Source organism: Nycticebus coucang, chromosome 4 (genome assembly GCF_027406575.1).
Source record: "Nycticebus coucang isolate mNycCou1 chromosome 4, mNycCou1.pri, whole genome shotgun sequence".
Classification (NCBI taxonomy): Eukaryota; Metazoa; Chordata; class Mammalia; order Primates; family Lorisidae; genus Nycticebus; species Nycticebus coucang.
The window spans coordinates 89,897,546-90,041,724 of NC_069783.1; the positions used below are offsets into that span (position 1 = coordinate 89,897,546).

The 144,179-nt window shown below is 41.6% G+C and overlaps 2 protein-coding genes and 1 non-coding gene across 4 annotated transcripts; 1 reads left to right on the forward strand and 2 right to left on the reverse strand.

Annotated features, from left to right (window-relative positions):
- Positions 1-1,015: 1,015 nt before the first annotated feature.
- Positions 1,016-1,152, reverse strand: LOC128585036 (U4 spliceosomal RNA). Its single transcript, XR_008379794.1, has one exon. It is a non-coding gene; the product is annotated as a U4 spliceosomal RNA (small nuclear RNA).
- A 2,423-nt stretch (positions 1,153-3,575) lies between these two features.
- On the forward strand, positions 3,576-44,780 carry BUB1 (BUB1 mitotic checkpoint serine/threonine kinase). The gene is made up of 25 exons (XM_053588975.1): positions 3,576-3,633; positions 6,875-6,934; positions 7,017-7,155; positions 11,402-11,598; positions 13,918-13,961; positions 15,190-15,287; positions 16,748-16,804; positions 16,889-17,069; positions 18,578-18,729; positions 22,095-22,354; positions 24,281-24,339; positions 25,571-25,699; positions 25,793-25,903; positions 26,372-26,471; positions 27,839-27,920; positions 29,217-29,391; positions 31,554-31,641; positions 37,049-37,284; positions 38,586-38,729; positions 40,068-40,183; positions 40,482-40,643; positions 40,828-40,985; positions 41,093-41,267; positions 42,485-42,591; positions 44,456-44,780. The coding sequence occupies exons 1-25, from the start codon at positions 3,608-3,610 to the stop codon at positions 44,649-44,651; spliced, it is 3,252 nt and encodes a 1,083-aa protein (XP_053444950.1). The 5' UTR covers positions 3,576-3,607; the 3' UTR covers positions 44,652-44,780.
- A 1,172-nt stretch (positions 44,781-45,952) lies between these two features.
- On the reverse strand, positions 45,953-90,539 carry LOC128584622 (two pore calcium channel protein 1-like). 2 transcript variants are annotated; one of them, XM_053589683.1, is made up of 19 exons: positions 90,309-90,539; positions 80,265-80,347; positions 78,603-78,717; positions 74,716-74,844; positions 70,960-71,076; positions 70,751-70,869; positions 70,139-70,240; positions 68,798-68,924; positions 66,912-67,113; positions 63,044-63,188; positions 61,494-61,679; positions 59,149-59,213; positions 58,422-58,509; positions 56,836-56,905; positions 53,882-54,093; positions 53,413-53,511; positions 51,579-51,692; positions 51,231-51,358; positions 45,953-50,082 (listed from the first exon to the last, which is right to left on the reverse strand). In XM_053589683.1, exons 1-19 carry the CDS (start codon positions 90,381-90,383, stop codon positions 49,937-49,939), a joined length of 2,322 nt encoding a protein of 773 aa, XP_053445658.1. In that variant the 5' UTR covers positions 90,384-90,539; the 3' UTR covers positions 45,953-49,936. The 2 variants fall into 2 exon arrangements, with proteins under 2 accessions (XP_053445658.1, XP_053445659.1); XM_053589684.1 differs by lacking the exons at positions 78,603-78,717; positions 80,265-80,347; positions 90,309-90,539 and adding an exon at positions 74,960-75,010 and having other exon boundaries at positions 45,954-50,082.
- Positions 90,540-144,179: the final 53,640 nt, after the last annotated feature.

Sequence of the window (144,179 nt, forward strand, 5' to 3'; positions counted from 1 at the left end):
CTCCTTCTCCTGTGCCTCGTCTTACCCTGTAAAAGGACAGGGTAACCCCTCCAACTCAACATGTCTAAAACCAAAGTAGCAGCCTTCCCCCAGCTAATGGCCTAATTCTGTTAATTCTCTCAGGCCTCCAAATTCTCTTTGAATCTTTTTCTTACATATTGAAGATATCATTGTGTTCTGAAACTTCTTCTTCCGAGTCACCCCCTTTACCTTCCATTCTCTCTGTCTCCAGTGCCAGTTTAAACTCTGGAAATTGCTGCTCTCTGCCTTTACTCTCCATCCCATAACCTTCTCTCCAATAAATCCTGAATACTGCCAGGTTCAGGATTTAGGTTATGTTAACCTAACAGAGACATTAAGATGAACACATTGTGTGGGAAGGTCATTTGTTAAATAATTCTTCCTCAGAATAAGAATGACAGGTTGGACTTTGGTAAGTGAGGATAAAGGGATATCATTGATTAAACCAGGAAATTATTCCTAGAAAACTCCATTTCTAATCACTGCAGACAACCCTACTGATTTATTTCTGTCACTGTTGAATATACCCATAGTGATTGGCATTGGGGTCAAGATGCCTTTTTAAAGGGACATTGTGGAAAAACATCCAGAATACCTTACCCATAAAGAAGCCTCATGGAGAGGAACCCCTAGAAGCAGAAGTGAAGGCGGGCAGATAATCTCTGTGGCTTTTAGAAAATAATATAATCACAACTCTTCTTTTTTTTAGTCTCCATACCAACTGTCAAAAACTGCCAGTGCCGGGCGGCGCCTGTGGCTCAGTCGGTAAGGCGCCGGCCCCATATACCGAGGGTGGCGGGTTCAAACCCGGCCCCGGCCAAACTGCAACCAAAAAATAGTCGGGCGTTGTGGCGGGCGCCTGTAGTCCCAGCTACTCGGGAGGCTGAGGCAAGAGAATCGCTTAAGCCCAGGAGTTGGAGGTTGCTGTGAGCTGTGTGAGGCCACGGCACTCTACCGAGGGCCATAAAGTGAGACTCTGTCTCTACAAAAAAAAAAAAAAAAAAAAAAAAAATTGCCAGTGCTAACTATATTGCAAGTCCTCACAGTGGAGTATTGAGAAAAGAGTTCAATTAGCAATAATCGTGCCTTGGCTAAATCTCATTAGCTACAATGCTGCCACTGTTCAAAGCTAATCACAACTTTTATTTTTTCCCAAAAGACCCAGTTACTATCGTAATCAAGTAGAAACATCTAAATCTAGAATTCAAGATTTGACATCAAAATACCAAATCAATCTTTCAAAAAAGGATCTCTACCTCATCAACACAGTCCTCAGGAGTGACCTCCTCCTATAGTTTTGATTTACACCTGAGATTACCTGTCCTGAGCTCAGCCTCACCTGTGTACACCCCCACCTTCAAGACCCTAATTCAAGTCCTCACTTTCTCTGTGAAGCTATATCTGACTACCAGATCCCCATTACCTCTCCATCCTCTGAACATCCGTAGTAGATATAGTCTGAACTCTCATTTGGCTTTTCTGTATATATACACACACGTGTGTGTCTGTGTGTGTGTGTGTGTGTGCGTGTGTGTGTGTGTGGCTATAGATGCACATACTGTATATCACCTTTTAAACAATTATCTCCATCTGTGTTTTCATGTACCAGGCAAAATCACTAGTTTCTTAGGACAAGTTCTGTTTGAGTAGAACAAGGTTGTAATTAGCACCTAGTTCATGAAGGATTCTCACTCAACATTTCCTAAGTGATTACTGATCGAGCCACTATCAGACAATTGAAAAGTTGAGTTGGTGGGACCAAAAGTGTCTCTGCAGAACTAGTGCTTATCTAAAGACCCCAGAAAGAGTAATAAACCACACAAATTAAATACTCATGTAGATCCAAAGTAATCAACACACACTGGACAAAATTCTGTACTCTGTGAGCATTAGGACTTTCAGAAGCTACTAAATTTTTTTTAGTCATTTAACTTAAGAGGCCTAAGGAAGCTGAAGCATTCACACAACCTCTTTCTAAAAGGAAGGTAATCACATGAATAGCTCTGTATATTTTACTTGAATTACCAAATGGCCCTTGAAACAATCTGGAGAGCTAGAATGGGAAGTTATTAAAAACCAAGGTCAGAGAAGGCTAGGCTAACTCTTTTCCAACTCACTCTTAGTTTGGAAGCATCAGCATATTACATACTTCTTAGACATCTGGACTCCTTTACAAGGAGGTCTCTATTTTTGATTTTATGATTCCTAAGAACTTGGTTTCCAAGGTGCTTGGTCCCAAAAAAGATGTTGAAACCATTCTCACTGGCATTCTACAATCTACCTAAACTCTTCTTATTTTAATTAGCATCTGGATAGGGGAACAGCTCCAGTTCCTTGTGTCCCCCTTGGCTCCAGGGCACCCACACACAGCCTATCAGATCAGTTACATCATGGCCCAAAGTCCACCAGCTCAACGTGCCCCCACGTTGGATGTAGTCGCCAAGCCAAAAACCACTCAGGTTTTTCTGGGAGAATTGAGATGAATCACTCCCTAATTTTTGCCACAGCATTTTAAAGTCTAGGACTAAGACTTCACTGGCTTCATCATCTGGGTTTTCTTACAGCCAAAGATGCTGAATAGAAAACTGTCAGAAATGGGGGTTGTCCCTGTCATCCCCACCTGCCAGTCTCCTAAGCCTGCGGTCCCCAACCTTCCAGGCAGCGTGGGAAGAGGGTGGCGGGAGCACACCGAAGGAGGTGAGCAGCGGGCTGGCTAGCAGGGAAGCTTCCTCTGTAGTTACAGCCTCCGGTCATCGCTGGCGTCACGGTCTGAGCTCCCCCTGCTGTCAGATAATTGGGGACGTTAGAGTCTCATCCGAGCACAAACCGTACTGTGGGCAGGCAGGTAAGGGATCCAGACTGTGCGCTCGTTTTGAGAATCTAATGCTTGATTATCTAAACTGGAGATGTAATCCGCTGATGATCTGATGTGAAGTTGTAATTCGAAACTTCTGTCTGTGGAAAAACTGTCTTCCCTGAAACCGGTCCCTGGTGCCAAAAGGCTGGGGACCCCGTCCTAAACCACAGGCTGGCGTTCCCCCCCGGGTCTGCGTCAGTGAGCAACAGCAATCTCAACCCTACCAACAGGATTACTTTTCTTCTTTCCATGAACCACACAAGATTCTGGTTTATATATTTAGGCAAAGAATACAAACTCTCGGAACCCAAGGACCGGGGACCGCAATTTAGATAATTTTTCCCTGTGAAGATGGCTTAATGGTGTAATTACGCAAACCAGCTACAATTTGGCTTTAAAAAAAAAAAGTTCCCTACGGGGAGCCAAGCTAGCGCCCGCTCCCGGGGCCGCAGGCAGGACACCCAGGACCCGCTAAGCCAGCTGCCGGGTTTGTCCCAAAGGAGAGCTAGGGGAAGTGGGCGGAGCTTCTGGAACGCAGGGGGCGGGGAAGGCGAGAACCTGGTCTTCCGGAAACGGCCGTGGCGATTGGCCAGCACTCTGCAGCCGGGGCCAATGGCCAGACGTCCTGAAAACGCTCGGCGCCGCGATTGCGGCTGCGCGCCAGATTCGAATCGGCTGCGGCTCCTCGCTAGTGACACGGGAGGGGCTACGGGCAGCCAGCTTCTCGCCATGGATAATCCAGAAAATGTCTTTCAGTAAGTGTCTGGGTGGGGTGGAGGCACCGACGGGGCTGAAGGAGCCGGGGTTGGGGCTCAGACCTGCCTCGGTTTGCCCCCTCCGGCCCTTGCCTGTGCTTTGCAGTTTGGTCCCCCCAACCAGGCCGTTCGTTGCGGAGAGCACTCGGCACCGCGTAGCGCTGGTCTCAGCCTAGACCCCGGCGCACTTAGGCAATTCGTCAGGCTCTCAGAACTCTTGTTTATTCTTTGTAAGGAACCCCCTCTGGACAGATCGCTGCTTGGAAGAAAAAAGTGCAACCCAACCAAAAAGTCAAACCTTGTGTTTTATGAGAAATTTTCAAGTCTGCTACAGTAGGGAGAGAGTTAAATATTGCTGTCTTTCCCATAATCCCACCGTTACTTTTTACAAGTCTTTGAATGCAGTGTATTTTCGGGGGGTGGGGGGTGGGGAGGAAGGCGTTTCTTTGCTTGTTGAGTCGTTTGTGCCAGCCTGCTTACAGTTTTTAAATTTCCACGCCTTTGTTTTATGACTTCTGTGATTTACCCAGACTGTGATTAGAAAGTATTTAAAACTTGTTGTATGTGACAGGAAGTAAAACTGGCTAGTTTTATTGGTTCTTTGGGTTCAGAAGACAGTTTGTTAAATACAGTCAAAACAAAAATCTATTTGCTTTGAGACTTTTTCTTTGGCCTTTAACTTAGCCTGCATCTATTTTCTTTTGCAAGTCCCCTATCCTATTTTTAAAGGGAAATTAGGCATTTTTTAAATCTTATTTTGAATTCCTGAAGATTTGTTTGCTTTAATGAACCAGATGTTCTAGTATTAACTTATAGTGCGTTTAGGCCATTTTACTAGGGAAATTTGGTTGATAGTAAAACATGAAATGTTCACCTTGGCCAGGCCTATTACATATTTTGGGAGAAAGGTTCTGACAGATTTATCCCTCTGCTATGAGACATGAAAGAAATTCAAAATTTAGAGGCAAATTTAAAAAATTTTTAAAAGTAATACATTTATATGGTTAAAAAGAAAGATTTAGAAAAGTATTTATCAAGAATTCTGACACCTGTCTACTTTCTTCCTACCCCTTCATGGGTAACCATTTTTCTTGATTAGAAGTGTATGTATTTATATTATTATATTCATTGTCTCTGTTTGTGCGTGTACATTTCCTGCCTTTATTTCAAGTAAAATGCAGCGGAGTATGTAGACTACTCTTTTTGCCTAGCAATATTCTTGGAAATCTCTCTCAATACGTAAAGCTTGTTCTCATTATTTTTTTTACAGTGGCATAATATTTCGTGTAGGTGTATCATAATTGATCTAAACAGTCCTCTGTTGATAGACACAGGTTATTGACAATCTTTTGCTAATATAAATAGTGCCTCAGTGAATAACTTTGCACATAGGGCATTTTGCACGTATACCCATATCTGTCTTTTAGATCCCAAAAGCAAAATCAGGTTTCAGTTTTGGTAGATGTTGCCATTTCCCTTGGTAGGAATTGAGCACACAAGCAAGATAGATTGTTTCACCTACACCTTCACAATTCCTATTTTTGCCAATTGGATGGATGAGAAATTGTATCTTAGATAAATTTCTCTTATGAGAGCGGTTGAACATCTTTTCATGTTTGAGAGCCGTGAGTATTTTTCTGTGATATGCTTTTTTATGCCCTTTGCTCATTTTTAAGAATTGGGGTGATGACTTTTCCCCCCCTCAATTTCTGGAAGCTCTTTTGTTTTTCCAGTTTATCATTTCTCTTTTGACTCTACTTGATGTTTTGTTTGTTTGACACATAGAAGTGTTTTATCTACATATAATTGTCTTTAGCTTTTCTTTTGTGGCTTCTGGATTTTGAGTCATAAGAAACATCAATTTCATTTGTATACTGAAGTGGTAGTGAGAAGTATTGCTTTTTAAATCATTTTTTTCTAAAAAAAATCTTGTAATTTTTTAGGCAAGCTAGAAATCTTCCTATATTTGACTCTTATACCCAGTATGCAATCTGATGAGGAAGCCCCATCATGTCTTTCATGCCCTGGTCCAACTCACCACCCCAATGGCTTCCTAGCTGATTTCCCACTTCTCACTCCTCCGCTAATGGTTGTCACCCTAAATATCCCCTGCTCATCACACTTAAACCACACTGATTTTCTTTCTGTTTCTGACAGAGTCCAGTGTCTGACGTTTTCTCAGCCTTGACCATTTCCCTCCAGATAGCTACATGGCTGTCTGGCACTGATCACATGCCCTCCCCTCTGAGAGGCAGCCTTCCTTGACCACCCTATTTAAAAATAGTAACTTTTATCATACTCTGATCCTTCTCATTTATTGTTTTGCTTTGTTTTTTAGGTAAACGTTATTTTACATGTTTCTTTTTGTTTGTTTACCCTCCAGCACAGTGGTTCTCAACCTGTGGGTCACAACCCATTTGGGGGTCACACAACCCTTTCACGGGGGTCACCTAAATACATCCTGCATATCAGATATTTACATTACGATTCATAGCAGTAGCAAAATTACAGTTATGAAGTAGCAACGAAGATAATTTTATGGTTGGGGTTCACCACAACATGAGGAACTGTATTAAAGGGTCACGGCATTAGGAAAGTTGAGAACCACTGCCCTAGCATCTGAGCTCCCTGGGAGATTTGGTTTTGTTTGGTTGTTTTTTTTAAGCTATGATTGGCTATGTGGCAGGTGGGGAAGCAGAGTTCTCAGGGCACTCTAGGGACTGTTCTCTGTGCTCCCATCATGTGTTCTTCATCAGGGACATTATGTTACACTCAGGCCAGGAAAACTGTATCTGGAAACTCTCATTTCTGGTACCCTGGGCTTATCTCATACTCCTTTACCTTTGAACCTCCATTCCAGCTGTGGCTCAGTCATGCTCCTGGGAAGCAAGGGCGGGGGTTTGAGTCAGTGCCTCACCTGGATCCTACTGTTAGGAAAAGGAGCAACAACTTCTGGACGTTCCTCTCACGGATCTAGTGAGAGGAGGCGATTCTTGGGGATAGAAAAACTTTCTTCTGGAAAAACACTGGCAGCTTCTGAGTTTTCTGGCTACTTCTGGGTCAATGTTCTTTTAAATTCTATATAGCATTTGGATTGGTATTCCAGATTTTGATTTTAAGGTATATAAACTATATATATATATATGTGTGGGGGTATGTACGTATATATGTATGTGTATATATGTACATATGTGAATGGTACATTTTGCTTAATATTTGTGCATACTTTTCTTTGTTCTAGAATGTTTGAAGCCCATATGCGGAGTTATAAGGGTGATGATCCACTTGGAGAATGGGAAAGGTTAGCATTTATTTTTTTTGCTTTAAACAAACTATAATATATGCTGTCCTATGGAAAATTAACATCATTCTTACTTTTCTAGCTACATGCAGTGGGTAGAAGAGAATTTTCCTGAAAATAAAGAATACTTGACAACTTTGTTACAACATTTAATGAAAGAGTTTTTAGATAAGAAGAGATACCACAATGACCCAAGATTCATTAATTATTGTTTAAAATTTGTAAGTATACTTTCATACTTTGATCTGTAATCATGTTGTACTTTTGGTTTTTCCCCCCAGATCATAAGATCATTTTAGACTGTATTTTATTTTAATGCTTTGTTTTTAATTCTGAAGATATAAGAAGAAAACCTTTTTTCTGTTCCCTTATTCAACAACACAGATTTCTGTGATCTCTGGTCACCAAGAAGTGTGTAGGGATTTCTCCCTAACAGCAACCAATCAGTTCTGCAGCAGATCCAGCTGGGTGTTCTTCAATTCAAGGTTGGAGACTTGGTTGCACAAGACTGCCTCCACCCACTCCTGCCAATTACAGGCCTGGGTTGTTTTATCTGTGCTTTTGACTGGCTTATAAAGCAGTATTCCCCAGGACCTCCTCCCTGGGTTCAGTTAATTTGCTAGTGGTACACGTAACTCTGGGAAACACTGGCAGGCATCCCTGGGTTCCAGAAGAGATCCATTCCTAAGCATGTCTGTAGGTTGGATTTGTGTGTGTGTCAGATCTCTGATGAACAGTATATACGGCAGTAATAATAACAGTACTATAATGGCTCATATGTGGTAATAATGCAGTGTAATACGTAATAATTAGAATACCCCTGCGCTCAAATTGTAAGTTGCAGAAAATATTGTGCTCTTTCTTTTAATTCAAACAAACGGAACATAAAAATAAACTCATAAACAGTTTAGATAGGAGATAAGAGAAGTTTTAAAAAGGAACATTCAGCTGATGTTGCATCGTTACTGAAAGGGGCATTTTTGAGACAAGAAGATAGACTGACAATCAGAAGATTAAGCTGGGAGGGGGGACGGAGGGGGAAGGAGGGGAATTAATGGGATTACACCTGCGGTGCATCTTACAAGGGTATATGTGAATCCTAGTAAATGTGGAATGTAAAGGTCTTAGCAAAATAACTAAGAAAATGCTAAAAAAGCTATTTTAACTAATGTGATGAAAATGTGTCAAACGATCTATGAACCAAGTGTATGGTGCCCCACGATCATACTAATGTACACAGCTATGGTTTAATAAAAATAAATAAATAAATAAATAAAAAGAAGATTAAGCTGGAGATGATGGTAGAGAGGATGGAGTGGGTGTTGGAGGATCGATTTGATTCTGTTGCTAGAGCAAGGGAGCTTACCACTGACGCAAATATCTAGGGTTGTTTGCACAGCCTTTTTCTTTTGTCGTATACGGCGTGGCCATAAAGTTTATGTGTGATTTAAATTAGACAACTATTTTAAATTGCACACGAACTTTATGGCCACACTGTATTGTGGGAATTAAATAAGTAGCTGATATTTTGACTAACTGCGTAGCAAACCTTTGTAAACCACTCAATGTTAAGATTTTGCTCCTCAAGCTTAGGAAATCCTGCTTCAGTGAGATGATATGCTTCAGCAAATTCTTTTTTTTTTTTTTTTATACAAAAGGATTTTATTGGCGAGGGAGGGATGCTGCAGAGCAGCACCAAGGAGAGAAAAGGAGGGGGGGAAGAGAGAGAGAGGAAAGGGAGAGGGGGAGAGAGGAGAGACTGAGAGAGACAGAAAGAGAGAGAAGAGAGAGGAGGGGAGAGAGCACTTCAGCAAATTCTTTTGCCATAAACTTTCTTGGCTGTGGATCTTCTGATCCTTTGTACTCTTGTGTTTTTATCAGCTGCTTCTCTATGAGACCAGCTACTAGTGTAAAGATGCTGTGCAAACTGCTGGGTGTGGGTTTGTTTACATAAGGAGAAGAAACTAGTTCCTGAATTATTCATTTAATTATTTTGTTATAAATTATCCTTACCGGGAGCCTGTCATAAGTATGGAATGCCATAGTCAGGTCATCTGTAATCCAGAAACTGCCTGTACTTAGATTTATTGGTTTATTATAAAGGATATTACAATGAATACCGGGGTAGAGATGGATAGCACAGTGTATTCCTTCTGTGTTATTCAACACACAGGGGAAGGGATGTGGAGCTTCCTTGCCCTTTCTGGAGGTGACACCTTCCAGGAATTTCCATGTGTTTGGCTATCCAGAAGCTCATCTGAATCGTGCCCTTTTGGTTTGTTATGGAGGCTTCAATCAATTAATTAAAGCATTGGCTATTGGTGGTCAACTTAATCTTTAGCCCTTCTTCCCTCTCTGGAGGACAGGGACCAAAGTCCCAAACCTCTAGTCCTGCTTTAGTTTTGCATGTTACTATCCCCAATCTGAAGATACCTAGGGGCTGCCAGCCCTTAGCTCATTAGCCTACAAAAAAATCACTTATAACTTTGAAAATTCCAAGGCTTTTCAGAGTGTATTCCAGGAACTGGGACAGAGACTAAATGTATACAGTCATGTATCACTTAACAAAGGGGATACAATCTGAAAAATAAATCAATGCACTGTTGAAGCTACAGAGATTCAAATTAGTTTTTATTACAGTCATGCATTGCTTAGCACATTCTGAGAAGTACATGATCAGACAGTTTTATTGTATGAACGTTATAGCATGTACTTAAACAAAGATGGTAGAGCCTACTTTACATCTGGGCTATATGGTATAGCTATAGCTCCCAGGGTAAAAATCTGTATAGCATGTTACTGTACTGAATATTGTGGGAATTATATAAGTACTTGTGTTTTTAAACATAGAAAAGGGATAGTAAAAATATAATATAAAAGATAAAAAATGACATACCTATAGAGGACACTTCCCATGAATGGAGATCACAGGACTAGAAGTTGTTCTGGGTGAGCCAGTGAATGTGAAGGCCACTTATGTACGCTAGTGTAGACTTCAGACACACTGTACACTTAAGCCATACTAAATGCATAAAAACATTTTCTTTTCTCGGTAACTAACTGTAGCTTAATATAACTTTTTTGCTTTATAAAATTTTCAGTTTTTTTAACTTTTTGTAATAAGCTTAGCTTTAAAACAGGCATGTTGTACATTTCTGTAAAGAATTTTTTTTCTTTTTAAACTTTGTTAAAAACTGAGACACAAACACACCTTAGCCTAAACCTACAAACAGAATTAGGATCATCAGTACCGCTGTCTTCTACCTCTGTATCTTGCCCCCCCTGGGAGAACTTCAGGGGCAAGCCCTAATGTCCATGCTCTGTCATCTGCTACAATAACAATGCCTTCCAGCATACCTCCTGAAGACTCTGCCTGGGTTTGTTTTACAGTTAACTTTTTTTTATAAGTAGAAAGACAAGGCTCTAAAATAATGATTTTAAAGTACAATGTAGTAAACCTGTAAACAAAAAACATACTTACCAAGCCTTGTGTAATTGTATGGCGCTATTCCTTTATACAACTGGTGGTATAGTAGGTTTGTTTACACCAGCACCACTACAAACGTGATCAATGCATTAAGCTACAACATTAGGGCAGCTTGGGCATCACGAGGTGATAGGAATTTTTCAGCTCCATTATAATATTATGGTACCCCCTCATTGTTTTGGTCTGTTGTTGACCAAAACATTTTTATGTGACACATAGCTTGTATTTTATTTTATTTTTTAATTTTTGAAAAACTTTTTCTTCTGTTTTTTTTGCTTGTATTTTATAATATACTAGTCATAAATTTTTTGATGTTCTATGGCCAGTGATATGTATTTTAGAACCTTTGGCTTCTATATTGTAGTCAGTTATTTTAAAATCTTCCTCTGTATATTAAATCTGTATATGTTGCAGCATAAGATAGAAACCATTAAATAAAAGTTTGTTGTATGAGAAATACATTTGGGGAAGGAAAGGTAAGCAGACACCCCGAGGTTCTAAGGAATAAATTAAATTTAGTACTAAAAGGAAATGGCCACCTCAGTTTAGGCTTTAAAAGGTTGGGACTCTTCAGTCTGGAAGTAAAGGGACAGGGCATGAGCCCTAGTAATAAAATCAATGGATTGGATAAGATAGATGTGAATTCACTAAGTTACAAAACACTACAATTAGAGGCGTCTCATAGAATTTGATGGAGCAAACTCGGATTAAGACAAAAATAATAATTTACATAATGGGTCAATATAGACCCTACCATATTAGGAAATAGTATGGGTATAGTGTGGGGACAGTGAATGTCAAGGAAAGGGACGAGCTTAACCTTGAGGTCTATGGTCAGAGAACCACATGCACCTCCCCCTACACGGTACATCCTAAGACCACCACAAAGACTGAAGGAACATTGACTTCTGGTCGTACATGGCCAGACCTAGGCTAGCAGTCTTATTGTTCTTATGTCTTTTTGTTTTGGGCTTCTATAGGCTGAGTACAACAGCGACCTTCATCAGTTTTTTGAGTTTCTGTACAACCATGGGGTCGGAACCCTGTCATCTCTTCTGTACATAGCGTGGGCAGAGCATCTGGAAGCCCAGGGAGAGCTGCAGCATGCCAGTGCTATTTTCCGGAGAGGAATTCAAAACCAAGCAGAACCCAGGGAGCTGCTGCAACAACAGTACAGGTAGTTTGGAAATAAAACTCTACTTGAAATGTGATTTTTCTCTAAAAAATTATATTGCTATCTATTTGTATAGGGATGTCCTTATTGTAGAAAATGCGAATAATACAGAATAGTGCAAAGAAAAAGAAATTTCCCAGAAATATTACTGCTAACATTTTGGTGTATTTCCTTTTATCATCTTTTCCTATGTTTGTGCATATCTTTGTGTTTGTATATTTTAACAGAAAGTCATACTATTTGGCTATACATGTCAAGCTTAATACTTCTCTTAAGAAGTAATGAACTATTTCGGAAGTGGTTGTGAAATCTGTCACAGAGTTATGTCATAATTTAACTACTCTCCAACTGGACATGTAAGATGTTCACAACATTTTGATTTTTATAAAGAATACCATATTAACCAAAGTTATTTAATAAATAACTTGATGTTCACAATTTTTAACTTTGTGATTAAATATACCTCATTTAGGGAATTCTGAAAATATAGAAAACTAAAGAAGCAAAAAACCCTTTAGCATTTTTTTCTGCTTATTATAGGATTGCACGCCTGCCATATTTACATATGTAGCTTTGTGTCAAAGTCTTTTTTTCTTTGTCATAAAAGTATTTTTAAATACATTTCCTATTTTTACCTTGTTCTTTCTTATAGATTCTCACTTGAAACTATTGAGTCAAAGGAGGTATGAAGAGTTTTAAGGCTGGTGGTGCATATAACCCAACTGCCTACTCCAGGGTTTTCCCATGCTTTTCTGTCTGCCTCTCATCAGAATTTGAGACTCATTATCCACTGTCACCTTTGTACAATATTCAAGCTTTTTAAAAAACTTTAAAATGAGCGTAATGAACCTCAATTTATCACCTATTTTTAATAATTAATAGCATTGGATCATGTGATTTCCATTCTGAGGACTTTTAAAACAAATCTAAAACAACCAAATATTTTACCCCAAACACTTCCATAAACATCTTTGAAAGCTTATTTCTTCTAAACTGTATTCTATAATCACATTGTCAAGACAAAGTTTATTTATTCTGAGCTGAATTTGTGCGACTGTGGCCTGGAAATCCATGCCCAAGAAGCCTTGAGCAAGTGGTCCTGCAGTACTAGGGTTGCAGTTTGGTTTTATACATTGTAGGGAGAAAGGAATCACATATAAAGTCATAACATATATCAATATATAAAAAGCATACATTGACTTGGCCTAAAAAGGCAGAGCATCCCACAGCGGGAGTTTATAGGTGGTAGATGGGTGTAAAGTTTCCTTAATTTGTAATTGGTTAAAGAAATGAAACTTTGTCCAAAAACTTGCAATGTTTTAAGATAAGGAAGTCTGAGATTAGGAGACAAGTCACCAGATATATAGTAAGACTCCAGTACTCTGTTAAGTGAATTGATGACCTATAGGTGTGGTTTAACCTTTGTCTTACATGGCCTTAGGCTTATTAATGATTTTGTATCTTTGTGTTACAAAAAATAACTCCAAAAGGAACAAGGCAGAACTTGACACGTCTGACCTCCCTTCTCAGGGCCAGCAACTCAGCTTTAAGGTTTTTCTGGGATCGCCCTGGTCAAGAGGGGGTTCATTCAGTTGGTTGGAGGAGGGGATTTAAGATTTTATTTTAGTTTATAAAACCTGACAAAAATCACCAATAATTTTTTAGTATCTAATTTTCAGTCTTTTCCCATCACATAAAGTGGATTTTTTTTTTTTTAAAACATTGTTTTTTTTTGGATTAAGAGCCAACACGGTTTAGCATTTGGTTGCATTTGATTGTGCATCCCTTAGTCTCTAACTCACCTGAAAATGTTAGGCTTAAAGTTGCCCATTACTTGACAGGTAGAGTTGATGTGCAGAGGGACCATGAAATGACAAATGGGAAGATCTCACAGAGGGTGAGCAGTAATAGATCTTTCTCTTGAAGAAGTAATCTAAGTACTTTTGTACTTCTTTCTTCCAAATATATTCCTTACACCCCAAAGGTATAAAACACCTAAAGTAGGAGTTCACATATCTTGTGTAAGAGCATTTACAGACTGGATACATAGAGGAAAAGGGTGTATTTGTTATTTAAATTTGAGAAATAGTGACATAAACTAGTCAAAAGGAAGATTTTTCTAATAGTGTTTTAGATATTAAGATACTTCCAGAATTTTTAAATTTTGAACCAACTCTAAAATTCAACCTGTATGTTCTCTCTTGATCTGTTTTTACTAGCTTACGATGAACTGCCTATGGTGTTTAGTTTCTACTCTAATACAGATATATATTAAACCATACGTTTATAATCCATAGCGATGTCCTTTCTACTGTCCTTTAGGTTATTTCAGACACGCCTCACTGAATCCCATTTGCCTGCTCAAGGTAAAATAAGGCTTTCTACAGTGTCTAAATTGTTGATAACTTAGTCTTTGATTTGTACTGCTTCCCTCCCTCCCCCCTTTAAAAGACAAATCTGTCTGGTATTTAATAATAATAACCAAATTGTGCTATCTCGGGTTATGGAGAAAACATTCTGATAATCATAATGCCCACTTATATAGCTCTGGAGAGAGGGGCTTTATCTTAACACTTTTAAGAGCTAACAGCTAGGCATGGTGGCTCACACCTATAATTCTAGAACTTTAGGAGGCCTAGTGAGGAGATTGCTTGAGGTCAGGAGTTTGAGACCAGCCTGGGCAACATAGCAAAAATCCATCTCTACAAAAAGTAATAAAGTTATCCAGGTGTGGTAGCATGTGCCTGTGGTCTCAGCGCTTTGTGATGTTGAGGCAGGAGAATCACTTGAGCCTAGGAATCCAAGGCTGCAGTAAGCTATGATCATGCCACTGTACTCTAGCCTGGGCACCAGGGCAAGACTCTATCTTTAAAAAAAAAGAAATCAAAATTGCCTAAAATAGAGGACAACACTAACTCTAGGACTTGGTCTGTTTTGAATTGAATCAAATATGTTTAATGCAACTTTTAAAGGAATGTGGCCAATTTTTTTCTGAGAAATAAAAATCACATTTCAGCAATAAGCATTGAATATCCTATCCTGTTGTATAAAATAACTATTGAGGTTTTACATTTCTTTTGGGTCTTTCCTTGGGCATGTTGATTTGTCTCTACAATACTTCTCTTATCTAAAAAATGTTTTAAGGACTGTACAGTTCATGCTAGTAATCCTGGCATTTGGGGAGGCCAAGGTAGGAAGATTGCTTGAGGCCAAGAGTTTGAGACCTCAAAAGTTTTAGACACCAGAGCCTGAGCAACATAGAAAGACTCTGTCTCTACCAAAAAAAAAAAAATTAGCCAGGTCTGGTGGCATATACTTACAGTCCCAGGTACTCAGGTGTCTGAGATGGGTGGGCCACTTTAGGCCAGGAGTTTGAAGTTGCAGTGAGCTATGATGATGTCATCTAGCCTTGGCAACAGAGCAAGACCCTGCCTCCAAAAATAAGTGAATAAATAATGTTTTAGTTAAAATTTCTGAGAGAGTGTGAATAAGTTGATTTATTTCTTATGCTACTTGCTAAAAGAGTAGGGGAATGTATTATATGAAATAATTTTATTTAGTTTTACCCTTTTTTCATCCCCTCTTCCCTCATAGTTAGAACCTCAGAACCGCTGCAGAATGCTCAGATTTTAAACCAAATAACATCAAAATCAAATCCAGGAAACAACTCGGCCTGCATTTCTAAGAATCAGGTAACCGTGATGTTTGTGAATTATATGGAACCTGAGAATAGTTGAATGGCCATCCTGGCTTCCCTGTACATCTCATTTCTTTGACCTGTCTCTCATGACTGTAACCTCCTTGTCAGTCACCTGCCCCTGTGGCAACTTCCTGGGCCTGTCATCCTCTCCCACTTCTCATTTCAAATATAATTTGTTGTGTGACCTAAAGAGGGATCTCTCACCACACAGCCTCCTATCTTCATGCCTCCAGCAGCTTCTCCTATCCATATCCCCTGCCTCTCTGTTCTGCTGGCCTCTCTTCACAGGGTCAGGAAATTTCCACCATGGATTACACCTACCTGGAGGCTCCTGACCCTGCTTAAAAAACTCAGAGCCTCATGTTGATTCCTATAACCTCAATTAGAGCTCTAATACTCCCAGGCACTGGGATTTGCTTCCATTGTACCAGTTCATTCTTTATGTTTTATATATCTCTCTTCTGTTTCTCAATGTACTCTTTAGTACCAAATTATGGAGATTCTAACTTCTTTTCACTCTCTTCAAACTTGGGACATGGCTACTTCTAGCCTGTCTCTCAGGACTGACAAAATACTATTTCAGAAACAGCAGAAGCCAACAGATGATATCTGTCAGTTTTCTGCCATTAACCAATATATTTAACTGCATCCTTGCATGCTACTCCAGTGGGAAAAGATGGCCTTCTCCCTGTACTTGTCTTCATTCACATTGAGATTTTTGGCTTATTGAGACCTCTTCTGCCCTGATGGCTTATCAACATGTAAAAGCACTCAGGTTTCTTCTTTCCTCGGCCTCATGGTTCCCTGCTTCTTTCCCTGCATAGTATAGGTCTTCTTTCAATTTTCTAAGGACCTTCTTGGAGCTGAATCCTATAGAAATGTCCCTGTTCTTGGTGCACACTTGAGGTTTATTAATGTAACACATGCCTAGAAGTAAAATATGCATTACGCATTTCTAACTTTGATAGTGCAAACTTTCCCAATTTATATCCTCCATAGGCTTGCCAGGCTCATGACTCCCTATTGCCCTAAGTTTTTAGACAGCAGAGGTGGGTCATATTTGTAGTCATATTCCCTAGATCTAGCAAGGGCACCACATGATGGAAGTGCTCAGTAAGTGTGTGTTTAGTGAATGAATGCTAGCATTGGGAACTTGGGAGGACGGGGTGGTATAGGTAGGCACTGTAGCCCTCAGTCAGGACTCTACTCTCTTACTGAGTATGGCTTTTTAAAAAATTAGTCACTCGATTAAGTTACAATAGTTACTGTAAGGATAAATGAAAATTAAAACTTATTTTAATAGGTTTTAACTAATGTGGAAGAGCACATATAAATCTGCTTGAGATTAACAGGCCTTTTCCCTCAAGCCTTCTCATACTGTTTTGTGAAGTAATGTGGGGGAAGGTTTCTTCTCAGATTAGTAAATGCTCGTGTTTCTTTTCTGTCTTTCAGGGTTCAGAACTTTCTGGAGTGATATCTTCAACTCGTGATAAAGAGTCAAATATGCAAGTACAGTCAATGTATTCATCTGTTACTTGGTTTCCTTCAAGTGCTACTTTAGCACAGTAAACTATGTTTCTCCACTCTAGGGAGAAAAGGGTGATCATGATTTCTAAGTCGGAATATTCTGCACACTCATCTTTGGCAGCCAAAGCAGATGTTCAGCAGGTTGTTATGTATTGCAAGGAGAAGCTTATTCATGGAGAATCAGAATTTTCCTTTGAAGAACTGAGAGCCCAGAAATATAATCAACGGAGAAAGCATGAGCAGTGGGGTACTTGCAGTCTTTTATTTTGAGTCGTTTTTATGTCACTTAAAGTAATCATCATCTTTGACTAATTACGTTTTTTGTTAAATAATTGACTATGCTGAAAGATGCTGCAAAGAACAGCCTCCAGCTCATCTTATCAAAAGCCTAGAAATCTTTGTTAAACACTAGCTGCAGCAGCTATGTTTGTCCAAGTACTAAATTGATGTCTTGGCAGCAAAGCTCATAGTTGAAAGAGCACTAAAGTAAATATCTATACCAGTGTCACTTAGCTTTGGTGAAAGAGATATTTTAAAGTTTTTCAACATTATCTGTATATAGTAATTCTAAATCTGTAAGTTATTTGTACTGTAAAAGGTCAGGAACTGAAATTCAGAAGAACTTTTCCAAGATCAGCATCTACTACAACATTCAGGAGTTCTCTGGTCAAAGTGCTGTTATTCATCAAGTTTTGTCCCTCACAGGAAAAGCCATGTGCCTTAACACCAGTGTTTACACTTGGCTTTGCTGTAACAACATGAGTCTTAGAGGAAAATGAACCACCCTTGTTCCACTCGGGGCTTTTATACCAGCTAAATTATTTGGACTACAGCCACTTTGTGAGCCTGTTTTGTTCATTACTTTTCATATTCAGTCGAGAACAGTTAATACTTGTGGAGAACCTATTTTGTGCCAGGTATAGACATGTTTTTCTTTCTTAATCTATGACCTGCAGCCTCAAGTCATACTCTGGATTGTCTGGGGTATGGCTCTGTTAACCAATTACTGGAAATGAGGCTGACCACAGTGTACTTGATGCCCTGACCCTTTAGTGCACTTCACTTTTTCTTCTTACAGAGTCCCTAGAACTTTATATTTTTAAAAACTAAAAGTGAAAAGGCATTTTCAAATGATTTACACAGTCATATTGTTTTGTAAGAAATGTTTAGTATTATACTATGCTATTACCAGATATTGTTAGTCAACATGTATACTAATCTGGTTTATGAGATAAAAATGACTTCCCAGGGGAAGTGACATTTAAGCTGAGACCAGCCTAAGACAAAGTATATTTTTCTTCGTATGCTTTTTTTTTTTTTTTTTTTTTCAGATTAATATGAGGGTATAAATGTTTAGGTTAGATTGTTTTCAATTCTAAGATAAAGTTCCAGTTGTAGTTGAGTAAATTGTTTTTTAATAACTTACATGCTCCATACTTAATACTAACCATGTTGCTGAGGGCAGGTAAAAATTATAATAAACACAAGTGTTACTACCTAATGAATCCAAGTGAGGTTATATAAATGTTTATTGTATTGTTCTTTGCATCTTTCAATAATAAAAAAATGTACTTATCTTAAAAAAATTATAATAAAAAGGAAATACAAGTTGCAGTTCTAAAACCTAATAAACATGGAAAAGACTATTTTAAAAAATGTCTTCCTAAAATATAACTTTCTCCAGATTTTGCATGTGTTCCTCTGATCACCTGAATTTAAGTTTTGTATGCAATCCATTTTTAATGTTTCTTAAAGTAAATGAGGACAGACATTATATGAAAAGGAAAGAAGCGAATGCTTTTGAAGAACAACTATTAAAACAGAAAATGGATGAACTTCACAAGAAGTTGCATCAAGTGGTAGAAACATCCCAGGAGGACCTGCCCACTTTCCAGGAAGGGTCTGAGGTATGTCCATGCTCTTCACTGGTGCATCACCTGCCCGGTAGCACTGATGACAATGCTGACTTAGTCCTTTTGTGTACTGTTTTTAGAGTTAATCTGATCGTAATTAGTGGTTTTCTGAAACTTTAAAATAATTTGTTGCAAAATGATGTTCAAAATGTAGGACGAGAGAAGGAAGTTACAAAACAGAATGGGTAGTATGTTTTAGATTTGTGTATGTATGTGCACATGTTTATATATTTATGTGTTAAGTATTTAATTAAAGTATTCTTTTCTGTTTTTGTACAGTGACTGTGTACTACATACCAAAAATTTGAATACAATACCTTAGTTAATTTGTCATCTAGATATATTTTCCTTTGTCATTTCATGTTGGGAAGAGGGAAAGGTGATTGTGTTAGAGCCACAAATATTTTCTTGATTGTTTTACAAGGAAGTGTTTAGTGGATGGTGGAGATTGGGAATAAATTTAAGCTGGGTAATGGTTGCTTAATCTTTCACATAGATTATGTGTGGCATGGAATACCATAAAGATAAAATACCTTATTGCTTTGGGCAGCGCCTGTGGCTCAGTGAGTAGGGCGCCGGCCCCATATGCCGAGGGTGGCGGGTTCAAACCCAGCCCCGGCCAAACTGCAACCAGAAAATAGCCGGGCGTTGTGGCGGGCGCCTGTAGTCCCAGCTGCTCGGGAGGCTGAGGCAAGAGAATCGCAGAAGCCCAAGAGTTAGAGGTTGCTGTGAGCCGTGTGACTCCACGGCACTCTACCCGAGGGCGGTACAGTGAGACTCTGTCTCTACAAAAAAAAAAAAAAAAAATCCCTTATTGCTTTTATAATTATACAAATATATGAATACATATGGGAACTTATAGCTAAATGTACCTTTATTTACTAAATAGTTACAAAATATTCACAAAACATTCTCTGCTTATTGGCCACATCTTTCTACATACGCACAAAGTCTTCTCTCCCACTCATGGCAAATACATTTCCTATGTATGGACCTCTGTATGTAGTTTTATAGTTCTGGGGAATTTTCATGGAGTTTTGTTTTTTGTTTTTGTTTTTGATAGTTTACCGTCCTATACATCTCTGTCAGGCTTTCCTGGACTAATCTTCCAATTTTCTTAACTTTTTCTTTTTTACTTTTTAAATTTTTTCTGCCTTTGCCTGTTTTTCCCCTAGCTTTCTGGGAGTTTTCCTTAACTTTTTAATGGCATTTTTATTTCTGATGTCATTTTAGGATTAGTAACATTGCTTTTTTATTATATATGGTCATTTGTGTAGCTGCCTATTCTTGTTTTGTGAATATAATATCTTCCCTGTTTTTTTTTTTGAGACAGAGCCTCAAGCTGTCGCTCTGGGTAGAATGCCATGACATCATAGCTCACACAACCTCCAACTCCTGGGCTCAAGCAAGTCTCCTGCCTCCGCCTCCCAAGTAGCTGGGGCTACAGGTGCCCGCCACAACGCCCGGCTATTTTTTGGTTGCAGCCGTCATTGTTGTTTGGCGGACCCGGGCTGGATTCAAACCTGCCAGTTCAGGTGTATGTGGCTGGCGCCTTAGCTGCTTGAGCCACAGGTGCCAAGCCAATATCTTCCCTCTTAATGTGAGGATATTAATGGGAGGTTTTTTCCTGTCCAGAATCCTTGATTTTTCATTTATAAGTATCATTTGTTTTGATCTTTGTCCTTCATATTGAACACTTATCTATGTTCTCATCCAAGCTATGGCTGGTTGGAAGCCATAGGTGTGTGAGCAGGGCTTGCTGACAGGTTGGCTTCACAGGGAGGTGTCCATTATCTTGGGCAGATTGATTCTGAAGAGCAGAAACTTTTGATGAGAGCCTACACCTGGGCTGCTAGCATTTGTGGGGCCAAGGAAAGGGGCCAGAGGTCCCACTGCCTTCTAAGTAGGTTGACTCAGTCTTTTTCTCTCATATAGTATCTGTTGCCACTATCCTCAGCCCTAGTTCCAAATCCTTTTGATTGCTTCTCCAGGAAGGAAACCCAGTTAGCTGCTAGGCCAGGCTTGGGTAATCACCTTCTGCATGCACCTGTAGGAGTGAGTGTCAGGATTTACTTTTGGACAGACTTAACTTTTGCCACATTCCTGTTTTCAGCTCCACCTTCCCTTCTATTCTTAGGTATATCTAGTATTACAGATTTCTGAACTTCTAGAGATGAGGAGCACAACATCCCTAGCTTCCTCCACAGCTATTTTAGGTGTTAGAATTCCTTTACTGTCATTTAGGTGAGGTTTTTCAGAGGGAGTAGCTGAATAAAACACAAGTTTAAGCCACTATCTCTAACTAGAAATCTCTTTGTAGAACTTACCTCTGTGTATGGGTGGCATAAGAATACATTTTCCAAATGTTTTCCTAGTTGTCCCTAAGTCATTTATTGATCAGCTCAGTCTTTCTCCTTCATTGATTTAAAATATCTTTACCATGTATTAAATTTTTATATACATATAAGATCCAATTCTAAAATATCTATGCTTTTGGTCAGTAGATCTCTTCTTGTTCATTCCATGTTATATATTTACTATACCTTTCTTGTATCTTTTGATATCCGGTAGAGAAAGTCTCTGATTATTGTTCAAAATCCTTCTTCACAATTGAATGTTGTGATTATTTTTAATCTTTGCTAATTGGGTAGGTGAGAAAATGGTATAGGTCATTTTAAGTTATCTTGTAGGACAATAAGTATAGGATGAACTATTTATGTTTTGTTCATTTGTCTGTGAAATACCTATTCTTGCCCTAGAAGAATACTTTTATGTGTTTAGGAATTAATTCCTCTATGGTTTAATTTTGTAACATTAACATATACAATTGCAATCTTACATAGATGTGAGTAGCAAAGCAAAGATTTTAAAGGAAGAGCGTGTTATTCCTTCCTGTTGTGAGATATACTTTTGTTACAGTTAACATTGCAGTTTAGATTTGTGTTTCCTGTTCTTCAAAGAGAAAATGGCTACCAATGGGGGATATTTTAATGGAAGGAACAACTTTATGAACATTTGATAACATTCATCTTTTGATCTTTTCCCACAATTAGGAAAAAAGAAATAAGATAAAGTAATAAGATGATACAACTTTAGAAGGTAGTTATCTCAATGGTTAGAAATATGAGATGCCTGCCTCTTGCATCTGTGGTTAAGAAGCTACAAAGCATCCATCCTATACAGTATTCTTTTGTTGTCGAATGTTCATTTCAGAATACCTGAAGGGGGAAGAGGACGCTTCAGGGGGAAAGGAATCTACTAAAGACAGATGCCATGCTTTGAAAAGCTATAATGTCTGCTTAGTAATATTCTGGACTTCATGGTCTTGCTTTTGTTTGTTTGTTTGCTTAATGTGAAAGGTTAATCCAGCATGTCTGGGGCCAAATGTAGGCTCTCAGCCGGAACTGAGAGCTCCACGTCTTCCAGCCATCAATCAGCAGATCTCAGCACACGTAAGAGAGAATCTAAGAGAGGCACCTCCTGTTGCTCCTCTGATGACAAACACTATTCCTGCAGCTTTGGTGTCCTCAGCCATCAGCCAAAGCATACCTCCTCCCGTTCCTTTGACAGCCCAGTCAGTGACAGACTCCGTGTTTGGAGTGGCCAGAAAAGATCCTGGGTAAGCCTCAATAATCCTAGAGAGGATAGTGATTGAATGGCATCTGTCAGCTTCTTTACATGACCTATAGTATCAAGACAGTATGTAAAAGATGAATGACTCCTGCTTTTTAAATTTTTTTTTTTTTTTTTTTTTTTTTTGAGATAGAGTCTCACTTTGTCACCCTCGGTAGAGTGCCGTGGCTCACAGCAACCTCCAGCTCTTGGGCTTAGGCGATTTTCTTGCCTCAGCCTCCTGAGTAGCTGGGACTACAGGCGCCTGCCACAATGCCCGGCTATTTTTTTGTTGCAGTTTTGCCGGGGCCGGGTTCGAACCTGCCACCCTCAGTATATGGGGCCAGCGCCCTACTCACTGAGCCACAGGTGCCGCCCTAAAATAATTTTTAGATACTTAAATTGTTGAAAAAGCAAGTTACCAAAACATTGTCCCCAATCCTTCAGACTTACTTATTTATTCTACTGCTTCTTTTAGTGTATTTGTTTTACTTTATACTTTTCTCTCTGATTCAGAAATTTCAATACCCTGAAACTCAACAGTGTCTCCATAACTGAAGAGTTTGCATCTGTTGAGCTGAAACTGCCTTTCTTACTGGTTTTGGCTGAATACCTACAGGAATAATATCCAGGCAGTTACTTGATATGTGTTCTTATATTCCTTCTGTCTTCCTAGCGGAGCAATTTGAGATTAATACCCATGGTACTCTATGTTAAATCCACCTCTATTCAGCATTGGAGGTTTCCTCTCAATTTTGAGGTTTTTTTCTAGATTTCGGAAATTATAATTAATATCACATCACTAGCTTTACTTAAATTTTTACCTTCAGTCACTTTGGCTCTCTTTTAAGTCATGTGTTTATAGGGATTTATAAAATTAAAATTGCTTTTCACTTTATACTTTACATCTTAAAAGGATACATTAAGAGAATTCTAGCAATATTAAATAGACATGGGCAGCGTCTGTGGCTCAAAGGGGTAGGGCACTGGTCCCATATGCCAGAGGTGGCGGGTTCAAACCCAGCCCCGGCCAAAAAAAAAAAAAAAATATTAAATAGACATTTGCAGTCCACTACCTCAAGTATACTTTAAGTAAGCTGTGATATAAATGGTTTGTGTGCCATTTTTTCTTTCTTGACAACTGGTTATTTTTAAGGTCTGGGGCACATTACTGTGGCTGCTAACTATTCACCTACACAGCTGAAGCACACCAGTGTGCTTCCCGATACCCAATTCTAGTGCCTGTGTGGGGTGCCCAGCACCTGGAGCTGAGTTTAACCATTTAACCTCTATAGTAAATGGGATCATTTGAATGAAGGAAGCTGTCATCCTGCCCTACCTGTCCATCTCTACCATAGTAGAGATGGTTATTATCCCTGTGTCACACAATCCCAGTGTCACACAAATGTTTTGGTATCTGACCTTTATCTTTGAGATTTTTTTTTTTTTTTGAGCCAGAGCCTCAAGCTGTTGCCCTGGCTAGTGCTGTGGCATCACAGCTCACAACCACCTCCAACTCCTGGGCTCAAGCGAGTCTCCTGTTTCCACCTCCCAAGTATCTGGGACTACAGGCACCCGCCACAACGCCCGGCTATTTTTTGGTTGCAGCCATCATTGTTGTTTGGCAGGCCCAGGCTGGATTCGAACCCGCCAGCTCAGGTGTATGTGGCTGGCACCTTAGCCGTTTGAGCCACAGGCGCCGAGCCTATCTTTGAGAATTCTTTTCCTGAAAAGAAATTGAAAGGAAAAATGAAACATTTCATTTACTTACTCTAGAGACCTAAGTAGTTCCATCCGTATTATAACAACAGGCTCATAATTGTTGACTGATTTTTTTTTTTTTTTCACCATCATTTCTTGAGAGTTAGTTTAAAAATTCTAATATGTCAGGCATGTTTATTCTTTAGTGTGTCTCAAAAGTTTTCTCTTCCAGATGTGTGAGTAAAAGTACTCATGAGTTCAAGCCACATAGTGGAGCAGATATAAAAGAAGGTAATGTTTAATTATAATAAATTTATTTCTGACCTGTTGACTAGATTCCTTCAGGTTGCTAAGAGGTCTTTTTTGGCTGTGGTTTATGAACCTTCAGACCTTAATGAGCCTGAGTGTTAGTAGCTTTCCTATCCTTAAAGTTATATTTAAGTCTGGAACCATTTCAAATAAATGTAGAAATATATTTGTTAGTCACATCTTCTAGTTTAGAATCCTTTAAAAACTTAATTCATGAAAACTTTTCTATTAAATTTCTCAGCAGATTAAAAATAAGAGTCACCTTTAGTAGATTAGGTAGGAAAGGCTATCCAAAGTTTAATTAGGAGTGTTACACTCTTATTAGGTACTACTTTGTCAGAGACGTTTGCATAGAAGGTAGGTTTTATAAATAAAATAAGACACACAGATTGGGTATTCACTTCTTCCTCCTGTGTAACTGTGGTATCCTTTCCACTGTCAGTTTAGTGAGTAGCCAGACTGTTCAAAACAGCTGGAGAGGCATTCGTTGAACCAAGATTCACTGAGCATGCTGTCTAGGTACCAGGCACTATTCTAGATAGTTAGAGATACATTCATGAACAAAAAGGGCAAAAGTCCCCACCCACACGGGGGAAAGAAGTGTTATTAGAGTTGGGGGATTGAAATTTCAGAGAACTTGATAGGAAGCCACCATGCAGCTAGCATGGGGAATCTGTTTTAGGCAGAGGGAATATTGACTATTGAGCCCCTAAGGTAGGAATGTCCCTGACGTGCTGTAAACACAGCAAAGAAGCCATTGCAGGGAGGTAAGCAGGTGGAGAAGGAAGGTGAGGCCTAAGCAAACAGGGCCTGGACTGTGCAGGACGTTCTACACCATGCCTGGCTCCAGCTGAGTGAGAGGGAAAGCCAGTCTCAAGATTTACATCATGACTACACACATGTAGTGCTTTGGATATAGTGTAGTTAAAGGTACTATCTGTGACAAGCTGCTAATCTGGTATGATCTCAGGCTACACACGTAATCTCTTTGAGTCTTTATTTCCTGTTCTGTAAAAGGATAATGTTCACTTTAGCTACCTTGTAGAACTATTATAAAGATAAAAAATTAAATTTATGAAAGCACTGTAATAATGGAAGTCTTTAGTGATAATTAACAGTGACAAACTTGATTAATTGTAAGTTATATTGTGTTTCTTCTAAATTATTCTGATTTGCCGACTGATACTACATTTTGTCCTCATTTCTTTACAAGGATGTGAAGTGCATAAGGTTGCTCACACAAGTTCTTTTCACACGACTCCAAACACATCACTGGGAATGGTTCAGGCAACCCCATCCAAAGGGCAGCCCTCGCCCACTGTGCATACAAAAGAAGCATTGGGTAAGGCATTTTATCTGAGAGTGTAGCGTGTGACTCCAAATTAATGGGCACTCTTTTGCAACCTGTTTACAGCTGTTCTTTTTGTTCTTTAAGGTTTCATCATGAATATGTTTCAGGCTCCTACACTTCCTGATATTTCTGATGACAAAGATGAATGGCAATCTCTAGATCAAAATGAAGATGCGTTTGAAGCCCAGTTTCAAAGTAATAACAATTTAACTAAAAGCTACCAAGTGCATAGTATTATGGGTGGTTGTATGTGGCCTGCCCTTGGTTAGCTTGTCTCATAAGGGCAGGAAATGCGTGAAATAAAAATATAGTGGTTCAACATATGTGACAGATTTGCTTTGTTTTAAAAAAAATAATAGTAAGTGTTAAAGGAGGACAAACCCCTCCATGGATAGAGATGGCCAGGAAGGGCTAAGTACTCAAGGTGTGACCTTGAGTACTTGGTAATATGTATGCAGGAACTCACAACCTGGGGCTTGAGTGTTAGACCCTGTGACCATGGTCAGGTCACTTCATCTCACTACAAAGTGACATACTGCCTAGAATTTGAAAAGCTGATAGCAGTTCTTGTAAGCTGTTACCTTTCTGTAATTGAAGTTTAGCATAAAGGATAGTGTTTTTTCCTAGTATAGTAATTAAATGGCATTTTTTATTCTATTGCAGAAAATACAGGGTCTTTAGGAGCTTGGGGAGTCAATAAGATTATCTCTTCTTTGTCATCTGGTTTTCCTGTGTTCGAAGATGGAAACAAAGAAAATTATGGGTAAAGAAACATATAGTTAATGGGCTGCCATAGAGGTTTGTCTGGGACTTGAGGTGCTGAGGTGGCGGAAGGAGAATGTGGACTGCAGGTCAAGTGGCCTTTTGACCACATGACCAGGAGTGTGCTGCCATAGCTCTCCAGATCTACAGTGCTGTGGGATTTCTAAGAGAGCAGACCTCCCATAGCAAAAGCATGTGTTGAGAAAGAAAGACAATGTGGTTATAAATTAGCAGAGAACTGAGAGATTCCATGGATTTGCAATTGTATTAAGACGTGGGCTTGGCCCCTATAGCTCAGCAGCTAGAGCGCCAGCCACATGCACCAGAGCTGACGGATTCGAATCAGCCTGGGCCTGCCAAACAACAATGAAATAGCCAGGTGTTCTGGCGGGCACCTGTTGTAGTCCCAACTACTTGGGAGGCTGAAGCAAGAGAATTGCTTAAACTGAAAGAGTTTGAGGTTGCTGTGAGCTGCGACACCATGGCACTCTACCTAAGGCAACATAGTGAGACTCTGTCTCAAAAAAAAAAGATGTGAATTAACCACTACAGGTATCCATGTAGCTCTGTTTATATTTGCAGGACTGATAAAGTAGAAAAGGAAGTGGCTTAGATTGGGTAGTGCTGCAGAGAGAATATGCTTGAGGCTGACAGACATTATGTTAGCTGTGTCTGGCGGTAGAATGGTCTAGCTGCTTCACTGTCAATATCATAGTTTAAATCTGGAAGAAATTCATGTTGAGTTAGAAAGGGTGTGACCAGCTCTCAGAGAGGAATTACATAGCTAGACCAAGCCCTGAAAATAAGAAATAGGCATCCATGGCTTTCCACTGGCCATGGCCCTAATTCTTCTCTTCTTCCTAAAAGTTTTTTTTTTTTTTTTTTTTTATTATTATTATTATTTTTTTTTGTAGAGACAGAGTCTCACTTTATGGCCCTCGGTAGAGTGCCGTGGCGTCACACGGCTCACAGCAACCTCCAACTCTTGGGCTTCAGCAATTCTCTTGCCTCAGCCTCCCGAGCAGCTGGGACTACAGGCACCCGCCACAACGCCCGGCTATTTTTTTTTTTTTTTTTTTTTGGTTGCAGTTTGGCCGGGGCTGGGTTTGAACCCGCCACCCTCGGCATATGGGGCCGGCGCCCTACTCACTGAGCCACAGGCGCCGCCCCTTCCTAAAAGTTTTAACTCAAGTAATGATAGGTCTTCTTTTAGAAGTATATATATAGTACAGTTAACTCATTTTGCACTCAGTTGTGCTAGAACTGTCAAAGGAATTTCTGTATAAATAAGTAGAGAATTTTCTAACACTCAAATGATAGCACTTACTTCCTTAGCATATTTTACTAACTTTCCAAATTTTTCCTTAGATTACCACAGCCTAAAAATAAACCCACAGGAGCCAGGACCTTTGGAGAACGCTCTGTAAGCAGATTTCCTTCAAAACCAAATGTAAGCAAATCTCTGTTTCATCCGTGAACCCTTTCCTCTCCTTTTTACCAAATGATTATGCCAGTCAAATGATATGGTATATATAAAGTTGTGCTGAAAAATACAGTGGTATATGAAGAATGACACCTTTAGAACATTGTTCAATAATTATTTAAGAAGAAACAGAGTATATGCATAGTCTCCAAGTGTCTCACAAAAATTATTTATTAATTACTGCAGTGGTTTAGCATTTATCCACAGGTTCTTTGAGTTGGAATTTAATTTATCTCCCTTTGAATGTGTCTAGTCTTGGTAACTTGCTTCTAATAAATGGAATAGGGGAAGAGAAAACTGTTTATAGTGGAGAAACTTGGCGGATTCCCCCTAACCAAGTGGGCTAACTTCATCAGGAATAAGTTGTGTTGACAGCCTATATCCCCTAATATGATGTAATAAACCCCAGTCTAATCCAGAAAAACATCAAGTAAGCCCAAATTAGAAGGGCGTCTACACAGTTCCTTTCTGACCAATCTTCAAAAGTGTCAGTGTAAGAAAGAGTAAGAAAGACCAGTAGACTCAAGGAGACTTTAGTAGGTGTGACAAGTAAAGATAATATGGAATCCTGGCATTAGTGGGAAAAGGGGAAATGCAAATAGTCTGTAGTTACTAATATTATTCAGTTTTTACAAATGTGCCAAGGTTGACAATAGAGGAAGCTTGCTGAGGGGTATCTGAGATTTCTGTACTACCTTCATAACTCTTCTGCAAATCTTGTTTTAAAATCTTTTGTCAAATTTTAAAAAGCATAAAAATTGGCCAGGTGAAGTGGCTCATGCCTATAATCGTAGCACTCTGGGAGGCCAAGGCAGGTGGATTACTTGAGCTCAGGAGTTTCAGACCAGTGGGAACAGCAGCGAGATCCCATCTCTACTAAAAATAGAAAAACTAGCGAGGCGTTGTGGCAGGTGCCCGTAGTCCCAGCTACTTGGAAAGCTGAGGCAACAGGGTCCCTTGAGCCCAAGAAACTGAGGTTACTGTGAGCTATGATGACACCATGGCACTCTACCGAGAAGAACAGTGAGACTCTGTCTCAAAAAACAAAAGTATAAAAATGGAAAAGAGAAATGTGGCCCTTGTAATGTGACGCCACTGATATGTGTTAAAGATGAAGTATCCTTATTCTGGGGAAAAGAGTAAAACCTTATCCATTTCTTTTTTAATTCCTTATTTTTTTTGAATCTTAATGTGTTAATGTGTAAGATTTCATGGACAAACCAGAGAGACTGCTGCTTCTTTTCAGTTCATCCTCTATTGTAGGAAGTGCCTCACACTGAAGAGTTTTTGGACGATTCAACTGTCTGGGGTATTCGCTGCAACAAAACCCTGGCACCCAGTCCTAAGAGCCCAGGAGACTTTACATCTGCTGCACAGCTAGCATCGACACCATTCCACAAACTTCTAACAGAGTCAGTGCACATTCTAGAAGATAAAGGTGTGTGTTACACTATTTTAGTGTCTGAAACAACTTTGATTGTTTCAGTACTAGTTTTCTCTGAAAATTCTAAGTGGGAAGTTTTAAAATATAAAGAAGAAACTCACAATCCATTCAAAAGTATTTTTACTTATATAGTTTGTTAATAAAATCTTTGTATTTTAAAAATGTAATAACTTAGATTATAGGGCAAAGAAGAAAAAATCTATAGAAGCATTTAAAAGCAAATAAAATTCAGCCCATTTGTATAGGGTATATTTATTTTATTTCACATCAAATGAAAAGGTCACTACAGACAGATTGAACTATTTGAATAATGCTAAAAATAGTGAACATTTATATTTTCCTTCTAATTTAACAAGAGTAACAAATAGCTAATTTTAGTCCTTGATGTGTGTCTATAAATTTTATTTATTTTAGATGTGAGGCCACGTACTATATTCAGAAAGTCTTATTTTTCTTTTTTTCTTTTTAGTGATCTGACTTGGAGAGTAATGATAAAATCACAAGCAGTCCTTACATCCACCCCTTTCCCAATCTATCATCTCTATATATGTAGAAGATGTTTATATATCAGAATTGAACCCTAATACATGATGTCATTGAGCATAGGTAGTTGTTAGTGATGGAGTACCAATAACTAATGACAAAATACACAGTTAACTCTCAGTATCCAGGGTACTTGGTTCCAGAAACCCCTCCAGATACCAAACTCCACATGAATGCTCAAGTCCCACAGTTGATCCTCCAGAATCTATGCATACAGAGGGCTGACTGCATACTAATTGTATCAACTGCTGGCACTTTAAAAAATAGCAGTTCACCAAAACAAAGAATTTCATTCCTCTAGATGGATGTGTATTTTCATATGAATTCTGAGCCTGTAGTCCTACACATTTTTGACTAAAGATTTCTTAGGAGTGCTAATCCAGTATATTAAATTTATTTTCTTTTCTGAACCTTAAGGAGAGTTTCATTGAAACTTCAACAATTCCTAGTTGCCATCATAAGCCTGCTACTTTAATTTAAAAAAAAAAAAATTTTTTTTTTAAGCCTTTTTCATTTGGGGAAGATAGTTTATTCAGTCCAAAGAGCCTTTCAAAGAGTCAATATTGGCTATTCTTAGAGTATTTGCCACTTTGGTTCTGTAAACAGAAGCTAATGTTCTAGTGCTAAAAAAGTATTAGCACCTCATGTGATAGCTTGAGACTCCATCTCAAAAAAGAAAGGAAGAGATTCAACACATTGTATGGTTATTACTTCTGGTGATGTGATCATTAGTGAATTTTCTTTGTTGTTTATATATAACTTCTAGTTTTCTATTACTTCTATAATAAAAATAGTTTACTATAACCAAAAAAAAAAAAAAAAAAAGCATTAGCCCCTATGCATTGAGGGAATATCTAATAAAATTTAATCCAGTGTAATACTCAGCAGTATACAGTATTAGCATCACGTGGTAGAAGATCAGTCTGTTTCTCTGCTCTATGTATTATAGTGTACATATCTATGTATACAGGTAGGTTTGGGTTTGTTTTTTTTTTTTTAAGTTGCAGGGAGTGATAAGTATTCCCAGATAGCTTTCTAGTTTAACACTAGAAATTATTTAGTCAGCTAAGTGCTAACTGATTGACTAAAATACTTTAAACCAAAAGACAAAATATCTGCCCCCGGAAGCATTACAGCCTTTTACTCTCCACAGCCTTGTCTCCTCCTAAAGCTAGGTGTACCCTGCCAGCGATTCCAGTAACCTCCAGTAACTTGAGGGGGTGGAGGGAGAATGTGGACTGCGGATCAAGCGGCCCGATGAGCCTTTTGACCACGTGGCCTGTGCTGCCAGAGTTCTCCAGATTCACCCTGGTCTGGTCGTCCTGCACACAGTGGACCTGCCACTCTCTGGACTACTTTTTTCTTGAAGGATTGTTGTAGAATAGAGATAGCATTGAAATGTTCACATGTATGAAGTATTAGATTTTTTTAAGTGATTTTTTTCCCCTCGTTTTTTTAATCTTACTGCACATTTTACCATGGAACAGTATTTTGAAATTACAGTGAAAGTCAGTATCAAAGGAAATCCCAGAGTTTGTAACCTTGTCAAATGATGTGCATTGTGCACCTATGTACATGTGACATGTCTGTCTGTAATTTTCTGTATCTTTCAGAAAATGTGGTAGCAAAACAATGCAGCCATGCGACTTTGGATTCTTGTGAAGAAAACATAATGGTGCCTTCAAAGGACAGAAAATTCAGGTATTGTGAGGATTTGTGTGGTTCTGTCATTCTCTTCATTTCCATTCTAGCTTTTGTTTTGTTTTTGAAACAGAGTCTTACTCTGTCACTCTGGCTATAGTGCAGTGGTGTCGTCACAGGTCACTGCACCCTCAAACTCCTGGGCTCAGGTGATCCTTCGGCCTCACTTTGCCTCTCAGGTAGCGCATACCACCACACCTTGGCTAAGTTTTTATTTTTTGTGGTGATGGCATCTCACTCTTGCTCAGGCTGGTCTCAAACACTTGCCCTCAAACAGTCCACCCGCCTTAGCTTCCCAGAGCGCTAGGATTATAGGTGTGAGCCACTGTGCCTAGCCTAGCTCTGCTTTTTAAACTCTAATAGTATACCCAATTCTAAACTTAAAGGCTGATAACGTTTTTATAGACTCACAGCTTTAAGTGGAAGATACTCTCTATGAATATAAAGATAATGATGGACCTAAGCATTTGATATATCAGGCCATTACTTAATGAGGAAGACATCAGAGAAACCCAGATTAAAGGACATTCTACATAGTACCTGGCCAGTGCTCCCCAAAACTATCAAGGTTTTGGAATGACTAAGACACGGTTACAGGTAAGAAAGGCATAGGAGGCATGAAAACTAAATGCAACCTGGTGGTATCTGGGATTGGGTCCTGGAGCAAAAGAAGGAAGGATATTAGTGGAAAGAGTGGTCAAGTCTAAATGAAGCCCGCAGGTTAGTTAATAGTAATATAATGTTGGTTTGTTAGTTTTGACAGAAGTGCCATTGTAATAGGAGATGACAACAGATAGCAAGAATCGGGTGAAATGTATACAAGAATTCTCTATTACCTTTGCAACATTTCTTTAAAATTATGACAAAAGTTTATTTGAAAAAAAATTAACAATAGGAAAAATGGGACAAGTAACAATAGCAAAGAATAAAATTACATATATAAGTTTGTGTAAAAATAGATAAATATTTGTGTATATAGATGAGGGAGTGTGTATATGTCAGGATACATACATAGTCGCCGGGTGCAGTGGCTCACACCTGTAATCCCAGCACTGTGGGAGTCTAAGGAGGGAGAATTGCTTGAGCTCATGAGTTCAAGACTTGCCTGAGCAAGAGTGCGACCCCCCAACTTATATAAAAATGGAAAAGCCAGCTGGGAGCGGCAGTGAGCACCTATAATCCCAGCAGCTTCCAGAGGCTGAGGCAATGGGATGCCCACAGCTGAGTCCGAGGTTGTAGTGAGCTATGACGCCATTGCACTCTGCTCAGGGCATAGGGTAGGACCCTGTCTCAACAACAACAACGAAAAGGCAAGGAAATAAAAATAGAAAATAAAAAGAAAAAGATACATACATAGCCAATTCTCATTGTTCACTGCAGTTCTGTGGTATGAAGTTACTGTGAATACTGAATTAGTGAATGCTGAACCACTATTCACAGGGGGGAATACAGACATTGGTTGTTGGGAGCCTCTGATCACATTTTGTTTAAAGACACCTTATGTAATATAATATATATTGTTGATTCATTAATATTGAATTCACATCCAATGATACTCAAATTAATATCTGAATGGAGCTTATCTAATACCTGTATTTTCTCCATAAGGCACATCACAGATTCCTCGTGCTTAGGAACATTAGATAGCACTTAAACACCATCTTTTGAGACCTTGTTAAATAGCAAAATCACTACCAAAAAGCATAAAGATGCGAAAAAACATCCATGAAGTATAAGTATACCAAGAAAAGGACACTCTTTTAATGCAATACATGTGTTTGTCTATTGAACAGATAGTACCATGATTTAAGCAACACATCATTTCTGGCTTCTGTGACCACACTTGGCATCTTTGGCTTCTATGTCAAGGTGTGCTTCCATCTAACTATGTAAATATATAAGGCTCTTTAGAGTCAATTTTTGCTTGGCTCAGACACGGCAGGTTGATTATCCTTAAAGCGTTATTTATTTATATTTTATTAAGCCCCTTTTACATTCGTGTTACAGCTTAATTTATACTTTTATTTCATACAAGAGAGATGAAACAAGAAAGCCAAACATCAACTTTTTAATTTTCAAACTGAGCTGAGAATGTATGTCAGTTAGCTCAAATTTTTCATTGCTCTACCTATCTGCAAATGACTGCAGAATCACCATGAATATTGATTTGAAATTTATAAATAAAATTTAGCATGTGAGTGAATTTACAGATATCAAATCCACGAATACTAAGGATCAAGTATGTGTGTGTATAAATATATATACACATACTTCCATATACAGTCATGTGTTGCTTAAGCATGAGGACACATTCTGAGAAATGCAGTGTTACATGCTTGCATCATTATGTGAACATCAGAGGGTGCACTTAAACAAACCTGGACAGTATGGCACATCCACATACAGGTTATATAGTATGGCCTATTGTTAGTAGGATAAAAACCTGTACATTGTGTTACTGTGCTGAATATTGTAGCCAGTTGTAACACAATGGTAACTACTTCTGTATCTAAACATAGAAAAGATGTATGGTTAAAAATACATAATCTAAGAGTCAAATAAAAAGATAAGTGGTATATCTCTATAGAACACTTAGCACAAATGGAGCTTGCCGGACTGTAAATGGCTCGGGGTGAGTCAGTGTGTAAATGTGAAGACCTGAGACATTACTGTGCACTACTGCAGACTCTATAAACAAAGTTTATTTTAGGGTTACACAAATTTATTAAAAGTGTTTTTCAGTCATTAGTAGTAAATTAACCTTAGCTTACTGCAATTTTTTTATTTCTAAACTTTTTAGTTTTTGTTATTTTTTTTATTAAATCATAAACACACAGATCATGCATACATTAATGCATTTATGGGGTACAGTGTGCTGATTTCATATAGAATTAGGAGCATTTACATCACACCTTTTTAAAAATAACAAGATAGTACTAATGAACAATATTATTTGGACATAATCTATATGTGATAAAACCAACTAAAAAAATCATAAGGGAATGAAAAATGTGAAATCCAGAAGAGTGGCTAACTCTGAGGCAGAAATAATGAGACAGAATAAAGAAGAAACACCTAAGTAGACAAAAGTAATATTCTGGTTCTTGGATAGCATTAGAAAAGTTAACTGAATACAATAGGGAGCCCAAATTGGTTGGATAATATAATGTATATTATAAAAACAAGTCAATACTGTAATCTCAGCACTTTGGGAGGCCAAGGTGCGTGGTTCACCTGAGCTTACAAGTTCAAGATCAGCCTGAACCAGAGCGAGACCCCATCTCTAAAAATAGCTGGGCATTGTGGCAGCCTCCGATAGTCCCAGATACTCAGGAGGCTGAGGTAAGAGGATCACTTGAGACCAAGAGTTAGAGGTTGCTGTCAGCTATGATGTCAGGGCACTGTACTGGGGGGCAACAAACTGAGACTCTGATTTCCATGAAGGTCTAAGATGTCTAAGCTTTGAGATTTGAGATTTCTTGATTCTGTTTTTCCCCAACAGAAGGACATGGAGGAATATCAGAGTAGAAAGGCCACTAATTTCTTCAATCTGGTTATCATATAAATCCAAGAATATTAACCTTTGTAGATTAGAAATACTTTGGGTCCGAGTTATAAAATTGTGTTAAAAGTTCAACAAACGAAGGTGTTCTTCCCCATCAATGATAGGACATACAGTCAGCTTTTGCCTTTCTAGGGTCAACCTGAGTAAAGAATTTTCTCTTCAGAAGAACATTGGGAGAATAGGAAATGATGGTGTTGATGAGGTTACCAAATTAATATGATCACCAGATACATTTGGGCCAGCACTATGACAGCCCTGCCGGATTCTGGACTTTGAAGGTGTCTGAATGGAAGAATGTCCAAATGCTGATAAGGAGCTCATGGCAGTTTTCATTTCCAGCCCATGTAGTTCTGTCACATTTGTTGTGGATGAGATGCACGATGATTTACTACAGGGCGAAGGACTCAGTACTCTTCCATCTCCTTGCCTACTTGAGTAGTTTTTCTCAAGCTCATGTTGTAAGAGTCTACCAGGGAATGATGATGTTTCTTCATTTAGCCTGAATTCAACTTTGTTTTTGTCAGGAAGCGATGATGTTTGAATAATCAGATGAAGCCCACAGTTTACGTTGTTCGCAGCCCGGCCAGAAACAGTAGTATTTTCCGGGAATGATGGCAGAAGACAGTCCAGGATCTGTTAGATTAGCGTTCCAACTTTTTAATTTTTTAACTGCTTTTTTATAGTAATACTTACCTTAAAACACAAACACATTGTATAGCTGTATAAAAATATCTTTTCTCTAATCCTTATTCTATGGATATTTAAAAAAAAAATTAAAAATTAAAAAATTTTTTAAATGTCCATAGAATTTTTTATATTTTTACTTTTAAAACTTTATTGTTAAAAACTGAGACACATGGCAGCGCCTGTGGCTCAAAGGAGTGGGGTGCCAGCCCCATATGCCGGAGGTGGTGGGTTCAAACCCAGCCCCAGCCAAAAACTGCAAAAAAAAAAAAAAAAAAGCTGATACACAAACATATGCATTATTCTAGGCCCACACAGGATCAGGATCATCCAGATATCATTAGAAAATAGGAAGTTTTCCACTCCATTTTAATCTTATGCAACCACCGTTTATCATTGACTAAATTGCCATTGAGTAGAACGTGACTGTGTATTTGGAAATGCCGTGGACTATTAAATTGTTAGATTATGGTTGATATTTTCTGTTTGCTTCAATGTTATAGAAGGAGCCATCGTCAGAATAAAGTTAGGAATATTCAGTCTTGATTACGGTGACATTGCTTATATGCAGCTTGGAGAAATAAACTCATTATTCCCCGTGTTTCATCCTAAAGAATATCCAATGTATCATCTCACCTCTTAGGATAAATAATTACTATGTCTTTGATTTTCTTATTTCTATTTATATTGTACTAGATGTATATTTTCTTTTTTTTTTTTTTTTTTAGTAGAGACAGAGTTTCACTTTATGGCCCTAGGTAGAGTGCCGTGGCCTCACACAGCTCACAGTAACCTCCAACTCCTGGGCTTAAGTGATTCTCTTGCCTCAGCCTCCCGAGTAGCTGGGACTACAGGCGCCTGCCACAACGCCCAGCTATTTTTTGGTTGCAGTTTGGCCGGGGCCGCGTTTGAACCCACCACCCTCGGTATATGGGGTCGGCGCCTTACCGACTGAGCCACAGGCACCGCCCTAGATGTATATTTTAATATTTTGTCTAAAGAGAATCCTTTCATCAACTTTTAGTCCATAAAGCTATTGTAAAATGTCATTCCTAGAACGAAAAGGAAATTATTTTGTGGGACTTCTATGTGACCAAATCCAGCAGACTTCTAATCATGTGGTGTTTTGTTTCCTCTTTATCCCTTTTGCATATCCAGTCCAATTCTAGAGAACCCGGAACAAGCATTTCCCTCTGACACATGTTCTGCATCATCACTCCGTCTGAACCAGCCTACTGCAGGTGGTGTCCTTACCTGTGAAGCAGAACGAGGCCTTGAAGCCTGTAAACTCACTGACACTGCCATTGCCATTGCAGAGGATCCACCAGATGCTATCGCTGGGCTACAAGCAGAACGGATGCAAACTGGTTCACTTGGGAATGTCGATGCTCCAAGTATGAACAGATGCTCGATCCTAGTTGTGCCCTTGAATAAGGGCAAGGCCGTGGGAAAAGCTGTTCCATGAAAGAAGTGCTAGAGAATGGGGACTTGAATGTCATTGAGTAGAACAAATGTCATTGACTTCAGACAAAACTTGCATTAACGATATTACAATGTAGTATAACAATAGCATATTTGGAGGGCAAATCAGTCCATTTTAGAAGATGTCAAAATGGTGGGAGAGGGAATTAGAATTTGAGAGCCTACTGTACACCAGGTATTTAATCCAATACTGTTATCCCTATTTTATAGAAAAGCTAACTAAAGTTCATTCAAAGATAAATAACTTCCTGCCTGGCCCCACCCCTCATGTTACAGATGGTCTTGCATAGTGATTAAGAAGGAGCACACACACACACAAAAGAAGGAGCATAGACTCTGGATATAAGGCTAGGTTCTAATTCTAGCTCCCCTACCCAAGTAATCTTACGTGATCTCAGCCAAGATTATTTCAATTCTCTGTACCACTCTGTTCTTTTGTGTAGAGTAGAGCTGATACCAGCACCTACCATAGAGGGTTATTGGAAGAACCAAGCAGGTTAATAAACCTAAAGTACTCAAAAGTGTTCTGCACGTGCCCAGCATTAACTAAATGTTAACCATGTTGGATTAGTCTTTGCTAACTGCCACTAATAGAATTTTTTATAACATTCCAGATGGAAGAGAAACCTTTTTCTTCCTTTTAGAAATTATTTCCCTTGGTGAGGGTGGCGCCTGTGGCTCAAGGAGTAGGGTGCCGGTCCCATATGCCAGAGGCGGCGGGTTCAAACCTAGCCCCGTGTCCAAAAACCACACACACACACAAAAAAAAATTATTTCCCTTGGTGGACCCAAAATACATCTCATACATGCAAATTGCTCATAGGTAGTATAAGTGTGTGGATGATATAAGTAGAAAAGCAATGAAAGAATGTGTGTCTATTTGAGCACCTTAGAAGTAAGTCTGCTCTTAAGACACATACCCATGACTGTTAATGGCAGAATCTAGCAGTTCCAGGTGAGTGGAATAAAAGCACCTGGTATTGATTCTCTTTGTCACAACTGAATATTGATCCAAATTTGTAGATCTAAAATGGCAGACAGTGAACTGTGCAGAACTATCAATTTTGAGTTTTGAAAATGGTTCTTTAGTATTTGGATTAATTCCCTTTAAAGATTTGAAAGCTTATTTAATGAATGTATCCACTAACTATAATTTCTTTGGTAAAATTCTTTAGTATTGAATTCGTATTTTTTTTGTTCCTATTCCTTTAAGACTTCTCTGTTGAGAACCCATGGGATGATCAATTGATTCTCAAACTTTTATCTGGGCTTTCTAAACCAATGAGTTCCTATCCAAATACTTTTGAATGGCAATGTAAACTTCCAGCCATCAAGCCCAAGACTGAATTTCAATTGGGTAAGAATTATTTGGATAATCTAACTTTAAATCTTGCTTCTCTATGGGAAGTTGATGCCAACTTGTGTGTGCATGAGTGAGTGTGTGTGTATGTACTATTTCCAAGGAAGAATGTGTATGTATTAAACAACATTGTGTTAAGTCATTATTACTGTAGGGTTATGGATTATGATTACTGTTTGGGCTATAACTCATGTAATATATAGAAGGTAATTTGGCAGTATCTATCAAAATAAAAAATGTGCATACTCTTAGACCTACCCATCTACTTTCATGAATTTCCTATATATACTATGGTACATATTTATAGTAAAAATTGGTAATAGAGCAGCACCTGTGGCTCAAAGAAGTAGGGTGCTGGTCCCATATGCTGGAGGTGGTGGTGGGTTCAAACCCAGCCCTAGCCAAAAACTGCAAAAAAAAAAAAAAAAATTTGATAACAGAACAAGGAAGCCTATTCATAAGCCCAAAAGATATGATACTTTTAAAAGAAAAGGATAAAATAGTGTGCATTATATGCCACAATTTAAATGGTTAACTGTTAGTGGAAGTGAGAAACTAGGGGGATATGGGTAACAGTGGGAGCAAGATGTCACAATATGCTTTTTAATTTTTTAATTGATAGACTTTATTTTTTAGAGTAGCTTTAAGCTCAGAAAAAGTCAGGAGGAAGTAAGTTTCCATATATCTGCTTCCCCATGTATACAAACACACAGATTTCCTTATTATTAACACCTTGCATGAGTGTGGTATGTTTGTTACAATTAATGAGCCAATATTGATACATTATGATGAATTAAAGTCCATGTTTATGTTTATATTACGATCTCGTCCTTGTGTTGTATGTTCTGGAGGGTTTGACCAATGTATCATGATACATAGGCATCCTCCCTACTGAGCTATGGGTGCCACCCAATTATGCTTTTTTATTCTGTTCTAAAATACATTTTCAAAGAGCTTTGTTCAGCGCTATACAGACGATTTTTCTTTTTCTAATATCTCAACAATCTTACAAAGAAGGCAACACAGGCATTTACGTGCTCCCCTTTAAAAGATGAGAGCACTAGTAAAGAAAAGATAACTGCTCTAAGTCACACAGCCAAGTGCCCCCAGGCCCAGCAACGCTGTCCTTACTCCTTCACAGAGAATCCAATGGGGACTTCTCCGTGACAGATACTTAACTTTCATCTGAGACTAAGAAAACATTTCCTAAGGGAGCTTGATCCATTTTTATTTATTAAAGAAATTTCAGCACCAACACAATTTACAGTTCCTCATTTTGACAAAATCCTTAATGTTTTGAACCTTTTTGCCATTTTGACATATCTTTCTTTTAAGGGTCTATGCTGGTCTACGTCCATCACCTTCTTGGAGAAGGAGCTTTTGCCCAGGTCTATGAAGTTACCCAGGGAGATGTGAATGATCCTAAAAATAAACAGAAATTTGTTTTAAAGGTAAATGACCTGAGCAGTTTTTGTACAATGTAGAAACGAAATTTACAACTTGAGTTTGTCAGCCTTTTTTTTTTCTCTTTTAAGATAGTGGCGTTTTCATTTATGTCTATAGTCAGCAATCAAAAAAACAAAAACTACAAGGATTCAAAATTGCCTTTTCATGAAAATTAGGCTGCAACAAGCCCTATAGCTTGTCATCATTTCCAATCCCACGTCTTTACTGGGATAGAGGTTGCTTTCTTGCTATCGTTTTTTCAGACTGTGAGACTGGATATGAATGTCAATATCTGATTTGCAGGTCCAGAAGCCTGCCCACTGCTGGGAATTCTACATTGGAACCCAGCTGATGGAGAGATTAAAGCCAACTGTGCAACACATGTTTATGAAATTCTATTCTGCCCACTTGTTCCAGAATGGCAGTGTATTAGTAGGAGAACTCTACAGCTATGGAACATTATTAGTAAGTATATTTATTTTTATGGAACATGAATTTGAAATGCATCTTTGGCATGTGCCTTGTACATATTATAATACCTTTTTAACTGGAGCTTTTATTGGCATGGTGGTCAGTGAAAAAGCTTTTACCTTGAAATTTTATTTATTCTGTGCAGCTAACTCAGGATTCCATTTTCCATTGTTTCTAGAATGCTGTAAACCTCTATAAAAATACCCCTGAAAAAGTAATGCCTCAAGGTCTCGTGATCTCTTTTGCTATGAGAATGCTTTACATGGTGGAACAAGTACATGCCTGTGAAATCATTCACGGAGACATTAAGCCAGACAATTTCATACTTGGAAACGGGCAAGTGTTGTTAAGATTTATAAGATTTATATAAGTTTCTTGTTCCTCCATACCAGCCTTTCATCACTTGTGCTCATGTAGGCTGGCCTTATTTGTGTTTAATATAGATTTTTGGACCAGGATGCTGAAGATGTTGATTTCTGTGCTGGCTTGGCACTGATTGACCTGGGTCAGAGTATAGATATGAAGCTTTTCCCAAAAGGAACTACATTCACAGCCAAATGTGAAACTTCTGGTTTTCAGTGTACTGAGATGCTCAGTAACAAACCATGGAACTACCAGGTATAAAACTAAAATGAAAGATTTGGAATTATCTTCCTTTGTTGTACTTAGCAGATTTTCAAAATGAATTCGGGGATCTGCTTGGTTTGAGCTGGTTTTGAGCAGCAGTTGAAGGAAAAATGAACATATAGCTGAGGGCAGAGGGAATAAAACTCTATTCCTAAGAGTACTCTACTTTCTAATTAATCAATTATATATTGATCAATTATATATATTGACTATAATTAGTCAATTATAGTTATCAGAAAGGAAAACATGTTCTGTGATTTTGGTCCTAGGAAAAAGTGTTTAATGATCTGCAAACCCTTCAGAAAGGAAGTCATCCAACGAAGGGCCACCTTAGTTTACTGAGATCAGATCAGGCAGCCCAGGTTCCTTTGTGGTTAACAGGGAGAGCCCGCAAGCCGCCGCCAGGCGAAATTGAACAGATGTGGGATATACTTATAAGGCTTTCATAGGCAAAGTGATGGGTTTGACTGTCATAGATGGTACAGTCAGATTTCTAGGTGGATGCATGCTCATACTCAAAAGGTGTTAGGAAAATGTCATTATTATCCTGAAGGAAGGTTTCAGAATTTTCAATCAACTAGATTATTAGATAACCAGGAAAGAGAATACTAACTGGAATAAATGGAAACTTTTGAACCTGGGTTAAAAAAAACAGGTGAGAACCGTGTCTTTCCTGGAGCCCAGGATAAAGGGGGCAAAGCTGAGGGTTTTGTTTCTGGCGTCTGGTTAGTGCTGGTGAGGTCCTATGAGATGGTCGTCTTCTGTCCCGTGGTTGTAGACAATGCTAGAATGTTTTCAGTTATGAACACTTCACATAGCGAGAAGCCTTGGGAGTACAGTCAGAGAACTACAACCCGAGTCCCAGGAGAGGGCGCTGAGAGCACTCCCAGGTTATCCGTGTGGAAGAGAAATTGGAGTGTTGTGTTAGCCTCTGACCGAATGAAGACCCTAAGGAGGCTGCAGTAGCTCAGGGGGACGGAGATTTTCAAGGGGCTACATGAGGAGGTAATGGGGGGCGGGGGTCTGCCTTCTATGGAAGCCTCCAGCCATGCCTAGGTGTGCAGTACAGTATCAGTGGGATGGTTGCACAAATGGCTTCCAAAATTCTTTAAGATACTGTGGAGTATTTAGCTTGCCTAAGTTAGAATCTTAACATATTCATGTGTAAATTACTATTTAAGTCATATATACCTATATTTCCTTTATAGATTGACTACTTTGGGGTTGCTGCAACAATATACTGCATGCTTTTTGGCACATACATGAAAGTGAAAAATGAAGGAGGAGTCTGGAAGCCTGAAGGGCTTTTTAGAAGGTGAGTATTTGGCATTGGTGCTACAGGAAAAAGTGAATAAATATTGTAGAATGTTGAGTTCCATTTGCCATCTCTCCATCTCATGGAAAACCCCATGTCTTGGTCAGTACAGTGACAGAACACAATCCTGGGCATTGAGCACAGAGAGACATTACATAGCTTCACCACTTCTGTTTCCGCATTTGTAAGGATGGGGAAGCTGAGGCCATCATAGGATCATTGAGAACTCCTGGCCTACTGGTTGGCATCCTGTCACCCTCAGATGTTTCCACCCATTAGAGGGATCACCTGATGTTACTGAGCCTTGGGTTTTTGTTTGTTTTTTGCCGAATAATGCTGATCCTACTTTTCTCAGATGTTATAAGAAGCAAAGAAAATAATATACATGAAAGTGCTTTGTAAATTATAAAGTGAGATGATGAGGCAGCTATCACAGGACAGGTTTTAAGTCCAGCCCTAGGTAACTTTAGTTTCTCAAGGACTGTTTTCTCATCTATAAAATCACAGTGAAAATTCATGACTAAACAAGAGGTCTTCCTATCAGCCTGGATCGGTGTCCTAACATGTGTGAACAAACTATTGGTGACACTTTGTTGAAACTGAGTATTTGGTTCATGCACATTTATTATATCACTTATACTTTGACCTTTTCTAAGGTATAAAAATATTCACAGGAAAGGGTACTTGCCTATATCAGCCAAAATACATTCATACATGTTTATACCTTTGTGAAAAAACTTTAAAATGGGACTCCTACAGCCCTTATCCATCCTCCTTACCCCTCAAAAAGAAAAAAGTCAGCAGTAGGGCAGGCACGGTGGCTCACATCTGTAATCCTAGTGCTCTGGGAGGGCGAAGCGGGTGGATTGCTTAAATTCATGAGTTCAAAACCAGCCTGAGCTAAGAGTGAGACCTGCCTCTAAAAAATAGCTGGGCATCGCAGTGGGTGCCTATAGTCCCAGGCATTGTGGCAGGTGCCTGTAATCCCAGATACTCAGGAGGCTAAGGCAAGAGGATCACTTGAGCCCAAGAATTTGAGGTTGCTGTGCTATGATGCCATGATACTCTACCCAGGGTGACTAAGTGAGACTGTGTCTCTAAAAAAAAGAAAAGAAAAGAAAAAGAGTGAGCAGTGATTCTATAAAATGTACACCGACCATAAATAAGGTTAGGTTCAGGCCCTGGAGGAAAACCTACAACAGATAATGAACAAATACTTTATTCTTTCTCTCGCTCATAATTGAAAGACCAGAAAGTTTCATCTCTGACCATCAGTGTGGAGAGAAAATCCTGAAGTCAGCCCTCGGCAGGCCTGATGATAATGGGCTGCATTTTTTGTCTGGGGTAAAATTCAGTTATTATTCAGCTTTCGCCCCAATGCCCCATCTCCATGTTCTGGAGTTTTGCAGTTAACTTTTAACATTCAACTCTTGAGCTCTCTCCTGGGCAGCCCAGCCTGTCTCCTTTGTCCTGGCACATGAGCAATTAGGCTGAGCCATTTGGTCAGATTATCTGATTCTGGCAGGGTGGTATATACAGTTAGCCAAAAACAGATTTTCTTTAAGGGAGAGAAATTTTTTTCTACTGAAGAGCTATTGCTAATAGACTACCTGTCATTCATACACACACACACACACACACACATATGTATTTTGGAACAAGATGTATATAGACATTTAATTGAATCTTTAATTTCTCCTATTTATAATAGAGTTAACATTTCCATTGTTGCTACATTAAGCTGTGTTTAGGTGAGAGTTGTGATATTAAACTGTCCAAGCCTGTAGAAGTCAGATGCAGCGGGAGGGTTGCTCTGAATGTTGAAGGCTAACCGTTATCCTTTATTTATGCTTTGTCTCTTCAGGCTTCCTCATTTGGATATGTGGAATGAATTTTTTCACATCATGTTGAATATACCAGATAGTCATCATCTACCATCTTTGGATTTATTAAGGCAAAAGTTGAAGGAAATATTTCAACAACACTATTCTAACAAGATCAGGGCCCTACGTAACAGGCTAATTGTATTGCTCTTAGAATATAAGCGTTCACGAAAATAAAATTTGAATATAGACAATCCCTAAAAATCATTTTGTAAATGCTACCCTGCTCACTTTTCAATTTGACTTTTTTCACATTGTTTATGTAAATGCTTGTTAAAAATAAATTCCATAGAATATATCTACATGACTTAGTTGTAAATATTGCAGCAAAATATACGACATGGTAGGTTCCTGTGTAGCAGGCTGACAGGGCTGCCCTTGGGATACAGCATTCATGAAAATAATTTGGATGTGAACATTCTCTAGAAATCACTTTTTAAACACCAGCCTGTTTACTTTTAAGCCAAAACCAAAACAAAGCAAAAATTCCCCAAATGTATCCTGGGGGCTAAAAGTTTTTATTAATAAAGATTACCTGTCTTTTGTTATCCTGTTCTTCATTGTTCTCTATGAAATACAAATCCTAAGCCTATCTATGTTTTAAAAGTACCAAAGGAAAATCTCAGATCGTGAAAGTAGTCTTATAAGCTATATAGATCATTAATCAGCGCTCTCCTTATAGCAGCCAACTTAGCATTTATTGACTTTTAAAGCTGGAAGGGCTGCTAACCTTCCTCCATCACCCTCTCCTTTCTTCCTTTAGTGCAGTGGTTCTCAACATTCCTGATGCCGCAATGTACTTTCATTGTTAAAAAGGGGTCAACCCACAGGTCGAGACCACTGCTTTAGTGTGTTATGGTGAAAACAAACCCAAGGTGATGCCCAATTCAGGAGTACAGAGTGAATTACTTTTTCCTACTCTTATCAGCCATCATGTTCCCCATGCCAGAGGCAACCATGATTCACTTTTAAAAATGTATTGATTTTAAGACAGGGTCTCTCTGTCACCCAGGCTGGAGTGACAATCATAGCTCACTGCAACCTCAAATTCCTGGTCTCAAGAGATTCTCTTATCTCAGCCTCCCAAAAGTGCTGAGATTATAGGCATAAGAATACAGGTTGCTATTTTAGATTTTTTTTTCCTAGCTGATGGTTTGCATATAAGAAGCCAATTGATTTCTATTAAAAGGTTTTTCAGCTGATTCTTTTGAAGTTTCCAAATAACCATCATTATGAAAACAAGGCTTATTTTATATCATTCCCAACTCTCTGCTTGTGCTTCTTTTGTCATTGACTAGTACCTGAAAAGGGGGTTAAATAATGGTAGTGTCAGATGCCCTGGTCTTCTGTCTTTGTGGGAGCTCTTCTAACATTTATCTGTCGTGCCTAATGATACTAGTTTGAGGCAGACATTTTTCATCATGTCAGGTGTCTGTTGATTTCTTTTTATAAGCAAATGTGAACTATAACATTTTACAGTTTTCATGCCCATCTTTCCATCTGTATTGACTTAGCTGTTTATCATTCCCATATGTGGATATGCCATAATTAATTTACCCAATCCACTATTCAGAGACACTTAACTGGTTTAACAGTTTTATTAATATAAAACAGTGAGTGCCAGTGCTTATGTGTCTGTAGGAGAAATTACTACAATGGGAAGGTAAGGGTGCTATTTTATCAAACTAATAACTATTAATAAATGCCTTCAGCTTGGACCAGGAGGACACTGGGTTTGGCTTCTTGCCCCTGTTGACCTGTCCTGTGTCACTGCCAGCCCATTCACTGTTACTGGATCTTCAACTTGCATCACACTCACAGACATCCTCCATGTCAGCGGTTCTCAACCTGTGGTTCACGACCCCTTTGTAACAATGAAAATACATCGCGGCATTAGGAAGGTTGAGAACCACTGCTCCATGTCATTCACACCTACAACTTGACCACAGGGTTGTCTCAGCACTTCTATTTCCTGTCTGGTCCATGAGCTCTTCCAAGGGCTTCACTTAAATAAGACTTCACAGTCTGATTTTCTACGAACAGCCTGGCCCTAGGGTGAGAGGCTTAATCTAAACAGTAAGTCACATTAAACACTTCAGCCAAATAATTTAGTTTTGTCCATATGCCTAAAACAAACTATAGTTATCATCTTCATTTCATCATAAATTAGTTATCTGGATTACACACACACAGCTTATGTATGCAGAAAAAAACCTCTGTGTCTAAAGGGCAACCAGAAAAAAATAATACCTAAGGTGAATGTAATAGAAGTCACTTGGGAAGATGAGGAAAGCCAGCTCACTCCACTAGTGAAACTGAAGTTTCCCTGAGGACTCCTGCTCCACATTCTAAGTTCTAGCTAACAATAAGGCTGGTTGGCTATTCAGTAGACTCAAAGACGCCAGCTACCAGCACCTTTTCCTGCTGGACTATATCTATGTTCTAGGCCATGATTCTAAGATCTACTTTCCCGGCCTAAGACTTTTTTTTTGCAGTTTCTCGTGGGGCTGGCTTTGAACCCGCCACCTCCGGCATATGGGGCTGGCGCCCTACTCCTTTGAGCCACAGGCGCCGTCCCCCGGCCTAAGACATTCTTGATGGACAAGCACAAGTCCTGTGCCTATCAAAATAGGAGGTAGTGGGGCGTTTGATACAGTACATAAGCACACCTGAAAGGCTCTGGTGCCCCAACTTTCTCTGCCTCTGATCCTAAGAGCCATGGCCCTTGGTCCTTGTCCCTCATCCTTCAAGCCCAGTCCCCTCTGTTCCGTTGATTGCATCCCAGAATGTTTCAGGAAAATCCATTTCCATAGCCGGTTAAACTGCTGTCACAGAGAGAACGCACGTGAGGGCCTGGATAAGACAGGAGTGATTTCTTCCTCCTGCTGCACACAGTGTAGGGGTGAGCGATCTGCCAGGCGGCTTCCTTGATATTCATTTGCCATTTCCTAAGTCAAGAAGTGGAGGTAAAGGGAGGGGGGGCGGTGGCCTAGACGTCTCCCTCCGGGCAAGACCTGCAAGGTCGACCCCAGCCGGGCTAACAGTCCTCGGGCCAGATGCAGCTGTATTGCCCCAGCCTCTGCCAGGGAGGGAAACGAAGGACCCGCTTGGAGTCTGTGGGCCCAAATAAAGGCGCCGAGGGACTAGTTCACTGAAAGGCAGAAGAAACCCCCGAGAAAAGGGGCAACCCCGCCAGCGCGCCTCTGGCTTCCCTGCGCAATCGCTGGGGCCGGGCGCCCCCTGGTGTCCGGACTGCGCCGACGGAGAACCGCATCCCGGAAGTCGGACTGGGTCAGAGACGACCTGAAGGGTTCACACACCCCCAAGGAATTTCTGTAGGAAATTTCTGTTTAATAGTGAATACGTGAAACAACGCACATGTCCATGAATAAGTGAATTCTTAAATCATGAAACATTGATAAAACAATTACTGATAAGTGAAAAAAGCAAGCTGTTAAATATATATATGAAATATGTCATGACATCCCACTTAGGATAAAAAGCCATTATATAATAATATATATGATATACCCAATAGTGAGTGGATAGGTTTGAGAAAGGGGCATCAGACTGAATGGGGAAATAAAAGGGGAAGGGGTGAAGAGAAAGAAGAAAGAGCAACTTTTCCACTGTTTTCTGTATTTCTGGATTGAATACTTTAAATGGCTCTGGCACTATGCATTACTAACTAAAAAAAAAAAAATCCCCTTTATAGCAAGCTAAAATGTTTAAATTGCAACTCAATACATTTAGTATAATAGTTTAAGTAACAATAGATGTTAGATATGCAAAGAAATGAGTGTCTGGGAGGACAGCAGGACTGCAGAAACCACATCAGCTGGGAAGCAAGGTTCCTGGTGATCCTTGTGGCAATGGGATTCCAGAGCACCAACACCTGATACCAGGTGTGGGTTTAGGGCAGGAATAGCAACCTGTCAGAGTGAACTTCATTGAGTCAGTGCTGCACCTGTCCTCTGCTTCTTGCAGTCCCCACAGTTGGGGGAGAGAGGTACCATTTGTCCTGAGCTAACAGATGAGGAAATGGGGCACAGAGGTGTTCAATGACATGGTCGGTGGGGAGCTGGGTGTAAACCAGATATCTGGCCCCAGAACCTGTGCCCCAGTGCCCTTGGCTTTCACCATGGGTCACCCTCTGACCTGAAGAATAGAAGTTCCTCCCAAGCGAGTTTCTATTGCCACTCTGGCACATGACACATGAGGTGACAACAGGGCTCAGGTATGAGTGAGACCTCAGGTTACGGGATGTGCTACACTGATTCCCCTGCCCCATGATGCGGCCACGACAAGGCTCAGAAGAAGGCTACTCTAAAGGATTACATGTGCTCAAAATGCAATTGGGAATTGATGGGACCACACCTATGGTGCATCTTACAAGGGGACATGTGAAATTTACTAAGTGTAGAGTATAAATGTCTTAACACAATAACTAAGAAAATACTGTGAAGGCTATGTTAACCAGTTTGATGAAAATGTTTCAAATTGTATACAAAACCAGTACATTGTACCCCATGATTGCATTAATGTACACAGCTATGATTTAATTAAAAAATGCAATTAGGATCAAGAGTTGTCAAATCCATGGAGACAGGAAAGTAGAAAGGTGGTTTCTTGGATCTGGGAGAAGGTGAGATAGAGTTGTTGTTTAATGGGTACAGTTTCAGTTTTGCAAGATGAAGAGTTCTGAGATGGGTGGTGGTGAGGGATACACAGTGATGTGACTATGCTTAGCACTTCTGCATTCTACTCTTAAAAATGGTCAAGAGGGTAAATTTTATGTGTATTTTACCACAATTGAAATTTATAAAAATAAATAAGTCCCTTTTCAGTTTCCAGAAGAAGCATGTCATAATGGGAGATTTCCAGTTGGGGAATGTAACCTCAGAAAGCAACTTTACTCAAAATCTTGCTATAATGTTAATTATATTAAAGAAGCTTTGAGAGCATCATTGGCCCTCGAAAGAAGCAATTGCAACAATTCTATTTTCACATTCATCTTTTTCTTCATTTTGAATAACCACTGTGTTTAAAAGCTATTTTACTAGAACATATTTCTTTACCATATTTAAATATTCATCATTCATTTATGTGCTGTAAAATTCGTAACAGTATTAGTTTAATAGGATAGCAAAATACCATATAAAAATAAAAAGCTTTTACATACCCACTCAAAACACTACACAGGTACACACATGCATACTACATTCCCTCCTCATAATCGCTCCATCAGTACTCCTCACCTTACCTTTGCGATCAAATCTAAGTGTACCCTGGGCAAGGTACACTGAGGCAGCCTGTCCACACCATTCAGCTGGCCATTCAGTGCAGGAGAGGCCAGAACACAGAAGGGAAACTGGGTTAGAAAAATCAACTCCAGGTAGCACATGCATAAGGAGATGACAGCTTATCTTGCTTTCTAGCCATTGAGCCTTGCAAGACCAGGATCATGCACTGTTTTCAAAATTGGGATTCTTGGGATACATGTCACTAGGTGAGAAATTCAGAATCTCATCCAAGGAAGGGCCTTCATCCTCTGGAGCAATTTCAGACTCAAACATCCGCTGCAGCAAGGTGTCCACGGTCCTATACTCTAGGAAGAAGGAGAAAGAGGCATGTGGAACCTGGGTATGTCAGGGTTCCAGAGAGCACTTGGACTGGGCAGGTCACAGCTTTCTGGAAGGACATGCCCTGAGTTGAAGACAAGGCTCCGGGCACAGCAACCAAACACTCCTTGAAAGGAAAGATGCAAACTCAGAAAAGGATCACTCAGTCATGCCTGTGTGACCTCCGCAGAGCTCCCCAGATACCAAAGGCCCTGCAGACCAAGAAGGTGCTTCTTGAAGGATGGAGGACAGCCACCTATTAGGGGCTTCTTCATACTTGACAGGGTCTTCCTGTAATCCAGTGGTTCTCAAACTTCCTAATGCCTTGACCCTTTAATACAGTTCCTCACTCATGTTGTAGTGACCCCTCACCATAAAATTATTTTCATTGCTACTTCATAACTATAATTTTGCTATTGTTATGAATCATAATGTAAATATCTGATATGCAGGATGATCTTAGGCCACCCCTGTGAAAGGGTCGTTCAACCCCCAGAGGGGTCGCGACCCACAGGTTGAGAACCACTGCCGTAATCTCTTTTGTGTTCCTCAGGCTGAGCTCAGTGTAAGGCCCTCACCCAGAGCTTAAGTTGAGATTCAGACTGGTTTGGGTTTACCTAGCCAATTGTTAATTCATTGAGAGTTAATGATGTAAACAAATCATTGTTAAGGGCCCCTATGTCCCAGGGAGGTTGTTAGGTTCTGGGGATACCAAGAGAACAAAAAAGACACACCCCTGCCACCATTGAGCCTTGAGTCTACAAGAAAGACAGATAGTAGCCAAAGCTTCTCTGGGAGGTCAGGGGGGTTCCCTGAGGAAGTGAGAACAGGCTAAGGAAGAAGGCAGCATCTGCACAGGCCCCATGGCAGAATGAACAAGGGGAGCCAAGGAGCTGAGGGCCAGCAGGGCTGAGGAGTGGCAGGCTTGGTGGGCCTAGTAGGAGGGAAAGAGGTGGTGATCCTGAGAGAAGCCAGGTGCATGGGTGGCCAAGGCCATGGTGAAGGGCCTTGTCTTTCTCCTTGAGCAATGGGAGGTCACTGAAGGTCAGATCCACATTCTGGAAAGATCCCACTGGCTGCCATGAGGATAGACTGAAAGAGATCAGGTCTAGTGTCACACTGGGTTGAGACTTACTTTTTGATGCAATTTTGCAGTACAGTCCTTCCAAGGCCTTCCTTTTGTTGTCTCCAACATCCCTATGAAAGTGACAGTCCCTGGTGCCCACGTGATCAATGGGCTTCTTCCCATCTTGCACTTCTTCCCTTCAAGGAGGAAGAGACAATATGAACATGGTCACATCTCTCAGCTGAGTCCCACAGGGCTGCCTGGCAGGGCTCAGCGGTCAGGATCCGCCCACACCAGGGCAATGACATATATTCCCCAAATCCCAATTTAGGCAACAAGCACATAAGACCATTCTGGGTGCCACAGGGTACTGGCAGACTAAACATGGCGGGGAAAACAGGGAAACATGCTACTCACTCTTGGATTCCCACTCCAAGCTCTTGAATCTTCTTCTCAATAGCAGTTTCTACTTCGCTTTTTTCTAATGAATATGCCACAAAGAATGCCTCCAAGACAAATGCGATGAAAATGCTGAGAAAGAGTAAGAGGTAGAAGGTGTTAGGTCGATCGGCTGTGGTCTACATGGCAAGGAACAGTGGCTCCAAAGAGTGTCCGAGCCCGAATGAAAAGGCAGCCGAGTGTTGCCAAGAAAATGCAAGACAGGAGGGAGAAATAACACACCACGAAACATCTCTGAAGGACTGGACACAATTTCCATTCATCTGCAAAATTATTCTTCCTCTACATCCTATTTACCAGTAAATATTAAGAAGAAAATAGGCTTTATTTTAAGGGCAATCTTAGACCCACTAATTGTTGGAAGATAACTTTCCATGAATATCTTAGGTGTCTCCACACTGTGGGTTCTCTGCACAAAAGCTTTTAAAGCCAATTTAGGAATGTTTTGCTAAGCAGGCATTCCAGGGTAGTGAAGTCGCCTTCCCCACAGACAGTCCAGAGTAGCAAAGCTAAAGACCTCATCTTCCTTCCTAGGAGTTTTGCTTGCATTCCAGAGTAAAGATAAAGTCAGTCTGTCTGTCTATCTCTGTCCCTCACTCTTTCTCTCTCATTCTCTCAGGGAACTGGCATAAAGTATTGCTCTGGCTACTGCTCCCATCAATAACAAACTCACTTTGTCTCTGGCCCAAGGTCTCATGTCTTCTGTTAGTATCTGCATGGCCAACTAACCTGTTAGCTTGCAAGTAGGATAAAATCTCAGACTTTTCTGTTTCTGACTTGACAAATGACAACAGACCGCAGGGTTGTCAGCACTCAGAGCCTTTTTAGTAGAAAAAAAATTCCTATACCCTTTTACATTGCTACTGCGTGGGCCTATGGGAACCTCGTAATGGGCCATGCAGGAGGCATTTCTCCCTCTCCCCCCTCCATGTTCCCCTCAGGCTGTGCAGGACAAGCAGGCCTGACCAGAGCCACCCTCAGGGTCTTCTCTTCTCCCACCCTCTGCTAGAATATTCCAGGAGGCATTTTTGAACCAAAACTGGCAGGAGGTGGGGTGGCCAAAGCAGCCTGATGGGACAAGCAAGGTACTGGTGCTAGGCTGCCACCCCAGGAATTCCAGGCCCAGGTTCTGAGAGGAGTCCTGACACCCAGAAACCACCTATGGCAGAGAACCACAGGGATCACAGGGACTTAAATTCAGGTCACAGAAGGAACCAGGGAGCTTCAAAGGTTCTAACTGGAAGGAGAGCCCTTCTGAGGGGTAAGATATCTTAGCAGCTTCCAAATATTCACTGAGTCCTCCCATGGAAAAGAGTCAGGACAGACCTGGAACCAAGAGTGAGCATTCACCAGGGAACACTTCCCCATTCTACCTGTGGATATGCTAAAGAAAGAGCTGGACACCAGGGAGCTGACTTTCTCAGGTTCTCATGAGCCCTAGCAGCGGGATGAATTTAAGAAGGGGACTGATCAGCAATTCGGGGGGTGCTTTAGAGGTGATTCAACCCCAGTGGGTGAGGGCAGGCAGACCCGCTGGGACCCCACATTCCTTCTGAGGCAGACTACTCGTGAGGCTCGGAGATGTAACATATACTGAAACACAAGGTGCTGGTGAGCGCCGAGAGGAACCCCAACGTGACCAGAAGTAAGACTCCTCCCTTCTAGTGGCTTAGCTTTTCTTGGGGAGACCCACACACAACCTACACCAGGCAAGACAAGAAGGGACGTGCCGGCAGTTAGATAGTCTGAAAAAGGAAATCGGAAATCTCCAGCATGGCAGGAGGAGACGCACTTAACAATGAGGATGACAACCACGATGTGGAACAAGATGAAGTACAGCTTTGCCGCCTGGTGAGTCACGAGGGCAAAGCCATCTGCAAGGAGTAGGAAGCTAAGGAGCCAGATCTTTAAGAAATTTGGGAGGGGAGGGAAAGAGGAAGGGAGGGCAGGGGAGGGCAGGGATTGGAGGGCTCCCACCTAATGGGCACAATGTAACAGAACATGACGCACCTCCAAGGTGCAGGACACAACTACAACAGGGACCTTACCTAATAAACACAAATACTGTAACATAATCATTTGTATCCTCATATTAATCTGAAATATAAAAAAAGGAAATTTGGGAGGTCCCCTGAGCTCAGAGATGCCGAGATATAATCCTCCTCTGAGAATTTACTTTTAGTACTCCCTCTTCCACCCCAGGGAGCAAACCACCTCCCCCCCATGGACCACATGGCCTTTTCAGAAGGATATTGTGCCACTGGTTGACCACCGTGAGCTCCATCAGCACGATGAACGAAGAGGCGAGGTCATTGAAGTTGTTCTTGCAGTACCTGCTTTGGGAAAACGCTGACCCCTTTAGGGCTGGGTTTCCACACACCAGGGCATCGGGAGTGGTGAAATTCAGGTCAAAGTACTGGACTTTGCCATGGAACACTTCCATTCCAACAACAGCAAAGGCATAGTAGACCACCTAGGATGGGAGATGGAAGGTCACCCGCCAGCGCTCAAAGCTGCAGAATCCCAAGGCAAGGAGCATGTAGAACAAGTGGGAAGAGCTGTAGACACTAGTCTGCCACAGTCCCAGCGTCCAGCAGAAATGGGGCCACTCCTGGTCCCAGGGTCAGCCATCCATCCCTGCTGAGAGTTCCAACCAGTTTCAAGAGGGTGGGCAGGGATCAGACACTTGACCAGTTTGCAGGGGGAAGCCTGAGATAGCCGTGGAGAAACTGAGATACCACCAGCTGGACCACACCAGCTTTATTCTCCCCAGGCTTTATTCACAAAGTCAAAAATGTAGCTGAGGCCATAAGCCATAGTTCACACCTATAATCCTAGCAATCTGGGAGGCTGAGGCAGAGGATTGCTTGAGGTCAGGAGTTTAAGATTAGCCAGAGCAAGAGCAAGACTCTGCCTCTACAAAAAAATAGAAAAATTAGCCAGGTGCTCTTGTAGTCCCAGCTACTCGAGAGGCTAAGGCCGGAGGATCACTTGAGCCTAGAAGTTTGAGGCTCCAGTGAGGTCTGAAGATGCTGCTGCACATGCATAAGTAAATGAGATTCATTTTTGAGACTTTATCTCAAAAAAAAAAAAAAGAAAGAAAGACCTAGTTGTACCACGATAGTGGTTTAAACTCCAGGGAAAAAATAAGGTTGGATCTTTACACCTTGTTCTTTGTTTATGCCAAAATAAATTCCAAAAGTACCAAAGAGTTAAATGTAAAAAATAAAACAAGAAAGATACAAGGAAAAAACATTGAGTAGAAAAAGGTCTTACTGGGTGGCGCCTATGGCTCAAGGAGTAGGGCACTGGCCCCATATACTGGGGGTGGTGGGTTCGAGCTCGGCCCCGGCCAAAAACTGCAAAAAAAAAAAACAAAAAACCCCACAAACAAACCCAAAAAAGTCTTTCTAAGCATGATATAAAACCTAGAAACTATAAAAGATTGATAAATATAACTATGTAATAAATTTAAACCTTTATACACCAAAAAAATAAATAAAACAAAAAGTATGTCAAAAAAAAAAAGTAGCAGACAAGAAAAAATAATTGCTCGTATAGTTTACCAAGAGCCTATTTCCTCAATAGGCCAAAAATTCCTACACATCATATCAAAAACAAAACTAAAAGAAGGCTGAACCAAGGATGTGAATAGCCTGTTCGCCAAAAAGTAAGTATAAATAGCCAAAAGAACATGAAAAAGATGCTCAGCCTTATGATCACTGAACAAATGCACATCACAACAACACAATGCTGATTTCTCACCTATCAGATTGGAATAAATGGAAACACTTACTAAACCTGGTTGTGAGGGGCACTGAGAAGCAGACATGTCACACAGCATTGGAATATGCACGCAGGCATGTCTTTTGGAAGGCAAGTTGCCCCAGTTGACCCAAATTTTGAACCCATTTATTTTGATCTAGCAATTCCACTTCTAGGAATGTACCCACCAGATACACTCCCATCAGCACACAAAGATGCCTAGGCAAGAATGGTCTTCACCACATCATCCGTGATGGCAAAAGAGCAAGACTACCAGGGGTCTGTCAGTAGTGAGGCTGGGCAGATACATGCTGGAGTCTTCCCACAAGGCGACCCATCTAATTGTGACAGAGCTTACCTGGAGGCTTATGCCTCCCAAAACATAGGACAAAGATATTCAGTGGAAGAAAGTTGTGTAACAATATTTTGAATGGATTATTCCATTCAACTAAACAATAAACCAGATACCTCCAGGCTTGCCTATGATATACTTGAATGCATTGACGTGTTTAGGAAGAGTAACAAGAAACTCTTAATAATGGTTTCTTTTGCGAAAGCAGTGCGTAGGGGATTGGAATGAGTGACTTACAGTCAACCTTTCTTCTATAATGGATTTTTTTGCCATTATCAATGAAAAGAAAAGAAAAATAAATCACCTGTTCAATGTCCAGCAATATCCATTCTCCCTCATTTGCAGTGTGGAACTGACACTGAGCAGGAGGCTCCCAGCCCCTGTGGGGCATTATATGGCCTTTCTTCCCCTGGGAATCTCAACAGCAGGTGGTCAGGGCAGAAAGGATCTTTGGCCTGGGGGCACAGCTGAGGTCCTTGAGAGCCATCTGCTGGCTGGGAGCACCCAACTGTGCCATGGGTGGGAAAACCACCAGACTGTCCATGCTCCCTGCAACAGACTGTATACCTTAACTAATGTGTGCCCAGTGTTTCTAGAAACTCAAGGTTTTATAAGAATGGCTACTAGAAACCAGTGAATCTCGTTTACTTATTCTTTCTTTCTTTCCTTCCTTCCTCCCTTCCTATTTTTTTTTTTTTTGAGACAGAGTTTCACCCTATTGCCCTGGGTAGAGTCCTGTGGGATCATAGCTTACAGTAACCTCAAACTCTTGGGCTTGAGCAATCCTCTTGCCTCAGTCTTCAGAATAGCTGGGATGACAGTCACGGCTGGGATGACAGGCACACAACACTACTCCCAGCTAGTTTTTCTATTTTTAGTAGAGACAGGCTCTTGCTCTTGCTTAGGCTGGTCTCGAACTCCTGAACTCAAGTAATCCACCACCTCAACCTCTCAGAGTGTTGACATTATAGGAGTGAGCCACCTGGTCTGGCCTATTCTCCCTTTCTTTCTCTTCCTCAAAATGATACTGGGAGTTGCTAAGAATGAACATCTCACTGCTAAATGTTACATCAAACAGCAATGAAAGCTGATACTTACAAAGACAAGTCCACCAAACGTCAGCATTGTGGGGCCAATGTTGATTAAAGTGGTGACTATAACCCGGAATCTAGCATAACACAGGAGAAAGGGAAAATGAAGAATAAAATTGACACCACATGAGCTTCCCTTCACGTCCTCCCTGGCCTAAATCTGCTCTCTAAATATGGTGAGAAATTTGCCTTTATATTAATAATTGTGTGAGAATCGGTCTGTCTGCCAAGCTGAGGGGAGAGTTAACTAGCAGTCTCCCCTGAAGCACAAGCAAGCTTGGCCAACCTGAGAAAGGTTATTACAGAAAACCTCGCTGGGAAGATGTAGGTGGGTGTTGAAGCAAGAAAAGTACTCAGTCCCACCTTCTTCTCCATACAAATTGAATCTGTTTTAAGGCTATGTTGGAGGTTTATGCTGACAACTGGACGAATGCTTTCGGGAAAAGCGGGCCAGTCCTCAGATGGCGACAACTCCTCCCTGGAACCCCCTGAAAGGAAGCTGGACTATCTAAACCCAGTGGCTAAAGTTTATCCAGGCTTTGGGGTTAGACACCTGGGTTTTATCCTGCTCTGCCTCTGTCCAGCTGTGCACCATGAGGATGGATACTTAACTTCTCTGAGCTTCAGTGTCATCACCAATAAACGAGGGATATTGTGATCAGGTATCAGGTGAGCAGGTGACACCCCAGATCAGTTGTCATGGCACACTTGAGTTAGTGTCAGCTGCCATCAGGACTACTCTGATTTATTCACTGTCTACAAAGGTACCATCAGGGCCATCACAGTACTGGAAATGATGGACAGAATTCCTGCCTTGAGGAGGCTGACATTTCAGTGCTCTTCACTCCTCCTCCACCCTCCCCTCCCACTGGAGAAATCCAGGTCCTCTGTACAAATTTCATCCTGAGTTCCCAGGAGTAGTAATACAGCATGTTTATAGTATAAAGGAAAATAAAAGTCTCAGGACCAGCCTCCCAGCTCCTTATACAAAATGGAAGATCAAGCCTGGAGGCCGAGTCCTGCAACACCCCCTTCCAAGTGAACAGCTGTTACTAACACTCTGCATCAGCCAGGTTCCATAAATAATGCAAATTATACCTTGGGGTCTGCAGGCTGTGTCTAGCTTCTAGAACTAAAGTCTGATTCCACACTAATAATGAATTACAAGTTTATCTTCCCTGGTACAGAACAGAGACAAGATAAGATCAAACATTTTCTAACTCTCCAGAGATGGCTACATAATGGATGCTTCCTTCACTCCCTTTTTCTCTTCTCACCTTCCCCTTATCATATGTAAAATACAGATCTCCTGGGCCTCATGAGAATGTAACCATTTGCCTCACCATCACCACCACGACCCATTTTCCTGTAAGCCTTCCCTTAAACATTGAAGTTCCCAAATTCTTCAGTAAAACAGTCACAAATGTGTCTATGATTTGTGTTTTTTGCTGGGCTTAATAAACCGCCATTGGTTGAGATCCTTGCCTTGGTCATTTATTTTGGATTGTCAACAGGCAGGAGGCAGGAGTGCTTTCTCCTAGGCCTGATGTGGGATGCCCCCAAGTGTGGCCTTCCACGCCACTTCAGCCTTACCTCTGGATGCTGACAATGACCCTTAACAGCCGGAGTATTCTCAGTATCAAGATGATATCCAGTATCTGCTGGCTGTTGTATTTTTTTGCTGGAAAAGGAGTAAAATCATTTAGCATTTCATTTTCTCAAAGTCTCTGGCTTGTCCCTTTTATTCAGTGAGGTCTGAGATTCTGTGGGAACGATGCTTCAAGAACAGGACAGTGGCTCTGCACAATGAGGAATGAGGAAGTAAAGGCCGCCCTGGACCCCTGACTACCCTGTAAAGGCCGCCCTGGACCCCTGACTACCCTGTAAAGGCCGCCCTGGACCCCTGACTACCCTGTAAAGGCCGCCCTGGACCCCTGACTACCCTGTAAAGGCCGCCCTGGACCCCTGACTACCCTGTAAAGGCCGCTCTGGACCCCTGACTACCCTGTAAAGGCCGCCCTGGACCCCTGACTACCCTGTAAAGGCTGCCCTGGACCCCTGACTACCCTGCAAATTGAAGCCAAGGGCCAGTCCTGGATCCATGACCAGGTGAGTATTTGCTGTGATGAATGTCTACAAACAAAATCTCTAAAATACAGCTAAACATAAACAAAGCCACCATCCCTCTCAACAACATGCAACATTGTTAAAAAATTTTCTTGTGTCCCCACTCAGCTGTGTACTGGGAATATTTAACAAAGATCCCTGATGGAACTCACAATCCCAGGAGGTGGTGAAGCTGAGAGCTGGTGGCACTGACCTGACTGAATGGTGGTGTTGGCCACAGTGGCCACCAGGGCTGCGATGATGATCAGTGTGTCAAACCTAACAGTACAAAAGCAAAGTTGGTTAGGAATGGAGGGAAAGGCCTGCCAAGCTCAGAAATAATGGACTTCAGGCCCATCCCCAACCCCGGGAAGAGCCTGCTGACAGTCCCTGCATCCACTGAGTTTTTATTTATTTATTTATTTTTAATTTTTAATTTTTTTGCAGTTTTTGGCTGGGGCTGGGTTTGAACCCGCCACCTCCAGCCTATGGTGCCAGCACCCTACTCTTTTAAGCCACAGGCACCACCCCATCCACTGAGTTTTTCGACAGCGAGACCAGGGAGTGAGCCAAGGGAGCTGTGCAAGGAACAGTCTTGTTCGGGGTGATGTTCTAAGACTGTGATAATAATAAATACACACTAGAAACTTTCTAACACTCAAGGAACTATAACAAACTGGTCAACATACAGAGGTGGTCAGTGTAGGTGAGAGAGGATAGCCGAGAAGGGTGAGGTCTAGGAGAACAGGTCTTCTCAAGGAGACCACAAGGATACACATGTAGGGTCCTCTCCACAGTGACTCAGCTCTTGGGAATCTGTAAACTTAGCTTCCTGAAACTTGGAAATTTCCAAGTTCTGTGAAATCCTGTAGTTCTGTGGGGGCGGGACTAGCATCTCCCGCTTGATTCAAACTGGCCAATGAGAAGGGTACCTGTGTGGTGGAACTTTTTGACTGTCAATAAAAAGGGAAAGACCAAGGCAGTCGGGGAGCACGGCCATTTGGAATTCTTCTATGCCGTAAGCTCCCGGCTGGTGAATAAAGCCCTTCCTCTTATAAACGTGGTATTTGGGTGCTCTTTCTCTCTGTTGGGCCTTGTCTTCCTGCAACATAGGGAGGTGGTCAATTATGGAGGTTGTACTGTCTATTTGGTTTTTATTCAGTGGTTCCTGAAGCTCCTAAAATCCTAAAATCCTTGTAAATTCTTTTTTTTTTTTTTTTTTTTGAGACAGAGCCTCAAGCTGCTGCCCTGGGTAGAGCGCCATGGCATCGTACCTCACAACAACCTCCAACTCCTAGGCTTAAGCGATTCTCTTGCCTCAGCTTCCCAAGGGAAATGAGGCAGGGACTACCGGCGCCCGCCACAACACCCAGCTATTTTTTGGTTGCAGCCGTCATTGTTGTTTGGCGGGCCCGGGCTGGATTCGAACCCGCCAGCTCAGGTGTATGTGGCTGGCACCTTAGCCGCTTGAGCCACAGGGCACGGAGCCCTTGTAAATTCTTAAGTCAAGAAATTAATAAAGGTGAAAGAAACATCTTTTGTTATTCATAACAAGCCCCTTTCAACCTCAACAGAGTTTATGTTAATGAGGTGCTCTTTGGAAAGCCCCTAAAGATGGGAGTGGGTTGCCAAAGAAACCAGCCACATGGGTAGAGGGTTGAAACTTTGAACCCCACTTCTAAACCCCAGCCCCCAACCTCCTTTGAGGGGAGAGGGGCCACAGATTGAGTTGATCACCAATGACCAATGATACGGTCAATCACGCTTATATAATAAACCTTCCATCAAAGCCCCAAAGGATGGTGTTCAGCGAACTTTCAGTCTGGTGAACATGTGGAGGTGCTGGGAAGGTGATGTGCCTCATGTGTCCAGAGAGGGCCTAGAAGCCCCTTCTGCCACACCTTGCCCTCCCAATCTCTCCTTTCTGGCTGTTCCTGAGCTATATTGTTTTATAATAAGTAAGAATAATCTACGAAGTAAACTGTGTTCTGAGTTCTGTGAGCTAATCTAGGAAATTATTGAACCCAAAGGAGGGGGTCACGAAAACCTCCAATTTATAGGTAGTCCGTCAGATGCACAGGTGACAGCCTGGACTTGCAAGTGGCCTCTGAAGGACAGGCAGTCTTGGGGACTGAGCCCTCAAACTGTGTGGTCTATGCTAACCCCAGGTAGACAGTGTCAGAATTGAATCATAGGATACCCAGCTGGTGTCCAGAGAGTTGAATTGGTTGGTGTAAGGAAAAAGTCCTCATTTGGTGTCAGAATATTGTGAGAGAATAGACGGAAAAGTTTTGTTTTTCTTTTTAAAGATCCTTTCCAAATATAAGACGCTGTGGCCAGTGATTCTAATTTTAGGTAGAGCCAGTTCAAACTGACATCGTGAATAACAGTGTTTACTGAGCCAGATGTTTCTCCACCCCCAGAATCTCATTGTAAGAGATGCCTCAAACGAGGCAGACGGGGCTTGTAGAACCACAGCCATATTCCCCTAATCATGACAGGGAGTCTCCTCTCATCCCCCGCGGCCTGCTCTCCCCTCCCCGGGACACACATGCTTACCAGTTCCAGAACTGCTTCCTTCCAAAATAGGCTCTGGGCTCGTAGGTGTACAGTTTCAGGAGAATCTCAATAATATAGAGAGAAAGAAAAAGCCACTCTGCATAGGAAATGAAGGGATTTTTCTCATCCAGAGCAATGAATATGGCATTTATTAGAATAATGACATCAAAAACCCAGACAAAGATCCTGGCATGAGGAAAAAGACAAAGAGAGAGAAGTCCTGTTATCCTGCATTTCGGCAAAAGGAACACGAGCTTGTTCAGGACTCTGTGCCCCACACGCATGCACTGCTCATCTCAGAAGCTTCTGGTGGGTCTGGTCACCTGACCCCACATCCCAGGTGCAGCCCTTCTCTTCAAGGAGCGAATGAAGACAGAGAGGAGAGAGGCGTGATCACCTTCCCAGCTCCCCCTTTCAAGGACCAGAACCCAAGTCGGATGAAAACTTAGGCAGAACCAGGGGGCAGGAAGGAGGTTTATGTGCATCGTAAGATCATCACACCCCTGCCTCATTTCCCTTGAAAATTAACATTTTTAAGAAAGCTCCTGAAAACCTCTTTATCCCTAACACTCCCAGGTCTTCCAGGGGACTGGCATGTTCATCTTCCTCACTGAGTTTGGAATGAAAATGAGTAGAAAAAATATGGTAGGTGGGCTCTGACTCAAGTTTTTAGTTGCAAAGCAGGCTGCCCCAGGTGGCTTAGGTACCAATGCCCTGTGCCCCAGGGAATCCTATGTATACCACAGCCATGGTTCCAGGCAGACAGAGGAAGGACTGCCTCCATGTTCTCTGTGACACCTAGACCCTAGGGCCGGGCACCTGGTGCTGTGTGCAGGCAAGCCAACAGCCACCACATGAAGCATATCTAAGTTCAATGTTGGGATTAACAAAAGAAGACCTCCCCATAAAGGGCTTTCACAAATATAAAATTTAGGCAGCTAACAGAGATCTTTACCTACATCATAGGCTGAGCTACTTTCAAGGACTTCTGAACCATTCCCTTTTATGAGACATTAAATTCAAAGAATGCAAGAGGCCACCATGGTTAAGAATGACAGGGGTATGACAGGGCACAAATATTAAAAATAAGATGTTGAACCAAGATAAATGGCTCTTCCTGGAGGCCATCTACTTGATAATAAAAAAATTAATTACGCTCCTGAATAATCATTCCAGCAACTCTAACATATGAGTTCTACTATGTAAGTCAAAGAATCAAAATGCCATATTTGATATCAACGGCATATTTACTCTGATGGGGCTGGACTCTCCCGAATTCAGAGAGTGGCCAGAGAGCATATTTAGTCTGCAGCCCTTGAGCATCTTAGAAAACATAATCCAGAAAGAAGCATAATCTAGAAGCCTGACCTTTTGTCTAAGGTCAAGCATAGCATGCTAGAGTCCCCTGCTTGCCTCCCTGAGACACCAAAACCCGGGAACAGGGGGCTGATTTGTAAGTTCACTGATGAAATACAGTCTTTCCAGTTAGCATTAATAGATTCCTCTATGTTTAAAGGAACTTGACAGAAAACCGGCCCCATCTCACTTGCCTGTGACGAACCATCCTCTGGACCAAGAGGCTTGCAGATGACTGGTACACCCGTGGCACCCAGGCTTCCAATGGGTGTCTCTTGATGTTGACGGTGACCACCTGGATGTTGAGGAGGTCAGCCAAGCGTAGAAAGTTCATTTTGTCTGCAATGATAAAAGAATTCCCAAATCCATGGCCACGATCACAGTAAGGTACAAAGGGTGAGGCCAAATCAACAGATTCTTGACTCTGCATTTTACAGGTAATGATCTGAAACCTCAAAGGGTGAGGCCAAGGAGTGAGCGCACAGCATAGCCAGCCTATGACCTCCAGGCCTTCGACCTGTCCTTACTCAGACCCCTCAGCCAGCCCAAGGTAGGAGAATGTGATTTTGCTTGTTTGCAGATGCCACCACCTCACTCTCTGCCTCCCCACCCCCTCATTGTCTCTTCCCATGGACTCTCACTGCTTTCAAGGTCTTTCCTGACCTGCCTTTCTAACCTCAAACCAATGTTCCCTTCCTTTTCTCAAAGTTTTCAAAGCATGTGCAACCCTTACCCTTCTACTTAAGCCCTTGCCTTCTGCTCTGCCCACCCGCCCTTCCTGCCCTCTTCTCAGGGACTCACTCAAGCCCCTAGTTCCCATGGTGAGTTCCACACCACCCAGGACAAAAGGCAGAGGGTGCTTTCTTGACTGATCAAGACACACCTGATCAATAAGCTGACGCTCTCCAGCCCAGCTGAGTGCCTGAGACCAGCAGGACATTCTCCACTGCCCCGTGTACCTTTCTCTCTGCAGACAGGTCACTGGGCTGGTTCCTAAATCTGTTTTATGCATGAACTTCCGGTAATTAAGTATAACTTACAGAAATGCCACACCAATAAATGAAATCAGAACATGCAGAGTGTTGCTGCTTCTTTAAAAACTAAGTTAAATGCTTTGGAAACTCCAAAGAAAGTTGCTAAAATGAATTGCAGATGCATAGATTGGTAAAGCGTTTAAAAAACTCAGAAAGCTTCCCATTCAGGGTGCTGGCAGACACCCAGGTCTCCACTGTAGTTTTCAGAAATAAACAAAGAATCCTCATTCTACAGGTGGCACACATTATACCCTCATGTTGCCATTTCCTTCAATGCCATATGGTCTCAAGAACATGAAAGCACATGAGTCCATTGAGTTAAATGAAAAACACACTTATCAAGGATCTGTCATATTTCCAAGTCTTTAGAGCTAAAAGGCCAAAGAAATATAAAACCCACTCAGGGAGAAGTGCGGCCTTGGGGAATCAGATGACATGCATGACTTGGCTCTGGGGACTTGGGCTGCATGAATTCCACCTTCAGAGGTCATGCAGACACCGAGAATCCAGCCCCAATCCCTGGCCATTCAATAATCTCAACCAACAGAGGGAAATCCATCAGTCTCACTGAAGTCACATCTTTTAATCCAAAAGATTCAAGAGAACAAGAAAAACCAAAGAAAATGGAAACCATAAAAGTTTTGTGCTAAAAAGCAATTTGTACCCATCTCCTACTTCACTTTGTAGCTTAAAGATCAGCAAACTCTTAAAGGGTCCAACACCACCTATGTCTGTGGTGTTGGACCCTTTGTGTGGGTCACACAGTCTGTGTGGGTCACACAGTCTCTGTCACAACTACTCAGTTCTGCCATTAAAGCACAAAAGCTCTGTTCAGTAAGACTTCATTTACAAAAATAGGAAGTAGGCCGTATGGGACCTGTGGACCATAGTCTGCCAACTCTTGTTGTAGATACATTATTTGCCTCATACTCTTTTTGATAAGAATTCTTTAAGTCCTTATAAGAACTAACAAGGCATGTCAAATCCTTGCCTGTCCCAAACAGGAACAGCACTAAGCAATCTGTTTAGAATTCCAGGGTTTAGCCTTGGAAACGTCAAATTCTTACAACTGCTGATCAAGGGGAAAGTGAGAATGTTCAGAGGACTGCTCTTCTTTGCCTATGCAATTTGAGACCTTTGTGAAGCATGTAATCCTGTTCAGCTTTCTGTTATTAAAGCCGTCTCTGAACAAAGGAGTGTCTTGGGACACCCAGATAGCAGACATTACTGCTATGTCCTGTGAAATATACCTATGAACCCCCAGATCCAACAAATCTGACCAACTATCTTCTTTAACAATGTGTTTGCCCTAGAAATAATATTTAAATTAACACCGCTGTTTTTTAAAAGGTAAAATACTGGGGAAGAGCGTTAAACCATAAGCTCCCTGGCACTTTCTTTTGTCATATCTATAGAGCATCAAATAAAAGCTAAAATTGATGGATTTCTTTTCTTAAACTTAGATGAGTCTTGGCCTCATTATTTACAAATAGAACAACTTAGGTGACAAAACTTAGCAGGGCTAAGAACTGAGGACTTGGCCACCTTGGTGACCCCAATCATGAGCCAGCAATTAAATGCCAGGGTCCATGTAGGTGTCTGTCTCAGGAGGCACCTGCCCTCTCCTCTGAGGCACTGGAGCAAATGCTCCCCCAAGTAGGGTCCTTGTAGTGGTACCAGCATGTCCTCTTGTCCCCCAGCCTCTGCGAGATAAGTGCTAAAAATTAGAACCTTATAGTGCAATTGACAGGGTAATTTCATGTCGGTTGAATCTAATAATGAAAACCCAGAACTTTGTATTTCATGTCTTTTTCATTTCATTTTTCTGGTTATTAATTTCATTGCATGTTATCAAAGTATCAGCCCATGACAGACTGGAAAGTACAAAGCTTCACCACTTACAGCTTGAGAAGTGCTGTGCTCTGGGGCTGCCCAGGGAGGCTCCAGCCTCCATCCCTGTCCTTAGCAGAATATGCACAAGCTACGTGGCATATCAGATCCCTGCCTGTCCCTAGAGGGCACAGTACAGCAATCTGTTTAGGGCCTGACCAGCCTGACCACCTGACCATACACTCACCACCACCACCACGACACTGAGCCACGGAAGGGAAGACGCTGATACCACTGATTTCATAGCATCTTGTGATACATTTGTCTTTTTTTTTCCCCCTTGAATAACATATTTGAGTAAGTTCCAGAGAATCTTGTCATCTTTTCATACATGTGCAGAGACAAACTCCATAGCTCTCCTAGACTAGTCAGGGAGTCCTTTCCCATTTAAAGTAACAGATGCTTACAATCTCACCGTCTTTTCCAAATTACCACTCCATTTTGTGGAGTCATGTAGACTTTATAAAAAACAGGTGAAGTGGGAGTGTTCTACAGTTGGGGTATATTTTAGTCACCTCATTTTATCTGTTGCAGCAGTTAAGCATAAGAATAAAAAGCTTAGGCCTTACAGGCAGATGGCCTTTGTCACTTGGCAGCTGTGTGGCCTTGGACAAACTAGTTATCTTCTTTGAGTTTCCATGTTGACAAATGAAGATGACAAAAATACCTCAGTGTGTTTGGGGGAAGATCACATAAGCAAAATGTGTGGGAAACAATTGTGACAATGCCCCATGCATGGTAAGTAGGCCACACATATTATTAATAATGGTTATCAACCACTAACACGTGACTATTTAGGGTAGTCCCAATTTTTCATGTTCAAATACAAAGTTGACGTTAGACATCTATTTACATAGCCCTTTTCCCCGTATTTTGGATTACCTCCTTAAAGCAGGACTGCTGAAGTGGAAAGGCCAGTGACCTGCTGACACTGCCAGTGGCACCGTAAGCTGGGACAGCACTGTCAGAGCACAGAGTGAGGACGCTGACTCCACAATAGTGCTGTGGGCAGGTAGTACTGATACACGCTTTATTTGCTAATTTAAAAACATTTGAAAGTGGTAGTGCTTCTTGACTCATCACTCTGAAAGTTTCGGAGGGACAAGGAAGAGGAAGGTCAGAGGGAAAGGCTTCTCACCCACGTGGCCAGTCTGTCCCTCATCAGAGATCCTTAAAAGAAGTTCCAGGTGGCCATGGCTCATGTCTGGCGCCACCGCACACACCAACCGTCTCCAGTGGGCCTCCTGAACCACGAACTCCGCACCCACCTTGACTTTCAGAATATTGAATGCCTCTATCATTTTGTGACGCTTCAGGTATGCCAATTTGCGAATCTCATTCTTAAAAAAACAAACAAACAGAATTATGTGTTTTAAGAGCAAGAGTTAAGAAAGTGTCACCTCCCCATGCCAACATTGCAAGGGATCCAAAGAGCCAAAGAGAAGTCACTGTGGGTCGCTGATAAGCCAGGTGAACAGTCCCCTCCCTGGCCCCTGTCTACCTAACAGAACTTGTCATACTTAGTTTAAATGAGGGAGCCCATGAAGGAAAATCTGTGTGAGGAGAAACAGAGTGACAGAGGGCAAACAGCTCCAAACTCCTCTCCGCCCAGAAGCGGGAGAGCTTCCAGAATGGAAGGAAGTCAGGTGTGCCACTGAGGAGAGAGGAAGAGACCCAGGGAGGGAAGAGAGATCTAGCACTCAGTGGAAGAGGAGAAAAGGAGGGAGAGAAAAGCTAGGGAAGTGAAACCAGGCTAGAAGCTGTCCTGAGGCAGGAAGCACAGCTGGGCCCGCCTGGAGCTGCCACTGGCCTAACCATAGGGAATCTTCCAGAAGGGGGGATACTCAACAGCTGACCTCAGGTTATAACCACTGTCTAGCTGCCATCCCTGTCTCTACTACTCCTGTGGGTCTGTCACCCAATATCATCACTTAATTGAGTCCATAGCTAGACTGTGAATTCTTAAAGGGCTATATCGTACTCATCGTTGACACCTCCTAACATTGTGCTGGGCACGCAGAGTACCTCTAGAATAAGTGTACTGGATGAGGCAAGTTGCAGTTTAATTTCCAACGGGCGTTACCAAAAGAAATCCTTCCTTAGGGGGGAGGGAGGCAGAGCAGCAGTTCCGTCCTGCAGTGAAGGAGGGGAGAGGTGCACCAGGCCCCCTGCAGTGGCCTCTTCAGTGGCCAAGGAGTCAGGAGCTGAGGTTTCTTCAGGGCAGTGACTTCACAGGACCTGGGCAGGGCCAGACACCTTCAAAGGCCAGACTGGCCGAATCTCGGAGCTGGCCCCAGCATTCCTTTCTCCTGAACTGCAAACATTAAAGTTCTCCTGACTTCCTACTCGTTCCCCACTGGGAACATCCCTAAGCAAGGAACACTTCAAAACAGAACCAACAGGTCAAAAGCCAAATGGTTGCATCTTTCCTTACAGAAGAGCACCCTTTGAAGGAAGGCATCTCTGTGTGAGTCTCCCCAGAGGTGTGTGTCTGGAGGGTGGGCTGGGAAAGGAGGGTGGATGAGGTGGCCAACGTATCCTGGGGGGATTCCCAGGTACAAACCAAACCTCCTTTCACCCCAAGTACCAGAAGCCTCTGCCCATCCAATGTCTCTGGGAAATTCTCCAGATATAAATCAAGCAGGGAGGAACTAGGGCAGAAACTGTGGGTTTTTAAAAGTTTCTGCATTTGTTTTGAGGTGAGAAAGAAGCTTGGGGAATATCCCCAACCCCAGTCACAGTCAAACATTCCCAGGAGCCAGGACTATTTGACGCGTTAAGAGCGAGAGACAAAGCAGCACGGGACACTGCTCATGAGGGCCAGTGCCCTGGCCCAGCCCTATGTCCCATGCACTTCTCCAGATGCACTGTCAGGCCCACTGCAAAGACTGTGAAGTACCAGCCCGCTGGGCAGAAGGGGGCAAAACGCCAAACAAGGCTTCAGATCCGCCAAAGTACATAGAACAAGGACACTTCCCATGCGCTGGTCCCCCACTCCCTCCCCAGCCCACACAAGTGTGTCACCTTTAGGTGCTTCCTGTAATTGTTGTAGACAACGGCCAGAAAGACGGACATGAAGATGTAGGTATTGATGATGATGTAGGTTACAAAGTACAAAGAATACCACCAATTGAAGTCATAGGCAGGCATCCTGGAAGGACATGGTCATGAGTTTCACAGTGCATCTGAGGCAGACCGTATCCGTGTGCACCAGGCACCAGGAAACCTCCTCCAGTGCCCACTCCCCACCACGTGGTGCAGTGGGCCTCAAAGCCATCACTGTCCCTAATGCGAAACAGCTTGCTCTGACCCTGCCCTTCTGAAATTCTCAGCACCTTACAGAGGTGCCAACTTCCAAAGTGCCTAGGACTTTGGAGATCTGCCAATCCAATTCCCTCCCTCCAAAATGAGGAGACTGAGGTCTAGAAAGGAGAGAGACTTGCCCCGAACTACAAGGGAATCGAAGTGTGGCTTGGAAGAGGGCTCTGCAGGACACCAGACTCCTTGCTGGGGGCTGGGTAACCTAACCTGGACCATGAGAATTTCAGGCACCCTGTTAGTAATCACAGCAGGACAAGAGGCCTAAGTTGGGACGTGTGCTCACTTTGCCTTCAACGGAAACTGGATTTCCTCCAGGAGTGCTGGTATGGCTGACAGCTCAGGTCAGAGGGAAAGACCCAGGAGGACACCAGCAGAGCCAAGAAAAGACCTGAGAGTGAGCAACAACCAAGAACAAGTTGATCTGACAAGGTGCCCTGTGGGAGGAGGTGTGGACTGACATTTGCTGGGCTTTGCTGGGCTCTGCTGGGCTCTGCTGGGCTCTGGAGCTGACGAGCTCCCTGCTCAGTATAGCCCTGTTGAATAACTCTATCCCCAGGCACAAGGTGACTGCATAACTAGATGACATTAGAGACAAACCACAGGAGGGTCTTCCTCCCAAGTAATACCCACACATGTTGAGAGTTGGCATTTTGGAGGGAAAGCAGCAATTACTGATGTTTTCATTTCTTCCCCGTTTCATGTAGCCAAAAAACCCACATCTGTGCTTAGGAGAACTGGCCATGATTCCTTTACAAAGATGGTTTAGGCCTTTAAATTCAGGACTCTAAGAAGATCCCAGAATAGAAAGTGGGTTCAAATAGTATGACATCTCTCAAGAAATGTCTTATTGCCTTCAGTTTTAAATAAATTCATCAAAATTTAGTTTTAAACAGAGTAGCAAAATTTTATATTTTTCAGAATTTTTACAATGACTAGGACTAAATAGAAAATCACTCTTTCCTCTCTCAGCCCTACTAGGGTCAGGAGACAACTAATTCTATTCTGGTAACAGAAGGACACGGACGTGGATGGGGACACACATACATGACATCAGGGCTGTTTGCTGTTGTGACCAGCACGTAGAGCTCAAATGCTATCTCCAGGATATTCGCAAAGTAAGGTGATCCCTCTGCAGTTTTCAGACCCCTACAGAGGAACCAAAAACACCAAGTGAAAACCACATACATAAATTAAGCCATGGTTCCTAGTAGATTTTTCCTCTTTTTTTTTTCTTCTTCTTTTTGGAACACAGTCTCACTTTGTTGCCCAGGCTAGAGTGCTGTGGCATCATAGCTCACAGCAACCTCAAACTCCTAGATTCCAGCGATCCCCCTGCTTCAGCCTCCCAAGTAGCTGGGACTACAGGCGCCCACCATAATGCCTCGCTAATTTTTCTATTTTTAGCAGAGACAGGGTCTCACTCTTGCTTAGACTGGTCTCTGACTCCTGAGCTCAAGGGATCCTCCAGCCTTGCCCTCCCAGAGTGCTAGGATTACAAGTGTGAGCCATTACACCTGGCCAACTTTTCCTCTTTTAAGAGTACTTCTCAAGTGTTTGAACAAAGGAGATAGTGTCCAGTGACAGATTCTGCCATGAACAGGCTTAACCCAAATATGGGAGAATTCACAGGCAGCCATTCTGGAGAAGTATACTCACCTATCTCCAAAAAGCTTCAAGGCCATCAGGGAGAACACCAGCATACTGAACATGAACAAGAGGAACACGTACAGGATGTCAGGCAGAGTGTTCCGGATGCTTCGGAAAGCCCTTCGGATCTGTGAAGACAAAATTTAGTTTCGTTTGCGAGAAATCAGCTAATTCTTTTTGCAAAACAGACCACCCCCTATCCTAAATCATATGCTTACCTGACGACTTTCAGGGAAGTTAATTAGGAAGACTGGCCTCAAGGCCCTCGACCACCTAACACTGCGGATGTTAACAGTTTCCAGGGACCCGTAGAGAATCAGATCAACCAAGGTCAGCTGTGAGAGACACGGGACAGAGATGTCAGCTCAAGCTGACAGAGAAAGTAACAATGTGGGTGTGTGTTTACTGACCCAGGACAGTCACAATGTCTATAAAAAGTAAATTTCATAAATAGCGTAATTTTACTTTTATAATTAACATTAATAGTAGCTAATGTTGGAGGTTTTACCATATGTGATGTAGTATAAAAAACACCTTTTGTAGATTATTCCATTTTTAGCCACATCACACCAGTGAGGTGGGTACTATTCCTGAATGAAAGGGCTTGAGGCACAGAGAGGGTAAGCACATGGCCCTGGTCACACAGCCAGTAAGGCGCAGAACTGGGGCTAGAACCTGCACAGTCTGACATCTCAGCCCTTGCTGTTAACCACACTGCTATGTTCCCCCACACTACAACTTAGTGACCTTTTCTTCAATTTGATGTATAAAAGAGAGGATGCCGAGCCTAGTAAGCGGTGAGAATATCTAGACTACATAAAACCTTTATTAATCCTTATTGTTGTCAGGTTTGTGAGCAAAAGATTAGTGTGAGGATGGAGCAAAAAAAAAAAAAAAAAAAGAACCTAGAGTATTTTAGAAAAATTAAGTAAAAAAGAATAACCTGCCACTATCAAAAATATGAATTCAGCCCCTTTGGGGATAAGGTGCATAGGATCCAGGGAGAGCCCTCCCCTCCAGGGACACACCATGGCAGGAGAGGGTTCTCAGCGGCTGCACTGGAGGGAGCAGCATGGCTGTCCCAGGGGAGCAGAAGCAGGTGGATCACCAAGGGTGATGACATTTGGAGAGGCTCTGTGGAGGAGGCACTCTTCTACAGAATCTTACAGCACACACAGGGCTTTAACAAGATAAAATTCAGAAAGATCAAGAGCCAGTGGAAAGACCAAGTAAAGGGATTGTCAAGGAACTGTCCCATGTGTTTGGGAAGCTGAGGGTCCTGGGAGTGGGGGCAGGGGGCACCAGCAGGAAATGACACGGAGCAATAGTAGGTAGCTTTGAGGGCCAGGCTAAAGAGATAGGTCTCATTTCCAGGGCCTGGAGAACCCTGGAAGTCTTTTAGATAAGAACAATAAGGGCAAAAGAGTGAGACCACCCTGGTAAAGATGCAGGGCAGCCTAGGAGGGGGCAAGGGCTCATCCTCACTGACTCCACTGCAGGAGCATTTGCAGGTGGCTCTTAGGTGAAAGGCATTGTCCTAGCTCTGGGGGGCAGCAGAAGCAAGTCAAAGCTGCCTGCCCCGGAGGAGCCCACAGTCCAGCAGGAGAGAAGCACAGCACTGGTGACACATACATTGTGCAGGGTGGCAGGGCTGAGGGCTGCGGCACTCTGCAGGTAGGGGGCGCCCAGGAGGTGAGGCTCCGTGAAAATGGAAGTGGAAGGCACCAGGACTTCCTCTGTAGTACAAAGGCCCATGCAGGGACCACATGGAGTAAGCAAGGGACAGATAGGAACGGTGGGAAGGGATAATGCTAGCAGTGACAGGGGAGGGACAGGCAAAGCCTGTGGCCACGGCAAGGACTTGAGTTGGAAAGCCCCTGGGTGGCACGAAGCAGAGGAGCCCTGTGAACTGACTACATGTCAGGTGCCCAAGTGCCACCACATTCTAGATGCTATGCAAGGCACATCCAGTGTGCTTGTATTACTTTTTAAATAATAGAAAATAAAGATATTTCTAAAATCAGAAAAGTATAGATCGTTGGCATGTTCTGAGCAAGGGGACAACGTGAAACACTTGCAGAGATTGGTGGAATCATAAGCATACTTGACAGTCGGTGGGGCTTATAAACATTTGTGAGCTAAGGAGGGAAGTGGTCCCAGGTACCAATGATCCAAACCTCTGGAGAATTAATCCAGTAGCAGCATGTAGAGGGTGTGCATGTGGGATCTGAGAAGGAGGTGACTGTGTCGGGTAAGGGGCAATGGGTGACGGGGCCTGGACCACATCATGGCAGAGACACCACATGAGGCCAGATCAGACACCAAAGTACACAAGATGTGGAGCAGAGGGAGGGAAGGAAACAGCACCAGAGACATCTGGAGGATGTTGAGGAGGCCTCCTCTGGTTGAGGAGGCCAGGTGTGGAGAGAAAGGAGGGGACCATGACAATGAGGACTGTGGAACTGTGTGGTGACAGACAGAGTCCTGCAAACAAAGGGAATGCAGCCAGGGAGTCATTTGGGGAAAACAGGTGTGTTGGGTCACCTTGTGCTTGAGTTGAAACACTGCTGTGGAAATCATCAGCAAGTAGTCGGCCACAGAGTAGGGAGCTCAGAGGGGAAACCAGTATCAGGGACAGTCTGGGGACCTTGACCTGCCAGAAGTGTTCGTAGAAGCTCTGAGAACAGATGACTCTCAGGGAAGAGTGTGCAGCAGAAAGGGTAGATGGGGGTAGACAGAGCTTTGGGTTAATTGCAAAGAACTATGGCTCCAGCATGCTGGCTGCTGTGCTGATGTGCCACATAGAAAGTATCCTCGTCACATCACTAAAGTAGTCTCTCTGCCCGTTACAGCAGCATTTCAGAAGACACTGCCTTGCTTGGCATGTATCCGTCCGGATTTTTCTATGAATATGTAACACTCTTTCCTTTTTTCCTTTTAACCAAGATGTGATCCAACTATACTTGTGGCTTGCTCTTTTGACTCAATAGACAGTAAGTCAGCATCTCTCCTTTAAGACATATGTGCCTTTAACACTATCTAAGGCCAGGCTGGGTGGCTCACACCTGTAATCCTAACACCCTGGGAGGCAGAGGCAGAGTGCCTGTAATCCTAGCACTCTGGTCAGGAGTTCGAGACCAGCCTGAGCAAGAGTCAGACCCTGTCTCTAAAATAGCTGGGTATTGCGGTGGCGGCCTGTAGTTCCAGCTGCTTGGGAGGCTGAGGCAAGAGGATCTCGAGCCCAGGAGTTTGAGGTTGCTGTGAGCTATGACAACATGGCACTCTACTGAGAACAAATGAGTCAAACTCGGTCTCAAAATAAAAAAAAAAAAGAAAGAAAGAAAAACACTATGTTAAAGGGCTGCATGAATGTACGATACTGTGTTTAACACATACCAGTTGTAACTATTGTTAAGATACTGTTTCCGATTTTTTAAATATTATGAACAGATCAGCCACCACCAACTTTGTGGCTAAATCTCTGAATCATCCTTCTTTCTTTCAGACAAATTCCCAGGAATAGAAGGCCAAGGTATTCATCTTTAAGGATTTTGAAAGGAACTGCCAAACAGCCCCTTCCAGAAAGACAGTTTGATTCCTCTCTTCAGGATGGTGTAAAGAGGTTTGTTCCCTCTCAGTCTTGCTAACACTGCTTTTCAGGCAAACGTGGTATTTTATTATTGTTTCATTGTACATTTTTTAATGAGTGAAGGTAAACATCTTTCCTACTTGCCATTTCATGTATTTCCTCTTTATGAGTTGCCTTCACCTATTTTCAGCATCATTATCTGTTGGGATATCTGTCTTTCTTCCTCCTTTGATTTGGAAGTGTTCCTGCCATGTTAAATCTTCACAGACCTATGTGGTCTTCGGTTTGTGGTTTGCTTATGGTGTTTGCTATATTGCAGTGTTTTTCTCTTTGTGGCTTCTGCCTTTAGTCACAAACTCTTATAGGTGCTACAATGAACACTCACCACTATGGTTACCATAATGCAGATGTTTTTGGTATCCTTCCAGAAAACCATTTGAGGAGTGACTTTTGCAAAATGTACCAGTCTCCCAAAGAACGCAGTCAGGCAGAGAACTTCAACTATCGCGGTGGCCTGCAGGGGAAAGCAGAGACTGAGCACATGGGCTGCCAGGGTGCTCCCATTCCCTCCCACCCCCGCTTACACCCAACCTTTCCTGCCCGGCACACTCTGAGAATTAGCCATGTACCTTAGTTTTATTGAAAGTTGCAATGAAATTTTCTGCTGATTAGAATGGTTCCTTCCTCTTAAAAGGCAACCTGCATCACAAATTCCGTAACCCATACTAGCCAGGCTTCTTGGGAGGGGTTACAGAAGCAGCCTGAGGACCAAGAATAAATTGCCTCACAAAAAGGGGAGGTCAGAGGCAGGCATCTTCTATGCTCTCAAATTCCTCATGTTCAAGTTTAGAATAGACATCCAAAAGTCCCATTTCTCTGATATGAAGGTGAATCCCCAAAGATATGTTTGGAAACAGTGGGTCATTCCTCAAGCATCACTGCCACTGCAGCCCTGCGGCCTGTATTAGGCTGGTTACAGGCAAGGACAGCGCCCCCTGAGATTCAAAGTTCTGACCGGCCTCCCTCCATAGGCTACAGGGCACCAACTCCAAATTCCCTAGAGCAAGCTTGCAAGCATGACTGCAGCCCAGGATTTGCCCAGGATTGCCATGATGCAGTAACATCTCCCTAGCAAGGACACTTTCCTCCATCAATAGAGAGGAATAGGTAGCCACTTGGGAAGAGATGGGGAAAGGAGCAACTTGACTTAGGGTAGGAAGAGGAAAAGATCAAGTAAGGATGAGGGCTGGCAGTAAGGAACTCTCAAAGGAATGGGGTTGGGGGGAAGGGGCTGGTTCTGCATCTAAAGCATCAGCAAGTGGCACAATCATCTCTTCCTATCCCCAGCCTTCCCCTAGGTTGTGGGTTTGGGCACAGCCTGGGCTGTAGCCCCTTGCAAACCTTCTAGCCCTCAACCTGTTCACCCTTGAAGAGCTACAGAAACCCACTACCAAAGCCAGGCTTTCCAAAAGGCTTGGAGCAATTCTGGGACATCCCTACTCAAAACAAGCCTTGTTTGGTAATGCTGGAGCAGGCCGAAGCCCCTATACAATATTTAACTATAGACACTTGGAGTACAAATGCCAGCTGAGGGAACACTCTGAACTCAGGCAGCCAACCCAAAGCTGTAAGTGACCAATAACAGACAGAGGGACGAGGATGAGGACTTGAGAAAAGAGGAAGTGGCTGAGAAGACAACTCTATGAGAAAGAGAACCTGTGGGATTCGTCTCTTAGCCAGGAGAGGGCCAGTGCTGGGGAAGGATAAACAACACTCTGTCCAGGTCTGTGAATGCACAACTCTGCTTCTTCAGACTTTGTTTAGACAGTCACTGGGCTAAAAGTCTTCTGTCTAGAGGATTCATTCATTGCAGGGTCTTTATCACATGGAAGTTGATTGCTGTCACTATGGCAGCCCCCCCTCCCCCCACCGTGAACCACACTTTCATTTTTCATCCCCTGTGTGGTATCCTCCCACGTTGACATGGAGCTTGGACATGTGTTTGGCTTTGCCAACAGGGCATCAGCAAGGGTGATGCGAGCAGAGGTTTGATGGTGCCTGCACAGTGGGATGCTCCTTTCTGGACCCAGCCACCCACTGGGAGAAACCTAAGCCACATGGAGCAGCTGTATAGAAGAGCCCTGGGGTGCACCGGCCTCCAGCTGCAGCCAGCAGTGCCGGCCAGCCACAAGAGAGAGCCATCCTGGATGTACCAGCCCCAAGAGATGTACAGAGCTTCAAGAGATATACACAGCTTCAAGAGATGTACACAGCTTCCAGGTAGATCTACCAGGTTCTACCACCCCAGCCCACACCACCTGAGCAGAAAATCTGCCAAGCTGAGCCCAGTCTCCCACAGAATCATGGGAGAAGATAAAAGGCTGTTGTTCTTTAAAGCTATGGGTTAATAGACTTTTTCTGTTAAAGGGCCAGAGAGTAAATACGTTAGACCATGAAAATCATGTGGTCTCTGTCTCAACTACTCAGCTCTGTCATTGAAGTTTACAAGCAGCCAGGGACAATACACAAATGAGTAAGCATGGCTGTGTTTCAATAAAACACTCTTTGCAGACACCAAAATTTGAATTTCATACAGTTTTCATGTGATAGTCCTTGATTTTTTTCCTAACCATTTAAAAATGTAAAAACCATTCGTTTTAGTTCACTCAGGCTGCTATGAAAGAATTCCATAGACTCGGTGGCTTACTGAAAAACAGAAATTTATTTCTTACAGTTGGGGAGGCTGGAGGAAGTCCAAAATCAAGACACTGGCAAATTTGGCTTCCGCTGAGGCTCCACTTTCTGGTTCCCAGACAGCCATATATTCCCACATAGCTAAAGGGACAAGGGAGACCCCCAAGGCATCTTCTATAAGGGACTAATCCCATTAATTGGGGCTTTGCCCTCATGATCTGCTCACTGCACAAAGGTCCCATCTCCAAATACCACCACATTGTAGGTTAGGTTTCAGCATGTGAATTTTGGGAAGATATAAACATCTAGTTTCATAGAATGATTCTTAGCGCACAGGCTATACAAAAATAAGCAACAGCTGAATTTGGCCCACAGGCAATAAGTAGTTTCTTGACCCCTGTTTTAAGTGTTTGAGTTATGGGGTGCTTTGCCACATAGTAATAGGTAACTGAAACATGGAAGAATAAAGAAGGGTCTGGGTGCTCATTAAAAAGCAATAGCTTTGAAGTCAGACAGTCTTAGGCTTGAAGCCTAATCCCACCCCCATTGTTGAGCGACCTTGGACAAGTTACATGCCTTCCTAAGGCTTTGCTTCCTCTTCTGTTAAAATGGGGATGATACCCGCAGTGCACATGTCATGAGTTTACTGAGAGGCTTAAGGAAAATACAGAGAAAGTACTTAGAGCACCCAGCAGAGAGTAAGCAGCTATTAAGACAGAGACAAGATGGGTGATGAATGGCAAACCAACATGGGCAGGGCCTTAGTTTATTATTTAGATCCTTCTGGATTAGCTAGTTAATTTGTTATACAGGGTGTCATAAAGTTTGTGTGCAATTTAAAATTGTACACTATTTTAAACTGCACATGAACTTTATAGATATTCTGCACCCTGTGTTACTTAAAAACACATATACACCTACTAAGCACCAAAAAACACTCTAATGATTTATGACTATGAAAACTAAAAATATGGCATGTTCAAGACACATACTATGCTATATGAAAACATCAGGTACTTGGCAGTAAGTAAATATGCTTTTAAAACATCACTGTAGGCTCGGGGCCTGTGGCTCAAGCGGCTAAGGCGCCAGCCACATACACCTGAGCTGGCGGGTTAGAATCCGGCCCAGGCCCGCAAAACAACAATGACGGCTGCAACCAAAAAATAGCTGGGCATTGTGGCAGGTGCCTGTGGTCCCAGCTACTTGGGAGGCTGAGGCAGGAGAATCGCTTGAGTCCAGGAGTTGGAGGTTGCTGTGAGCTGTGATGCCACAGCACTCTACCCAGGGGGACAGCTTGAGGCTCTGTCTCAAAAACAAACAAACAAAAAAACCCATCACTTGTAGAATCTGCATTAGATTCTTCCTTGTGCGCACAGAGGACCAAAAACTTCCATTGTACTTAAAATGCCTTATGATTGAAGCATCAGCTTGATGAGTAGATAATTCTTCTAATCCCTGACAAGAAAAATAAAATCTAATTCATATTAGTTGAAATTTGAAAAGAAAAAGCAAGAGGCAGGGTGCCCAAATCATCTATGACAAAATCTGGTTTGCCATCTTATTTTTAATACTTACCAAGAAAGGCAGTGGAAACAATGCAGGTTCTTCAAACAGAGCAAGAGAAAGGTCTACACAAATAAAGAAGTATGTGGCTACTTGCGTTGTCCAATGGTTATAAAAAGAGTAAAGTCTAGAGAGGAAAAAAACAGAAAAGTGGTTATATACAAGGACCAGCACTCAAACGTTCCTTTAAAAAGACTAATGGTAGACAAAATAAAGAAGTTAAGGCTGGGTCACATTTTCTTTAACTTCTAGGGAACTGAGGACAATATTTAATGATCATATACTACAAAACACTAACAGAAAAAAAATCAAGAATATCAACCACTCAGTGGTTACGGCACCAACCACACACACTGGGGCTGGAGGGTTTGAACCTGGCCTGGGCCTGCTAAACAACAATGACAACTGCAACAAAAAAATACCCGGGCATTGTGGCGGGCACCTATAGTCCCAGCTACTTGGGAGGCTGAGGCAAGAGAATCGCTTAAGCCATAGAGTTTGAGGTTGCTGTGATCTGTGACGCTATGGCATTCTACAGAGGGTGACATAATGAGACTCTGTCTCAAAAAAAAAAAAAAAAGAAGAGAAATATAATCATATCTCAAGGCACACTTCTTTTTTTCATTTTATATTAAATCATGACTGTGTACATTAATGCATTTATGGGGTACAATGTGCTGATTTTATATACAATTTGGAGTGCCTACATCAAACTGGTTAACATAGCCTTTACCTCTCTAAAAGCACATTTCTTAACAGTCTCAAGCTAGAATTAGCATCTTCCCCACAAGGTTGGTGTGACAGCAACAAAAGAACATTTTTAGGGGACTTTGATCAGTGACTAATGCAAAGTAAGCCCCACTTAAAGTGACCTACTATGATATGCCATTGACCTGACCCATTTCTTTTTTTAAGAGAGAGGATCTCATTCTATCACCCAGGCTGGAGTAAGTACAGTAGCATGGTCATAGCTCACCACGGCCTGAACTCCTGGGCTCTAGTGATCCCCCCTCCTCAGCCTCCCAAGTAGCTGGGATTATAGGCACAGACCACCATGCACGACTCACCTTACTGGATTTTAAAATGTACATGATCCCATCTTAACATGGTAGACTCAGAAGAGATCTAGCCATCATGCAGATTTCTCCCAAAGTGGGGATGGTTCCCCAGACCTGCTCTCAACAGTGTCCAGGGAGGAGGCATTGGCTGCTTTGAGAGACCCTCATGCCCAGCCCTGGTAATAAGTGTTTTCTCTCTCCCTTGGTCCAAACACTTGATCTTAGTTCAACCCTTAGAGGATGACAGAAAAAATGCTAAATTCCCATAAGAATGAACATATGGATTACATTAAAAGACAACAGAAAGGGAAAATAAAAAGGCTTCTTCTCACTGGACAACTATAGTTAGAAGGAAAAGACTGCTCTTCCCTTGACTGCCCTAGCACCTGTGCTGGCTGTGCACTGATTCATTTATCTGTTCTTAATCCATTTATGGAATGCTTCCCTATGCCTGAGGCATCATGCTCTTAGAACTTAAAAAAAAGTTCTGAATTTTATCCAAATCTATGTGCCATACCGTATATACTTCTCAAAATAGTTATGTAAAGAATGTCTTCAAGAATATTAAGTCCTGGAGGACAGGAGGTTTTCTGTGACAGTTTAACATGTTAATTACCTGATGGCCTGAGGGGATGTTTCAAATGGCACGTTTCTGTTGTACTGGGCATCCGACACGTAGGCAGCTGCCAGGAGAAGGTCCTGGTCCCCATCGGGAGAAAGTGAGGGAGAGCAACAGTCAGCATGGGAAAGGACACACTTTTTCCTTTTAAGTATGTGTCAGTGTAAAAGGAAACTTCACTTTACCTCCCTCCAACCCCCCTCCTCTGAAGTAACCGACATTAACAGTGTGGTATATCCACCTAGGATGTCTCCTGGGACACCGAGAAACTCTACAGTGGGGCTGAGCCACAGGCACGCTCCACATTCTGGAATTCAAATACAGAGGAAGAAAAGAAAATGAGCACTGAAGAGAGCATGTATTTGAACTTCAATGGTATGTTATACATACATCTCTATGGTTATGTACACACATATACATAAATATTACACACATACAGTCATCTGCTACATAATAATGTTTCAGTGGATGACAGACTGCATATGTGACTGGGGCCCCATGATATTATAATGGAGCTGAAAGATTCCCCTCACGTAGAGCAGTAGTGTTTTTCAACCTTTTTTTAAATCTCACAGCACACTTGAACCTATAGTTAAACTTCGGCACCACATTTAAATTCTGTTGATTAAAAAAAGAGTTCAAAAAAAGATTGTACTTACTGTACTTTGGATTTCTTTCAAAAATAATTTAATTAATGATCTTCGAAAATGTTCGCAGCACACCTAAGATCCTCTCATGGTATGCTAGTGTGCCGGGGCACACCTATTGAAAACCATTGACCTAGTGACATCATAGCTGCCCTAACATCACAGAACATGGTGTAAACCAACCTTCTGTGCTGCCAGTTGTATAAAACTCTAGCACATACAACTGTGTACAGCCCATAAGACTTGATAATAAATGACTATATTACTGGTTTATACGTTTATTATACTATACTTTTTATTATTTTAGCAATACGTTTACTTATTTAAAAAAAAAGAAGTTAAGTGAAAAACAGGCTCAGGCAGGTCCTTTAGGAGGTATACAGAAGAAGGTCTTGTTAACATAGAGGATGACAGCTCCATGCCTGTTATTGCCCTGAAGACCTCCCGGAGGGACAGGATGTGGAGGTGGAAGACAGTGATACTTAGCATCCTGACTCCTGCCTCATTAGGCTAATGTCCATACTTGTGTCTTAGTTTTTAACAAAAAGTGGAGAAAGCAAAAAAAAAAAAAAAAAAAAAATCAAGTTTAAAAATAAGAGAGGATAGGCGGAGGGAGGGTGATTGGTGGGATCACACCTACGGTGCATCTTACAAGGGTACATGTGAAACTTACTAAATGTAGAATATAAATGTCTTAACACAATCACTAAGAAAACGCCAGGAAGGCTATGTTAACCAGTGTGATGAAAATATGTCAAATTGTATATAAAACCAGTGTATGGTGCCCCATGATCGCATTAATGTGCACAGCTATAATTTAATAATAAAAAATAAAAATAAAAGTAGAAAAAAACCTTATAGAATAAGGACATAAAGTATTTTGTACAGATGTACAATGTGTGTTTTAAGCTGTTATTAAAAAGAAGTCAAAAAAAAAAGAAGTCAAAAAGTGTAAAAGGCTCAAAATTTTGTAAAGTAAAAAGTTACAGTAAGCGGAGCTTAATTTATTATTGAAGAAGGAAACGAAAGAAAAAAACTTAGTGTAGCCTAAATGTGCTGTGTTTCTACAATCTACAGAAGAATATGGTTATGTCCTAGTACAGTGTCCTTCACATCCACTCACCACTCACTCACCGACTCACCCAGAGCAGCTGCCAGGCCTATGAGCTCCATTCATGCTAAGTAGCTTAGACAGGAGTACCATTTTTAATCTTTTATACCTTATTTTATACTGAACATTTTCCATGTTTAGATGCACAAATCCTTACTATAGTGCTACATTTGCTTACACTATTCAGTATGGTAACATATTGTACACGTTTGTAGCCTGGGAGCAATAGGTTGTACCATACAGCCTACGTGTGCATAGGCTATACCCTCTAGGTCTGTGTAAGTCCACGCTGTGATGATCACACAATGACACAATTGCCCAGTAATGAATTTCTCAGAATATAACACAATGTGGGACTGCATATATACATATATACACAAATACATAACATAAAAGCATTTGCTGTATATATATAACACAAAATTTCATTTATACTTAGAAGTTTTGACAAGATGTGGAGCAACTGGAACTCCCGTCTATGATTGGTAGGAATGGAAAATGGCACATTTACTTTGAAAAACAGTTTGGTAGTTTCTTAGAAAGTTAAAAAGTATGACACCCATTCCACTAGTAAGGAAAGACAGCATATACCCGTCCTCGCAAAGACTTGTACATCTACCCCATGAATATTGTTCATGCTAGACACCCCATTCCAAAGCAGCACTTGTACACAAATACTCATCACAGCTTAACAGGAAAAAAGTAGAACCCACCCAATGTCCACCAGACCTGTGAGTGGACAAACAAATGTATTATATCTATACAGCGGAATACTACTCAGCACTAAAAAAGAAGTGAACGCATAATGATACAGCAAAATGGACGAATCTCGAAATAATTGTGCTGCGTGAAAGCAACCACTCCCCCCAAAAGAGTGTGCTCTACATGATTCCATCTATATAAAATCCTAGCAACTGCAGCTGGCCTACAGAACCCAGACCAGTGATTGTGTGGGGATGGGGAAGAAGGGGACGGAAAGAGAGAAAGATTACAATAGGTATGAGCAAATTTTTAGGCATGACAGACACGTTCATTATCCCAATGGCGGTGTTACATACCCAAACTCATCAAGCTGTATATTTAAATAAATGTAGTTTAATGTATATTTATTATAGCTCAATAAAACTGTTTAAAAATACCTAAAAAGAAAGAAATGCTTAGACTAATAACTGATGTGGAGGCCCGGAGTGGTGTAATCCTAACACTCTGGGAGGCCAAGGCAACTGGATTGCTTGAGCTCACGAGTTTGAGACCAGCCTGAGCAAAAGTGAAACCCCATCTCTACTAAAAATAGAAAAACTGAGGCAAGAGGATCACTGGAGCCCATGTTGGAGGTTCTGTGAGCTATGACGCCACGGCTCTCTACCCTAGGCAACTTCTAAGTCTCCCACCATTTTATTTGGGAAGCAGCACTCTTAGCAGATGGGCTTACTTTAATGGGCACACTTATTTGTAGTAAGGCCCTTTGTATCTTCTCATAAAATAAAATGTTTTCATTCAACCCAAGAATTTGACTTAGATACCCCTTTCCAAAACCGCATACACTTTTCAAGTTTATATGAGAACCATTGCCCATGTCTCCTATGAAAGTGGGAAAGACCAAATAGCAGGTGTTCTAGATGCTGCAAACCTCAAAACAGCAGCCTCCTCTATGGGAGGTGACAATGGGGATCCTGGTTCTCAACACACATAGCTTATGACAATCATCTCAGGAGCTCAAAGATTCGTCTCAAAGACTCCACCAGGCCTAGGTCACATCCAGAACAAATGCATCAGAATCTCTGGCAGATGGGACCCAGGACTAATCTTTTAAAGTTTACATGTGATTCAAAGGTGCAGTCAAGACTGAACACTACTGGCTTAAATACAGCCATTTTCCTACTGCTTCTCATATGCTTTCTATTCTCACTGCACGATGACAATAATGACTTCTCTTCACTTTCTCCTCTTCTCATAGCTGTACATCCCTTTTCCTCTCCCCAACTTAAAAATGTATTTAAGATTTTTGTGTTTTCTTTCTCCTACCCCATCCATCCCCAACTTTGTAAGTCTTCATTCTGGAGAAGATGAATCCCTTTGAATACTTGAGGGACAAAAGAGTGTAAGAGGGAGGGAAAGATTGATTCCAGAAGCTCTCGGTGGACAGCAAGAAAGTTCTTTCTCTAAGCACCCACCAAACACACACCTTCTTCAGTCTTAACTGCAACAGGAATAAACCATAGTATGCCCCAGATTCCTTTAATTCAGTCCACAAGAACCTAGGCAAAACTCAAAGTTGTTGATAGAAGTGCTTTGAAAATATAGCCAATATGTCTTGTTTATATATCAAATAGATAAGAAAATAACATAATCAACCATGACTTAGGGTGAAGAGAAGTTCCTACAAATTTCAAGTTAAATTCTTCCCCACCTCCATTTTTCTTTCCAATTCTGATGTTCCTTCCATCACTGCAAACACTACACAACAGTTCCCTCCTTACCTAGGGTGGTGCTTTCCAAGACCCCCAGTAGATAGAAGAACCAGAAGATACTTACAAACCCTATAATTGTATTTTCAGTCTGATAATCCAAACAGCTACTCAGTAACTAATGAAGTGGGAGGCGAAGGGGTTGTGTCTACAACATAGGTATGACGGACAAAGGGATGTCTCAGGACAGAGACGGATGTGTGGAGATTTCACCACACTACTCTCAATGGTGCACAATTCAAAAAGGCATGACTTGTTTTTTTCTAGAATTCTTCATGGAATATGCTTGACCTATGGTTGGCCTCAGGTAACTGAAACCGCAGAAGGCAAAACCGCAGAAGCCAAGGAAGACCACTACACACTCTGTCTCCCTCTGCCTCTGTCTTCCATCTGCACACGGGTGGAATAGAGTACATCATTGCTTTCCCCAGGGACCACCATGCAAAAGCATCAGGTGACTTCTCTTTGCCTAGCGTGATCCCCCTGTGCCTAGCCAGAGGTCCTCAAACTGCGGCCCACGGGCCACATGAGGCGGTGTGATTGTATTTGTTCCCGTTTTGTTTTTTTACTTCAAAATAAGATATGTGCAGTGTGCATAGGAATTTGTTCATAGTTTTTTTTTTAACTGTAGTCTGGCCCTCCAACAGTCTGAGGGACAGTGAATTGGCCCCCTATTTAAAAAGTTTGAGGACACCTGGAAGTGCAAACCTCCTGGCTGAGCATTTAGTTTTTCTACTCTCTGTCTTTATCTTCCTCACCTTTCCTACAGGAACATTCTTCTCTGGCCAAAACTGGTGGACTCATCATCTGCTGTCCTACCACAGGCCCCACCTCCATGCCTGATTCCATGACGCCCACCTAAAACCAGGGGTATCCTTCCCACTTTCCTTCATTGGAGGCCATCTCCAATTTCACTTTCTCCATGAAGACTGGCAATCCTAGAGGCTTCTATTTCCATGTGGAAAGACTGCTTGGAGAAGCTGGGGCATATACTGTGGGTATTCCCCGTGAAGAAACAGTTGCTAAGGACAAGATTGGCAGTGAAATTGAAGTGGCAACTATAAACCCCATGTCTCTCTATGTAGAAAGTTGCAATCAACAACCAACAGTCCAAGTGCAGTATAAAGATGTGTTTGGTTTGGCCCAGCAAATGCTTTCTGGATCCTGGCTACTCATTCAAATATTTTAAAAACTGGAGCTTACACAAAAATGTGAAACTCTGGCTTCTCTTTGAAAGATCATAACATCTGGCAATGCTGGGTTGTATTTTAGTAAATTTTTGCTACACACCCTGATTCTTAGTCACCTGAATAAACACTTATTATTTTCCCATATTCTCTGGGTCAGCCAGGCACTCCTGGCCTGGGCGAACTTAGCTGATCTCTATGATCACCATGGAGTGGGTGGTCTCCAATAGCCTCCCTCACACGTGTCTTAGCCACGCACATCCTGCCACAGGCCAGCCAGGGCTCTTTCACAAGGTACAGGTCAGAAGGTTCCTGAGAGCATCAGGAGAGCACATACCAGTGCTCAGTCCTTTCACACTTCTGTTTGTGTCACTTCCACGCATATCCCATGGCCAAGCCCAGATTCAAGGGCTGGAGAAACAGATCCCATCTCTTGATATAATGAGTTTCAAAGGCACATTGCAGAGATATCATGTATTTATGTATAGGAAGACTTTGGGGCCATTTGCAATCTTGTATGATAGCTGGCCATAGTCAACTGGAGGTAGGTAGATGTGGTCTTCTGTGGGCAGCAGACATGCCCTCCAAATAAGCACAAGCCCTACTCCCCTCTCTCACTGAATTATTCCTGCCTAGTCCACTGATTTTTTATTGCTCCTCAGATCACCTAAGATATCCAATATTCATTCTCCCAAGCCCTCTTGCTACGTCCATTTTCCCCCTACAAAAATTGCTCTGAAAATCTATACTCTGTTACTAATCTCTGTTACTATCAGGTAACACCAGGGGACCCCAAAGCAGGGTAATCCAAGATCTGCACGAATAAGTTCAAGAATAAGAATATTTTTTCAAAAGCCTGTAAAGTATCAAGAGGTGACCACATGGAATTGTCCCAAGGAAATGGCATAGTGCATAGGCTCTCAGCCCTGGCTGCACTTTTGAATCACTTAATAGCCTTAAAGGTACTATTGCCTAAGCCACATCCTGATCAATCAATCAGAATATTAGGGGGAGGGGCTAACCAGATACATTCCTAAAAGCTCCCCAGCTAATTCTAAGCAGTGGTAAGATGGAGAATCACTAGCATTGGGTTATTTCTGTTTCAAAGCTGAGAATGTTGGTAAATTCACCAAAGAAAGTATAGATTGAATACAGCAGCGTCTCAGGTTACAAACTCAACATTCATAAGTCGGTAGCCTTTATATATACCATCAATGGTCAAGCTGAAAAAACAGTTAAGGACTCTATTCCGTTCACAGTAGTGCCAAAGAAGATGAAATATTTGGGAGTTTATCTCAAATATTTCATAAGTCGTAATAGAAATAACAAAGGACGTAAAAGATCTCTATAAAGAGAACTATGAAACTCTAAGAAAAATAGCTGAAGATGTTAACAAATGGAAAAACATACCATGCTCATGACTGGGAAGAATCAACATTGTTAAAATGTCCATACTACCCAAAGCAATATACAATTTTAATGCAATCCCTATTAAAGCTCCACTGTCATACTTTAAAGATCTTGAAAAAATAATACTTCATTTTATATGGAATCAGAAGAAAACCTCGAATAGCCAAGACATTACTCAGAAATAAAAACAAAGCAACAGGAATCAATGCTACTGGACCTCAGACGATACTATAAATTGATAGTGATCAAAACAGCATGGTACTGGCACAAAAACAGAGAGGCAGATGTATGGAACAGAATAGAGAACCAAGAACCCAGCTACTTACCATTATTTGATCTTTGACAGGCCAATTAAAAACATTCAGTGGGGAAAAGATTCCCTATTTAACAAATGGTGCTGGGTGAACTGGCTGGCAACCTGTAGAAGACTGAAACTGGACCCACACCTTTCACCAGTAACTAAGATAGACTCTCACTGGATTAAAGATTTAAACTTAAGACATGAAACTATAAAAATACTAGAAGAGAGTGCAGGGAAAACCCTTGAAGAAATCGGTCTGGGTGAGTATTTTATGAGGAGGACACCCCCAGGCAATTGAAGCAGCTTCAAAAATACACTACTGGGACCTGATCAAACTAAAAAGCTTCTGCACAGCCAGGAACACAGTAAGTAAAGCAAGCAGACAGCCTTCAGAATGGGAGAAGATATTTACAGGTTATGTCTCCTAAACAAAGGTTTAATAACCAGAATCCACAGAGAACTCAAATGTATAAGCAAGAAAAGAACAAGTGATCCCATCTCAGGCTGGGCAAGGGACTTGAAGAGAAACTTCCCTGAAGAAGACAGGCGCACGGCCTACAGACATATGAAAAAATGCTCATCATCCTTAATCATCAGAGAAATGCAAATCAAAACTACTTTGAGATATCATCTAACTCCAGTAAGATTAGCCCATATCACAAAATCCCAAGACCAGAGATGTTGGTGTGGATGTGGAGAAAAGGGAACACTTCTACACTGCTGGTGGGAATGCAAATTAATACATTCCTTTTGGAAAGATATTTGGAGAACACTTAGAGATCTAAAAATAGACCTGCCATTCAATCCTATAATTCGTCAACTAGGTATATACCCAGAAGATCAAAAATCACATTATAACAAAGATATTTGTACCAGAATGTTTACTGCAGCCCAATTCATAATTGCTAAGTCATGGAAAAAAGCCCAAGTGCCCATCGATCCACGAATGGATTAATAAATTGTGGTATATGTACACCATGGAATATTATGCAGCCTTAAGGAAAGATGGAGACTTTACCTCTTTCATGTTTACATGGATGGAGCTGGAACATATTCTTCTTAGTAAAGTATCTCAAAAATGGAAGAAAAAGTATCCAATATACTCAGCCCTACTATGAAACTAATTTATGGCTTTCATATGAAAGCTATAACCCAGTTATAACCTAAGAATATGGGGAAGGGGGAAAGGGAAGGGAGGGAGGGGGGCAGACAGAGGGTAATTGGTGGGATTACACCTACGGTGCATCTTACAAGGGTACATGTGAAACTTAGTAAATGTAGAATATAAATGTCTTAACACAATTAAAAAAAAAAGAAAGTATAGATTGCCATCTTAACAGCTGCGGAAAAGCAAAACAAAACAAAAAACCCTCCAAGCAAAAAAGAGTCCTTGAAACTGCTTGAATGGAGAGAATGTTATGCTTTTTAAGTGACTAGGCAGTTTCTAGTTATGTGACCCCAAAGTAACTTTTAAATAAGGTTAGTGCAGTCATTTTGGGCACTGCAACCAAAAACCAATCCTAAAAACCTACTTGAAAGGAGAGGGTGTTAATGCATTTCAGGTGAGTTGGACAGTATCTAGTTATGACACAAAAGCAACTTTTAAATAGGTTAACCCAGTCATATGGCCACAGAATTCCTAAGGTCAGAGCTGGGGAAGGAAGATTTAGATGCTGTCTCTGGTTTAATGACTTAATCAACTTTATCTCCGAGGGTGGAAGCAAGGTCTGGCTTAGGTTAGAGCTGAGGACCAGGAAACCTTCCCATCCTCTACCTCCTGTACTGGTCCCTGGAGGGATCAGAAACACCATAGTATAAACCTGTTAGAAGTGGCTGAGACCCTTCAGGAGACCAGCAGGCCAGAGAAGGAGGCCAATGCATCAGGCAGAGCTTTTAAACTCCACACACAAGCCCACCCTGCAGGACGCACTCCTGCAGGCTGCAGGAGCCCACTGGGGAGCAGCAGGGTCGTGCGATGCAGCAGCCCAGAGCTGACGGGGGCCAGTTCCAGACTGAAAGAGGAGACTAAAACCGGCTTCCCTCCCACACACTTGCAGAACCCCAAGGCAATGCAGCATGCAGAAAGGCACCCTCTCGTGGCCTGAAGACTGGCTGTCATTACTGGGTGCCAGCAAACGTGCCTGGGCCTGCCGGTCTTCGTGGCTCTTCCAAGGCGAGGGGGGAATCAGAGGCTCATGGCGGTGAGGGCCGATCATACTGTAATTCACGGCTCAAATGTTCTCAATCAGAGCGAGGGCTCCTATCATTGGAGTCCTGCCTCGCTCTCCACTCTCCACGCTCTTGTACAGTGCAAGGAAAGAGCGCAATAAGGGCTGCTTGGAACTCCAAGTCTTCCAAAGACGCTGGGGCTGCCGCAGGGAAACAGACCCGGAGCAACTGTGGAACCTCAGGCATCGGAAGAGCCGGGGCTGCATCAGCATTCCCAGGCCACATCCCGCAGCCTTCTTCCCGGGCGTTTCCCTGCAGTAGGACCCTCGATTGTTTTCCTACCTCCATAGAGAGCGGTGCGGAGCGCACCGGCCACCAAGACCGGGGGCGCCCCTCGGTGGGTGGGACTCGGCCTCAACCCGAGCCTGTAGCCTGTAGGAGGCTTCTCTGGCGTCACCGGCTTAACAGCTCCCCAAGTGACTCCAGCCCGCGGATCTGAGCCGAGCTCCAGCTGGCTCTGCGCCTCCCCGCGGAGCCGCCTGAGCACAGGGCTCTTGGGCGCAAAGGACCAAATAAGCCCCGAAGAGCAGGGACGTCCTCGCTCCACTTCTCCCCACCGGACCCTCATTCCCCACAGCTGGAGCTAGTTTTCAACCGGTTCGCTTTCTCCCGCGGAGCCCCGGAGACTGCGAGGCGGAGACACTGCCGTCGGGGCACCCTCCGAGCGCGCTCCACATCCTCTCCTTACCTCCTGAACTGGCCGCTCCTCGGGAGGCTGCGGGCGCAGGCGGCGCACCCCAGCGGCTCGGCCGGGCCCGGGCATTGCGGGGCGGGGGTGGCGAGTGTCGGGGCTGCAGCTGCGGACTCTGCCCTCCTGGAGCCGGAGGGAGGCCTGGACTTGGCGCTCTGCGCTCGGCCCTTGACGTGACCGCGGCGGGTCGCCCTTCAGCTGCCCCGAGGGCGGAGGACAGTTGGCGGCCGGCTCGGCGGGCTCCCAGCTCCGGCCCCTTCCCGGCGGCGCGCGGGTCCAGGGGCGGGGAAGCGGATCCAGCCGGGGCGGGGAGCGCGGCGCACTGGGGGCCGCCGGGGGCAGGACTCGGCGGGCGGCGGCTTGGGTTAGACGCCCCCCTAGCAAATGGCACCAGCTGTGTGCCCCGGGCGTGTCTGACCAGTGGAATGGGGAGAATACCTCCTTCCCAGACTTGTTTGGAGAATTTGAACGGTGTCTGCCGCTGGCGGGTGCCCAGTGTTAGCTCCCTCCCCGTCCCTCGGGAGAGGTGGGCTCCTTTGGGGAGTCTTGGGGACAGATGCTTCTCGAGAGCGAGGAGTGGGCCCTCCCCTCATCCCATGGGTCTCCCCAATTCTAGCTCAACTGGAACTCAGGGTTGCCGGAACTGCTCAATTTTCAAGAGAAAGTGGAAATCTGGATTTTCATGAAATTGTTCCTGATTTTTTTTTTTTTAATGTTGATCATTGGCCTGATCTTTAAAATGATAAGTACTTGTGGGCCAACTATCCGGTGAACTTTGTCTGCAGGTCAAATGGCCCTGGGTGTCCCTATTAACCACCTTTACTGATCATTCCCAGAAGACGGAGAGGCCCCCTGCGGCTGTGACTGGCATTGCCTCCTGGCAGGAAACATGGTCCCTCTAGGTGGTTCAAGACTTGGCTGGCAGATTCTGTGGCAGACAGAATTACAGCTCCCCAGTCCTCCAAATGATTCCACACCCTAATCCCTGGGAGTAAGTTAGGTTACATGGCAAAAGAGACTTTGCAGATGTAACGCAGGTTTCTCATCAGGTGACCTTAGAGCTTATCCTGCATGGTCTAGGTTGACTCTTAAAAGGTAAAGAGGAAAGGTGAGGGGAGGAGAGAGAGATGGCAGTCTGCCAAGGACTCTGTAGCCTGCACTGGGTGCTGCTGCCTTGAAGATGAAGGAAACTGCAAGAACTGTATTCTGCTGATAACCCCGAAGTTTCAAAGTGAGTTCTTCTCCAGAGCCTTCGGAAAGGAACGCAACCCGCAGACATCTTTATTTCAGCCTTGTGGGACCCTGAGCAGAGGAGCCAGGGGCACCTTGCTGGACTTCTGACATGTAGACTATGAAATAGCTCCTACATTCATAGTAATTTTTTACATGGCATAGAAAACTAATACAGGATACTAGCCTGCATTTCAACACCAGAATGGTGTTCTAGCTGGAAGGTTGACCTGTGGCGAGAAGGGCATTTGGCCTCAGTTCCTGGGTGGGGCATGCCAGGCACCGTGTTTCCACCCCTCCTCTGATGGCCCCTGTTCAGTTCTAACATCACATCCTCTGTGAACCTTCCTCCACTTCTCCTGGCCAATGAACTGCTTCCTGTCTGTGGTTGCCACACCCTTCATGGAAACAACTAGCTGCATTAGTTCATATGTTGTCCCACCCCATCCCATCCCCCTGGGGCCACAGCACCTGTTGGAGGGATGACAAGGAACTCATCTTGGTACTCTGCTCCCAGCACAGAGCAGGCATATGGTAGTTGACATGGTAAAGCAAAATTTGTACTGGCTATTGCCAATAGTCCTTGTCTACCTGGTATCTAAAATAATTGCTTTTTGTGACTGTTTATTACATGGAGAACCATAAAAATCTCAGTATGCTCTTGAGAAAGGACAAATATTTTACTTTAAGTGGTGACTTGTGGCAGAGTTGTTTTTATGGAATTTCTTCTTTTTTTTTTTTTGGTAAAATGTACCCATGTTCATTATAAGCAGTTTTTGACAGGGGCCAGGTTTGAACCCACCACCTCTGGTTTTTGGGGCCGGCACCCTACTCCTTTGAGCCACAGGCACCGCCCCTGCTAGCACATTTTGATGAACATCCTTCTCCGCATGTCTCTGTGCAAATGTGATAACAGCTCACACTGCAGAGAGTGCCGACCTCTGCTGTCCACACTGTCCCACCCAGGATCCCAGACTTCTGCAAAACATTTATCCTTTTCTCTCTAGAGGAAGATCCTGCTTGGTCTAGGCCAATCCACACAGAGCATTTCCTGGCAACAGTTATCTGTGTAAGGGAAGTACATGAGTTAAGTTGGCTGAGACTGCTTAAAAAAAAGCCATGGGCTTGTGGGGGGATTTCCTTCTCTTTTTTCCCTCCCCTTCTCCTATCAATGTCAATTTTAACAACATATTTTTAAAAGCCACTGCAAAAATCTTGAGGCCACGTCGAGTGAAGATGATACTGTAGAGGGTAGAGCAGAGAGGTGGCAACAGCCAAGTCTCTGATGGCCTCATGGAGAGACTGCTATTTGGTGCCTCCCTCTTTGGAACCACTTGGACTGGCCTTTGGATTTAGAATTCTATGAGTTATTCTGATACAGCCCGGGAAACAGATCCAGGCCATTGGTATGGCCAATAGGAAGAGATTCACAAAATATCGATGGGGTGGGAGACAGTATGCTGCAAAGAGTTTGAGTTCTTTGCGTGTGTGTGTGTGTGATCTTTAAAAAGATGCATACACTTATGTTTTCTGATAAATGCATAAAATATTTTCCTGGGCAGATTTGTAAGTAAACTGTAATCAATGCTTATCTTTAAGCACACAGCAGGAGGTAGAGGCATAAAAGGAGAGGGACTTTATCTTCTCATTTTGTGCCCATCTATAGTGTGTAATTTTTAACAATATGCCTATATTACTTTTGTATGTTTGCATATTGTTAAATCAATAGGGATGTGGAGATAGGATTTAATAGCAATTTTGTTATTTTTATGAACAAATATCTTATACAATAGAAAAAATAAAAACCTTGGGTATAAGGCCTGAGAATGTCTGGCCACATCTCTGCTGGTGGGGAGAATGCACTTGCTAGGGTGAGAATGAGTCAGCCTTAAGAATCAGGGCCTTGGGCCACGTAGGTAGCTCACACCTCTAATCGCAGCCCTCTGGGAGGCCACGGCAGGTGGATCATCTGAGCTCAGGAGTTGGAAACCAGCCTGAGCAAAAGCAAGACCCCATCTCTAAAAATACAAAGCTGGGCCCTGTGATGGGTGACTGTAGTCCCAGCTACTCTGGAGGCCGAGGCAAGAGCATTGTTGGAGCCCAAGAGTTCGAGATTGCTGTGAGCTAAAGTGAGATTCTATCTCAAAAACAAACAAACAAACAAAAAGAAGCAGAACCTTTAGGAACCGGTTACCACAAAGCACACTCCACCAACCCTCTGAGGTACTGGGCTAGTCTGCTTGTGCTGCCAAAACAGCACTACAGGCCAGGTGGCTTAAACAATAGAGATTTATTTCCCTATAGTTTTAGAAGCCAAAAGCCTGAGATCAAGATGCTGGTTTTTGGTCAGTCCTCTCTTCTTGGTAGATGGCCACCCCCTCTCCACATCTTCCTGTGGTCTGTGTCCAAGTTTTCTCTTCTTATAAGGACAGTCATATTGGGTTAGGGCCCAGCCTAAGCACATCACTTTACCTTAGCTACCTCTTTTAGGACCCTATCACATTCTGGGATACTGAGAGTTAGGACTTCAATAGATGAATTTGGGGTAGGAGGACATGATTCAGTTCTTAACAGGTACGTAATACAACACGACTTTAGTAGTAGCTAAGGGAATAGAAGCTCAGCGGGGAGAATCAACCTGCTCCAGGTCACACAGCTTGAAAATGGTGGCACTGGGATTACAAACCCAGACCTACTGGCACAGAGACATTTCACTCTGTTCTGTATCTAGTAGGTATGTTTCAATTGAGAAAATGAAGAAAGTCCATATTTACCCTAAGAATTTCACCTAATTCTATTTGCCAATGATCCTCTGGATTCCATGGGGGTTTGTGAAATCATTTTTTAAACACTGCAATGGGGCAATCAGGATGTACGGGCAAAGACAGCAGTTGTGGATAACAACAGAGGGTGACCCTTCTCAAGCTTGTCCAAAGGCAGGGCCCACGCAAGCCCTCTTCAGTCTTTGACCCCTTCTTCTTCCCCTTGTCCTCACTCAAGCCACTCCAGCCTCACTGCTTTCATTTCTGCACGTCAATCATGCCCCAGGGCCTCTGATCTAGCCACTCCTCTGGCCTGAATGACTCATTCTCCAGACACCCATGTGTTTGCTCAGATCCCACCTTCTCAGGGAGAAGGACCTTACACACCCTACCGAATTCTAAAATCCACCCCTGCCCTCTGGATCCCCCTTTTCCTTATCTTTTACTTCCTTGTGTTGACCTTGTCACCTTATTCCACACCCTGTAGTTTTTCTTCTCTTCTACTTACTGTTTGCCATTTGTTTATGCCTGACGGAATGTAATCTTCACAAGGGTGGAAATCTTTAATTCGTCCACAGATATTTCCAAGCACCTAAAACAATGTCCAGAAAATAGCTTTCAAAAAAATATTTTTGAATGAGACTTTTTGTATGTGGTGTGGAATGGTTTCCTTCAAAACCTTGCAGTTAACCTCCAGAAGTCACAACTAATAGCCCATGGACCAAAGCCCCCAGTCAAACAGAAACACCCCAGAAAAGCAGATAGGTGAGGCTGTTCTGTGCTTTAGGGTATAAAGGGACATTATTTTCTCTCAAGGCTCCCTGCTCTGCCCCTTCCCATGTGCCTTGCAGGGAAACCCAGAGCCCCAGTTTTCATCTTTCCTATCATCTGATGGAGAAATGGTCACTATTTATTCCTTCCTGAGTAGCAGGGCTATTGGCACAACTGTAATCTTGTCTAACTACATCTGATGAACTGTAAGCCATGCAAGATTCCCAAAGTAAAGTTTGCAGTCTAAAATGCGTTACAAGTTGAGGATTTTATAAACAAAATCGAGGCCCACTGCTAAAACAATAGGTAAAATAAAGCATTACTGTGGCTTTTCTCATGTGACAAGTTGTGTATAGTTCTATTTCATTTAGAAGTGTCTATTCTGACAAAATGCTTTAGTTTCTTGTTATAAGAAGTTAACCCTACTGCAAAGTTTGAAGGAACAGTCCCCACAAGAGTGCCCTCACATATGACACCAAATTTGTGAGGTCACCTTTAGGTTTCATAATTTGCTAGAAAGATTCACGAAGATCACTGAATGCTGCTATGTTCATGGTTATGGTTTATTACAGTGGAAAGAAGCAGCTGGAAGAGGTGTGTACAGTTAGAGGGGAAGACTGAATGTGCAGCCGCCACACCTCTAATCCCTGGGGAGTCCTGGAGAGCATTACTTCCCCCTAGCCATGACATGTGACAGTGAACATAGGTTATTGCCAGCTAAGGATGTTTACCCAACCTTTTGTTATCCAGGGTTTTTACTGGGACTGGATCCTATACTGTCCATATAACTGGCCTTTCCTTTCCAGGCTCTCCCAGAGGTCTGGCCAATACCGTTAGTCTCTAGTTCCTCCGGAAGCCAGAACTAATAGCACATGGACCAAAGTCCCCAGGCAAGCAGAAACACTCCAGTCAGCAGGACATTCCAGGGGCCAAGAGATAACCTCCCAATAGCTGAGGGCAAAAACTAAGCTTTTCTTTGAGCAGGGTTAGTTCCTTACCACACACTTGCACTTAGGTTTTTTATTCTGTCCCTCTCAGATTATAGTTCTTTAAATAGTCTACTTTACAATTGGAGCTCCTTGGAGAAATGGCTGATTCCAGGTCCAGGGAAGGGAATCTGAAAGCAAACCTGGTACAGCTCATCACATCAGAAATGTCAGAAGGGCTCCGGAACCCTTGAAGAGCTTCCACTGGCCAGAGATGAGACCATTTCATCACCAATAAGGATAATTATGGCAATGCATCGAAACATACTAAGTAAAAATTCTGTGCATTTCCAATGATACAAAAAATATAGCTAGAGAAGGCTTAGAAAACTCATTATGTAGAAACCTGATAAATGGATGGAAGATTCAGGTGTCTCTCTCACCTTTATCAAACTATATTCAGGATAATCAAATAGTGGATGATGGGAAGCATCTCTTTATTAAAATATTCCAGTGGAGAAATGAAGGAAAGTAGAATTAAAATATAACAACCTGCAAACCTTGATAAATAAGTGGATATGGGTGGTGATCATCCATGACCACTAACCTCACAAAAAAGAGAAGAACAAATGTCTTTTGCTTCCCTGTAGCAGAACATGCCACCACTTATGACCTACTCTTGCCAAGAACTGGAACCTAATCTGATCAAGTCTCTAGCTCTAATGATCAGTTTTGAGGAACACACTAGACCAAGGAATGTGTTTAATGACACCAAAGGTATGCAATCAATAGAATCCAGCCTGTGGAAAACTCTATAGGACAAGCCATATTTTTATTTTCTTCAACAAATAAGTAGCAAAGAAACAGAGGGGAGTGACTTAAAAAACCAATTTCAATTTGGATGCCAGTTTGAACAAAAAAATTATAAAAAGTACATTATGAGACAGAGAAGTTTGAACTAACTGGATATTTGATAATTGTAAGGAATTATTTTACTTTGACATGTGACAATGGTGTTATTATCATGTGTTTAAAAGAATTCTTATCTTTTAGATATAAGCATTAAAATATTTATGAATAAAGTATTTACGGTGTAGGATAGAGCATAGGGTTAAAAGTGTGAGACATTAGGGACAGCATGATCTGGGAAAAAGCCAAGCATCACTGCTGGCCCTGAGTACTAAAAACAATACTCACTAGACCCAGTATACTGTCTCATCCTCAAGTTGTATGTAGCAGTGATAAGGAAAAGGCAAGACAGAAGTGCAGTAAAATAAAATGTGTTAAGTGTTCAATCGTGCAGTTAAAGAAAAATTCCCTGTTTTTTACTTTGACTCTGTCTTTGAAGCTTGCCACTGTGCTGTTTTCTCAGGCCTGGAATTTCAATAAAAGCCTGTGAGAATCATTGAAGGGGTCACACCCGTGTCTCTCTGTGAGGAGTGCCTGTTGGTGTCATCCTCTCAGGGTCTCCTCAGTTCGAGGCATATTGACTGAGTAGGTGTTATACTTTTTCATTGAATCACACTGACATATGTGATATGCATTAAGCTGAGAAGTAAGGAAGCATGCAAATGGAACAAAGTTGGCCATGAATTAATAAATATTGGAGTGATATGATGATGAAACAAGAGTTTATTACCCTATTCTTTCTACTTTGGCATATATTTTAAATTATTCACATTAATTTTTTTTAATTTATGACTTTTTCTGAAGTCATTCATCACATACAGGAGCATTGACATTGAGAGTTATTGAGACATGCTGTTAAAATTATTCTTTCTGGCACTTGGGATTTTCATAGTCACACATCATGTATCTAATATATAACTTGCCTCTGTCTCTAAAATATGGTGAAAAGAGTCTGACCTAAATTACTCATCACCCACATATTTGGAGGGAAATTTGCACATGGCAGTAATCTCCTTCCTTCACTCTGAGTCATCAATTCAGAAACTGTCAGTTTGTAGAGAAATATTATAGGAATTCCAGAGAGAGGGGCCAAATAGGAAGTGCAAGTAAGCCAGTAACACAATTACAGGGCTGCCAGAATGTAGCCAAGGAGGAGAGCAAAAAGAAACAAACAACAGAAATACATGGATACATAATAAGTAAGATCTGGGTCTATATTTCCCAAATCTGACTGCTCAGAAGAATAATTTGTGGTACTTTTTAAAAAGATAGATACCCAAGTCTTTTTTTTTTAATTTATTTTTATTAAACCATAGCTGTGTACATTAGTATGATCGTGGGGCACCATACACTTGGTTCATAGATCGTTTGACACATTTTCATCACATTAGTTAACATAGCTTTTGTAGCATTTTCTTAGTTATTTTGCTCAGACCTTCACATTCCACATTTACTAGGATTCACATATACCCTTGTACCTGCGGTGCATCTTACAAGGATACCCAAGTCTTGTCTCTGAAAAAACTGTTTTAGTAGGTCTGGCACTGAGCCCCCTGCACTGTTTTTGTAACACGTCCACAACTGATTTCCATGCCTGGTAGAGTTGGGGAACCACTATTCTCCACTACTCATTACAAACAATTCACCAGTCTTTCCGTGGAGCTTATAGTGATTGGAGTTTTCAAATTCCTGGTTTTTTCAGTCTGTAACCTCAGCAAAAAAAGAAAGAAAAACCATCTCTTGATGTGGAATTTAGATTTTTAGAAGAGTATTGAATCTCAAAAAGTTGAAGCACAGTTGATTCTTGTTATTATCATACAGTTGCTGCAAATAGTGAATTATTGAATACTGAACCATTGCTCCTAGGGGAAAGATAGGTTTAGGTACCCACAAATCCCTGGTCACAAAATTTTTATCAGCCAATCAATAAAACGCCTTGTTTTATACGGGGTGGGGGGGTTCTGTTTCCACCAACTTTGAACTCATGCTAACTGCATTGTAACTCCTCCCTGAATGAAGCTTATCTAGCACGTATTTTCCATTTTGCACTTTTATGCAACAGTGAGAGGCCTACACAAGTTTCCCTGCTTTCCCAAAAGTCTTTCACCACAGTTTTTTTTGTTTGTTTGTTTCCTGCCCCAGCACAGGGAGGTTTTTGAATAATCTGGTTATGTTGTAGCCATCGGCAGATTATTGCTGGTTTATCTTGTCTGCGATCTGTCATTCCTAGCACCCAGCTCAAACCAGGCCTCTCAGCCTTTAAACCTATCAACCTGCCAATTTATTTGTAGCTCAGTCTCTTGGATATGTCTTAGGTGCTCAGAAAAAAATGTGCGAGATTATCAGACACATGGCTCTAAAATGTACAACTGATAGGAAATATTATGAAACACAGAAGAAAGATCAGGTCTTTGGGGATGGAGGTAAGAGGATGTAGCACTCTGAGCACCAGCAGGAAAACGATGTGACCTTCAAATTAGGAAATTTTCATAAAAGAACTACGTACAAAGGGATGGGGAGACATGGCAACTCCAGTACAATCTCTGGACCAGGAAGGCATAGCTAGCATCACCCTCGCCCTCCTCCCTAGACCAAAGGGAAAATGGGGAAGAGCAGCTCCTCCAAAGGCTAGGAGGAAGAGAGGGAGGAAAAAGTGAAAGACAGAGTACGGACAGATGCTGCCTTCAAAGAAGGTCAGTGCAAAGGACAATGTGGGGCCCTCTGTCCAAAAAGCAGGCAAAAAGTGACATCATGGGTATCAAAGTATAAAACTTTTAGTTATGATATTGGTAACTGTTGTAGTATGATGTTTAATCCTCTATACTCCCCACCCCTCCTTTATTCTTTATTTTTTTCTCTTTCTTTCTCCTTGTCACATTGCTTTTTATTTGTCATTTAATTTCACCCTCCCCCTTGTATGGGGATATTCTTAGGGGGTAGTATACACCCTGTCAAGCATCTGTGGGCCTCCACTGTGGGGGTCAGAGAACCCCCATCCCTGATTGCTGGTTCCCCCTCCCTCCAGCCACTGGAGCAGCCTGACATTTTGTGCCCCAAACAGAGGCAAGGAAGTCAAGACAGGTGTCTCTCATTCCCATGGCCACCACCCCAATCAACATGAGGGAAAAGACAGCCTCCAAGTGATTGCAACTCCCCCCAGGGATGCACTAGGCACCTAGATCAGGGTTGGGGGAGGCTTACAGTTGCCCATTGGATGTGCCAAGGTGCTGTCTGTTTGTGATGATATTGGCTGACACCATAGCCTGGTGTGTGTGCCCTACCCGAACCAACATGTACCCACACCCTGCCAGGTGCAGATGGCCACAGTCACTGTCCAGGCTAGAGAAGGGAAGGCTGGGTGGGCCAAGGCAACCTGCAGGGGAGCAGGCAGCTAAAAGCCCATGCCTAGGAGGCAGGACCCCTCCTGAGATGAGGTTCTAAGCCCTGGCACATGCTCCACTGTCCCACTGGACTTCACCTACAAAACACAAATTTAAAGACAAAATTATTAAGAATTTCAAGACAGGAACTGCAGAGCATTAAACTCAAAGCTCAGGACCTTCTGAATGTGGGAGACTGTGCAACTGCACTGGTCCCATATAGCCATGAAGGCAGCCTTGAGAGGATAGGGTCACCTGGAGGGTAGCTGGAGAATACCCCATAGAAAAGGGATCAAGGAATAGGTATCACAACCTCACTCTCTTTCCTCCCATTCCTGGTTTGGTCTCCCCACTGGCTGAACCCAAATGGAAGCCAGAAGACCACCCATGAAATAGAATCCTTTTAGATCAGCTTCCTGGGGGCAAGTGGGAGATGGAAAGAAGACCTGAGGTGGGGTGTGTGTGTGTGTGTAATGCAACACAGCAGTCTGCACCTTCTTCCTCTCAGCATCCACTCTTCAGTCTGGGTGGAAAACAGCTGCTGTTCACTGCAGGGTAATGTCAGCTTGGTCATTATGGTGATCAGAATGTTTGAGTCCCTCAAAGTTTATATGTTGAAATCCTAATCCCCAATGTGGTGGTATTAAGACTAGGGGTCTTGGTGGCTGGGCACAGTGGCTCGCAGCTATAATCCAAGCACTCTAGGAGGGCACGTAAGAGGATCCCTTGAGCTCAGGAGTTGGAGACCAGCCTAAGCAAGAATGAGACCCGAGCTCTACTAAAAATAAATAAATAAATAAATAAATAAATAAATAAATAAGACAGGCATTGTGGCCAGCACCTGTAGTCTGAGGCAGGAGGATTGCTTGAGCCCAAGAGTTTGAGGTTGCTATGAGCTATGAAGATGCCACAGTACTCTAGCCTGAGGCAACAGAGTGAGATTCTGTTTCAAAAGAAAGAAAAGGAGTAGGGACCTTACAGAGATAATTAGGTCATGAAGGTGGAGCTTCATGAATGGGATTAGTGCCTTCCTAAAAGGGAATCCCCAGAGCCCTCCTTCCTTCCATCTGCCATGTTAGGAAACAGCAAGAAGGTACTGTCAATGAACCAGAAAGTGAACTCTCACTGACATTGTATCTGCTGATGCCTTAATCTTAGACTTCCCACCCTCCAGAACTGAGAGAAAGACATTTTTGTTGTTTTCAAGCCACTCAGTCTATGGTGGTGTGTCGGAACAGCCCAATAGGATTCACACCTTAGAGGAAGGGATTCTGAAACTTACGAATTTAGCCACCTGTGATGGTCTTCAGATAAAGTAGTGGGGGAGGGGATGACACAAGCATTACTGCTATAGCCCCTGCTTCTAGCTGGTTCCCAGATCTATGTGGGAATGTCATCTGCCATCTTCCACTGTCTTGCTCCATGCTCTCCTTATTCTTTACTGAACAGGTCCTTTAGTTGGTAGGGTGATCCGACCTTTCTTTCCTATTATTCACTGGCAGTCCTGCCTTAATTAGGTTGCTGCAATTTTCCATACAATTTTACAATAGAAAATGGAAATAAACTAAGTGGTATCCCAGTGAATTCCCCAAATTCCAGACCCTGCCCTACTGTATAGCAGTGAACCAATTTTACCTTGAGGGCACTAAGATTTAACCCAGATTGAGGTTGAATTTCCTTCCTAACAAATTAATACTTATTCTATTCATGTTATCTGTTTATTTGCTTGGAGCTCCTTGAGACATCCTGACTTTCGTATATCGTTTTTGTCTTGGAAAATAACCTTTAACTGTGTTTGTTATGGAGAGTTATATTTATTCATTCTTTATTTGTTTTGGAAATTAAATTTGTTAGAATATGTTTGTTGTAGGAAATTAAGTTTATTCATCCACCATGTAACAGAACACTTCTTATGTTCTGTGCTAATGTGCATATTAATTACTTGCACCTCCTTTAAAAGATACAATGTCTTCTCCAAGAAAATACCAAATAGCAGATGGTGTGGTGCAGCATGAGGCCTCTGAGGCCTGGGGCCCTGGCAGGGAAGGCAGTGGAGGCTTCCATGGAGGCTTCAGCAGCAGCCTCCAGGGCTAGAGTCACAGCGGCAGTCAGGGTCACAGCAGAGGCTACAGATCTCAAGGAGGCAAGTCTGAGGGCAAGGAGTAAATGCCTGTCCCCAGTTCAAAGCACATTAGCACTGGGCAGCTGACCAGGTTCAAGGTGTTTGTTCCCATCAGGGACTATAATGGCCACGTTGGTCAGGGTGTTAAGTGCTCCAAGGAGGTAGTCACTGCCACCCAAGGGGCCATCATCCTGGGCAAGCTCTCATCGTCCCCATGCAGAGATACTACTGGGGGAATAAGCTTGACTGGGCAGCCCTGCATATTCCTTGCAAGGGGACGACCACCGTGGCTCTGTGCTGGTAGGTCTCATCCCTGCCCCTAGAGCAGCAGTTTTCAACCTGTGGGTCATGACCCCTTTTTAACAATGAAAATACATTGTGGCATTAGGAAGGTTGAGAACCACTGCCCTAGAGGAACTGACATTGTCTCAGCCCTTATGCCCAGGAAGCTGCTGCAGATGGCTGGCGTCAATGACTGTTACACCTCAGTCGGGGGCTGCACTGCCACCTTGGGCAATTTCACCAAGGCCACTTTGACACCATCTCCAAGACCTATTGCTACTGACTCCAAGACCACATTCACAAGTCTTTCAACCAAGAATTCACTGACCATCTTGTCAAGACCCACAGCTGAGTCTTTGTGCAAAGGATCTAGGCTCTAGGTGTGGCTATAACAGCCACATTTTTATATATATAATTTTTTATATAAATAAATAAATACCTGTTAAAAATATAATGTACAGTATTTTTATATAAATAAATACCTGTTAAAAATATAATGTACAGTATAATATAGCAATTTCCATAGAACGAACATGCACCCACATGTATATATCAGTAAGTACAGTAAGCCTAGTTCCTTATGTTGATCACCTTTATATGTTGCCAGTTTGTGCTACAGTTCCTGGAGTGGTCATCTTATAGAAGTACTACCATGTATCCTTTTTTATTTATTTATTTATTTATTGAGACAGAGTCTCACTATGTCACCCTGGGTAGAGTGCTGTGATATCATAGCTCACAGCAACCACAAACTCTTGGGCTCAAGTGATTCTCTTGCCTCAGACTCCCAAGTAGCTGGGATTACAGGCACCCATCACAATGCCTGGCTATTTGTTGTTATTGTAGTTGTCATTGTTATTTAGCTGGCCCGGGCCAGGTTTGAACCTGCCAGCCCTGGTGTATGTAGCTGGTGCCCAAACCACTGAGCTATGGGCGCCAAGCCTGTATATCCTTTTTTAAACCATGCTTATATCTTTGCAGAGTTCAGGACTCTACCATAGCCTTTTATTAATTTTATAAAGGTCATTTTCATAAAGTACATATTTTTAAGAAAACACAAGGAAAACGTCAAATATATTGAGGTCTCAAAAGTAGAGGAGGGGCTGGACTTGTGCTTATAATCTACTACTTTGAAAGGCTCAGGTAGGAGTATTGCTTGAGGTCAGGAGTTTAACACCAGCCTGAGCAAAAGCAAGATCCCATCTTTACCCAAAATAGAAAAACTAGCCAGGTCTGGTGGTGTGTGCCTATAGTCCCAGCTACTCAGGAGGATGAGGCAGGAAGATTGCTTGAGCTCAGGAGTTTGAGGTTGTAGTGAGCTATGTTGACACCACTGCACTCTAGCCTGGGCAACAGAGCAAGACCATGTCTCAAAAAAAAAAAAAAAAGTAGAGGAGAAAAATGATGGAGCAAAACAATATTTAAAAATATAATAGCCAAGAATTGTCCAAAACGGATTAAAAAAAAAACAAAACACATCAAGTTACAGATTGAGAAGCTCTACAAACCCAAGATTGGTCAATATGAATAAAAACTCGCCTATGTATAGCATATAAAAATTGCTGCCAAGTAAAATAGAGGAGAAAATCCTAGAAACAGCCAGAAGAAAAATAAAAAGGCATGTTACCATGAAAGAAGCAAAAGGGGAACTTTGGCTGACCTCTCACCAGAAGCAATAGAAGCCAGAAGAGCACTGAAGAAAATTAACTGCCTTCCTAGAATTCTACGCCTTGAAAATTATCCTTTAAAAATAAAAGCAAAATGAAGACTTTTTTTTTTTTTTTTTTTGAGACAGAGTCTCACTCAGTCGCCCTGCAGTTGAATGCTGTGGCATTATAGCTCACAGCAACCTCCAAACTCTTTGGCTCAAGAGATCCTCTTGCCTCAGCCTCCTGAGTAGCTGAGATGACAGGCACCCACCACAACACCTGGGTATTTTTAGAGACAGCATCTTGCTCTTGCTCAGGGTCGTCTTGAACTCCTGAGCTCAGGCAATGCACTCAACTTGGCCTCCCAGAATGCTAGGATTATAGGGGTGAGCCACAGTGTCTGGCCTTTAACGGCACATTGCAATTGAGAGATTTCTTTAGCAGTAGATTTACACTAAAGAAAATAGTAAATGGAGTTTTTAGGCAGAGAACTAGATGGAAGAACACAGATACAGGGATGAAATGGTTAAATATGTGAGCAAATATTTATGAACAATGGTTGCATAGAACAATAGTGGTTTGTGAAAGTAATATATGCTTATACGTACACATACACGTATATGTAGCATTTAAATAGACAACAGAAGCACCAAAGGTGGGAGGGATTAAGTTGAAGTTAGTGTGTATTTCCCAAATTTTACCAATATGGAGAAAGTGACTAAAGAACTTATATATGCTAGTTTTTATGCATTTAGGAATGAATGTTGTAAACTGTAGAAAAATACTAAAAGTAAAAGGATGTATATCAAGCTAATAGAGAAATAGAATAATAAAAACACTTATTTCAAAAGAAAGAATAAAAGAAAATAAAAAGGAACATAAAGGAGATGAAATAAATGGAAAACAAACAGTAAGATAAAGATTTAAACTGAACTAAATAAAAAACAACAGTAAAAATAAAGAGGCAAAACATGTCAATTATGTTATCAGACTGACTTAATAAATACAATTATTTACTGCTTACAAGAGAACCATTTCAAACACAAGGATACAAAAAAGTTGGAAGTAAAATGATGGAAGAAATTATCCTATGCAGACAAGAACTGAAAGAAAGCCATTTTAGCTGTATTAATGGGAGAAATAGTATAGTTCAAAGTAAGAACCACCACAACTAGTGGGATATTTCATAATGAAAGAGTCAACTCATCAAGAAAATATAGCAGTCTAAATTAGCATGATTAACAACATAGCTTCAAGTGTATAAAGCAAAAAATATCTGGAAACGTCCAAATATTTGGAAATCAAGCCACACAGTTATAGAAAACCCATGTTTCAAAGAGAAATCCACAAAGAAAATTAGAAAATATTTGTAATCAAATTAAAATGAAAACACAGGAGGGAGGAGACAAGATGGCTGACTGAAGCCAGCTTTCCACAGAAGCTCCCGTCCAGAAGGAGAGCTAAAGGACAGAAATTTAGCAAGTAACCTGGCAGATTAGAGCTGCGCCAAGAGGGAAGGTTGAAGAACACACATTAACCCTGCTGAGGCAAGCTGTGACCCCAAGGATACAAACAAAAGGTACAAAAATCCATCACCAAGCAGAGTCCTCTCCCCTATGAGAATGGCTCAAATTACCCCATTACCAAATGAGCAGAGTTCAAAGGTCCTCCCATTATACTCCACGGGAGAGACCCTCTAAAAACTTGACCTACTTCCCATACTAGGGTGCCATGGCACTCTCCTGCCAGGCATAAAACTGTGTAAAACTGTATATATTTTCTACCTGTAATTCTGAGCTCCCAGCAATCCCCTCCACTCTCACTCTGAGGTCTGGAGGCCTGTCCCCCAGGAGTCCAGATTCTTGGGTGATTTCATGAGGGGTGTGAACAGGGCCTGGACTGCAGCTGGTCAGTACTGATTCTGTGGCATGGGAGTGAGGAAAGGATGGTCGGCTAAGAGGGAACCATGCTGGAGCGGCGGTGCCCCGAGGCACAGACCAACAGCCATTTTTGGCAATGATAGGGCTCACCCCCAGATATTCCAAAGTCACATCCCCAGTCTCTCTGGGCAACCAGAGAAGGTCAGGCATCTTCTCAGGTGGCAACCACTGTGGAACAGATCTGGGACGGAAACGCAGGCCCTGTGAGTCAAGGGTTTGCCTGAGGCAGTATTGGCCTGGGTAAAGCATGGTGACTAGAAAACACACGTGCAGAGCCGGGAGATTCGCAGGGTGGGGCTGACCCAGAAGACCACTTTATTGAGCCTAAGACACACCCGGCCCCCAGAAGACCATCAGCTTAAACAAAGGAGGGCAGGCAGAGGCTGGATCTAACAGGTAACCATGCTGCGAATACAAACAGCTGAGACCGTACAGCAGCACAGACAGGGCCTGAGGCATAGGTTCTGGGAACTCAAAACAGCTTCTGTTCTGCAGGGAAATTTAGCAGAGACAGAAACAAATTCCTGCAAAGTTGTTCTGTTCTGTCAGTAACAACAATGAGGGGCGGGGCTGGAACTGAGTGAACACCCCCCAGCCTCCATTAAGTGCCCAAGGTTGTCAGGCCTCACCTCCCCCTGCTGGATAGAGGCAGAGAGCAGCGGCCTGACTGAGCAGACATAGATTTCCTTGTGATTCAGGCAGGTGCAAACCCCTGAAGTATCTGCTCATTGGAGGCAACTGGGTCACAGCCCTGTGGGGTTATCAGTGACTGAGTGTGACAGAGGTGCAAGGTGGGGAAGGAAGCATAAAACTTCCCAGACTAATCTACTTGCTGGGTGGGTCCTGCTGACTTCACGGAGCACCAGAGCAAGTCATATTTGAGTTGTCAGTGGACACCTGCAATCTGGTTGCCAGAGGCCTTTTAAACTCTCCCACCTGAGACAGGTGCTGACTGAGACAATCGATTTGGACTTTTTGAACTGAGCCAATCACCCAAGGACTATCCAAGTGGTGCCCTGGGTGTGTGGTTGTAGAAAGGTTTGATTTTCCTTTTCCAATTGTTGCCTGTGGGGGGTGAGGTGACTTAATTGCTGGTATTTCTCCACAGCTGAGACTTCAACCCAGAGTAACTGTTTCACTAGGGTCAGACAAAGACCAGCTGAAAACAAGGTAGAGCCACTTACCCCATCACACCAAACAGGTCCCGAGTTTCTCAGGCCGTAGCACTGTATGGGTTCTTGACAAAGCTCCAGGGGAAAAGTCACATGATGTAAAATAATCATGGGGCACAATCAGCGGAAAAACTCTGATAACATGAATAACTAGAATAGATCACCCCCCCCCCACTCCTGGAAACATATGGCAGATGTAACTAAAGATCCCATTCGTAAACAGCTGGCTGAGATGTAAGAAATCGAATTCAGAATTTGGATTGCAAACAAGATTAACAGAATGAAGGAAAATTTGGAATTAGAAATTCGAGGAGCAATTCAGAAGTTGGAATAAGAAATTCCAGGAGAAATTCAAATGTTGTCTCAAGAATTCAACAAATTTAAAGACAAAACCACCAAAGATTTTGACACATTGAAGCAAGAATTTGCAGTCCTCAAAGATCTGAAAAATACAGTAGAATCCCTCAGTAACAGAGTGGAGCAAGCAGAAGAAAGGATTCCTGACATTGAGGCCAAAGCTTTTGAATGCTTTTTTTTTTGGTAGAGACAGAGTCTCACTTTATGGCCCTGGGTAGAGTGCCGTGGCCTCACACAGCTCACAGCAACCTCCAACTCGTGGGCTTAAGCGATTCTCTTGCCTCAGCCTCCCGAGTAGCTGGGACTACAGGCGCCCGCCACAACGCCCAGCTATTTTTTGGTTGCAGTTCAGCAGGGGCCGGGTTTGAACCTGCCACCCTCGGTATATGGCCCCGGCGCCTTACCGACTGAGCCACAGGCGCTGCCCCTTGAATGCTACCAAACTCTCAAAGAGGAAGAGAAATGGAGAGCAAAAATGGATCATTCTCTCAGAGAGCTCTGGGATAATTCAAAGAAGGCTAATATCTGCCTTACTGGAATCCCTGAAAGCAATGAAGTGGCTTCACAAGGCACAGAGGGTCTTCTTCATGAAACTATGAAAGAGAATTATTTTCCACTCATGCCAAGAGATTCTGAAATTCAGATAGCAGACAGTTTCAGAACCCCAGCAAGACTCAACCCAAATAAGCCATCCCCCAGGCACATCATAATTAACTTCACTAAAGTTAATATGAAGGAGAAAATCTGAAAGCAGCCAGACGTAAGAAATCCATTACCTACAAAGGGAAGAATATTAGAATGACGGCAGATCTCTCTGCTGAAACCTTTCAAGCCAGAAGAGGGTGATCATCAACTTTTAATCTCCTAAAACAAAATAACATTCAACCCCGGATCCTGTATCCAGCTAAACTGAGTTTCATTTATGATGGAGAAATTAAATACTTTATGACATTCACATGTTGAAGAAAGTTGCCATAACCAAACTAGCTCTTCAGGGTATTCTCAGACCTATCCTCCATAATGACCAGCCCAATCCTCCACCACAAAAGTAAACTCACTCAGAAACTTTTAACTCGATACCCAAAATTTTTACCAGACTTATCTACATTCTCCATTAATGTGAACAGCTTAAAGTGTCCTCTAAAGAGGCACAGGTTGTCTGACAGGATACACAAACTCAGGCTAGATATTTGCTGCATACCAGAATCACATCTTACCTTAAAAGAGAAATATAGACACAGGGTGAAAGGATGGTCATCCGTATTTCAGGCAAATGGTAATCAGAAATAAGCAGGTGTTGCAATTCTATTTGCAGATACAATAGGCTTTAAACCAACAAAAGTAAGGAAGGATAAGAATGGTCACTTCATATTTGTTGAGGGTAATACTGAATATGATGAGATTTCAATTATTAATATTTACTCACCTAACCAGGATGCACCTCAATTTATAAGAGAAACTCTAACAGACATGAGCAACTCAATTTCCTCCAGCTCCATAATAGTCAGAGATTTCAACACTCCTTTGGCCGTGTTGGATAGATCCTCCAATAAGAAGCTGAGCAAACAAATTTTAGATTTAAACCTAACCGTCCAACATTTGGATTTAGCAGACATCTACAGAACATTTCATCCCAACAAAACTGAATACACATAATTTTCATCAGCCCACGGACATACTTTAAAATCAATCACATATTAGATCACAAGTCTAACCTCAGTAAATTAAAAGGAATAGAAATTATTCCATGCATCTTCTTGGACCACCATGGAATAAAAGTTAAACTCAGTAACAACAGGAATCTTCATACTTATACAAAAACATGAAAGTTAAATAACCTTATGCTAAATGATAGCTAGGTCAGAGATGAGATAAAGAATGAAATTGTCAAATTTTTGGAACAAAACAACAATGAAGACATGAATTATCAGAACCTCTGGGATACCACAAAGGCAGTCCTAAGAGGGAAATTTATAGCACTGCAAGCCTTCCTCAAGAGAATGGAAAGAGAGGAAGTTAACAATTTAATGGGACATCTCAAGCAACTGGAAAAGGAAGAACATTCCAACCCCAAACCCAGTAGAAGAAAAGAAATAACCAAAATTAGAGCAGAATTAAATGAAATTGAAAACAAAAGAATTATACAACAGATCAATAAATCAAAAAGTTGGTTTTCTGAAAAGGTCAATAAAACAGATGCACCTTTGGCTAATCTAACCAGGAAAATAAGTAAAATCTCTAATTTCATCAATCAGAAATAACAAAGACAAAATAACAATAGACTCCTTAGAAATTCAAGAAATCCTTAATGAATATTACAAGAAACTTTATTCTCAGAAATATGAAAATCTGAAGGAAATTTACCAATACTTGGAAGCATGTCACCTTCCAAGACTTAACCAGAATCAAGTGGAAATGTTGAACAGGCCCATATCAAGTTCTGAAATAGCATCAACCATATGAAATCTCCCTAAAAAGAAAGCCCAGGACCAGGTGGCTTCACGTCAGAATTCTACCAAATCTTTTAAGAGGAACTAGTTCCTATATTACTCAACCTGTTCCAAAACATAGAAAAAGAAGAAAGACTACCCAACACGTTCTATGAAGCAAACATTACCCTGATCCCCAAACCAGAAAAAGATCCAAGAAAAGAAAATGATAGACAAATATCAGTAATGAATATAGATGCAAAAATATTCAACAAGATCCTAACAAACAGAATCCAGCAGCACATCAACCAAATTGTACATCATGACCAAGTCGGTTTTATTCCAGGGTCTCAAGGCTGGTTATATACATAAATCTATAAATGTAATTCAGCACATAAACAAATTAAAAAACAAAGACCATATGATTCTCTCAATTGATGCAGAAAAAGCTTTTGATAATCTTCAGCATCCCTTCATGATCAGAACACTTAAGAAAATTGGTATAGAAGGGACATTTCATAAACTGATAGAGGCCATTTACAGCCAATATCATATGGAATGGAGTTAAATTAAAATCATTTCCACTCAGATCAGGAACCAGACAAGGTTGCCCATTGTCTTCAATGCTGTTTAACATTGTAATGGAAGTTTTAGCCATCGCAATTAGGGAATAAAAGGCAATCAAGGGTATCCACATAGGGTCAGAAGAGATCAAACTTTCACTCTTTGTAGATGATATGATTGTATATCTGGAAAACAGATCCTACTACAAAACTCTTAGAAGTGATCAAGTAATACAGCAGCATCTCAGGTTACAAAATCAACATTCATAAATCAGTAGCCTTTATATATACCAACAATAGCCAAGCAGAAAAAACAGTTAAGAACTCTATTCCATTCACAGTAGTGCCAAAGAAGATGAAATATTTGGGAGTTTCTCTAACAAAGGATGTGAAAGATCTCCATAAAGAGAACTATGGAACTCTAAGAAAAGAAATAGCTGAAAACGTTAACAAATGGAAAAACATACCATGCTCATGGCTGGGAAGAATCAACATTGTTAAAATGTCCATACTACCCAAAGCAATATACAACTTTAATGCAATCCCTATTAAAGCTCCACTATCATACTTTAAAGATCTTGAAAAAATAATACTTCATTTTATATGGAATCAGAATAAAACCTTGAATAGCCAAGACATTACTCAGAAATAAAACAAAGCAAGAGGAATCATGCTACTAGACCTCAGACTATACTATAAATCAACAGTGATCAAAACAGCATGGTACTGGCACAAAAACAGAGAAGCAGATGTATGGAACAGAATAGAGAACCAAGAGATGAACCCAGCTACTTACCGTTATTTGATCTTTGACAAGCCAAGTAGAAACATTCAGTGGGGAAAAGATTCCCTACTTAACAAATGGTGCTGGGTGAACTGGCTGGCAACCTGTAGAAGACTGAAACTGGACCCACACCTTTCACCATTAACTAAGATAGACTCTCACTGGATTAAAGATTGAAACTTAAGACATGAAACTATAAAAATACTAGAAGAGAGTGGAGGGAAATGCCTTGAAGAAATTGGTCTGGGTGAGTATTTTATGAGGAGGACACCCCCAGGCAATTGAAGCAGCTTCAAAAATACACTACTGGGACCTGATCAAACTAAAAAGCTTCTGCAGAGCCAAGAACACAGTAAGTAAAGCAAGCAAACAGTCCTCAGAATGGGAGAAGATATTTGCAGGTTATGTCTCCTAAACAAAGGTTTAATAACCAGAATCCACAGAGAACTCAAATGTATAAGCAAGAAAAGAACAAGTGATCCCATTGCAAGCTTGGAAAGGGACTTGAAGGGAAACTTCTCTGAATAAGATAGGCTCATGGCCTACAGTCATATGAAAAAATGCTCATCATCCTTAATTATCAGAGAAATGCAAATCAAAACTACTTTGAGATATCATCTAACTCCAGTAAGATTAGCCCATATCACAAAATCCCAAGACCAGAGATGTTGGTGTGGATTGGAGAAAAGGGAACACTTCTACACTGCTGGTGGGAATGCAAATTAATACATTCTTTTTGGAAAGATTTTTGGAGAACATTTAGAGGTCTAAAAATAGATCTGCCATTCAATCCTGCCATTCAATTCGTCAACTAGGTATATACCCAGAAGACCAAAAAACACATTATAACAAAGATATTTCTACCAGAATGTTCATTGCAGCCCAATTCATAATTGCTAAGTCATGAAGAAGCCCAAGTGCCCATCAACCCACAAATGGACTAGCAAATTATGGTACACGTATACCATGGAATATTATTCAGCCTTAAAGAAAGATGGAGACTTTACTTTTTTTATGTTTACATGGATGGAGCTGGAACATATTCTTCTTAGCAAAGTATCTGGGGAATGGAAGAAAAAGTATCCAATGTACTCAGCCCTACTATGAAGCTAAATTATAGCTTTCACATGAAGGCTTTAACCCAACTATAGCACAAGACTATGAGGAAAGGGCCAAGGAAGGGGAAGGGAGGGGGGAGGTAATGGTGGAGGGAGAGTAATGGGTGGTATTACACCTATGGTGCATCTTACGAGGGTACGTGTGAAACTTAGTAAATGTAGAATATAAATGTCTTAACACAATCACTAAGAAATGCCAGGAAGGCTATGTTAACCAGTGTGATAAAAATATGTCAAACGGTCTATAAAACCAGTGTATGTTGCCCATGATCACATTAATGTACACAGCTATGATTTAATAAAAAAATAAAATGAAAACACAGGACATCAAAATTTATGGAAAGCCGGTAAATTAGTAATTAAAGGGAAGCTGGGCATGATGGCTTATACCTGTAATCCTAGCACTCTTGGGAGGCCAAGGTGGGTGGATTGCTTGAGCTCAGGAGTTCGAGGTCAGCCTAAGCAAAAGTGAGACCCTGTCTCTAAATAAAATGAAAGAAACAAACAACAAGAACAACAAGAACAACAACAACAACAACAAAAAAAAAAAACTTGGCGCAGGCAGTCCCAGGTACTTGGGAGACTGAGGCAAGAGGATCTTTGAGTCCAAGACATAGAGGTTACTGTGAGCCATGACACCACAACACTCTACTGAAAACTACAAAGTAAGACTCTGTCTCAGAAAAAAAAAAAAAAGAAAGAAAAAGAAAAGTCAGTAGAAGGAAATGTGAAGCAGTAAATATACTATAAAACAGAAAGGAGTTGAATTAATCAATCAAGCTTCCACTTTAGAAAACTAGAGTTCAAAAAAAGCAAATCAAACTTAAAGGAAGCAGAAAGAAGAATATGCAAGAGATAAATGCATAAATCGATAAAATTGAACATAGAAAAAACAGTAAAGAAAAGTGTGATACAACATAACAAAATGCAATTTATCCCAGGAATTTAAGGGTGATTCGGCATTTGAAAATCAGTGTAACTCATCATATCCGCAGACTAAAAGAGATAAGTCATTTGGTGATTTGAATAGATGCAAAAAGCATGTGCCAAATTTAACCTCCTTTTGAGATGAAGACTAGGGATAAAAGGAAACTTCCTTAACCTGCATTTACAAAGTTCCCAGAGCTAAAATCATTCTTTTTGTTATTGTTGTTTGGGATTCAGTCAGGGTACAAAGAATTAGGTTACACTGATTGCATTTGTTAGGTGAAGTCCCTCTTATAATTGTGTCATGCCCCTAAAAGATGTGCCATGCACCATGACCCACTATCCGCCTCTCTCTTCCCTTCTACCCACTCCTTCATTCCCCTGCCTTGTATTAGATCATCTGCTGCCTTCATATTAGAATTGAGTACATTGGATTCTTGCTTCTGCATTCTTGTCATGCTTTACTATGAAGAATGTGTTCCAACTCAATCCAGAATGATACAAAAGATGTAAAGTCTCCATCTTTTTTAATGGCTGAACGGTATTCCACAGTATACATATAACTCAGCTTGTTAATCCATTCCTGAGTTGGTGGGCATTTAGGTTGTTTCCACATTTTTGCAATTGTAAATTGAGCTGCAATAAACAATCTAGTGAAAATATACTTATGAAAAAATGACTTTTTTTTCTTCTGGGTAGATGCCTGGTAGTGGTATTGCAGGATCAAATGGGAGGTCTAATTTGAGTTCTTAGAGGAACTTACTACTTCTCCATACTTCCTTCCAAAAAAATTGTATTAGTTTGCAGTCCCACCAACAGTGTAAAACTGTTCTCTTCTCTCCACATCCATGCCAGCATCTGTCACTTTGAGATTTTGTGATGTGGGCCATTTTCCCTGGGGTTAGGTGATATCTCAGAGTGGTTTTGATTTGCATTTCTCTGATGATTAGGGACAATGGGCATTTTTTCATATGTTTGCTAGCTATTCATCTGTTTTCTTTAGAGAAGGTTCTACTCATGTCTCTTGCCCAGTGATATACGGGATTGTTGGCTCTTTTTTTGTTGTCATTGATTAATTTGAGTTCTCTGTAGATTCTAGTTATCAAGGTTTTGTCTGATTCATAATATGGAAATATCTTGTCCCAATACGAAGGTTGTCTATTTGCTTTGGTTGTCATCTCCTTAGCTATACAGAAGATTTTCAGTTTAATTAAGTCCTATTTATTTATTTTTTTGTTGTTGTTGCAATTGCCATGGAAGTCTTTCCATAAAATATTTCCCCAGGCTCATATCTTCAATTGTTTTCCCCATACTTTCTTTAGGTCTTTTATTGTCTCATGCCTTAGATTTAAATATTTTATCCATCTTGAATCAATTTTTGTAAGTGGTGAAAAGTGCAGGTCCAGTTTCAGTCTTTTACATGTGATCATCCAGTTCTCCCCACACCATTTATTGGATATGGATTCATTTCTCCAGTGTATGTTCTTGTTAGGTTTATCAAAGATCAGGTGGATGTAAGAAGTTAGTTTCATCTCGTGGTTTTCTATTCAGTTCCAAATGTCTATGTCTCTATTTTTGTGCCAATACCATACTGTTTTGATCACTGTGGCTTTGTAGTATACCTAAAGATTGGGTGACCCTCTGGCTTTGTTTCTATTACTAAGAATTGCCTAGGCTCTACAAGGTTTTTTCTGATTCCATAAAAAATAAAGAATTATTTTTTTCCAAATCTTGAAAGTATGATGATGGTATTTTAATAGGGAATGCATTGAGTCTGTAGATTGGTTGGGGAAGTATAGACATTTTAACAATGTTGATTCTTCACCTCTTTTGTTAGGTATATTCCTAGGTATTTCATTTTTTTTTTGGAAGCTATTGTGTAGCTACAAGGAATTGTGTCCTTGATTAGCATCTCAATTTGGCTGTTATTGGCATATACAAAAGTTACTGATTTGTGGATATTGGTTTTATATCCTGAGATATTACTGTATTTTTTGATCACTTCCAGGAGTCTTGTGGTTGAGTCTTTGGGATTCTCTAAGTGTAAGTTCATATCAATGGCAAAGAGTGAGAGTTTGACTTCCTCTGCCCCCATTTTGATGCCCTTTATTTCCTTCTCTTGCCTAATTGTATTAGCTATAACTTCCAGCACTATGTTGAATAATGGTGGCAATAAAGGACAACCTTGTCTGGTTCCAGTTCTAAATGGAAAAGCTTTCAGTTTTTACTCCATAGTATTAGCTGTGGGTTTGTTGTAGATGGCTTTGATCAATTTAAGAAATGTGCCACCTATGCCTATATTTTTAAGTGTTCTAATTAGAAAAGGATGCTGAATTTTATCAAATGCTTTTTCTTCATCTATTGAGAGGATCATATGGTCTTGTTTTCTCTGTTGATATGATGAATTATGCACATGGACTTGTGTGTGTTAAACCAGCCTTGCATCCCTGAGATGAAACCTACTTGATCATGATGTATAATTAAATTATTTTAATGTGTAGTTATAATCTATTGGCTAGGATTTTGTTGAGAATTTTTATATCTATATTCATTAGAGAAATTGATCTGAAGTTTTCCTTTTTAGTTGAGTCTTTTCACAGTTGTGGTATCAGGGTGATGTTTGCTTCATAGAACATGTTGAGGAAGATTCTTTCCTTCTCATTTTTTTTGGAATAATTTTTACAGCACTGGATATAAGCTATTCTTTGAAAGTTTGACAAAATTCTGAAGGAGAGCAAGATGGTGGCCAAGTAACAGCTTTCTTGCATCTGGGCACCGTGAGTCCGGGGAGATAGGACTCCAGGCATCTCTGGCTGGTGGGATCTGCCTATCATCACCCCTGTGAGGATACAGAGAGTCAGCGAGAGACTTCTGAACCCCAAGAGGAGGACTAAAACAGTGGGAAATCGGCAAGTGGTCGCGTGTGTTCAATCAGTCTAAACCCGCCCGCAACTGTAAGTTCAGTAGCAGCGAGACTGCAAACTGAAAAAGCCTTACCTGTGAACTGTTTTGGTGTCTTTGGACTTGGCACTCAGTTGAACTGTCTTGGGGAGATCCTGAGCAGGAATGCGGAGAACTTTGGCCGCTGTCTAGGGCCCCAGTCTGAGCCGCTGATCCAGACGGAGCTAATAGTGTTTGGCTGTGGGCCACAGGGAGCCATTGTGAGCGATCTGCCCTGGCAAGCTCCGCCCTCAGGGTCGCAGAGCTAGAATCGGGTGGGAGCGGGTAACCCAGCGACCGAGTAGCCTAAGGGTGGGGTCTGAGCCGTCTTGCATCCCTAACCCTCAGGGGCAGAGTGAGACTGGTTTTGGCACACTGGGTAAGTGGATAGCCACTTCAGCAGTGATTCCAGCAACAAGCAATTTCCTGGAAAAGCTTCTGCTCAGCAAGTTGACAACTTCAAAGTGCCTTTTAAGTGGGCTGAAGAGAGATTTAGGGTGTCTACCTGCTGGGGTTTGAGAAATCAGCAGCCTCCAGTCGTATCAGAACTGTGATTAAAATCTCATACCCCAGAAGACCACGTGTTGCCCAGACAATATTCAACAACATATACATACTGCTTTGTTTTTGGTTGTGTTTTTTTTGTTGTTGTTTATTTTGATGTTGATGTTGTTTTGTTTTTTAATTTCAACCTTTCCCGTACAGATCTTTTTTCTTTCCCAATTTTTCTAGTTTACTTATAATTTCCCATTGCTGCCTTTTTTAATAACTAGAACTTCATTTTTCCTAGTGTTTCTACTGCCATTATTTGGTTTTTCACGCAATATTATCCCGTAAAGTTTTCTGTTTGCTTGTTTTGGTTTGATTTATAGCATTTTTGTCTTTCCTCTCTACTTGGTGGAGGTGGGGTCTGATGAGGTTAGCAAAGAGCTGCCGACCTAAGGGAAACACCCAACTGGGCACCCCCAGAAGGTGTTTTTTTTTTTTTTAAGGTTGTGTCAAAGTACACTACCATACACCTATATTGCTCTGTCTCCCTCTTTCTGTGCCTCTCTTCTTTTTGTCAACATTCCTTTTACCCACCCCCTCTCCTTTCTCTATTTTTTTTTTCTTTTCACTCAGTCCTTTCTTTCATTCCTTTCTTGCTCTTCAACCTTCTCACTCTTCTGGTCCTGTACCAAAAGGACTCATCTAACCCTGAGTCCACAGGCACGAGAACTTAAAGAGCAAGAGGAAGTGAAAGGAAAATTAGGGCAAGGAAACAGATAAAAGAAATCACTCATGAGGAAGAATCAGCAGAAAACTCCAGGCAACATGAAGAACCAGTCCAGAACAACCCCGCCAAGGGACCATGAGGTAGCTACTGCAGAGGATTCCACCTATAAAGAAATGTTAGGAATGACAGAAAGGGAATTTAAAATACACATGATGCAAACAATGAAAGAAATGATGGAAACAATGAAGGAAACTGCTAATAAAGTGGAAAATAACCAAAAGGAAATTCAAAAACAGAATCAAACAAGAGATGAATGATATGAAGAATATAAAAAGGATATAGCAGAGCTGAGGGAACTGAAACAGTCAATTAGGGAACTTAAAGATGCAATGGAAAGTATCAGCAACAGGTTAGACCATGCAGAAGAGAGAATTTCAGAGGTAGAAGACAAAGTTTTTGAGATAACTCAGATAGTAAAAGAGGCAGAAAAGAAGAGAGAGAAAGCAGAACATTCACTGTCAGAATTATGGGACATTATGAAGCGTTCCAACATACGAGTTATAGGAATTCCAGAAGGGGAAGAAGAATGCCCCAGAGGAATGGAAGCCATACTAGAGAATATTATAAAAGAAAATTTCCCAAATATCACCAAAGATTCTGACACACTGCTTTCAGAGGGCTATCGGACCCCAGGTCGCCTCAACTCTAACCGAGCTTCTCCAAGACACATTGTGATGAACCTGTCTAAAGTCAAGACAAAAGAAAAGATTCTACAAGCTGCCAGGAGTAAGCGCCAGTTGACCTACAGGGGCAAATCCATCAGAGTGACCGCAGACTTCTCTAATGAAACTTTCCAAGCAAGAAGACAATGGTCATCTACCTTTAATCTACTTAAACAGAACAATTTCCAGCCCAGAATTCTGTACCCTGCTAAGCTAAGCTTCAAAATTGACGGAGAAATCAAATCATTTACGGATATACAAACATTGAGGAAATTCACCACAACAAGACCAGCTCTACAGGAAATACTTCAACCTGTTCTGCACACTGACCACCACAATGGATCAGCAGCAAACTAAGAACTCAGAAATTAAAGGACAGAACCTAACCTCCACACTGATACAAAAGATAAAACTAAGCAATGGACTCTCACAAAATAAGATGAATAGAATACTACCACACTTATCAATTATCTCAATAAATGTTAATGGCTTGAATTCCCCACTGAAGAGACATAGATTGGCTGACTGGATTAAAAAACACAAGCCATCCATTTGCTGTCTGCAAGAAACACACCTGGCTTCAAAAGACAAATTAAAGCTCCGAGTCAAGGGTTGGAAGACAATTTTTCAGGCAAATGGCATTCAGAAGAAAAGAGGAGTTGCAATATTATTTTCAGATTCATGTGGATTTAAAGCAACTAAAGTCAAAAAAGACAAAAATGGTCACTTTATATTGCTCAAGGGAAAAATACAACAAGAAGACATTTCAATTCTAAATATATATTGCACCCAATTTAAATGCTCCCAGATTCTTGAAACAGACCTTACTCAGTCTGAGCAATATGGGACTTTAACACTCCTCTTACAGAGCTGGACAGATCCTCTAAACAGAAATTAAACAAAGATATGAGATTTAAATGAGACCCTAGAACAACTGTGCTTGATAGATGCATATAGAACACTCCATCCCAAAAATAAAGAATATAAATTTTTCTCATTACCCCATGTAACATTCTCCAAAATTGATCATATCCTGGGACACAAAACAAATATCAACAGAATCAAAAGAATTCAAATTTTACCTTGCATCTTCTCAGACCATAAGGCACTAAAGGTGGAACTCAATTCTAACAAATACGCTCGACCCCACACAAACGCATGGAAATTAAACAATCTTTTATTGAATAACAGATGGGTGCTATAAACAGGAAAAAATAAAACAGGAAATCATTAACTTCCTTGAGCATAACAACAATAAAGACACAAGCTACCAAAACCTGTGGGATACTGCAAAAGCAGTTTTGAGAGGAAAATTCATCGCTTTAGATGCCTACATTCAAAAAACAGAAGGAGAGCGCATCAACAATCTCACAAGCCATTTTATGGAATTGGAAAAAGAAGAACAATCTAAGCCTAAACTCAGTAGAAGAAAAGAAATATCCAAAATCAAATCAGAGATCAATGAAATTGAAAACAAAAGAATCATTCAGAAAATTAATGAAACAAGGAGTTGGTTTTTTGAAAAAATAAATAAAATAGATAAACCATTGGCCAGACTAACAAGGAATAGAAAAGTAAAATCTCTAGTAACCTCAATGAGAAATGATAAAGGGGAAATAACAACTGATCTCACAGAGATACAAGAGATCATCTCTGAATACTACCAGAAACTCTATGCCCAGAAATTTGACAATGTGAAGGAAATGGATCAATATTTCAAATCACACCCTCTCCCTAGACTTAGTCAGGAAGAAATAGAGCTCCTGAACAGACCAATTTCAAGCACTGAGATCAAAGAAACAATAAAAAATCTTCCAACCAAAAAATGCCCTGGTCCAGATGGCTTCACACCAGAATTTTATCAAACCTTCAAGGAAGAGCTTATTCCTGTATTGCAGAAATTATTCCAAAAAATTGAGGAAGAAGGAATCTTCCCCAACACATTCTATGAAGCAAACATCACCCTGATACCAAAACCAGGAAAAGACCCAAACAAAAAGGAGAATTTCAGACCAATCTCACTCATGAATATAGATGGAAAAATTCTCAACAAAATCCTAACCAATAGATTACAGCTTATCATCAAAAAAGTCATTCATCATGATCAAGTAGGCTTCATCCCAGGGATGCAAGGCTGGTTTAACATATGCAAGTCCATAAACGTTATCCTCCATATTAACAGAGGCAAAAATAAAGATCACTTGATCCTCTCAATAGATGCAGAAAAAGCATTTGATAAAATCCAGCATCCTTTTCTCATTAGAACACTGAAGAGTATAGGCATAGGTGGCACATTTCTAAAACTGATTGAAGCTATCTATGACAAACCCACAGCCAATATTTTACTGAATGGAGTAAAACTGAAAGCTTTTCCTCTTAGAACTGGAACCAGACAAGGTTGTCGTCTGTCACCTTTACTATTCAACATAGTGCTGGAAGTTCTAGCCAATACAATTAGGCAAGACAAGGAAATAAAGGGAATCCAAATGGGAGCAGAGGAGGTCAAACTCTCCCTCTTTGCTGACGACATGATCTTATACTTAGAGAACCCCAAAGACTCAACCACAAGACTCCTAGAAGTCATCAAAAAATACAGTAATGTTTCAGGATATAAAATTAATGTCCACAGGTCAGTAGCCTTTGCATACACCAATAACAGTCAGGATGAGAAGCTAATTAAGGACACAACTCCCTTCACCATAGTTTCAAAGAAAATGAAACACCTAGGAATATACCTAACAAAGGAGGCGAAGGACCTCTATAAAGAAAACTATGAAATGCTCAGAAAGGAAATAGCAGAGGATATTAACAAATGGAAGAACATACCATGCTCATGGATGGGAAGAATCAACATTGTTAAAATGTCTATACTTCCCAAAGCAATCTACCTATTCAATGCCATTCCTATCAAAATACCAACATCGTACTTTCAAGATTTGGAGAAAATGATTCTGCGTTTTGTATGGAACCGGAAAAAACCCCGTATAGCTAAGGCAGTTCTTAGTAATAAAAATAAAGCTGGGGGCATCAGCATACCAGATTTTAGTCTGTACTACAAAGCCATAGTGCTCAAGACAGCATGGTACTGGCACAAAAACAGAGACATAGACACTTGGAATCGAACTGAAAACCAAGAAATGAAACTAACATCTTACAACCACCTAATCTTCGATAAACCAAACAAGAACATACCTTGGGGGAAAGACTCCCTATTCAATAAATGGTGTTGGGAGAACTGGATGTCTACATGTAAAAGACTGAAACTGGACCCACACCTTTCCCCACTCACAAAAATTGATTCAAAATGGATAAAGGACTTAAATTTAAGGCATGAAACAATAAAAACCCTCAAAGAAAGCATAGGAAAAACACTGGAAGATATTGGCCTGGGGAAAGACTTCATGAAGAAGACTGCCATGGCAATTGCAACAACAACAAAAATAAACAAATGGGACTTTATTAAACTGAAAAGCTTCTGTACAGCTAAGGAGATAATAACCAAAGCAAAGAGACAACCTACACAATGGGAAAGGATATTTGCATATTTTCAATCAGACAAAAGCTTGATAACTAGGATCTATAGAGAACTCAAATTAATCCACATGAAAAAAGCCAACAATCCCATATATCAATGGGCAAGAGAGATGAATAGAACCTTCTCTAAAGATGACAGACGAATGGCTAAAAAACACATGAAAAAATGTTCATCATCTCTATATATTAGAGAAATGCAAATCAAAACAACCTTGAGATATCATCTAACCCCAGTGAGAATGGCCCACATCACAAAATCTCAAAACTGCAGATGCTGGCGTGGATGTGGAGAGAAGGGAACACTTTTACACTGCTGGTGGGACTGCAAACTAGTACAACCTTTCTGGAAAGAAGTATGGAGAAACCTCAAAGCACTCTAGCTAGACCTCCCATTTGATCCTGCAATCCCATTACTGGACATCTACCCAGAAGGAAAAAAATCCTTTTATCATAAGGACACTTGTACTAGACAGTTTATTGCAGCTCAATTTACAATCGCCAAAATGTGGAAACAGCCTAAATGCCCACCAACCCAGGAATGGATTAACAAGCTGTGGTATATGTATACCATTGAATACTATTCAGCTATTAAAAAAAATGGAAACTTTATATCCTTTGTATTCACCTGGATGGAAGTAGAAGACATTATTCTTAGTAAAGCATCACAAGAATGGAGAAGCATGAATCCTATGTACTCAATTTTGATATGAGGACAATTAATGACAATTAAGGTTATGGGGGGGGAAGCAGAAAGAGGGATGGAGGGAGGGGTGTGGGGCCTTGGTGTGTGTTACACTTTATGGGGGCAAGACCTGATTGTAAGAGAGACTTTACCTGACAATTGCAATCAGTGTAACCTGGCTTATTGTACCCTCATTGAATCCCCAACAATAAAAATAAAAAAAAAAAAAGGTAAAAAAAAAAAAAAGAAAGTTTGACAAAATTCTGGTATGAAGCTATCTGGACCAGGGCATTTTTGTTGTTGTTGTTGTTGGGAGATTTTTTTATTGTTTCTTCAATCTCAGTTCTTGAAATTGGTCTGTTCAAGAGATGTATTTCTTCTTGGTTAAGTCTAGGGAGAGGATGAGATTTCAGGTATTGATCCATTTCCTCCACATTGTCAAAATTCTGGGCATAGAGTTTCTTGTGGTACTCGGAGATAATTTCTTGTATCTCTGCAGCATCTGTTGTTATTTCCTGTTTATTGTCTCTGATTGGGATTATTAGAGATTTTACTTTTCTGTTTCTTGTTAATCTGGCAAAAGGTTTATAGATTTTATTTATTTTTCAAAATAAAACAACTTTTTGTTTCATTAATTTTCTTAATGATTCTTTTGTTTTTCGATTCCATTAATCTCTGATTTAATTTTGGTTATTTCTCTTCTTCTGCTGGTTTTGAGATTAGGTTATTCTTTTTCCAATTCCTTAAGTTTGTTGATGTGCTCTCTTTCTGTTTTTTGATTAGAGATGTCTAATGAGATAAATTTCCCTCTTATGACTGCTTTTGCTGTATCCCACAGGTTTTGGTAACTTTTGTCTTCATTGTTGTTATGTTTGAGAAATTTAATGATTTCCTCCTTTATCTCTCCTGGAACCAGCTATTATTCAACATAAGATTTTTTAATTTCCCTGCCTTTGTGTGGGGATGAATGATGAATGTTTTTGTTGGAGTTGAGTTTCACTCTTAGTGTCTTGTGGTCTGAGAAGATACAAGGTATAATTTCTATTCTTTTAATTTTTTCTGAGGTTTGATTTATATCCTATTTTGGAGTATGTTCCATTGGCTGATGAGAAAAATGTATATCCTTTAGCATTGGGATGGTGTGTTCTGTATAAATCTATTAATCCCATTTGTTCTAGGGTCACATTTAAGTCCTTTACATTTTTGTTTAGTTTCTGTTTAGAGGATCTCTCCAATTCTGTCAGGGGGGTGTTAAAGTCCATGATATTATGGTGTTACAGAATATAATATTCCTCAGACCAATTAAGGTCTGTTTCACTGATCTGGAAGCATTTAAGTTAGGTACATAAATATTTAAACTTAAAATGTCTTCTTGTTGTATTGTTCCTTTGACCAGTCTGAAGTGTCCATCTTTGTCTTTCTTCACTTTAGTTGCTTTAAATCTGCTTGTATCTGAAAATAAGGTTGCCACCCCTCTCTTCTTCTGATTTTCATTTCCTTGAAATACTGATTAACTAGTATTGATTAACCAGTACTGATTAACTCCCTTAACCATGAGTCTTGATTTGTCCTTCAAGGCTAGGTGCATTTCCTAGAGACAACAGATGGATGGCTTTTGCTTTTTTATCCAATCAGCCAGCCTATGCCTTTTCAGTGGAGAATTCAATCCATTGATGTTTATTGATGGAATTGATAAGTATAGCAGAATTCTATTCATCTTATTTTGTGAAAGTCTGTGATATAGTTTTAACTTTTGCCACATTGTGGAAGCTAAGTTTTGACCTTTGGCTTCTGGGTGTTTACTTTGCTTGTGGTCCATTGCGATGGTCAGTGTTGAAAATAGGTCTATGTATTTCCTGTAGAGCTAGTCTTGTTGTGGTTAATTTCCTCAGTGTTTGCATATCTGCAACAGATTTGGTTTTTCCATCAATTTTGAAGCTTAGTTTAGCAGGATACAGAATTTTGGGCTGAAAATTGTTTTTTTAAAGAATGTTGAAGGTGGATGACCATGCCCTTCTGGCTTGGAAAGTTTCAGCTGAAAAGTCTTCTGTCATCCTAATGGCTCTGCCCCTGTTGACACTTACTCCTGGCTGCTTGCAGAATCTTCTCTTTTGTCGTTACTTTGGACAAGTGCATTACAATGTGTCTTGGAGAAGCTCTGTTTTAGTTGAGATGACCTGGAGTTTGATATCCATCTATCAGTGGATAGAATAGGATAGGAGTGTGCAGAATCTTTAGTAAAACATGGGAAGTTTTCATTTTATGATAGTCTCTAGTAGGGCTTCCATTCCTTTGGGACAATCTTCTACCCCTGTAAGCAGTGGTTCTCAACCTGTGGGTCGTAACCCCTTTGTAACAGTGAAAATACATCATGGCATTAGGAAGGTTGAGAACCACTGCCTTTAAGGATTCCTATTATTCATATGTTTGAATGCTTCATGAAGTCTAGTAATTCTCTAAGTGACTTTTCTGATTTCTCTCTCTTCTTTTCTGCTTCTTTAATTACCTGTGTTAACTCAAGAACTTTATCCTCTAGCACAGAGGTTCTTTCTTCTCCATGGTCTAATCTATTTTTGATACTTTCTACTGCATCTTTACATTCCCCAATTGTCTTCTTCATTTCCTTAAGATTTGCCATAGCCTTTCTATATTTTATATATCTCTAGTCCATGTTTTGGTTTTGTATTTCCATTTTCTCATCCATTCCCTTTATTATATTTATCATCCATATTTTAAATTCCCTTTCTTTCATATCCATTAATTCATATAGGTGGAGTCTTCTGAAGTATCTGTCTCATGGCTCCTTGGGTAAGTTGCTCTATTTTGTTTTTTCATGTTGCCCAAATTTTTTTGTTGGTTCCTCCTCATAAATACTTTTTCCTTTTTCATCTCCTTGGCCTCCTTTTTCCTTCTCATTTCCTCTTTTTCTTTAAATTACCTGTCTCAGAGCTTAGGTGTTGAAGAGGCTTCTTGGTATAAGGCCAAAAGGAAGAGAAAAGAGTGAGCAGGGAGAAACAAGCGGAAAAGAATGAAGGAAGAAAAAGAAAGGAAAGAGAAAAAGAATAAAAAGGAAAAAAGGTGTAGATGGTGTGAAATAAAAGCAGTGATTTTTCTAACATGCTGAATCACTTTTACAAATACTATCTACTACATAACTCTTCTTTGCAAACTTATTTACTACGCCATAGATGTTACATACCAAGTTTCTGAATATGCATGAGTTTGTTGTGTGGTATGTGGTAGAACCTATGAGGAAAAAAAAAGGAAAAAAAGAAGAGGATTAAAGAAAAGAATTGAAGAACAGGAGAGAATGAGGACACGAAGAGAGAATGAGAGTGATAGGAGACATGGTATTGATGAGCATGGTGCTAAGGCTATGCCTGTAACTCAAGGATTTTGAAGTGCTGGGGTGGGTGGGATCCTCAAAATCAGGAGTTCCTTACCAGCCAAACCAAAACCACACTCTAACTCTGCCAAAAATAAGAAGAGAAAGAAAGAGCAAAAAGAAAAAGAAAAATTCTGCAGTGTGGACTTGCCAATACTGTCTTCCCAGGCCAAAGGGTAGAAGACCATGATCTCTTGGCCTCCTTGAGCCAGACTACTATCATGACTTTCCAGCCAGATGAAAGCCATGCTGCCCCAGCACTCAGAGAAAAACAGAAAATAATAATAATAATAACCTTGTTCTTTGTATCCTCAAAGATTCTCCAACAAAAAATAATAATAATAAAATAAGAATAGATAAAGAAAATTAAAAATATAGTTGTATCAAATAAAGGAGAGAGCGGGAAGAGGAATAAAGAAAGAAGAAAAACCTCCCCTCAAAAGGAGGGGATATCTTAGCTGTTGTACAAGCAATTTTTATAGGAAAGATGAGAAAAGTAAAAGAGTCTCTCTGAAAAGAGAGAAAGGAGAGGAGTGAAATAGAGAGAATAAATGAGGCTGACATACCATAACCAAAAATACAGGAGCCCTTGCTCTTGATGAAAGTAAAATTGGGGGTGGGGGTTGGAGCAAGATGGCGCTGAGTAACAGCTTCTCTGCAACTGGGCATGGTGAGTCTGGGGAGATAAGACTTCAGGCATCTCTGGCTGGTATGATCTGCCTATAATCATCCCTTTGAGGATACAGAGAGTCAGCAAGGGACTTCTGGACCCAAAGAGGAGGACAAAAACAGTGCAATACTGGCAAGTGGTTGCATGTGTTCGATTGAACTAATCCCACTAGCAGCTGTAAGTACAAGCAGCAGTGAGACTGCAAACAGGAAAGGCCTTCCCTGTGATCTGTTTCGGTGTTTTTGGCCTTGGTACTCAGTTGAACTGCCTTGGGGAGAGCTTAAGCAGGAGTGCAGAGAACTTTGGCATTGTCTAGGGCCCCAGACTCAGCCACTGAGCCGGATGGAGCTAATAGTGTTCAGCTGTGGGCTGCAGAGAGCCATTGTGAGAGAACTGCCCCAGCAAACTCCACCCTCAGGGTCACAGAGCAAGGATCGTGCAGGAGCTAGTAACCTAGGTGACAGAGCAGCCTAAAGGCAGGGACTGAGCTGCCTTACAGCCTTAACCCTCAGGGGCAGAGTGAGACCAGTTTTGGCACACTAGAGCCTTGGGTGGTTGCCCGGGGTAGAGTGCCGTGGCATTACAGCTCATAGCAACCTCAAATTCCTGGGCTTGGAGCCACCCAGACCTCCATAAGAGCTGTGCCACAACCCCCCGACCCGCAATCCGTGCCTGCCAGGTCTCTGCATGCCCTGACCAGGAACAGCGGGAGCTGCGCAACACTGCGTCCTCCCTCCTGTACCCTCCCTGCCTCCACACTGGCCTGCTCATCTGGCCAGGGACACTGGTAGTGGTGTGCCCTCCAGAGCCCTCCCTGCCTCTGTGCAGAGCCCTTCTCCTGGCCAGAGACTGCTGGAGCCTTGGGCTCTCTGTGCCAAAGTCCCTGGGCACAAGGCACTCCCAGAAACGTGCACACCACCTCCCACCCTGTTGCTGGATCCGGGTGTGTCACACGCTGGAGCCGCTTCCACAACCAGAACTCACTGGCTGGGACAGCCACAGAGGAGCTACACCGGGTCACTCCCTACAAAGATCCAGCAACAATAGAGTGATCCCACTGGAGTCTAATCTTGGAGAGACACCTCCCCAACTCTGAGGACAGCCAGAGGCAAAGGTGAAAAACCATCATGAGGCAAAATCAACAGAAAAACTCTGGCAATCTGAATAGTCAGAGTTGATCAATGCCCCCAAGGATCAATGGAGCAGACACAGCACAAGATCCCGTGCACAAACAAATAGCTGAGATGTCAGAAATCGAGTTCAGAATATGGATAGCAAATAACATTGAATTAGAATTCCAACCAGTAACCCAAAAGATATCTCAAGAATTCAGCGAATTCAAAGACCAAATGACCAAAGACTTTGACACATTGAGACAAGAAGTTGCAGCTCTCAAAGATCTGAGAAACATAGTAGAATCCCTCAGTAACAGAATGGAGCAAGCAGAAGAAAGAATTTTTGACATTGAAGACAAAGCTTTCAAATGCTCCCAAACTCTCAAAGAGGAAGAGAAATGGAGGGCAAAACCAAATCACTCGCTCAGAGAGCTCTGTGATAATTTGAAGAAAACCAATATTTGTCTTCTAGGGATCCCCAAAAATGACGAAGTGGCTTCACAAGGCACAGAGTCTCTTCTCCATGAGATTATGAAGGAGAACTTTCCAGACATGCTAAGACATGCTAAGAAATTCAGATAGCAGACAGTTTCAGAACTCCAGCACAACTTAACCCAAATAATACATCCCCCAGACACATCATAATCAATTTCAGTAAAGTTAAAACGAAGGAGAAAATTCTGAAAGCAGCAAGACAAAAGAAAACCATCACCTACAAGGAAAAGAATACTACAATAACTGCAGATCTCTCTGCTGAAACCTTTCAAGCTAGAAGAGGATGGTCATCGAATTTTAATCTCCTAAAACAAAATAACTTTTAACTCAGGATCCTGTACCCAGCTAAACTGAGTTTCATTTATGACGGTGAAATTAAATACTTCAAAGACATTCGCATGTTGAAGAAATTTGCCATAACCAAACCAGCTCTCCAGGATATTCTCAGACCTACCCTCCATAAAGACCAGCATAATCCTCCACCACAAAAGTAAACCCACCCAGAAAATTTTGATCAAATTTCAACTTCCACAGTCACAAAAGGATTAAAAATGTCCACTGGACTCTCGAAAGGCTTATCAATATCCTCAATTAATGTGAATGGTTCAAAATTGTCCTCTAAAGAGGCACAGGTTGGCTGACTGGATACAAAAACTCAAGCCAGATATCTGCTGCATACAAGAATCACATCTTACATTAAAAGACAAATATAGACTCAAGGAAAAGGGATGGTCATCTATACTCCAGGAAAATGGAAAGCAGAAAAAAGCAGGCATTGCAATCCTATTCGCAGATGCAATAGGCTTTAAACCAACTGAAATAAGGAAGGATAAGGATGGACACTTCATATTTGTTAAAGGTAATACTCAATATGATGAGATTTCAATTATTAATATTTATGCACCCAATCAGAACACACCTCAATTTATAACAAACTCTAACAGACATGAGCAATTTGATTTTCTCCAGTTCCATAGTAGTTGGAGATTTTAACACCCCTTTAGCAGTGCTGGATAGATCCTCCAAAAAGAAGCTAACCAAAGAAATTTTAGATTTAAACTTAACCATTCAACATCTGACTTAACAGACATCTACAGAGCATTTCGTCCAAACAAAACTGAATACACATTCTTCTCATCAGCTCACGGAACATACTTCAAAATTGACCACATCTGAGGCCACAAATTTAACCTCAGCAAATTTAAAAAAATAGAAATTATTCTTTGCATCTTCTCAGACCATCATAGAATAAAATTTGAACTCAATAACAACAGGAATCTGCATACCCATACAAAAACATGGAAGCTAAACAACCCTATGCTGAAGGATAGATGGGTTATAGACAAGATTAAGAGGGAAATTACCAAATTTTTGGAACAAAACAACAATCAAGACACAAATTACCAGAACCTCTGGGATACTGCAAAGGCAGTTCTAAGGGAAATTTATAGCACTGCAAGCCTTCCTCAAGAAAACGGAAAGAGAGGAAGTTAATAACTTAATGGGACATCTCAAGCAACTGGAGAATGAAGAACACTCCAACCCCAAACCCAGCAGAAGAAAAGAAATAACCAAAATTAGAGCAGAATTAAATGAAATTGAAACCAAAAGAATTAGGCAACAGATCAATAAATCCAAGAGTTGGTTTTTTGAAAGATCAATAAATAGATAAACCTTTGGCCAACTGAACCAGGAAAAAAAGAGTAAAATCTCTCATTTCATCAATCAGAAATGGTAATGATGAAACAACAACAGACCCCTCAGAAATTCAAAAAATCCTTAATTAATACTACAAGAAACTCTACTCTCAGAAATATGAAAATCTGAAAGAAATCTACAAATACCTGGAAGTATGCCACCTACCAAGACTTAGCCAGAATGAAGTGGAAATGTTGAACAGGCCTATATCAAGTTCTGAAATAGCATCAACTATACAAAATCTCCCTAAAAAGAAAACCTCAGGACAAGATGGCTTTACATCAGAATTCTACCAAACCTTTAAAGAAGAACTAGTACCTATATTACTAAACCTCTTCCAAAATATAGAAAAAGAAAAAATATTACCCAGCACATTCTACGAAGCAAACATCACCCTGATCCCCAAACCAGGGAAAGACCCAATAAGAAAAGAAAGTTATAGACCAATATCATGAATGAATATTGATGTTAAAATACTCAATAAGATCCTAACAAACATAATCCAACAACACATCAAAAAAATTATTCACCACGACCAAGTGGGATTTACCCCAGGGTCTCAAGGCTGGTTCAATATACGTAAATATATAAATGTAATTTAGCGCATAAACAAACTAAAAAATAAAGACCATATGATTCTTTCAATTGATGCAGAAAAGGCTTTTGATAATATCCAGCATCCCTTCCTGATCAGAACACTTAAAAAATTGGTATAGAAAACTGGTATTATTTCTTAAACTAATAGATGCCATCTACAGCAAACCCACAGCCAATATCATATTGAATGGAGTTAAATTGAAATCATTTCCACTTAGATTAGGAACCAGGCAAGGTTGCCCATTGTCTCCATTGCTCTTTAACATTGTAATGGAAGTTTTAGCCATTGCAATTAGGGAAGAAAAGGCGATCAAGTGTATCCACATTGGGTCAGAAGAGATCAAACTTTCACTCTTCTCAGATGATATAATCCTATATCTGGAAAACACTAGGGATTCTACGACAAAACTTTCAGAAGTGATCAAGGAATACGGCAATGTCTCAGGCTACAAAATCAACACCCATAAATCTTATATATACCAACAATAACCAAGCCGAAAAAAACAGTCAAGGACTCTATTCCTTTCACAGTAGTGCCAAAGAAGATGAAATATTTGGCAGTATACCTAACAAAGGATGTGAAAGATCTCTACAAAGAGAACTATGAAACTTTAAGAAAAGAAATAGCTGAAGATGTTAACAAATGGAAAAACATACCATGCTCATGGCTGGGAAGAATCAACATTGTTAAAATGTCTATACTACCCAAAGAAATATATAATTTTAGTGCAATTTCTATTAAAGCTCCATTGTCATATTTTAAAGATCTTGAAAAAATAATTCTTCATTTTATATGGAATCAGAAAAAACCTCGAATATCCAAAACATTACTCAGCAATAAAAACACAGCAGGAGGAATCATGCTACCAGACCTGAGACTGTACTATAAATCAATAATGATCAAAACAGCATGGTATTGGCACAAAAACAGAGAAGTAGATGTCTGGAACAGAATAGAGAACCAAGAGATGAACCTAGCTACTTACCATTATTTGATCTTTGACAAGCCAATTAAAAACATTCAGTGGGGAAAAGATCCCCTATTTAACTAATGGTGCTGGTTGAACTGGCTGGCAACCTATAGAAGAGTGAATCTGGACCCACACGTTTCACCATTAACTAATATAGACTCTCACTGGATAAAAGATTTAAACTTAAGACATGAAACTATAAAAATACTTGAAGAAAGTGCAGGGGAAACTCTTGAAGGAATTGGCCTGGGTGAATGTTTTATGAGGAGGACTCCCCAAGCAATTGAAGCAGTATCAAAAATACACTACTGGGACCCGATCAAACTAAAAAGCTTCTGCACAGCCAAGAACATAGTAAGTAAAGCAAGCAGACAGCCCTCAGAATGGGAGAAAATATTTGCAGGTTATACCTCCGATAAAGGTCTAATAACCAGAATCCACAGAGAACTCAAATGTATTAGCAAGAAAAGAACAAGTGATCTCATCTCAGGGTGGGCAAGGGACTTGAGGAGAAACTTCTCTAAAGAAGACAGATGCACGATCTACAAACACATGAAAAAAAGCTTCATCATCCTTAATCATCAGAGAAATGCAAATCAAAACTACTTTGAGATATCACCTAACCCCAGTAAGAGTAGCCCACACAACAAAATCCCCAAACCAGAGATGTTGGCATGGATGTGGAGAAAAGGGCAAACTTCTACACTGCCTGTGGGAATGCCCACTAATACGTTCCTTCTGGAAGGATGTTTGGAGAATACTTAGAGACCTAAAAATAGACCTGCCATTCAATCCTATAATTCCTTTACTAGGTTTATACCCAGAAGACCAAAAATCACAAAATAACAAAGACATCTGTACCAGAATGTTTATTGCAGCCCAATTCATAATTGCTAAGTCATGGAAGAAGCCCAAGTGCCCATCAACCCACAAATGGACTAGCAAATTGTGGTACATGTATACCATGGAATATTATGCAGCCTTAAAGAAAGATGGAGACTTTACCTTTTTTATGTTTACATTGATCGAGCTGGAACATATTCTTCTTAGCAAAGTCTCAGGAATGGAAGAAAAAATATCCAATGTACTCAGCCCTACTATGAACTAAATTATAGCTTTCACATGAAGACTATAACCCAACTATAGCACTAGACTATGAGGAAAGGGCCAAGGAAGGGGAAAGGAGGGGGGAGGTTAAGGTGGAGGGAGGGTAATTGGTGGGGCCACACCTATGGTGCATCTTAGAATGGGTACAGGTGAAATGTAGTAAAGGCAGAATACAAATGCCTACATACAATAACTAAGAAAATGCCATGAAGGCTACGTTGAACAGTTTGATGAGAATATTTCAGGTTGTATATCAAACAAGCACATTCTACCCCTTAATTGCACTAATGTACACAGCTATGATTTAACAATAAAAAAAAAGAAAGTAAAATTGGAAGACTAGAACCAAGCAAAGTAGCCAAAATAAAACACATGACACACAAAAAACTCAAATAGCCAATAACAGCAGCATCCTCAGCAACAAAGAAAAGTAGAAAAAAATACTAAAAAATATGTATATATATTTAAATACATACATACATATATATGAAAGGAAGATAGATAGATACATACATACATAGCGCAATATATTGCTAGGACGCCAGGTGGCACTGTGGCTTTAGGAGACAGAGAACACAGTAGTAACCTCTCTCTAGTTTCCAGGCATTACCCTAGTTCCTAACTTAGTTGCCCATGGTGATCATCTGATTGTTTCCTCAGCATTCAGGCCCGCAGGAGTGGGATCTTGTGTCCAGACTCCTTCAAAGGCAGGTCTCACAGTGCCTCCTGACAACAGTTCCCTGGGGGTAAGAAAACTGTTCACCCTGCCCCAAGAGTGGAATTCCCATCTAGGCAGGCAGAACAGAGATGGTTGTGTGTTTTAGACCTCTGCTGAAAGGTCCACCCTCATGACCTTCTCACTACTTTCCCGGCATGGCAGCCCCCTGGCAGCTGGGGTCTTTCTAGTATGGCTGCCTCCCCAGCCACAAAACTGATGGTAAATCCACTCTACCCAGTATTCAAATCTTGTTGCTATATACTGTTCCAGTCTGCCCACTTTTCCAAGCTTTCCGCCCAAGGCACAACTTTCCCCCCAAACAGAAAACTGTGGAAAGGCTTCCTCCTGTCCCCAGAACTCCTGGGGGAGCCTGCCATTCTTGCTAGCTTCCAGTCACTTGACTACTAAATCAGACCTCCACTGTTCCAGATCATATGCTGTCTCCTGCACACCACCTCAGTGTGCTCCCGAAGCTACTACTCTGGGTAAGGTCCCCGGCACAAGATATAGCTGGACTCTCTTTTTATTCCCTGGTAGTACTAGGAGAGCTCAGTTGAACAATTATTCTGGTCTGCCATCTTGCTCTGCTCTCCTAAAATCATTCTTACTGTTGAAAAATAAGAGCTCCACCCTGCCCAGGGTGGGTTGTGGATGGCCAGATAGACTAGACATGTGAAACACTGACTCTTATTTTTTGTTGTTGTTCATAGTTTATTATTATTATTATTATTAAATCATGGCTGTGTACATTAATGCAATCACTGGGCACCATACACTGGTTTTATAGAACGTTTGACACATTTTCATCACACTGGTTAACATAGCCTTCCTGGCATTTTCTTAGTTAGTGTGTTAAGACATTTATATTCTACATTTACTAAGTTTCACATGTACTCTTGTAAGATGCACTGCAGGTGTAATCCCACCAATCATCCTCCCTCTGCCCATCCTACCCCCCTCCCTCCTCCCTCTACTCTTCCCCATATTCTTAGGTTATAACTGGATTATAGCTTTCATATGAAAGCCATAAATTAGTTTCATAGTAGGGCTCAGTACATTGGACACTTTTTCTTCCATTCTTGAGATACTTTACTAAGAAGAATATGTTCCAGCTCCATCCATGTAAACATGAAAGAGGTAAAGTCTCCATGTTTCTTTAAGGCTGAATAATATTCCATGGTGTACATATACCACAATTTATTAATCCATTCGTGGATCGATGGGCACTTGGGCTTTTTCCATGACTTAGCAATTGTGAATTGGGCTGCAATGAACATTCTGGTACAAATATCTTTGTTATAATGTGATTTTTGGTCTTCTGGGTATATACCTAGTAGACGAATTATAGGATTGAATGGCAGATCTATTTTTAGATCTCTAAGTGTTCTCCAAACATCTTTCCAAAAGGAATGTATTAATTTGCATTCCCACCAGCAGTGTACAAGTGCTCCCTTTTTTCCAAATCCACACCAACATCTCTAGTCTTGGGATTTTGTGATATGGGCTAATCTTACTGGAGTTAGATGATATCTCAAAGTAGTTTTGATTTGCATTTCTCTGATGATTAAGGATGATGAGCATTTTTTCATAGGTCTGTAGGCCGTGCGCCTGTCTTCTTCAGGGAAGTTTCTCTTCAAGTCCCTTGCCCAGCCTGCGATGGGATCACTTGTTCTTTTCTTGCTTATACGTTTGAGTTCTCTGTGGATTTTGGTTATTAAGCCTTTGTTGGAGACATAACCTGCAAATATCTTCTCCCATTCTGAGCGCTGTCTGCTTGCTTTACTTACTGGAAACACTGACTCTTAAAAAGGTAATTTTAAAGTTTATATCTCTACCTCCTCAGTAGAACTCTTCTACCCAAAGTCCAAAGTTGTTTCCTGCTAAGTAAGGGAATATCTATGGTCTTTTCCAGCTCTGCGTGGAAAAGAGGGTTTACTTATATTCAAGGCTATCATATTCAAGGTTTACCCATATTCAAGGCTCCAGTGTATGCAATCTGGCTTATTTTTAGCCAAAAGGCATCTTAGAGATGCCTTTCTGACAAGGACAGAAATCCAAGTGAGGTTGTAATTTGTAGTCACACTGGTGGCCTAAGCAGACAACTTCAGGCTGCCAAAATAGCTCTAGATAATATCTTAGAGCTATTGAGTCATACCAAACTCCTTATTTTACAACCGAGAAAACTGAAATTCAGAGAAATGTAGTTTCTTCTTTTGATAATCTTACTTATGTTTCAAGACTCAGTTCAACCATCCACTCAGAGTCCCTCTCTGACTACTCTGCACTGTCATTGATTCCAAATGTTTACTGAGTCTCTGTTATGTGCCAGCCTCTGTTCTAGGCACTAAGGATTCACAGGTATACAATGGAGACAAAAATCCCTGCCTTGGGGCAACTTACATTCTAGTGCCAAGAGCAAGCAATGAATAATAAGTATAATTAATAAGTAAATCATACTGTATGTGGAAGTCAGCAAGTTCTGGGGGAGAACAGAACAGGATCCTGGGGATCAGAAGAGCCTGGAAGTGGAGGTTGGTTGGGTGTGTGATTTTTAATAGTCTTTGAGAAGGGGACAGCTGACAAAAACTTAAAGGAGATGTGGAAGTTAGCTATGAGGTATCTGGGAGAAGAGTTTCCCAGGCAGGAGGACCACATGTGTAAATGCCCTTAGGTAGTACCATGCTTGGTGGGCTCAAGAGACAGTGAAAGGTGACGCGTGGAGGGACTGTCATGCAGAGCACTCGGGACCACTGTAGGGGATTTGGCCACTGCAGAGCTTGAGCAGAAGATTGTGTCAGATAAAATATAGTGACAAATATCTGAAATTAAAACATTTTATTTGGGAAGAAAAAATTGCAATTTGGGGCATACATGCAGATTGAGTGGTCTTCAGTATGTCTGAAGAACAAGAACTAAAGTTGGTCAGAGGCTTTATTAAAAGAAGAGAAATGTTACCTATTGCTCTTTGAGGCAAAGTGCATAGGCACCAGTAAGGTTTCAAGGAGATGGCGAGTTTTGATTGGGAAGTGATGGCTGTGGGTGAAACTATTCTCAGAATTGCAGATCATCTCATCATCTATAGATAGAAATGGTTTCAGGTTACAGCAGGCAGTTTCAGCCACCAGGCTTGCAGAGAATTACATTCAGGAGCAATGTTTTATGTTCTGAGGGCTTTTCACCCTGCCCCCTCAACTCTATTTTGAGTATATCCAGACTGACCCAATTGGTAGGATCAACTTTCACAAGGGACATGATCCAACTTCTGATTTCAAAGGCACATTCTGGCTACTGTGCTGAGAAGAGAACATGGTGGACAAATATAGAGGCACACACACCTGATCAGGGCTATTGTGCAACTCAGACGAGAGGTGATGGCAGCTTGGACCTGGTGACAGCAGTAGGGTGGTGAGAAGTGGTTTCATTCCCCTTGTATTTTGAAAATAGAATCAACAGGATTGGCTGAAAGATTGGATGAGTTTTAAAAGAAACAATGTTTCTGAGAGTTTTTCCCTCTTTTTTAAAGTCTAAGCTGCATATTCCAATTCATCACAATACCTCTTAATTCTTTTTGATTTCTCCGTTTCTTTTACTTTGCACAAGGTTGTCTGAGGGCATATGATATGGTCTGTGTTCATCTTTAAGTTCCCATGCCTATTACAGCATTCAGTAAATATTTGTTAGATAAATAAAAATTAAGTATTACAGGTGTAAATTCACATTGGACTCAACACTGTCTTTATCATCTCCCTGCTAAGATAGATTCAAGTATGAGAGTCTATTTGCTAATCTCTGCAGAGAGACTGGGTCAGGCCTACCCCAATTCTAAGAGTTCAGGTTCCACTTGCTGATTTTCCTTCAGTCTGTTTTACTTTTCTATTTGTGTGATATTGTGAGGTATATATTTGATGTTCATTTCCATTTCCTAGCATACAGTTCCTAAAATCCTTCTCCAGAGTGAAAAGCGTGTTGTTTTGTATGCTAATGAGATGACTGATGGCTGAAGGGCCCTAGATATCTTCTGTTGAGGGCTGGTCACAGGAAAGACCAAGGCATGATTAAGGGTAGAACTTTCAGCCCCACTGGCCAACTTCCAGGGAAGAGAAAGGGGCTGAATGTTAAATTAATCATCAATGACCAATGACTTAATCAGTCATGCCTATGTAATGAAACTTCCTTTAAAACCCAAAAGGATTGTGTTTGAATATACTTCTGGATAGGTGAACACATGGAGGTTCCTGGAGGGTGGTGGTCCCCAACAGGGCCATGTCCTTTCCCACAAGCCTTACCCTATCCATGTCTTCCAACTGGCTGTTTGTCTGTATCCTTTGTGGAGAAAATTAAATGAAGTATTTTCCTGAGTTCTGTGAGCTGCTTGAGAAAATTAATCAACCTCAAGGAGGGGGTTGTGGGAATCTCTGATGTATAGCTAGTTCGCCAGAAGTTGCAACCTATTACTTGCAATGAGCATCAGAAGTAGGTGAGAGGAGGAGACAAGATGGCTGACTGAAGCCAGCTTTCCAAAGAGGCTCCTGTCCAGTAGGAGAGTTAAAGGACAAAAATTCAGCAAGTAACCTGGTGGATTTGAGCTGCACTAAGAGAGGTTGAAGAACACACGTCAACCCCGCTGAGGCGAGCTGCGACCACAAGGATACAAACAAAAGGTACAAAATCCATCACTAAGTGGACAGGAGTCCCCTCCCCCATGAGAACGGCTCGGAGTGCCCCACAAACAACCGGGCAGAGTTCAAAGGTCCTCCCACTACACTCCATGGGAGAGACCCTCTAAAAACTGGACCTACCTCCCCTACTAGGGTGCCACGGCGTCCTCCTGCCAGGCATAAAACTGTATAAACTGTATATAGTCTCTACCTGGAATTCTGAGCTCCCGGCACTCCCCTTCACTCACACTGAGGTCTGGAGGCCAGTCCCGGTCGGCAGGGAGGGGACCGCATCGGAGTGGCAGTTCCCTGAGGCACAGTGCGACAGCCATTTTTGGTGACAATTACGGCCAAGCATAAAACTGTGTAAAGCTGTGTGTGTTCTCTGCCCGCAACCCCAGGCTCCCAGCACTCCCTGCGCTCCCTCCTGCTCTCGCTCCAAGGTCGGGAGGCCTGTCCCCTAGGGGTCCAGACTCTTGGGCGATTGCTTGAGGGGTGTAGGCGGTGCTGGGCTGCAGCCAGTCGGTGCAGACTCTGGGGTACAGGAGCGGAGAGAGGATGGTTGGCCAGAGGGGAGCTACACTGGAGCGGCGGTTGCCTGAGCCATAAAACAGCAGCCCTCTTTTGCTGCCAATACGGCTCACTACTGAATATTCTGAAGCCCTGGGCAACCAGAGACTCTGAGTATAGGATTTGCCTGAGGCAACTCCAACTTGCAAACCGAGGAAACTCCCAGGGCGGAGCTGACCCAGAGGTCTGCTTTACTAAACCTAAGACGCACCTGGCCCTCAGGGGATCATCAGCCTATAGACAATACAAGAGCAAAGACAAGCTGATTTGGAACTCAATTCAGCTTCTCTTCTGCAGGGGAACCGCAGAGTTGTTCTGTTCTCTTCTGTCAGTAACATTAATCAGGGGCGAGACAGGACCTGAGTGAAAACCCCCCAACCTTCATCAAGTGCCGGAGGCTGTCAGGCCTCCTTTCATCCTATTAGAGAGGCAGAGCGCAGCGGCCTGGCAGACTTCCTTGTGATTCAGGCAGGTGCAAACTCCTGGAGTACCAATTCACTACAGGCAACTGGGTCAGCCAACAGCAGGCCTATCAGGGACTGGGTGTGACAGTGGTGCAAGGTGGGGAAGGAGGCAGCAACCTTCCCAGACTGATCTATTGGCTCGGTGGCTTCTCCTGACTCATTGCAGCACTGGAGCAAGCCACACCAGAGTAGTCACCAGACCCCTGTGATCCAGTTCCCAGAGACCTCTTAAACTGTCTCACCTGAGACAGATGCAGACTGAGACAATTGATTTGGACTTTTTGAACTGAACCAATCTCCTGAGGACAAATCAGGTGGTGCCCTGGGTGCACGGTGGTAGGAAGGTATGATTTTTCTTTTCCAATTGTTTGCTGGTGGGGGGGTGGGTGACTTAATTGCTGATATTTCTCCACAGCTGAGACTTAAATCCAGAGTATGAGTTTCACTAGGATGGAACACAAACCAGCTGAAAACAAGACAGAACTACTTAGCCCCACCACACCAGACAGGGCCCCTGTTTCCCAGGCCACAATACTGTACAGGCCCTTGACAAAGCCCCAGGGGAAAAAAATCAAAGGGAATAAAACAACCATGGGGCGGAATCAGCGGAAAAACTCTGGTAACATGAATAACCACAATAGATCAATGCCCCCCCCAAGGAAAGATATGGCAGATGTAATTGAAGATCCTATTCATAAACAACTGGCTGAGATGTCAGAAATCGAATTCAGAATTTGGAGTGCAGACAAGATTAACAAAGTGTAATTAGGAATTCGAGGAAGAATTCAAAAGTTGTCTCAAGAATTTAATGAATTTAAAGACAAAACCACCAAAGACTTAGATACACTAAAGCAAGAATTTACAGCCCTCAAAGATATAAAAAATACAGTAGAATCCCTCAGCAACAGAATGGAGCAAGCAGAAAAAAGGATTTCTGACATTGAAGATAAAGCCTTTGAACGCTCCCAAACTCTCAAAGAGGAAGAGAAATGGATAGCAAAAGCGGATCATTCTCTCTGAGAGCTCTGGGATAATTCGAAGAAGGCAAATATCCGAATCATTGGAGTTCCAGAAACAGATGAAGTGGCCTCACTGGGCATAGAGGCCCATCTGCATGAAATTATGAAAGAGAATTTTCCAGACATGCCTAGAGATTCTGAAATTCAGATAGCGGACAGCTTCAGAACCCCAGCACGACTCAACCCCAAAAAGACATCCCCCAGGCATATCATAATTAACTTCACTAAAGTTAATATGAAGGAGAAAATCCTCAAAGTTGCCAGGAGAAAGAAAACCATTACCTTCAAAGGGAAGAATATTAGAATGACTGCAGATCTCTCTGCTGAAACTTTTCAAGCCAGAAGAGGGTGGTCATCAACTTTTAATCTCCTAAAGCAAAATAACTTTCAACTCTGGATCTTGTATCCAGCTAAACTGAGTTTCATTTATGATGGAGAAATTAAATACTATAATGACATTCATATGTTGAAGAAATTTGCCATAACCAAACCAGCTCTTCAGGATATTCTCAGACCTATCCTCCACAATGACCAACCCAATCCTATACCACAAAAGTAAACTCACTCAGAAACTTCAGATCAAACTCCAATTTTCACACTGGTGAAAGGATTAAAAATGCCCACCAGACTTTTGAAAAACTTGATACCCAAAACTTCAGCAGACTTACCAATATTCTCCATTAATGTGAACGGCTTAAACTGTCCTCTAAAGAGGCATAGGTTAGCTGACTGGATAAAAAAACTCAGGCCAGATATTTGCTGCATAAAAGAGTCACATCTTAACTTAAAAGACAAATACAGACTCAGGGTGAAAGGATGGTCATCCATATTTCAGGCAAATGGTAATCAGAAAAAAGCAGGTGTTACAATTTTATTTGCAGACACAATAGGCTTTAAACCAACAAAAGTAAGGAAGGACAAGAATGGTCACTTCATATTTGTTAAGGGTAATACTCAATATGATGAGATCTCACTTATTAATATCTATGCACCCAACCAGAATGCACCTCAATTTATAAGAGAAACACTAACAGACATGAGCAACTTGATTTCCTCCAGCTCCATAATCATCGGAGATTTCAACACTCCTTTGGCAGTGTTGGATCAATCCTCCAACAAGAAGCTGAGCAAAGAAATCTTAGATTTAAACCTAACCATCCAACATTTGGATTTAGCAGACATCTACAGAACATTTCATCCCAACAAAACTGAATACACATATTTCTCATCAGTCCATGGAACTTACTCCAAAATCAATCACATCTTAGGTCACAAGTCCAACCTCAGCAAATTTAAAGGAATAGAAATTATTCCGTGCATCTTCTCGGACCACCATGGAATAAAACTTGAATTGAGTAACAACAGGAATCTGCATACTTATACAAAAACATGGAAGTTAAATAACCTTATGCTGAATGATAGCTGGGTCAGAGATGAGATTAAGAAAGAAATCGTCAATTTTTTGGAACAAAACGACAATGAAGACACAAACTATCAGAACCTCTGGGACACCACAAAGGCAGTTCTAAGAGGGAAATTTATAGCACTGCAAGCCTTCCTCAAGGGAATGGAAAGAGAGGAAGTTAATGGGACAACTTAATGGGACATCTCAAGCAACTGGAAAAGGAAGAACATTCCAACCCCAAACCCAGTAGAAGAAAAGAAATAACCAAAATTAGAGCAGAATTAAATGAAATTGAAAACAAAAGAATAATACAACAGATCAATAAATCAAAAAGCTGGTTTTTAGAAAAGGTCAATAAAATAGACAAACCTTTGGCCAACCTAATCAGGAAGAAAAGAGTAAAATCTCTAATCTCATCAATCAGAAACAACAAAGACGAAATAACAACAGACTCCTCAGAAATCCAAAAAATCCTTTATGAATATTACAAGAAACTGTATTCTCAGAAATATGAAAATCTGAAGGAGATTGACCGATACTTGGAAGCACGTCACCTTCCAAGACTTAGCAAGAATCAAGTGGAAATGTTGAACAGGCCCATATCAAGTTCAGAAATAGCATCAAACATACAAAACCTCCCTAAAAAGAAAAGCCCGGGACCAGATGGTTTCATGTCAGAATTCTACCAAACTTTTAAAGAGGAATTAGTACCTATATTACTCAACCTGTTCCAAAAGGTAGAAAAAGAAGGAAGACTAACTAACACGTTCTATGAAGCAAACATCACCCTGATCCCCAAACCAGGAAAAGACCCAACAAGAAAAGAAAATTATAGACCAATATCACTAATGAATATAGATGCAAAAATATTCAACAAGATCCTAACAAACAGAATCCAGCAACACATCAAACAAATTATACATCATGACCAAGTCGGTTTCATCCCAGGGTTTCAAGGCTGGTTCAATATACGTAAATCTATAAATATAATCCAGCACATAAACAAATTAAAAAACAAAGACCATATGATTCTCTCAATCGTTGCATAAAAAGCTTTTGATAATATCCAGCATCCCTTCATGATCAGAACACTTAAGAAAATCGATATAGAAGGGACATTTCTTAAACTGATAGAGACCATCTACAGCAAACCCATAGCCAATATCATATTTAATGGAGTTAAATTGGAATCATTTCCACTGAGATCAGGAACTAGACAAGGCTGCCCATTGTCTCCATTGCTTTTTAACATTGTAATGGAAGTTTTAGCCACCGCAATTAGAGAAGACAAGGCCATCAAGGGTATCCATATAAGGTCAGAAGAGATCAAACTTTCGCTCTTTGCAGATGATATGATTGTATATCTGGAAAACACCGGGGATTCTACTACAAAACTCTTAGAAGTGATCAAGGAATACAGCAGCGTCTCAGGTTACAAAATCGACATTTATAAATCGGTAGCCTTTATATATACCAACAACAGGGGAGGGAGACAAGATGGTGGACTGAAGCCAGCTTTCAACAGAGGCTCCTGTCCAGAAGGAGAGTTAAGGGACAGGAATTTAGTAAGTACCCTGGTGGACTTGAGCCACACCAAGAGAGAAGGTTGAAGAACGCACATCAACACCACTGAGGCAAGCTGTGATCACAAGGACGCAAACAAAAGGTACAAAATCCACCACCAAGTGGACGGGAGTCCCCCTCCCCCATGAGACCGGCGCAAGAGCCTCACAATTAAACAAACATGCAGAAATTAAAGGCCATCCCACTACACTCCATGGGAGAGACCTTCTAAAAACTGGACCTACCTCCCCTACTGGGGTGCCGTGGCGTTCTCCTGCCGGGCATAAAACTGAATAAAACTTTAAAAATCCTTTGCCGGCAACCCTGAATCCCCAACACTCCCCTCCCGCCCACTGAGGTCTGGAGGCCTATCCCCCAGGAGTTCGGATTCTTGAGTGATTTCTCAAGGGGAGTGGACAATCCCCGAGTTGCGACTGGTCAGCACTGACTCTGAGGCATGCGAGTGAGGAGAGGGCACCGGGCTGAGGGGGAGTCACGCCTTGGCGGCACTTCCCTGTGGTGCGGTGCAGCAGCCGTCCCCGTGCATCAATACAGCCAGGCATAAAACTGAATGAAACTCTAGCTTCCCCCCCACTCTCACTTGGGGTGTGGGGGCCTGTCCCCCAGGAGTTCGGATCCTTGGGTGATTTCTCGAGGGGAGTGCACAGTGCCCGAGCCGCGACTGGTCAGTGCTGACTCTGAGACACGCGAGCGAGGAGAGGGCACCGGGCTGAGGGGGAGTCACGCCTCGGCGGCACTTCCCTGTGGTACGGTGCAGCAGCCCTCCCCGGGCAACATTACGGCCGGGCACAAAACTGAATAAAACTCTACCTTCCCCACTGAGCATCCCTACTCTCACTCGGGGTCTGGAGGCCTATCCCCCAGGAGTTCGGATCCTTGGGTGATTTCTCGAGGGGAGTGCACAGTGCCCGAGCTGCGTCAGGTCAGCGCTGACTCTGAGACACGTGAGCGAGGAGAGGGAACTCTGCTGAGGGGAAATCAAGCCTTGGTGGCACTT

Bases quoted from the DNA above. Each gene is read 5' to 3' on its own strand.
- BUB1 (XM_053588975.1), top strand. From the start codon at position 3,608: ATGGATAATCCAGAAAATGTCTTTCA. The intron at 40,644-40,827 runs GTAAGTATATTT...CATTGTTTCTAG, and splicing joins ACAGCTATGGAACATTATTA to AATGCTGTAAACCTCTATAA. The intron at 42,592-44,455 runs GTGAGTATTTGG...TTGTCTCTTCAG, and splicing joins CCTGAAGGGCTTTTTAGAAG to GCTTCCTCATTTGGATATGT.
- LOC128584622 (XM_053589683.1), bottom strand. From the start codon at position 90,383: ATGCCCGGGCCCGGCCGAGCCGCTGGGGTGCGCCGCCTGCGCCCGCAG. The intron at 78,718-80,264 runs GTAATTAACATG...TTTCCTCTCTAG, and splicing joins ACATCCCCTCAGGCCATCAG to ACTTTACTCTTTTTATAACC. The intron at 50,083-51,230 runs GTAAGTCTCAAC...CCTTCTTCCTAG, and splicing joins CTGCAAAATTGCATCAAAAA to AGTATAGGACCGTGGACACC.